Source organism: Lonchura striata, chromosome 26 (genome assembly GCF_050655825.1).
Source record: "Lonchura striata isolate lonStrDom1 chromosome 26, ASM5065582v1, whole genome shotgun sequence".
NCBI classification, from domain to species: domain Eukaryota; kingdom Metazoa; phylum Chordata; class Aves; order Passeriformes; family Estrildidae; genus Lonchura; species Lonchura striata.
In genome coordinates, this window is record NC_140728.1 from 4,546,433 (window position 1) to 4,655,557 (window position 109,125).

At 51.2% G+C, this 109,125-nt stretch overlaps 2 protein-coding genes across 3 annotated transcripts; one reads left to right on the forward strand and one right to left on the reverse strand.

Moving 5' to 3' along the window:
* Positions 1-42,897: 42,897 nt before the first annotated feature.
* ELK4 (ETS transcription factor ELK4) lies at positions 42,898-69,070 on the forward strand. 2 transcript variants are annotated; one of them, XR_014950158.1, is made up of 6 exons: positions 42,898-43,051; positions 52,884-53,099; positions 54,405-55,337; positions 57,518-57,634; positions 60,300-62,213; positions 62,301-69,070. XR_014950158.1 is itself a non-coding variant. In XM_085561242.1 (5 exons), the coding sequence occupies exons 2-5, from the start codon at positions 52,893-52,895 to the stop codon at positions 60,396-60,398; spliced, it is 1,356 nt and encodes a 451-aa protein (XP_085417368.1). In that variant the 5' UTR covers positions 42,898-43,051; positions 52,884-52,892; the 3' UTR covers positions 60,399-69,070. The 2 variants fall into 2 exon arrangements, 1 of the variants encoding a protein (XP_085417368.1); XM_085561242.1 differs by having other exon boundaries at positions 60,300-69,070.
* A 1,732-nt stretch (positions 69,071-70,802) lies between these two features.
* Positions 70,803-98,523, reverse strand: SLC60A1 (solute carrier family 60 member 1). The gene is made up of 10 exons (XM_085561241.1): positions 98,191-98,523; positions 89,020-89,218; positions 87,999-88,238; positions 82,487-82,655; positions 80,273-80,388; positions 79,317-79,490; positions 77,776-77,923; positions 75,751-75,821; positions 75,488-75,608; positions 70,803-72,915 (listed from the first exon to the last, which is right to left on the reverse strand). The coding sequence occupies exons 1-10, from the start codon at positions 98,418-98,420 to the stop codon at positions 72,857-72,859; spliced, it is 1,527 nt and encodes a 508-aa protein (XP_085417367.1). The 5' UTR covers positions 98,421-98,523; the 3' UTR covers positions 70,803-72,856.
* Between the last annotated feature and the right edge of the window lie 10,602 nt (positions 98,524-109,125).

The window sequence follows — 109,125 nt, forward strand, 5'->3', positions numbered from 1 at the left end:
TTTGCAGTCAGGGCCAGGGGCCCCTGGGCACATCCTTTTTCCATTTTCCCTGGGAAAGAAAACTCAGCAGTCCAGGTTCCTGATGTCAGTTTGTAGGGCTCCCTTGGGTGTATCAGGGCAGCACAAGTTTGAGGTGGGGACAACTTCGGTGTGGGCTCCATCCTTCGATATAAGGATTTTTTGCAGTGAGGTCCCCTGCCCAGGGCCAGAGGCCCCTGGGCACATCCTTTTTCCATTTTCCCTGGGAAAGAAAACTCAGCAGTCCAGGTTCCTGATGTCAGTTTGTAGGGCTGCCTTGGGTGTATCAGGGCAGCACAAGTTTGAGATGGGGACAACTTCGGTGTGGGGTCCATCCTTCGATATAAGGATTTTTTGCAGTCAGGGCCAGGGGCCCCCGGGCACAGCCTTTTTCCATTTTCCCTGGGAAAGAAAACTCAGCAGTCCAGGTTCCTGATGTCAGTTTGTAGGGCTCCCTTGGGTCTATCAGGGCAGCACAAGTTTGAGGTGGGGACAACTTCGGTGTGGGGTCCATCCTTCGATATAAGGATTTTTTGCAGTGAGGTCCCCTGCCCAGGGCCAGGGGCCCCCGGGCACATCCTTTGGCCATTTTCCCTGGGAAAGAAAACTCAGCAGTCCAGGTTCCTGATGTCAGTTTGTAGGGCTCCCTTGGGTCTATCAGGGCAGCACAAGTTTGAGGTGGGGACAACTTCGGTGTGGGGTCCATCCTTCGATATAAGGATCCTTTGCAGTCAGGGCCAGGGGCCCCCAGGCACATCCTTTTTCCATTTTCCCTGGGAAAGAAAACTCAGCAGTCCAGGTTCCTGATGTCAGTTTGTAGGGCTCCCTTGGGTCTATCAGGGCAGCACAAGTTTGAGGTGGGGACAACTTCGGTGTGGGGTGCATCCTTCGATATAAGGATTTTTTGCAGTCAGGGCCAGGGGCCCCTGGGCACACCCTTTGGCCATTTTCCCTGGGAAAGAAAACTCAGCAGTCCAGGTTCCTGATGTCAGTTTGTAGGGCTCCCTTGGGTCTATCAGGGCAGCACAAGTTTGAGGTGGGGAAAACTTCGGTGTGGGGTCCATCCTTCGATATAAGGATTTTTTGCAGTCAGGGCCAGGGGCCCCCGGGCACATCCTTTGGCCATTTTCCCTGGGAAAGAAAACTCAGCAGTCCAGGTTCCTGATGTCAGTTTGTAGGGCTCCCTTGGGTCTATCAGGGCAGCACAAGTTTGAGGTGGGGACAACTTCGGTGTGGGGTACATCCTTCGATATAAGGATTTTTTGCAGTCAGGGCCAGGGGCCCCCGGGCACAGCCTTTTTCCATTTTCCCTGGGAAAGAAAACTCAGCAGTCCAGGTTCCTGATGTCAGTTTGTAGGGCTCCTTTGGGTCTATCAGGGCAGCACAAGTTTGAGGTGGGGACAACTTCGGTGTGGGCTCCATCCTTCGATATAAGGATATTTTGCAGTCAGGGCCAGGGGCCCAGGGCTAGGGACCCCCGGGCACATCCTTTTTCCATTTTCCCTGGGAAAGAAAACTCAGCAGTCCAGGTTCCTGATGTCAGTTTGTAGGGCTCCCTTGGGTCTATCAGGGCAGCACAAGTTTGAGGTGGGGACAACTTCGGTGTGGGCTCCATCCTTCGATATAAGGATTCTTTGCAGTCAGGGCCAGGGGCCCCTGGGCACATCCTTTTTCCATTTTCCCTGGGAAAGAAAACTCAGCAGTCCAGGTTCCTGATGTCAGTTTGTAGGGCTCCCTTGGGTCTATCAGGGCAGCACAAATTTGAGGTGGGGAAAACTTCGGTGTGGGGTGCATCCTTCGATATAAGGATTCTTTGCAGTCAGGGCCAGGGGCCCCTGGGCACAGCCTTTTTCCATTTTCCCTGGGAAAGAAAACTCAGCAGTCCAGGTTCCTGATGTCAGTTTGTAGGGCTCCCTTGGGTCTATCAGGGCAGCACAAGTTTAATGTGGGGACAACTTCGGTGTGGGGTACATCCTTTGATATAAGGATTTTTTGCAGTGAGGTCCCTGGCCAGGACCAGGGCCCCCCAGGCACATCCTTTTTCCATTTTCCCTGGGAAAGAAAACTCAGCAGTCCAGGTTCCTGATGTCAGTTTGTAGGGCTGCCTTGGGTCTATCAGGGCAGCACAAGTTTGAGGTGGGGACAACTTCGGTGTGGGGTCCATTCTTCGATATAAGGATTCTTTGCAGTTAGGGCCAGGGGCCCCCGGGCACAACCTTTTTCCATTTCCCCTGGGAAAGAAAACTCAGCAGTCCAGGTTCCTGATGTCAGTTTGTAGGGCTCCCTTGGGTGTATCAGGGCAGCACAAGTTTGAGGTGGGGACAACTTCGGTGTGGGCTCCATCCTTCGATATAAGGATTTTTTGCAGTCAGGGCCAGGGGCCCCCGGGCACAGCCTTTTTCCATTTTCCCTGGGAAAGAAAACTCAGCAGTCCAGGTTCCTGATGTCAGTTTGTAGGGCTCCCTTGGGTGTATCAGGGCAGCACAAGTTTGAGGTGGGGACAACTTCGGTGTGGGCTCCATCCTTCGATATAAGGATTTTTTGCAGTGAGGTCCCCTGCCCAGGGCCAGAGGCCCCTGGGCACATCCTTTTTCCATTTTCCCTGGGAAAGAAAACTCAGCAGTCCAGGTTCCTGATGTCAGTTTGTAGGGCTGCCTTGGGTGTATCAGGGCAGCACAAGTTTGAGATGGGGACAACTTCGGTGTGGGGTCCATCCTTCGATATAAGGATTTTTTGCAGTCAGGGCCAGGGGCCCCCGGGCACAGCCTTTTTCCATTTTCCCTGGGAAAGAAAACTCAGCAGTCCAGGTTCCTGATGTCAGTTTGTAGGGCTCCCTTGGGTCTATCAGGGCAGCACAAGTTTGAGGTGGGGACAACTTCGGTGTGGGGTCCATCCTTCGATATAAGGATTTTTTGCAGTGAGGTCCCCTGCCCAGGGCCAGGGGCCCCCGGGCACATCCTTTGGCCATTTTCCCTGGGAAAGAAAACTCAGCAGTCCAGGTTCCTGATGTCAGTTTGTAGGGCTCCCTTGGGTCTATCAGGGCAGCACAAGTTTGAGGTGGGGACAACTTCGGTGTGGGGTACATCCTTCGATATAATGATTCTTTGCAGTCAGGGCCAGGGGCCCCCGGGCACATCCTTTTTCCATTTTCCCTGGGAAAGAAAACTCAGCAGTCCAGGTTCCTGATGTCAGTTTGTAGGGCTCCCTTGGGTGTATGAGGGCAGCACAAGTTTGAGGTGGGGACAACTTCGGTGTGGGCTCCATCCTTCGATATAACGATTCTTTGCAGTGAGGTCCCTGCACAGGGCCAGGGGCCCCCGGGCACATCCTTTGGCCATTTTCCCTGGGAAAGAAAACTCAGCAGTCCAGGTTCCTGATGTCAGTTTGTAGGGCTCCCTTGGGTCTATCAGGGCAGCACAAGTTTGAGGTGGGGACAACTTCGGTGTGGGGTCCATCCTTCGATATAAGGATTCTTTGCAGTCAGGGTCAGGGGCCCCCGGGCACATCCTTTTTCCATTTTCCCTGGGAAAGAAAACTCAGCAGTCCAGGTTCCTGATGTCAGTTTGTAGGGCTCCCTTCGCTCTATCAGGGCAGCACAAGTTTGAGGTGGGGACAACTTCGGTGTTCGCTCCATCCTTCGATATAAGGATTATTTGCAGTCAGGGTCCTGCCCAGGGCCAGGGGCCCCTGGGCACATTATTTGGCCATTTTCCCTGGGAAAGAAAACTCAGCAGTCCAGGTTCCTGATGTCAGTTTTTAGGGCTCCCTTGGGTCTATCAGGACAGCACAAGTTTGAGGTGGGGACAACTTCGGTGTGGGGTCCATCCTTCGATATAAGGATTCTTTGCAGTCAGGGCCCTGCCCAGGGCCAGGGCCCCCTGGGCACATCCTTTGGTCATTTTCCCTGGGAAAGAAAACTCAGCAGTCCAGGTTCCTGATGTCAGTTTGTAGGGCTCCCTTGGGTGTATGAGGGCAGCACAAGTTTGAGGTGGGGACAACTTTGGTGTGGGCTCCATCCTTCGATATAAGGATTCTTTGCAGTCAGGACCAGGGGCCCAGGGCCAGGGACCCCCGGGCACATCCTTTTTCCATTTTCCCTGGGAAAGAAAACTCAGCAGTCCAGGTTCCTGATGTCAGTTTGTAGGGCTCCCTTGGGTCTATCAGGGCAGCACAAGTTTGAGGTGGGGACGACTTCGGTGTGGGGTACATCCTTTGATATAAGGATTTTTTGCAGTGAGGTCCCTGGCCAGGACCAGGGCCACCCAGTCACATCCTTTTTCCATTTTCCCTGGGAAAGAAAACTCAGCAGTCCAGGTTCCTGATGTCAGTTTGTAGGGCTCCCTTGGGTCTATCAGGGCAGCACAAGTTTGAGGTGGGGACAACTTCGGTGTGGGGTCCATCCTTCGATATAAAGATTTTTTGCAGTGAGGGCCAGGGGCCCCCGGGCACAGCCTTTTTCCATTTTCCCTGGGAAAGAAAACTCAGCAGTCCAGGTTCCTGATGTCAGTTTGTAGGGCTCCCTTGGGTCTATCAGGGCAGCACAAGTTTGAGGTGGGGACAACTTCGGTGTGGGCTCCATCCTTCGATATAAGGATTTTTTGCAGTGAGGTCCCCTGCCCAGGGCCAGGGGCCCCTCGGCACATCCTTTTTCCATTTTCCCTGGGAAAGAAAACTCAGCAGTCCAGGTTCCTGATGTCAGTTTGTAGGGCTGCCTTGGGTCTATCAGGGCACCACAAGTTTGAGGTGGGGACAACTTCGGTGTGGGGTCCATCCTTCGATATAAGGATTTTTTGCAGTCAGGGCCAGGGGCCCCCGGGCACATCCTTTGGCCATTTTCCCTGGGAAAGAAAACTCAGCAGTCCAGGTTCCTGATGTCAGTTTGTAGGGCTCCCTTGGGTCTATCAGGGCAGCACAAGTTTGAGGTGGGGACAACTTCGGTGTGGGGTACATCCTTTGATATAAGGATTCTTTGCAGTGAGGACCAGGGGCCCACGGGCACATCCTTTGGCCATTTTCCCTTCCAAAGAAAACTCAGCAGTCCAGGTTCCTGATGTCAGTTTGTAGGGCTCTCTTGGGTATATCAGGGCAGCACAAGTTTGAGGTTGGGACAACTTCGGTGTGGGCTCCTTCCTTCGATATAACGATTCTTTGCAGTGAGGTCCCTGCCCAGGAGCAGGGGCCCCTGGGCACATCCTTTTTCCATTTTCCCTGGGAAAGAAAACTCAGCAGTCCAGGTTCCTGATGTCAGTTAGTAGGGCTCCCTTGGGTCTATCAGGGCAGCACAAGTTTGAGGTGGGGACAACTTCGGTGTGGGGTCCATCCTTCGATATAAGGATTTTTTGCAGTGAGGTCCCCTGCCCAGGGCCAGGGGCCCCTCAGCACATCCTTTTTCCATTTTCCCTGGGAAAGAAAACTCAGCAGTCCAGGTTCCTGATGTCAGTTTGTAGGGCTGCCTTGGGTCTATCAGGGCACCACAAGTTTGAGGTGGGGACAACTTCGGTGTGGGGTACATCCTTTGATATAAGGATCTTTTGCAGTGAGGTCCCTGGCCAGGACCAGGGCCCCCCAGGCACATCCTTTTTCCATTTTCCCTGGGAAAGAAAACTCAGCAGTCCAGGTTCCTGATGTCAGTTTGTAGGGCTCCCTTGGGTCTATCAGGGCAGCACAAGTTTGAGGTGAGGACAACTTCGGTGTGGGGTCCATCCTTCGATATAAGGATATTTTGCAGTCAGGGCCAGGGGCCCCTGGGCACATCCTTTGGCCATTTTCCCTGGGAAAGAAAACTCAGCAGTCCAGGTTCCTGATGTCAGTTTGTAGGGCTCCCTTGGGTATATCAGGGCAGCACAAGTTTGAGGTGGGGACAACTTCGGTGTGGGGTACATCCTTCGATATAATGATTCTTTGCAGTCAGGGTCAGGGGCCCCCGGGCACATCCTTTTTCCATTTTCCCTGGGAAAGAAAACTCAGCAGTCCAGGTTCCTGATGTCAGTTTGTAGGGCTCCCTTGGGTGTATGAGGGCAGCACAAGTTTGAGGTGGGGACAACTTCGGTGTGGGCTCCATCCTTCGATATAACGATTCTTTGCAGTGAGGTCCCTGCCCGGGGCCAGGGGCCCCCGGGCACATGCTTTGGCCATTTTCCCTGGGAAAGAAAACTCAGCAGTCCAGGTTCCTGATGTCAGTTTGTAGGGCTCCCTTGGGTGTATGAGGGCAGCTCAAGTTTGAGGTGGGGACAACTTTGGTGTGGGCTCCATCCTTCGATATAAGGATTCTTTGAAGTCAGGACCAGGAGCCCAGGGCCAGGGACCCCCGGGCACATCCTTTTTCCATTTTCCCTGGGAAAGAAAACTCAGCAGTCCAGGTTCCTGATGTCAGTTTGTAGGGCTCCCTTGGGTCTATCAGGGCAGCACAAGTTTGAGGTGGGGACAATTTCGGTGTGGGCTCCATCCTTCGATATAAGGATTCTTTGAAGTCAGGGCCAGGGGCCCCCGGGCACAACCTTTAGCCATTTGCCCTGGGAAAGAAAACTCAGCAGTCCAGGTTCCTGATGTCAGTTTGTAGGGCTCCCTTGGGTCTATCAGGGCAGCAGAAGTTTGAGGTGGGGACAACTTCGGTGTGGGCTCCATCCTTCGATATAAAGATTCTTTGCAGTCAGGGTCAGGGGCCCCTGGGCACATCCTTTGGCCATTTTCCCTTCGAAAGAAAACTCAGCAGTCCAGGTTCCTGATGTCAGTTTGTAGGGCTCCCTTGGGTCTATCAGGGCAGCACAAGTTTGAGGTGGGGACAACTTCGGTGTGGGGTCCATTCTTCGATATAAGGATTCTTTGCAGTCAGGGCCAGGGGCCCCCGGGCACAACCTTTTTCCATTTCCCCTGGGAAAGAAAACTCAGCAGTCCAGGTTCCTGATGTCAGTTTGTAGGGCTCCCTTGGGTCTATCAGGGCAGCAGAAGTTTGAGGTGGGGACAACTTCGGTGTGGGCTCCATCCTTCGATATAAGGATTTTTTGCAGTCAGGGCCAGGGGCCCCCGGGCACATCCTTTTTCCATTTTCCCTGGGAAAGAAAACTCAGCAGTCCAGGTTCCTGATGTCAGTTTGTAGGGCTCCCTTGGGTCTATCAGGGCAGCACAAGTTTGAGGTGGGGACAACTTCGGTGTGGGGTCCATCCTTCGATATAAGGATTTTTTGCAGTCAGGGCCAGGGGCCCCCGGGCAGAGCCTTTTTCCATTTTCCCTGGGAAAGAAAACTAAGCAGTCCAGGTTCCTGATGTCAGTTTGTAGGGCTCCCTTGGGTGTATGAGGGCAGCACAAGTTTGAGGTGGGGACAACTTCGGTGTGGGCTCCATCCTTCGATATAACGATTCTTTGCAGTGAGGTCCCTGCCCAGGGCCAGGGGCCCCCGGGCACATCCTTTGGCCATTTTCCCTGGGAAAGAAAACTCAGCAGTCCAGGTTCCTGATGTCATTTTGTAGGGCTCCCTTGGGTGTATCAGGGCAGCACAAGTTTGAGGTGGGGACAACTTCGGTGTGGGGTCCATCCTTCGATATAAGGATTTTTTGCAGTCAGGGTCAGGGGCCCCCGGGCACATCCTTTTTCCATTTTCCCTGGGAAAGAAAACTCAGCAGTCCAGGTTCCTGATGTCAGTTTGTAGGGCTCCCTTGGGTCTATCAGGGCAGCACAAGTTTGAGGTGGGGACAACTTCGGTGTGGGCTCCATCCTTCGATATAAGGATTTTTTGCAGTGAGGTCCCCTGCCCAGGGCCAGGGGCCCCTCGGCACATCCTTTTTCCATTTTCCCTGGGAAAGAAAACTCAGCAGTCCAGGTTCCTGATGTCAGTTTGTAGGGCTGCCTTGGGTCTATCAGGGCACCACAAGTTTGAGGTGGGGACAACTTCGGTGTGGGGTCCATCCTTCGATATAAGGATTTTTTGCAGTCAGGGCCAGGGGCCCCCGGGCACATCCTTTGGCCATTTTCCCTGGGAAAGAAAACTCAGCAGTCCAGGTTCCTGATGTCAGTTTGTAGGGCTCTCTTGGGTATATCAGGGCAGCACAAGTTTGAGGTGGGGACAACTTCGGTGTGGGCTCCATCCTTCGATATAACGATTCTTTGCAGTGAGGTCCCTGCCCAGGAGCAGGGGCCCCTGGGCACATCCTTTTTCCATTTTCCCTGGGAAAGAAAACTCAGCAGTCCAGGTTCCTGATGTCAGTTTGTAGGGCTCCCTTGGGTCTATCAGGGCAGCACAAGTTTGAGGTGGGGACAACTTCGGTGTGGGGTCCATCCTTCGATATAAGGATTTTTTGCAGTGAGGTCCCCTGCCCAGGGCCAGGGGCCCCTCAGCACATCCTTTTTCCATTTTCCCTGGGAAAGAAAACTCAGCAGTCCAGGTTCCTGATGTCAGTTTGTAGGGCTGCCTTGGGTCTGTCAGGGCACCACAAGTTTGAGGTGGGGACAACTTCGGTGTGGGGTACATCCTTTGATATAAGGATTTTTTGCAGTGAGGTCCCTGGCCAGGACCAGGGCCCCCCAGGCACATCCTTTTTCCATTTTCCCTGGGAAAGAAAACTCAGCAGTCCAGGTTCCTGATGTCAGTTTGTAGGGCTCCCTTGGGTCTATCAGGGCAGCACAAGTTTGAGGTGGGGACAACTTCGGTGTGGGGTGCATCCTTCGATATAAGGATTTTTGGCAGTCAGGGCCAGGGGCCCCCGGGCACATCCTTTTTCCATTTTCCCTGGGAAAGAAAACTCAGCAGTCCAGGTTCCTGATGTCAGTTTGTAGGGCTCCCTTGGGTCTATCAGGGCAGCAGAAGTTTGAGGTGGGGACAACTTCGGTGTGGGCTCCATCCTTCGATATAAGGATTTTTTGCAGTGAGGTCCCCTGCCCAGGGCCAGGGGCCCCTGGGCACATCCTTTTTCCATTTTCCCTGGGAAAGAAAACTCAGCAGTCCAGGTTCCTGATGTCAGTTTGTAGGGCTCCCTTGGGTGTATGAGGGCAGCACAAGTTTGAGGTGGGGACAACTTCGGTGTGGGCTCCATCCTTCGATATAACGATTCTTTGCAGTGAGGTCCCTGCCCAGGGCCAGGGGCCCCCGGGCACATCCTTTGGCCATTTTCCCTGGGAAAGAAAACTCAGCAGTCCAGGTTCCTGATGTCATTTTGTAGGGCTCCCTTGGGTCTATCAGGGCAGCACAAGTTTGAGGTGGGGACAACTTCGGTGTGGGGTACATCCTTCGATATAAGGATTCTTTGCAGTGAGGACCAGGGGCCCACGGGCACATCCTTTGGCCATTTTCCCTTGGAAAGAAAACTCAGCAGTCCAGGTTCCTGATGTCAGTTTGTAGGGCTCCCTTGGGTATATCAGGGCAGCACAAGTTTGAGGTTGGGACAACTTCGGTGTGGGCTCCATCCTTCGATATAAAGATTTTTTGCAGTCAGGGCCAGGGGCCCCTGGGCACATCCTTTTTCCATTTTCCCTGGGAAAGAAAACTCAGCAGTCCAGGTTCCTGATGTCAGTTTGTAGGGCTGCCTTGGGTCTATCAGAGCAGCACAAGTTTGAGGTGGGGACAACTTCGGTGTGGGCTCCATCCTTCGATATAACGATTCTTTGCAGTGAGGTCCCTGCCCAGGAGCAGGGGCCCCTGGGCACATCCTTTTTCCATTTTCCCTGGGAAAGAAAACTCAGCAGTCCAGGTTCCTGATGTCAGTTTGTAGGGCTCCCTTGGGTCTATCAGAGCAGCACAAGTTTGAGGTGGGGACAACTTCGGTGTGGGGTCCATCCTTCGATATAAGGATTCTTTGCAGTCAGGGCCAGGGGCCCCCGGGCACAACCCTTGGCCATTTTCCCTGGGAAAGAAAACTCATCAGTCCAGGTTCCTGATGTCAGTTTGTAGGGCTCCCTTGGGTCTCTCAGGGCAGCACAAGTTTGAGGTGGGGACAACTTCGGTGTGGGGTGCATCCTTCGATATAAGGATTCTTTGCAGTCAGGGCCAGGGGCCCCCGGGCACAACCTTTAGCCATTTCCCCTGGGAAAGAAAACTCAGCAGTCCAGGTTCCTGATGTCAATTTGTAGGGCTCCCTTGGGTCTATCAGGGCAGCAGAAGTTTGAGGTGGGGACAACTTCGGTGTGGGCTCCATCCTTCGATATAAGGATTCTTTGCAGTCAGGGCCAGGGGCCCCTGGGCACAGCCTTTTTCCATTTTCCCTGGGAAAGAAAACTCAGCAGTCCAGGTTCCTGATGTCAGTTTGTAGGGCTCCCTTGGGTCTCTCAGGGCAGCACAAGTTTGAGGTGGGGACAACTTCGGTGTGGGGTCCATCCTTCGATATAAGGATTTTTTGCAGTCAGGGCCAGGGGCCCCCGGGCAGAGCCTTTTTCCATTTTCCCTGGGAAAGAAAACTAAGCAGTCCAGGTTCCTGATGTCAGTTTGTAGGGCTCCCTTGGGTGTATGAGGGCAGCACAAGTTTGAGGTGGGGACAACTTCGGTGTGGGCTCCATCCTTCGATATAACGATTCTTTGCAGTGAGGTCCCTGCCCAGGGCCAGGGGCCCCCGGGCACATCCTTTGGCCATTTTCCCTGGGAAAGAAAACTCAGCAGTCCAGGTTCCTGATGTCAGTTTGTAGGGCTCCCTTGGGTGTATCAGGGCAGCACAAGTTTGAGGTGGGGACAACTTCGGTGTGGGGTCCATCCTTCGATATAAGGATTTTTTGCAGTCAGGGTCAGGGGCCCCCGGGCACATCCTTTTTCCATTTTCCCTGGGAAAGAAAACTCAGCAGTCCAGGTTCCTGATGTCAGTTTGTAGGGCTCCCTTGGGTCTATCAGGGCAGCACAAGTTTGAGGTGGGGACAACTTCGGTGTGGGCTCCATCCTTCGATATAAGGATTTTTTGCAGTGAGGTCCCCTGCCCAGGGCCAGGGGCCCCTCGGCACATCCTTTTTCCATTTTCCCTGGGAAAGAAAACTCAGCAGTCCAGGTTCCTGATGTCAGTTTGTAGGGCTCCCTTGGGTCTATCAGGGCACCACAAGTTTGAGGTGGGGACAACTTCGGTGTGGGGTCCATCCTTCGATATAAGGATTTTTTGCAGTCAGGGCCAGGGGCCCCCGGGCACATCCTTTGGCCATTTTCCCTGGGAAAGAAAACTCAGCAGTCCAGGTTCCTGATGTCAGTTTCTAGGGCTGCCTTGGGTCTATCAGGGCAGCACAAGTTTGAGGTGGGGACAACTTCAGTGTGGGGTACATCCTTCGATATAAGGATTCTTTGCAGTGAGGACCAGGGGCGCACGGGCACATCCTTTGGCCATTTTCCCTTCGAAAGAAAACTCAGCAGTCCAGGTTCCTGATGTCAGTTTGTAGGGCTCTCTTGGGTATATCAGGGCAGCACAAGTTTGAGGTGGGGACAACTTCGGTGTGGGCTCCATCCTTCGATATAACGATTCTTTGCAGTGAGGTCCCTGCCCAGGAGCAGGGGCCCCTGGGCACATCCTTTTTCCATTTTCCCTGGGAAAGAAAACTCAGCAGTCCAGGTTCCTGATGTCAGTTTGTAGGGCTCCCTTGGGTCTATCAGGGCAGCACAAGTTTGAGGTGGGGACAACTTCGGTGTGGGGTCCATCCTTCGATATAAGGATTTTTTGCAGTGAGGTCCCCTGCCCAGGGCCAGGGGCCCCTCAGCACATCCTTTTTCCATTTTCCCTGGGAAAGAAAACTCAGCAGTCCAGGTTCCTGATGTCAGTTTGTAGGGCTGCCTTGGGTCTATCAGGGCACCACAAGTTTGAGGTGGGGACAACTTCGGTGTGGGGTACATCCTTTGATATAAGGATTTTTTGCAGTGAGGTCCCTGGCCAGGACCAGGGCCCCCCAGGCACATCCTTTTTCCATTTTCCCTGGGAAAGAAAACTCAGCAGTCCAGGTTCCTGATGTCAGTTTGTAGGGCTCCCTTGGGTCTATCAGGGCAGCACAAGTTTGAGGTGGGGACAACTTCGGTGTGGGGTGCATCCTTCGATATAAGGATTTTTGGCAGTCAGGGCCAGGGGCCCCCGGGCACATCCTTTTTCCATTTTCCCTGGGAAAGAAAACTCAGCAGTCCAGGTTCCTGATGTCAGTTTGTAGGGCTCCCTTGGGTCTATCAGGGCAGCAGAAGTTTGAGGTGGGGACAACTTCGGTGTGGGCTCCATCCTTCGATATAAGGATTTTTTGCAGTGAGGTCCCCTGCCCAGGGCCAGGGGCCCCTGGGCACATCCTTTTTCCATTTTCCCTGGGAAAGAAAACTCAGCAGTCCAGGTTCCTGATGTCAGTTTGTAGGGCTCCCTTGGGTGTATGAGGGCAGCACAAGTTTGAGGTGGGGACAACTTCGGTGTGGGCTCCATCCTTCGATATAAGGATTCTTTGCAGTCAGGGCCAGGGGCCCCCGGGCACAACCCTTGGCCATTTTCCCTGGGAAAGAAAACTCATCAGTCCAGGTTCCTGATGTCAGTTTGTAGGGCTCCCTTGGGTCTCTCAGGGCAGCACAAGTTTGAGGTGGGGACAACTTCGGTGTGGGGTGCATCCTTCGATATAAGGATTCTTTGCAGTCAGGGCCAGGGGCCCCCGGGCACAACCTTTAGCCATTTCCCCTGGGAAAGAAAACTCAGCAGTCCAGGTTCCTGATGTCAATTTGTAGGGCTCCCTTGGGTCTATCAGGGCAGCAGAAGTTTGAGGTGGGGACAACTTCGGTGTGGGCTCCATCCTTCGATATAAGGATTCTTTGCAGTCAGGGCCAGGGGCCCCTGGGCACAGCCTTTTTCCATTTTCCCTGGGAAAGAAAACTCAGCAGTCCAGGTTCCTGATGTCAGTTTGTAGGGCTCCCTTGGGTCTCTCAGGGCAGCACAAGTTTGAGGTGGGGACAACTTCGGTGTGGGCTCCATCCTTCGATATAACAATTCTTTACAGTCAGGGCCAGGGGCCCAGGGTCAGGGACCCCCGGGCACATCCTTTTTCCATTTTCCCTGGGAAAGAAAACTCAGCAGTCCAGGTTCCTGATGTCAGTTTGTAGGGCTCTCTTGGGTCTATCAGGGCAGCACAAGTTTGAGGTGGGGACAACTTCGGTGTGGGGTCCATCCTTCGATATAAGGATTTTTTGCAGTCAGGGCCAGGGGCCCCCGGGCACATCCTTTGGCCATTTTCCCTGGGAAAGAAAACTCAGCAGTCCAGGTTCCTGATGTCAGTTTGTAGGGCTCCCTTGGGTCTATCAGGGCAGCACAAGTTTGAGGTGGGGACAACTTCGGTGTGGGGTCCATCCTTCAATATAAGGATTCTTTGCAGTCTGGGCCAGGGGCCCCCAGGCACATCCGTTTTCCATTTTCCCTGGGAAAGAAAACTCAGCAGTCCAGGTTCCTGATGTCAGTTTGTAGGGCTCCCTTGGGTCTATCAGGGCAGCACAAGTTTGAGGTGGGGACAACTTCGGTGTGGGGTGCATCCTTCGATATAAGGATTTTTTGCAGTCAGGGCCAGGGGCCCCTGGGCACATCCTTTGGCCATTTTCCCTGGGAAAGAAAACTCAGCAGTCCAGGTTCCTGATGTCAGTTTGTAGGGCTCCCTTGGGTCTCTCAGGGCAGCACAAGTTTGAGGTGGGGACAACTTCGGTGTGGGCTCCATCCTTCGATATAAGGATTTTTTGCAGTGAGGTCCCCTGCCCAGGGCCAGGGGCCCCTCGGCACATCCTTTTTCCATTTTCCCTGGGAAAGAAAACTCAGCAGTCCAGGTTCCTGATGTCAGTTTGTAGGGCTCCCTTGGGTCTATCAGGGCAGCACAAGTTTGAGGTGGGGACAACTTCGGTGCGGGGTACATCCTTCGATATAAGGATTTTTTGCAGTGAGGTCCCTGGCCAGGACCAGGGCCCCCCAGGCACATCCTTTTTCCATTTTCCCTGGGAAAGAAAACTCAGCAGTCCAGGTTCCGGATGTCAGTTTCTAGGGCTGCCTTGGGTCTATCAGGGCAGCACAAGTTTGAGGTGGGGACAACTTCGGTGTGGGCTCCATCCTTCGATATAAGGATTCTTTGCAGTGAGGTCCCTGCCCAGGAGCAGGGGCCCCTGGGCACATCCTTTTTCCATTTTCCCTGGGAAAGAAAACTCAGCAGTCCAGGTTCCTGATGTCAGTTTCTAGGGCTGCCTTGGGTCTATCAGGGCAGCACAAGTTTGAGGTGGGGACAACTTCGGTGTGGGGTCCATCCTTCGATATAAGGATTTTTTGCAGTCAGGGCCAGGGGCCCCCGGGCACATCCTTTGGCCATTTTCCCTGGGAAAGAAAACTCAGCAGTCCAGGTTCCTGATGTCAGTTTGTAGGGCTCCCTTGGGTGTATCAGGGCAGCACAAATTTGAGGTGGGGACAACTTCGGTGTGGGCTCCATCCTTCGATATAAGGATTCTTTGCAGTCAGGGCCAGGGGCCCCTGGGCACATCCTTTTTCCATTTTCCCTGGGAAAGAAAACTCAGCAGTCCAGGTTCCTGATGTCAGTTTGTAGGGCTCCCTTGGGTCTATCAGGGCAGCACAAGTTTGAGGTGGGGACAACTTCGGTGTGGGCTCCATCCTTCGATATAAGGATTCTTTGCAGTCAGGGCCAGGGGCCCCTGGGCACAGCCTTTTTCCATTTTCCCTGGGAAAGAAAACTCAGCAGTCCAGGTTCCTGATGTCAGTTTGTAGGGCTCCCTTGGGTCTCTCAGGGCAGCACAAGTTTGAGGTGGGGACAACTTCGGTGTGGGCTCCATCCTTCGATATAATGATTCTTTGAAGTCAGGGCTAGGGGCCCCCGGGCACAACCTTTAGCCATTTTCCCTGGGAAAGAAAACTCAGCAGTCCAGGTTCCTGATGTCAGTTTGTAGGGCTCCCTTGGGTCTATCAGGGCAGCAGAAGTTTGAGGTGGGGACAACTTCGGTGTGGGCTCCATCCTTCGATATAAAGATTTTTTGCAGTGAGGGCCAGGGTCCCCCGGGCACAGCCTTTTTCCATTTTCCCTGGGAAAGAAAACTCAGCAGTCCAGGTTCCTGATGTCAGTTTGTAGGGCTCCCTTGGGTGTATGAGGGCAGCACAAGTTTGAGGTGGGGACAACTTCGGTGTGGGCTCCATCCTTCGATATAACGATTCTTTGCAGTGAGGTCCCTGCCCAGGGCCAGGGGCCCCCGGGCACATCCTTTGGCCATTTTCCCTGGGAAAGAAAACTCAGCAGTCCAGGTTCCTGATGTCATTTTGTAGGGCTCCCTTGGGTCTATCAGGGCAGCACAAGTTTGAGGTGGGGACAACTTCGGTGTGGGGTACATCCTTCGATATAAGGATTCTTTGCAGTGAGGACCAGGGGCCCACGGGCACATCCTTTGGCCATTTTCCCTTGGAAAGAAAACTCAGCAGTCCAGGTTCCTGATGTCAGTTTGTAGGGCTCCCTTGGGTATATCAGGGCAGCACAAGTTTGAGGTTGGGACAACTTCGGTGTGGGCTCCATCCTTCGATATAAAGATTTTTTGCAGTCAGGGCCAGGGGCCCCTGGGCACATCCTTTTTCCATTTTCCCTGGGAAAGAAAACTCAGCAGTCCAGGTTCCTGATGTCAGTTTGTAGGGCTGCCTTGGGTCTATCAGAGCAGCACAAGTTTGAGGTGGGGACAACTTCGGTGTGGGCTCCATCCTTCGATATAACGATTCTTTGCAGTGAGGTCCCTGCCCAGGAGCAGGGGCCCCTGGGCACATCCTTTTTCCATTTTCCCTGGGAAAGAAAACTCAGCAGTCCAGGTTCCTGATGTCAGTTTGTAGGGCTCCCTTGGGTCTATCAGAGCAGCACAAGTTTGAGGTGGGGACAACTTCGGTGTGGGGTCCATCCTTCGATATATGGATTCTTTGCAGTCAGGGCCAGGGGCCCCCGGGCACAACCCTTGGCCATTTTCCCTGGGAAAGAAAACTCATCAGTCCAGGTTCCTGATGTCAGTTTGTAGGGCTCCCTTGGGTCTCTCAGGGCAGCACAAGTTTGAGGTGGGGACAACTTCGGTGTGGGGTGCATCCTTCGATATAAGGATTCTTTGCAGTCAGGGCCAGGGGCCCCCGGGCACAACCTTTAGCCATTTCCCCTGGGAAAGAAAACTCAGCAGTCCAGGTTCCTGATGTCAATTTGTAGGGCTCCCTTGGGTCTATCAGGGCAGCAGAAGTTTGAGGTGGGGACAACTTCGGTGTGGGCTCCATCCTTCGATATAAGGATTCTTTGCAGTCAGGGCCAGGGGCCCCTGGGCACAGCCTTTTTCCATTTTCCCTGGGAAAGAAAACTCAGCAGTCCAGGTTCCTGATGTCAGTTTGTAGGGCTCCCTTGGGTCTCTCAGGGCAGCACAAGTTTGAGGTGGGGACAACTTCGGTGTGGGCTCCATCCTTCGATATAACAATTCTTTACAGTCAGGGCCAGGGGCCCAGGGTCAGGGACCCCCGGGCACATCCTTTTTCCATTTTCCCTGGGAAAGAAAACTCAGCAGTCCAGGTTCCTGATGTCAGTTTGTAGGGCTCTCTTGGGTCTATCAGGGCAGCACAAGTTTGAGGTGGGGACAACTTCGGTGTGGGGTCCATCCTTCGATATAAGGATTTTTTGCAGTCAGGGCCAGGGGCCCCCGGGCACATCCTTTGGCCATTTTCCCTGGGAAAGAAAACTCAGCAGTCCAGGTTCCTGATGTCAGTTTGTAGGGCTCCCTTGGGTCTATCAGGGCAGCACAAGTTTGAGGTGGGGACAACTTCGGTGTGGGGTGCATCCTTCGATATAAGGATTTTTTGCAGTCAGGGCCAGGGGCCCCTGGGCACATCCTTTGGCCATTTTCCCTGGGAAAGAAAACTCAGCAGTCCAGGTTCCTGATGTCAGTTTGTAGGGCTCCCTTGGGTCTCTCAGGGCAGCACAAGTTTGAGGTGGGGACAACTTCGGTGTGGGCTCCATCCTTCGATATAAGGATTTTTTGCAGTGAGGTCCCCTGCCCAGGGCCAGGGGCCCCTCGGCACATCCTTTTTCCATTTTCCCTGGGAAAGAAAACTCAGCAGTCCAGGTTCCTGATGTCAGTTTGTAGGGCTCCCTTGGGTCTATCAGGGCAGCACAAGTTTGAGGTGGGGACAACTTCGGTGCGGGGTACATCCTTCGATATAAGGATTTTTTGCAGTGAGGTCCCTGGCCAGGACCAGGGCCCCCCAGGCACATCCTTTTTCCATTTTCCCTGGGAAAGAAAACTCAGCAGTCCAGGTTCCGGATGTCAGTTTCTAGGGCTGCCTTGGGTCTATCAGGGCAGCACAAGTTTGAGGTGGGGACAACTTCGGTGTGGGCTCCATCCTTTGATATAAGGATTCTTTGCAGTGAGGTCCCTGCCCAGGAGCAGGGGCCCCTGGGCACATCCTTTTTCCATTTTCCCTGGGAAAGAAAACTCAGCAGTCCAGGTTCCTGATGTCAGTTTCTAGGGCTGCCTTGGGTCTATCAGGGCAGCACAAGTTTGAGGTGGGGACAACTTCGGTGTGGGGTCCATCCTTCGATATAAGGATTTTTTGCAGTCAGGGCCAGGGGCCCCCGGGCACAACCTTTAGCCATTTGCCCTGGGAAAGAAAACTCAGCAGTCCAGGTTCCTGATGTCAGTTTGTAGGGCTCCCTTGGGTCTATCAGGGCAGCACAAGTTTGAGGTGGGGACAACTTTGGTGTGGGGTACATCCTTTGATATAAGGATTTTTTGCAGTGAGGTCCCTGGCCAGGACCAGGGCCCCTGGGCACATACTTTTTCCATTTTCCCTGGGAAAGAAAACTCAGCAGTCCAGGTTCCTGATGTCAGTTTGTAGGGCTCCCTTGGGTCTATCAGGGCAGCACAAGTTTGAGGTGGGGACAACTTCGGTGTGGGCTCCATCCTTCGATATAATGATTCTTTGCAGTCAGGGTCAGGGGCCCCCGGGCACATCCTTTTTCCATTTTCCCTGGGAAAGAAAACTCAGCAGTCCAGGTTCCTGATGTCAGTTTGTAGGGCTCCCTTGGGTGTATGAAGGCAGCACAAGTTTGAGGTGGGGACAACTTCGGTGTGGGCTCCATCCTTCGATATAACGATTCTTTGCAGTGAGGTCCCTGCCCAGGAGCAGGGGCCCCTGGGCACATCCTTTTTCCATTTTCCCTGGGAAAGAAAACTCAGCAGTCCAGGTTCCTGATGTCAGTTTGTAGGGCTCCCTTGGGTATATCAGGGCAGCACAAGTTTGAGGTTGGGACAACTTCGGTGTGGGCTCCATCCTTCGATATAAAGATTTTTTGCAGTCAGGGCCAGGGGCCCCTGGGCACATCCTTTTTCCATTTTCCCTGGGAAAGAAAACTCAGCAGTCCAGGTTCCTGATGTCAGTTTGTAGGGCTCCCTTGGGTCTATCAGGGCGGCACAAATTTGAGGTGGGGAAAATTTCGGTGTGGGGTCCATCCTTCGATATAAGGATTTTTTGCAGTGAGGTCCCTGGCCAGGACCAGGGCCCCTCAGCACATCCTTTTTCCATTTTCCCTGGGAAAGAAAACTCAGCAGTCCAGGTTCCTGATGTCAGTTTGTAGGGCTCTCTTGGGTCTATCAGGGCAGCAGAAGTTTGAGGTGGGGACAACTTCGGTGTGGGCTCCATCCTTCGATATAAGGATTCTTTGCAGTCAGGGCCAGGGGCCCCTGGGCACAGCCTTTTTCCATTTTCCCTGGGAAAGAAAACTCAGCAGTCCAGGTTCCTGATGTCAGTTTGTAGGGCTCCCTTGGGTCTCTCAGGGCAGCACAAGTTTGAGGTGGGGACAACTTCGGTGTGGGCTCCATCCTTCGATATAACAATTCTTTACAGTCAGGGCCAGGGGCCCAGGGTCAGGGACCCCCGGGCACATCCTTTTTCCATTTTCCCTGGGAAAGAAAACTCAGCAGTCCAGGTTCCTGATGTCAGTTTGTAGGGCTCTCTTGGGTCTATCAGGGCAGCACAAGTTTGAGGTGGGGACAACTTCGGTGTGGGGTCCATCCTTCGATATAAGGATTTTTTGCAGTCAGGGCCAGGGGCCCCCGGGCACATCCTTTGGCCATTTTCCCTGGGAAAGAAAACTCAGCAGTCCAGGTTCCTGATGTCAGTTTGTAGGGCTCCCTTGGGTCTATCAGGGCAGCACAAGTTTGAGGTGGGGACAACTTCGGTGTGGGGTGCATCCTTCGATATAAGGATTTTTTGCAGTCAGGGCCAGGGGCCCCTGGGCACATCCTTTGGCCATTTTCCCTGGGAAAGAAAACTCAGCAGTCCAGGTTCCTGATGTCAGTTTGTAGGGCTCCCTTGGGTCTCTCAGGGCAGCACAAGTTTGAGGTGGGGACAACTTCGGTGTGGGCTCCATCCTTCGATATAAGGATTTTTTGCAGTGAGGTCCCCTGCCCAGGGCCAGGGGCCCCTCGGCACATCCTTTTTCCATTTTCCCTGGGAAAGAAAACTCAGCAGTCCAGGTTCCTGATGTCAGTTTGTAGGGCTCCCTTGGGTCTATCAGGGCAGCACAAGTTTGAGGTGGGGACAACTTCGGTGCGGGGTACATCCTTCGATATAAGGATTTTTTGCAGTGAGGTCCCTGGCCAGGACCAGGGCCCCCCAGGCACATCCTTTTTCCATTTTCCCTGGGAAAGAAAACTCAGCAGTCCAGGTTCCGGATGTCAGTTTCTAGGGCTGCCTTGGGTCTATCAGGGCAGCACAAGTTTGAGGTGGGGACAACTTCGGTGTGGGCTCCATCCTTTGATATAAGGATTCTTTGCAGTGAGGTCCCTGCCCAGGAGCAGGGGCCCCTGGGCACATCCTTTTTCCATTTTCCCTGGGAAAGAAAACTCAGCAGTCCAGGTTCCTGATGTCAGTTTGTAGGGCTCCCTTGGGTGTATCAGGGCAGCACAAATTTGAGGTGGGGACAACTTCGGTGTGGGCTCCATCCTTCGATATAAGGATTCTTTGCAGTCAGGGCCAGGGGCCCCTGGGCACATCCTTTTTCCATTTTCCCTGGGAAAGAAAACTCAGCAGTCCAGGTTCCTGATGTCAGTTTGTAGGGCTCCCTTGGGTCTATCAGGGCAGCACAAGTTTGAGGTGGGGACAACTTCGGTGTGGGCTCCATCCTTCGATATAATGATTCTTTGAAGTCAGGGCTAGGGGCCCCCGGGCACAACCTTTAGCCATTTGCCCTGGGAAAGAAAACTCAGCAGTCCAGGTTCCTGATGTCAGTTTGTAGGGCTCCCTTGGGTCTATCAGGGCAGCACAAGTTTGAGGTGGGGACAACTTTGGTGTGGGGTACATCCTTTGATATAAGGATTTTTTGCAGTGAGGTCCCTGGCCAGGACCAGGGCCCCTGGGCACATACTTTTTCCATTTTCCCTGGGAAAGAAAACTCAGCAGTCCAGGTTCCTGATGTCAGTTTGTAGGGCTCCCTTGGGTCTATCAGGGCAGCACAAGTTTGAGGTGGGGACAACTTCGGTGTGGGCTCCATCCTTCGATATAATGATTCTTTGCAGTCAGGGTCAGGGGCCCCCGGGCACATCCTTTTTCCATTTTCCCTGGGAAAGAAAACTCAGCAGTCCAGGTTCCTGATGTCAGTTTGTAGGGCTCCCTTGGGTGTATGAAGGCAGCACAAGTTTGAGGTGGGGACAACTTCGGTGTGGGCTCCATCCTTCGATATAACGATTCTTTGCAGTGAGGTCCCTGCCCAGGAGCAGGGGCCCCTGGGCACATCCTTTTTCCATTTTCCCTGGGAAAGAAAACTCAGCAGTCCAGGTTCCTGATGTCAGTTTGTAGGGCTCCCTTGGGTATATCAGGGCAGCACAAGTTTGAGGTTGGGACAACTTCGGTGTGGGCTCCATCCTTCGATATAAAGATTTTTTGCAGTCAGGGCCAGGGGCCCCTGGGCACATCCTTTTTCCATTTTCCCTGGGAAAGAAAACTCAGCAGTCCAGGTTCCTGATGTCAGTTTGTAGGGCTCCCTTGGGTCTATCAGGGCGGCACAAATTTGAGGTGGGGAAAATTTCGGTGTGGGGTCCATCCTTCGATATAAGGATTTTTTGCAGTGAGGTCCCTGGCCAGGACCAGGGCCCCTCAGCACATCCTTTTTCCATTTTCCCTGGGAAAGAAAACTCAGCAGTCCAGGTTCCTGATGTCAGTTTGTAGGGCTCTCTTGGGTCTATCAGGGCAGCACAAGTTTGAGGTGGGGACAACTTCGGTGTGGGGTCCATCCTTCGATATAAGGATTTTTTGCAGTCAGGGCCAGGGGCCCCCGGGCACATCCTTTGGCCATTTTCCCTGGGAAAGAAAACTCAGCAGTCCAGGTTCCTGATGTCAGTTTGTAGGGCTCCCTTGGGTCTATCAGGGCAGCACAAGTTTGAGGTGGGGACAACTTTGGTGTGGGGTACATCCTTTGATATAAGGATTCTTTGCAGTGAGGTCCCTGGCCAGGACCAGGGCCCCCCAGGCACATCCTTTTTCCATTTTCCCTGGGAAAGAAAACTCAGCAGTCCAGGTTCCTGATGTCAGTTTGTAGGGCTCCCTTGGGTATATCAGGGCAGCACAAGTTTGAGGTGGGGACAACTTCGGTGTGGGCTCCATCCTTCGATATAAGGATTCTTTGCAGTCAGGGCCAGGGGCTCCCGGGTACAACCTTTAGCCATTTCCCCTGGGAAAGAAAACTCAGCAGTCCAGGTTCCTGATGTCAGTTTGTAGGGCTCCCTTGGGTCTATCAGGGCAGCAGAAGTTTGAGGTGGGGACAACTTCGGTGTGGGGTCCATCCTTCGATATAAAGATTTTTTGCAGTCAGGGCCAGGGGCCCCTGGGCACATCCTTTTTCCATTTTCCCTGGGAAAGAAAACTCAGCAGTCCAGGTTCCTGATGTCAGTTTGTAAGGCTCCCTTGGGTCTATCAGAGCAGCACAAGTTTGAGGTGGGGACAACTTCGGTGTGGGGTCCATCCTTCGATATAAGGATTTTTTGCAGTGAGGTCCCCTGCCCAGGGCCAGGGGCCCCTCAGCACATCCTTTTTCCATTTTCCCTGGGAAAGAAAACTCAGCAGTCCAGGTTCCTGATGTCAGTTTGTAGGGCTCTCTTGGGTCTATCAGGGCAGCACAAGTTTGAGGTGGGGACAACTTCGGTGTGGGGTGCATCCTTCGATATAAGGATTTTTTGCAGTCAGGGCCAGGGGCCCCCGGGCACATCCTTTGGCCATTTTCCCTGGGAAAGAAAACTCAGCAGTCCAGGTTCCTGATGTCAGTTTGTAGGGCTCCCTTGGGTCTATCAGGGCAGCACAAGTTTGAGGTGGGGACAACTTCGGTGTGGGCTCCATCCTTCGATATAAGGATTCTTTGCAGTCAGGGCCAGGGGCTCCCGGGTACAACCTTTAGCCATTTCCCCTGGGAAAGAAAACTCAGCAGTCCAGGTTCCTGATGTCAGTTTGTAGGGCTCCCTTGGGTATATCAGGGCAGCACAAGTTTGAGGTGGGGACAACTTCGGTGTGGGGTCCATCCTTCGATATAAAGATTTTTTGCAGTCAGGGCCAGGGGCCCCTGGGCACATCCTTTTTCCATTTTCCCTGGGAAAGAAAACTCAGCAGTCCTGGTTCCTGATGTCAGTTTGTAGGGCTCCCTTGGGTCTATCAGAGCAGCACAAGTTTGAGGTGGGGACAACTTCGGTGTGGGGTCCATCCTTCGATATAAGGATTTTTTGCAGTGAGGTCCCCTGCCCAGGGCCAGGGGCCCCTCAGCACATCCTTTTTCCATTTGCCCTGGGAAAGAAAACTCAGCAGTCCAGGTTCCTGATGTCAGTTTGTAGGGCTGCCTTGGGTCTATCAGGGCAGCACAAGTTTGAGGTGGGGACAACTTTGGTGTGGGGTACATCCTTTGATATAAGGATTTTTTGCAGTGAGGTCCCTGGCCAGGACCAGGGCCCCCCAGGCACATCCTTTTTCCATTTTCCCTGGGAAAGAAAACTCAGCATTCCAGGTTCCTGACGTCAGCTTGTAGGGCTGCCTTGGGTCTATCAGGGCAGCACAAGTTTGAGGTGGGGACAACTTCGGTGTGGGGTCCATCCTTCGATATAAGGATTTTTTGAACTGTGGCCCTAGCCCTGGGCCATGGGCCCCTGGGCACATCCTTTTTCCATTTTCCCTGGGAAAGAAAACTCAGCAGTCCAGGTTCCTGATGTCAGTTTGTAGGGCTCCCTTGGGTCTATCAGGGCAGCACAAGTTTGAGGTGGGGACAACTTTGGTGTGGGGTACATCCTTCGATATAAGGAATTTCTGCAGTGAGGCTCCAGCCCAGAGCCAGGGGCCCCTGGGCACATCCTTTGGCCATTTTCCCTGGGAAAGAAAACTCAGCAGTCCAGGTTCCTGATGTCAGTTTGTAGGGCTCCCTTGGGTTTATCAGGGCAGCACAAGTTTGAGGTGGGGACAACTTTGGTGTGGGGTCCATCCTTCGATATAAGGATTCTTTGCAGTCAGGGCCAGGGGCCCCCGGGCACATCCTTTTTCCATTTTCCCTGGGAAAGAAAACTCAGCAGTCCAGGTTCCTGATGTCAGTTTGTAGGGCTCCCTTGGGTTTATCAGGGCAGCACAAGTTTGAGGTGGGGACAACTTCGGTGTGGGCTCCATCCTTCGATATAAGGATTCTTTGCAGTCAGGGCCAGGGGCTCCCGGGTACAACCTTTAGCCATTTCCCCTGGGAAAGAAAACTCAGCAGTCCAGGTTCCTGATGTCAGTTTGTAGGGCTCCCTTGGGTCTATCAGGGCAGCAGAAGTTTGAGGTGGGGACAACTTCGGTGTGGGCTCCAGCCTTCGATATAAGGATTTTTTGCAGTCTGGGCCAGGGGCCCCCGGCACAGCCTTTTTCCATTTTCCCTGGGAAAGAAAACTCAGCAGTCCAGGTTCCTGATGTCAGTTTGTAGGGCTCCCTTGGGTCTATCAGGGCAGCACAAGTTTGAGGTGGGGACAACTTCGGTGTGGGGTCCATCCTTCGATATAAGGATTCTTTGCAGTGAGGACCAGGGGCCCACGGGCACATCCTTTGGCCATTTTCCCTTGGAAAGAAAACTCAGCAGTCCAGGTTCCTGATGTCAGTTTGTAGGGCTCCCTTGGGTATATCAGGGCAGCACAAGTTTGAGGTTGGGACAACTTCGGTGTGGGCTCCATCCTTCGATATAAAGATTTTTTGCAGTCAGGGCCTGGGGCCCCTGGGCACAACCTTTAGCCATTTTCCCTGGGAAAGAAAACTCAGCAGTCCAGGTTCCTGATGTCAGTTTGTAGGGCTCCCTTGGGTCTATCAGGGCAGCAGAAGTTTGAGGTGGGGACAACTTCGGTGTGGGGTCCATCCTTCGATATAAGGATTTTTTGCAGTCCGGGCCAGGGGCCCCCGGCACAGCCTTTTTCCATTTTCCCTGGGAAAGAAAACTCAGCAGTCCAGGTTCCTGATGTCAGTTTGTAGGGCTCCCTTGGGTCTATCAGAGCAGCACAAGTTTGAGGTGGGGACAACTTCGGTGTGGGGTCCATCCTTCGATATAAGGATTTTTTGCAGTGAGGTCCCCTGCCCAGGGCCAGGGGCCCCTCAGCACATCCTTTTTCCATTTCCCTGGGAAAGAAAACTCAGCAGTCCAGGTTCCTGATGTCAGTTTGTAGGGCTCCCTTGGGTCTATCAGAGCAGCACAAGTTTGAGGTGGGGACAACTTCGGTGTGGGCTCCATCCTTCGATATAATGATTCTTTGCAGTCAGGGTCAGGGGCCCCGGGGCACATCCTTTTTCCATTTTCCCTGGGAAAGAAAACTCAGCAGTCCAGGTTCCTGATGTGAGTTTGTAGGGCTCCCTTGGGTCTATCAGGGCAGCACAAGTTTGAGGTGGGGACAACTTCGGTGTGGGCTCCATCCTTCGATATAATGATTCTTTGCAGTGAGGTCCCTGCCCAGGAGCAGGGGCCCCTGGGCACATCCTTTTTCCATTTTCCCTGGGAAAGAAAACTCAGCAGTCCAGGTTCCTGATGTCAGTTTGTAGGGCTCCCTTGGGTGTATCAGGGCAGCACAAATTTGAGGTGGGGAAAACTTCGGTGTGGGGTCCATCCTTCGATATAAGGATTTTTTGCAGCGCGGGCCAGGGGCCCCCGGGCACAGCCTTTTTCCATTTTCCCTGGGAAAGAAAACTCAGCAGTCCAGGTTCCTGATGTCAGTTTGTAGGGCTCCCTTGGGTATATCAGGGCAGCACAAGTTTGAGGTTGGGACAACTTCGGTGTGGGCTCCATCCTTCGATATAAAGATTTTTTGCAGTCAGGGCCAGGGGCCCCTGGGCACATCCTTTTTCCATTTTCCCTGGGAAAGAAAACTCAGCAGTCCAGGTTCCTGATGTCAGTTTGTAGGGCTCCCTTGGGTCTATCAGGGCAGCACAAGTTTGAGATGGGGACAACTTCGGTGTGGGGTCCATCCTTCGATATAAGGATTCTTTGCAGTCAGGGCCATGGGCCCCTGGGCACATCCTTTTTCCATTTTCCCTGGGAAAGAAAACTCAGCAGTCCAGGTTCCTGATGTCAGTTTGTAGGGCTCCCTTGGGTCTATCAGGGCAGCACAAGTTTGAGGTGGGGACAACTTCGGTGTGGGGTACATCCTTCGATATAAGGATTCTTTGCAGTGAGGACCAGGGGCCCACGGGCACATCCTTTGGCCATTTTCCCTTCGAAAGAAAACTCAGCAGTCCAGGTTCCTGATGTCAGTTTGTAGGGCTCCCTTGGGTCTATCAGGGCAGCACAAGTTTGAGGTGGGGACAACTTCGGTGTGGGGTCCATCCTTCGATATAAGGATTTTTTGCAGTGAGTTCCCCTGCCCAGGGCCAGGGGCCCCTCAGCACATCCTTTTTCCATTTTCCCTGGGAAAGAAAACTCAGCAGTCCAGGTTCCTGATGTCAGTTTGTAGGGCTGCCTTGGGTCTATCAGGGCACCAAAATTTGAGGTGGGGACAACTTCGGTGTGGGGTACATCCTTTGATATAAGGATTTTTTGCAGTGAGGTCCCTGGCCAGGACCAGGGCCCCCCAGGCACATCCTTTTTCCATTTTCCCTGGGAAAGAAAACTCAGCAGTCCAGGTTCCTGATGTCAGTTTGTAGGGCTCCCTTGGGTCTATCAGGGCAGCACAAGTTTGAGGTGGGGACAACTTCGGTGTGGGGTGCATCCTTCGATATAAGGATTTTTTGCAGTCAGGGCCAGGGGCCCCCGGGCACATCCTTTGGCCATTTTCCCTGGGAAAGAAAACTCAGCAGTCCAGGTTCCTGATGTCAGTTTGTAGGGCTCCCTTGGGTCTATCAGGGCGGCACAAATTTGAGGTGGGGAAAACTTCGGTGTGGGGTCCATCCTTCGATATAAGGATTTTTTGCAGTGAGGTCCCTGGCCAGGACCAGGGCCCCTCAGCACATCCTTTTTCCATTTTCCCTGGGAAAGAAAACTCAGCAGTCCAGGTTCCTGATGTCAGTTTGTAGGGCTCTCTTGGGTCTATCAGGGCAGCACAAGTTTGAGGTGGGGACAACTTCGGTGTGGGGTCCATCCTTCGATATAAGGATTTTTTGCAGTCAGGGCCAGGGGCCCCCGGGCACATCCTTTGGCCATTTTCCCTGGGAAAGAAAACTCAGCAGTCCAGGTTCCTGATGTCAGTTTGTAGGGCTCCCTTGGGTCTATCAGGGCAGCAGAAGTTTGAGGTGGGGACAACTTCGGTGTGGGGTCCATCCTTCGATATAAGGATTTTTTGCAGTCCGGGCCAGGGGCCCCCGGCACAGCCTTTTTCCATTTTCCCTGGGAAAGAAAACTCAGCAGTCCAGGTTCCTGATGTCAGTTTGTAGGGCTCCCTTGGGTCTATCAGGGCAGCACAAGTTTGAGGTGGGGACAACTTCGGTGTGGGGTCCATCCTTCGATATAAGGATTCTTTGCAGTGAGGACCAGGGGCCCACGGGCACATCCTTTGGCCATTTTCCCTTGGAAAGAAAACTCAGCAGTCCAGGTTCCTGATGTCAGTTTGTAGGGCTCCCTTGGGTATATCAGGGCAGCACAAGTTTGAGGTTGGGACAACTTCGGTGTGGGCTCCATCCTTCGATATAAAGATTTTTTGCAGTCAGGGCCAGGGGCCCCTGGGCACATCCTTTTTCCATTTTCCCTGGGAAAGAAAACTCAGCAGTCCAGGTTCCTGATGTCAGTTTGTAGGGCTCCCTTGGGTCTATCAGGGCAGCACAAGTTTGAGGTGGGGACAACTTCGGTGTGGGCTCCATCCTTCGATATAAGGATTTTTTGCAGTCAGGGCCAGGGGCCCCCGGGCACATCCTTTGGCCATTTTCCCTGGGAAAGAAAACTCAGCAGTCCAGGTTCCTGATGTCAGTTTGTAGGGCTCCCTTGGGTCTATCAGGGCGGCACAAATTTGAGGTGGGGAAAACTTCGGTGTGGGGTACATCCTTTGATATAAGGATTCTTTGCAGTGAGGTCCCTGGCCAGGACCAGGGCCCCCCAGGCACATCCTTTTTCCATTTTCCCTGGGAAAGAAAACTCAGCAGTCCAGGTTCCTGATGTCAGTTTGTAGGGCTCCCTTGGGTCTATCAGGGCAGCACAAGTTTGAGGTGGGGACAACTTCGGTGTGGGCTCCATCCTTCGATATAAGGATTCTTTGCAGTGAGGACCAGGGGCCCACGGGCACATCCTTTGGCCATTTTCCCTTGGAAAGAAAACTCAGCAGTCCAGGTTCCTGATGTCAGTTTGTAGGGCTCCCTTGGGTCTATCAGGGCAGCACAAGTTTGAGGTTGGGACAACTTTGGTGTGGGCTCCATCCTTCGATATAAAGATTTTTTGCAGTCAGGGCCAGGGGCCCCTGGGCACAACCTTTAGCCATTTTCCCTGGGAAAGAAAACTCAGCAGTCCAGGTTCCTGATGTCAGTTTGTAGGGCTCCCTTGGGTCTATCAGAGCAGCACAAGTTTGAGGTGGGGACAACTTCGGTGTGGGGTCCATCCTTCGATATAAGGATTTTTTGCAGTGAGGTCCCCTGCCCAGGGCCAGGAGCCCCTCAGCACATCCTTTTTCCATTTTCCCTGGGAAAGAAAACTCAGCAGTCCAGGTTCCTGATGTCAGTTTGTAGGGCTCTCTTGGGTCTATCAGGGCAGCACAAGTTTGAGGTGGGGACAACTTCGGTGTGGGGTGCATCCTTCGATATAAGGATTTTTTGCAGTCAGGGCCAGGGGCCCCCGGGCACATCCTTTGGCCATTTTCCCTGGGAAAGAAAACTCAGCAGTCCAGGTTCCTGATGTCAGTTTGTAGGGCTCCCTTGGGTCTATCAGGGCAGCACAAGTTTGAGGTGGGGACAACTTCGGTGTGGGGTCCATCCTTCGATATAAGGATTTTTTGCAGTCCGGGCCAGGGGCCCCCGGCACAGCCTTTTTCCATTTTCCCTGGGAAAGAAAACTCAGCAGTCCAGGTTCCTGATGTCAGTTTGTAGGGCTCCCTTGGGTCTATCAGAGCAGCACAAGTTTGAGGTGGGGACAACTTCGGTGTGGGGTCCATCCTTCGATATAAGGATTTTTTGCAGTGAGGTCCCCTGCCCAGGGCCAGGGGCCCCTCAGCACATCCTTTTTCCATTTTCCCTGGGAAAGAAAACTCAGCAGTCCAGGTTCCTGATGTCAGTTTGTAGGGCTGCCTTGGGTCTATCAGGGCAGCACAAGTTTGAGGTTGGGACAACTTCGGTGTGGGCTCCATCCTTCGATATAAAGATTTTTTGCAGTCAGGGCCAGGGGCCACTGGGCACATCCTTTTTCCATTTCCCCTGGGAAAGAAAACTCAGCAGTCCAGGTTCCTGATGTCAGTTTGTAGGGCTCCCTTGGGTCTATCAGAGCAGCACAAGTTTGAGGTGGGGACAACTTCGGTGTGGGGTCCATCCTTCGATATAAGGATTTTTTGCAGTGAGGTCCCCTGCCCAGGGCCAGGGGCCCCTCAGCACATCCTTTTTCCATTTTCCCTGGGAAAGAAAACTCAGCAGTCCAGGTTCCTGATGTCAGTTTGTAGGGCTGCCTTGGGTCTATCAGGGCAGCACAAGTTTGAGGTGGGGACAACTTCGGTGTGGGGTCCATCCTTCGATATGAGGATTTTTTGCAGTCAGGGCCAGGGGCCCCAGGGCACAACCCTTGGCCATTTTCCCTGGGAAAGAAAACTCAGTAGTCCAGGTTCCTGATGTCAGTTTGTAGGGCTCCCTTGGGTATATCAGGGCAACACAAGTTTGAGGTGGGGACAACTTCGGTGTGGGGTGCATCCTTCGATATAAGGATTCTTTGCAGTCAGGGCCAGGGGCCCCTGGGCACAGCCTTTTTCCATTTTCCCTGGGAAAGAAAACTCAGCAGTCCAGGTTCCTGATGTCAGTTTGTAGGGCTCCCTTGGGTGTATCAGGGCAGCACAAGTTTGAGATGGGGACAACTTCGGTGTGGGGTCCATCCTTCGATATAAGGATTCTTTGCAGTCAGGGCCAGGGGCCCCTGGGCACATCCTTTTTCCATTATCCCTGGGAAAGGAAACTCAGCAGTCCAGGTTCCTGATGTCAGTTTGTAGGGCTCCCTTGGGTCTATCAGGGCAGCACAAGTTTGAGGTGGGGACAACTTCGGTGTGGGCTCCATCCTTCGATATAAGGATTTTTTGCAGTGAGGTCCCCTGCCCAGGGCCAGGGGCCCCTCAGCACATCCTTTTTCCATTTTCCCTGGGAAAGAAAACTCAGCAGTCCAGGTTCCTGATGTCAGTTTGTAGGGCTGCCTTGGGTCTATCAGGGCACCACAATTTGAGGTGGGGACAACTTCGGTGTGGGGTACATCCTTTGATATAAGGATTTTTTGCAGTGAGGTCCCTGGCCAGGACCAGGGCCCCCCAGGCACATCCTTTTTCCATTTTCCCTGGGAAAGAAAACTCAGCAGTCCAGGTTCCTGATGTCAGTTTGTAGGGCTCCCTTGGGTCTATCAGAGCAGCACAAGTTTGAGGTGGGGACAACTTCGGTGTGGGCTCCATCCTTCGATATAACGATTCTTTGCAGTGAGGTCCCTGCCCAGGAGCAGGGGCCCCTGGGCACATCCTTTTTCCATTTTCCCTGGGAAAGAAAACTCAGCAGTCCAGGTTCCTGATGTCAGTTTGTAGGGCTGCCTTGGGTCTATCAGGGCAGCACAAGTTTGAGGTGGGGACAACTTTGGTGTGGGGTACATCCTTTGAGATAAGGATTTTTTGCAGTGTGGTCCCTGGCCAGGACCAGGGCCCTCCAGGCACATCCTTTTTCCATTTTCCCTGGGAAAGAAAACTCAGCAGTCCAGGTTCCTGATGTCAGTTTGTAGGGCTGCCTTGGGTCTATCAGGGCAGCACAAGTTTGAGGTGGGGACAACTTCGGTGTGGGCTCCATCCTTCGATATAAGGATTCTTTGCAGTCAGGACCAGGGGCCCAGGGCCAGGAACCCCCGGGCACATCCTTTTTCCATTTTCCCTGGGAAAGAAAACTCAGCAGTCCAGGTTCCTGATGTCAGTTTGTAGGGCTGCCTTGGGTCTATCAGGGCAGCACAAGTTTGAGGTGGGGACAACTTCGGTGTGGGGTGCATCCTTCGATATAAGGATTTTTTGCAGTCAGGGCCAGGGGCCCCCGGGCACAACCTTTGGCCATTTTCCCTGGGAAAGAAAACTCAGCAGTCCAGGTTCCTGATGTCAGTTTGTAGGGCTCCCTTGGGTCTATCAGGGCAGCACAAGTTTGAGGTGGGGACAACTTCGGTGTGGGCTCCGTCCTTCGATATAAGGATTTTTTGCAGTGAGGTTCCCTGCCCAGGGCCAGGGGCCCCTGGGCACATCCTTTGGCCATTTTCCCTGGGAAAGAAAACTCAGCAGTCCAGGTTCCTGATGTCAGTTTGTAGGGCTCCCTTGGGTCTATCAGGGCAGCACAAGTTTGAGGTGGGGACAACTTCGGTGTGGGCTCCATCCTTCGATATAACGATTCTTTGCAGTCAGGGCCAGGGGCCCAGGGCCAGGGACCCCCGGGCACATCCTTTTTCCATTTTCCCTGGGAAAGAAAACTCAGCAGTCCAGGTTGCTGATGTCAGTTTGTAGGGCTCCCTTGGGTCTATCAGGACAGCACAAGTTTGAGGTGGGGACAACTTCGGTGTGGGGTCCATCCTTCGATATAAGGATTCTTTGCAGTGAGGACCAGGGGCCCGCGGGCACATCCTTTTTCCATTTTCCCTGGGAAAGAAAACTCAGCAGTCCAGGTTCCTGATGTCAGTTTGTAGGGCTCCCTTGGGTCTATCAGGGCAGCACAAGTTTGAGGTTGGGACAACTTCGGTGTGGGGTACATCCTTCGATATAAGGATTTTTTGCAGTGAGGTCCCTGGCCAGGACCAGGGCCCCCCAGGCACATCCTTTTTCCATTTTCCCTGGGAAAGAAAACTCAGCAGTCCAGGTTCCTGATGTCAGTTTGTAGGGCTCCCTTGGGTCTATCAGGACAGCACAAGTTTGAGGTGGGGACAACTTCGGTGTGGGCTCCATCCTTCGATATAAGGATTCTTTGCAGTCAGGGCCCTGCCCAGGGCCAGGGCCCCCTGGGCACATCCTTTGGCCATTTTCCCTGGGAAAGAAAACTCAGCAGTCCAGGTTCCTGTTATCAGTTTGTAGGGCTCCCTTGGGTCTATCAGGGCAGCACAACTTTGAGGTGGGGACTACTTCGGTGTGGGGTACATCCTTCGATATAAGGATTTTTTGCAGTGAGGTCCCTGGCCACGACCAGGGCCCCCCAGGCACATCCTTTTTCCATTTTCCCTGGGAAAGAAAACTCAGCAGTCCAGGTTCCTGATGTCAGTTTGTAGGGCTCCCTTGGGTCTATCAGGGCAGCACAAGTTTGAGGTGGGGACAACTTCGGTGTGGGGTCCATCCTTCGATATAACGATTCTTTGCAGTCAGGGCCCTGCCCCGGGCCAGGGCCCCCTGGGCACATCCTTTGGTCATTTTCCCTGGGAAAGAAAACTCAGCAGTCCAGGTTCCTGATGTCAGTTTGTAGGGCTCCCTTGGGTCTATCAGGGCAGCACAAGTTTGAGGTGGGGACAACTTCGGTGTGGGGTGCATCCTTCGATATAAGGATTTTCTGCATTTAGGGCCAGGGGCCCCCGGGCACATCCTTTTTCCATTTTCCCTGGGAAAGAAAACTCAGCAGTCCAGGTTCCTGATGTCAGTTTTTAGGGCTCCCTTGGGTGTATCAGGGCAGCACAAATTTGAGGTGGGGACAACTTCGGTGTGGGGTCCATCCTTCGATATAAGGATTTTTTGCAGTGAGGTCCCTGCCCAGGGCCAGGGGCCCCCGGGCACATCCTTTTTCCATTTTCCCTGGGAAAGAAAACTCAGCAGTGCAGGTTGCTGATGTCAGTTTGTAGGGCTGCCTTGGGTCTATCAGGGCAGCACAAGTTTGAGGTGGGGACAACTTCGGTGTGGGGTACATCCTTCGATATAAGGATTTTTTGCAGTGATGTCCCCGCCCAGCTCCCCATCCCCGCGTCGCACGCACCGATGCGCCCACCCGGGCTGCGGGAGGTTCTACTCCAAGAGCTCCCACCTGAAGGCTCATCTCCGCCGCCACACCGGGGAGAAACCCTACGGCTGTGCCTGGCCCGACATCGGCTGGAGGTGAGGGGGTCCCCAGGCTGGGGGGCTCCGGGTCTGCGGGAGGATCCACAGCCCCCGGAAAGCCAGGGACCTCATAAACTGGGAGAGCTGTGCAGGACAGCTGCACATCCAACCAATATGGTTAATGCAAAATTCTCCCCTTTATTAATGATAATATGACAGTTTATACAGACTTCTATATAGTTTACAAAGGCACTCTGATTGGCTAGCCAACACTGTTTGTCTTTGCCTTGAGGTGGTCAGGCTTTTCACACTACAGCTCTACTCTAATTTACGCTCGTATAGCTCATTACTTTGTAATTAACTTAACGTAATTTCTACTTGCGCCACAACTGAATTCTCACTGCATCAAAGGCCTCGAGGCCCCACCAAGGCCGCTCATCAGGGCTTAGACTGAGGGGCAGCTCAATTCTCACCCCACACATAAATCATGCTCCCTCCTCTCTCAGAAATTCTGCAACACCCCGGGGACAGCCAGCCTTCCTTCCCCGCTGCTGCTCAGGGCTGGATGTGGAATTCCAGGAAAGCATTCCCACCCGGCCTCCTGGCCCGTGGCCTTTGGTGACTGCCGGCCTGAGCTCTTGTCCCAAAAAACCAATTTTTAATCAGCGCTGCCGGAAGATTCCAGCGAGGGAAAACAAACGGAGGAAGTAGGTGGACAGCGTCCTTTGAGAGTGAGGGAAAGAAACTCGCATCCCAGTGGGTGGGTGAATTCCCGTTCCCAAACCCTCGAAGGGCTGATCTCGGGAGCTGGGGGTGCCTCTGTCCGCTCTGGGGTGCCCTGGAGGCTGTGCCGGGTCCCTGTGCCCCCAGTCCAGCTCTGCCCTTCCTCCTGCAGGTTCTCCCGCTCGGATGAGCTCTCCCGCCACAGGCGCTCCCACTCCGGGCTCAAGCCCTACCAGTGCCCGGCCTGCCAGAAGAAGTTTGCCCACAGTGACCACTTGGCAAAGCACCTGAAGATCCACCAGGGCGAGTCCTGCAACCCACGGACGCTTCCAGAGGGGAGCAGGAGTTAATTCTGGCTGCTCATCCCTGCCAGCCCAGCCCGAGCCAGGGCAGCGGAGCAGACACCGCTGCTGAGGAGGGGGAAATGGCTCCTGGGCAGGCAGCAGACTTTGCTGTCCCTCTTTTCAAGGGTGATGATATTCCCAAGTTGTTGCTGGCCCTGCTCTTTGAAATACACGGGATGGAAAGCAGCATGGATTTGGGGGTGTGTAGGAAGGTCGGGTCGCACTGTAAAACAGGAATCAGGCGTTTGAAAATCCCAGAATCCCAGAATGGTTCAGGTTGGGAGGGACCTTCAAGCTCATCCCATGGGCAGGGACACCTCCCACCATCCCAGGGTGCTCTGTGGACACTTCAGAGATCCAGGGGCAGCCACAGATTCTCCATCCCAGCCCCTCATGCCCCCGCAGCCAGGAATCCTTTCCAAAATCCCATTTATCCCTTCTCTCTGGCAGTGGGAGCCGTTCCCTGTGTGCTGTCCCTCCGTCCGTGATGGAATGGGGTGGATGGGGGTCGGTGCTGTGCAGCAGCTGAAGCGGACATTGACACTTTCAGTGTGGTTGTTTTGTCCCTAAATCTGCTTTTGTTGTATTTTTTTTTTTGTGCTGGTGGTTTCCCACCTGGCTGGCCCTGGACACCGTGGTGTCCTCTGGGCGCTTGACAAGGCGAGAGGGACGAGAGATGGATTTTGTGGAGCCTCAAGGCCACCAGGAGAACAGCAAGCAGCACCAGCAAAGCCCTTCCCACCGCAGAAGGACATTTCCAAGGAGACACACGGAGGTGTGAGGAGCCTGGAGGAGCTGGCAGCTCCTGCCAGGGCAGCCGAGCAGCTCCCAGGCTGCTGATGCCCTCCTCCTGTTTGCCCTCTGGTTAATGAAAGTCCAGCTCCGGGCTGTGGTGCCAACTCCTCGAGCTTCTGCAAACACCTGGGAGGGAAGGAGGTGCTTGTGCAAACACAGAGCAACGTCAGGAGCTGCAGCAGGGCCGGGCGCCCTTCCCACATGGCTGTGCCAGCCTGTCCAGGGCTGGCTTTTCGTGCCAGCCCGTCTCAGGCTGGCTTTTCGTGCCAGCCCGTCCCAGGTTGGCTTTCTGTGCCCGCAGGCTCCCAGTCGGGCTGTGCTCGTGCCCTCCCGCTGGTGCCCTGATGCCCTGGCAGGGCTCAGCCCCACGTGCTGCCCTTGAGCTGCTGAGAGATGGGAGCTGAGTCGTGCCCAGAACGTGTCGGGGAGGTTGGAACCTCGGAGGTTGGAGAGGTTTGGGCAGCAGAGGTAGGACAGGTTGGGATCTCAGAAGTTGGACAGGTTTGGACCTCAGAGGCTGGAGAAGTTTGGACCTCAGAGGTTGGAGAGGTTTGCGCAGCAGAGGTTGGATGGTTTGGACCTCAGAGGTTGGAGAGGTTTGGGCAGAAGAGGTTGGAGAGGTTGGGACAGCACACGTATTTTCTGGTATTTAATGTTTGTCACATCCCACTGAGGGCAGAGCCCCACACGCTGCCCTGCAGGACAGAGCTGGGCAGGGCAGCAGAACATGTGAGAGATCAACAGAATAAACAACCTGGAAACCAGCACAGACCAATTCTGGCTTCTGCTTTGGCAGCGGGGCTGACAGACAGAGACTTTTACAATCAATATCATCAATATCTCAGATTCCAACAGGCAATTGCCTCTCCTTTGCTCCACTGAGGATGCTGCTCCAGGGAAATATTCCCACTGGGAGCCAGGAGCAGCGGCAGCGGCGGGGATGGGGCTGCTCCTGCTGCTGGGAGAGGACAGGGGTGTCACCGGGGAGGGGACACGGGTGTCACCAGAGAAGGACACGGGTGTCACAGGGCATCTCCTGGCCGTTGAGGGGGGCTGGAAGGGAGCAGGGCCCTGTGCTGGCCACGGATTCCCTGCGGGAGGAGGGGAATGGCAGGAGGGGGATGGAATGGGAAAGAGTGGGAAGGGAATGGCAGGAGTGGAATGGGAGGAGTGGGAATGGAATGGCGTGACTAGGAATGGGAAGAGTGGGAATGGCAGGACCGGGAATGGCAGGAGGGGAATGGGAAAGAGTGGGAATAGGAGGAGAGGGAATGGGATGGCAGGAGTGGGAATGGGAGAACCGGGAACACCAGGAGGGGAATGGGAAGAAGTAGGGATGGAAGAAGTGGGAGTGGGAATGGGAAGAAGTGGGAATGGCAAGAAGGAAACGGCAGGAGTGGGATGGCAGGAGTTGGGATGGCAGGAAGGGGATGGCAGGGATGGGATGGCAGGAGTTGGGATGGCAGGAGGAGAATGGCAGGAGAAGAATGCCAGGAAGGGAATGGCAGGAGTTGGGATGGCAGGAGGGGATGGCAGGGATGGGATGGCAGGAAGGGAATGGCAGGAAGGGGATGGCAGGGATGGGATGGCAGAAGTTGGGATGGCAGGAAGGGGATGGCAGGGATGGGATAGCAGGAAGGGAATGGCAGGAGTTGGGATGGCAGAAGGGGATGGCAGGGATGGGATGGCAGGAGTTGGGATGGCAGGAGGAGAATGGCAGGAGAAGAATGCCAGGAAGGGAATGGCAGGAGTTGGGATGGCAGGAGGGGATGGCAGGGATGGGATAGCAGGAAGGGAATGGCAGGAGTTGGGATGGCAGAAGGGGATGGCAGGGATGGGATGGCAGGAGTTGGGATGGCAGGAGGAGAATGGCAGGAGAAGAATGCCAGGAAGGGAATGGCAGGAGTTGGGATGGCAGGAGGGGATGGCAGGGATGGGATAGCAGGAAGGGAATGGCAGGAGTTGGGATGGCAGGAGTTGGGATGGCAGGAGTTGGGATGGCAGGAGGGGAATGGCAGGAGTTGGGATGGCAGCAGAGGCTGCACCCAGGGCTGCCAGGTTGCTAAGCAGAGCTTTTGAAGAGCTCCACGCAGGCAGCCGGAGCTGGAGCAGGGCAGGACGTGGGAGAGCACAAAGAGGAGCTCAGGCGCTGTTGCTAAATTTGCAGCTGGGGCTGTGCGGAAAGCAGGAGCAGCAGAGCCCACCCTGCCTCCTTCCCTCCCCGGCAGCACGAGTGACAGCAGTGACATCCCCGGGCTGCCCACATGGAGCTCGTGCTGGCTGCTCATCCTGCAGGATGAGCCAAGGGCCACTGCCAACCCTGCTTCCAACTCCTTTGGGAATACAGCCCTAAGATGGATCACAGCGTTAGGGGGTTCTTTCTGCTTTTTACATTTTTAAATATTTTTTTTTTCCCCCTAATAAAGTCAGAACTGGATTTTTATTAATGATTCTCCCTTCCAGGTTTCATTTGTATTGGGGGGAAATGCAGTTCCTGGAGGAGTTTCTGCTGGAGTTTCAGAGCTGGGGCAGCTCTCTGCTCATTGGGCAGTTCTCTTTATCTCTGCCACACCCAATCCCCCCTCCGGGAGACCTCTTCTTTCATGAGATTCATCATTAATTATTAATTATCTTCTGTTAATGAGCCATTAATTATTAACCATCTCCTGTTTATGGCCAGTGAGTGTCCCTGCATAGCTGAGAAAATTCCATCATCCATGGGGAGATGCTCTGCCCAGGGGAGGAGCCAAGAATTCCTACTTGGATACAATCTGGGATGTTGGGATACCAGAACAGCCTTTGCCCCCTGCATTCCCAGAGGAGCAGCTTTCTTCCCCCTGCATTCCCAGAGGAGCAGCTTCCTTCCCCCTGCATTCCCAGAGGAGCAGCTTCCTTCCCCCTGCATTCCCAGAGGAGCAGCTTCCTTCCCCCTGCATTCCCAGGGGAGCCCAGGCCCATCTCCCCCAGCCCTGGAGCTCCAAGGAAAACTCCCCCCTTGTGCAGGATCCTGCTCCAGCAGAAGCACAGCTGGCACTGCAGGAGGCTGAGCCCCCCTGGGATGGGGCTGAGCCACTCCCTGACCCACAGGGGACAGGGCTGCTCTCACTCTGGCAGGGGTTTGTTTGTACTATTGCATTTGTATTTTTAATTTTCCCAATAAAGAACTGTTATTCCCATTCCTTTTGTCCTGACTCTGTTCTGACTCTGGCAGTGGTTTGGTTTTTGGGTTTGACTGATTCTGGCAATGGTTTTTTGGTACTATTGCATTTGTATTTTGATTTTCTCAGGAAAGAACTGTTATTCCTATTCCCATATCTTTTGTTCTGACCCTGTTCTGACTCTAGCAGTGGTTTCTTTTTTGGGTTTGTTGGTACTATTTAATTTGTATTTCAATTTTCCCAATAAAGAACTGTTATTACTATTCCTTTTGTTCCAACTCTGGCAGTGGTTTGATTTTTGGTTTTTTTTGTTTTGTTTTTTTTTTTTTTTGGTACTATTGCACTTATATTTTTAATTTTCCCAGTAAAGAACTGCTATTCCTATTCCCATATCTTTACCTAAGAACCCCTTAATTTCAAAATGACAATAATCAGGAGGGAGGGGGTTGCATTTCCCGTTCCAGGGGAGGTTCCTGCCTCCCTCAGCACACACCTGGCTGCTGGCAGCCAGCCCCAGCTCCTGACTTTCCCTGTCCTGGCTTTCCATGTCCTGGCTTTCCCTGTCCTGGCTTTCCCTGAGCTCCCACTCCTCCTCTCCAGCCCCGTGATGGCCAAGCCAGAGCCCTGCAGGGAGGGTTGGGATAAATTTTGGAATTCTCTGCGCTGCCCTGCCTGGGCTATCCTGTGTTTTCCTACAACTGGGGGCTCTGTATCCCCTCAGGATTCCGCCCTTGCCTCGGAAATCGCAAAATCCATTCTCCAAGTGCTGCCACCTGATTAACATTCACCAGAAATCCCCAATTAAACATGTTTATTTTCCCTTTTCTGCTGCCTCTTCCCCTTTCAAATGGGAGCTGTTTACACGGGAGCCGCTTTCCTAAAATCTCTTTGCACATGAGCTCTTTTCCTCTTTATTCCTCCCAAACCCTGCCTCGTTCTCGGCTTGATTTTTATTCCATCCCTTTGTCTGTCCTATATTTTTTCCCTGGGCTGATGCTGTCTAAGATAGGAACAAGCCCACGTTGAATTGCAAACACCCGGCAGTGGGAGCAGAACAAAATGGGAGTTGCACGAAGTAGGAAATTTCTTATCCCCCTAAAATAAAAATAGGTTGATTGTCACTGGAGCCACCCCCGTGATGCAGCTTTAGGAGCTTTGGGGTTGATTTTTGGGTTCTGCCCCTCTCTGTGCTGCTTTTTTTGGGGGGGTTCAGCTCCTGCATTTTTCCCAAGTGCCAAAATTTTGGCGGATTTTGCTGGTGGGGAGTGGAGGCAAAGGCAGGGGAGGATGGGGAGTGGTGGAGCTCTGCCCTTTGCACTCCCAAAGGAGATTTTTCCATCCCCACTGGAGGAACCAGCTGGATTTGGGAGCCAGATGTGCACAGCCAGGTGCTGGAGCTGTCCCAATAAAAAAAAAAATAATAAAAATTGGGATTGAGCTGGGCTGGAGATGCTGGCAAAGCTCCCACCTGTGACTCGACAGGAAGAGCCTGGGAGGGTTTTTGCTCGATTTCCCTTTTTGTTCTGGGGTTTGGTGGGGAAAAGGAGCTCAGGGAGGCAGAAAAGAGGCGCAAACCTGGGGGGTCGGGGCAGCTGGGGGGGACGAGGGGCCCCCAGAGCTCCAGATGTTCCAATCCCCTGGGAAAAGCAGCTCTGATAAATGGAAACACTGCCCGATGCTTCCGTGAGCAAAAAGGAAAAGGGAAACGTCCAGGCTTTCACTTCAGAGGGATTGCATTCTTTTGAAAGCTGAGGAAACGGATTCTGGAGGACTTTTTGTTTCTTTTCGTCCTTTCATTCTCCTCCCTACCTGATCCCTTTCAGTTTTGGTGTTTTATTCCATATTGTTTTGTGTTTTTTGGGGTTTTTTTTTGTTGGTTTGGTGGGGTTTTTTTTGTTGTTTTTTTTTTTTTTAAAGTGGAGCAGGGAAAAACACAAAAAACTCCCTTACCTGATGGATTTTGAAAGAAAATGAGGCTCTGTAAATGAACTGTAAATGAACTTCTGTAAATGAATTTTTTTGTTTGTTTTTGGTTGGTTTTTGGAATTTTTTTTTGGGTTTTTTGGTTGTTTATTTTTGGGTTTTTTGGGGTTTTGTTGGTTTTTTTTTTTTTTAATGAAACACAAAGAACTCTCTTAAATCTGCTGCAATTTAAAACAAAATGAGGCTCTATAAATGAACTTCTGTAAATGACTTTTTTTGTTTTGGGGTTTTTTTTGTATTTTTGGGGGTTTGGTTTTTTGGGTTTTTTTTGTTTGTTTGTTTGTTTTTTTTAATGGAGCTGGGAAAGAACCCTCTCAACTCTGCTGCGTTTTAAAAGAAAATGAGCTTCTGTAAATGAATAACTAATGGTCAGCCTGGCTGAAAACTTCCTCTCTCCCTGTGACAATGTGCTCTGGGGGAAACCCCTGTCCTTCCTCAAACCCCAAACTTTTGGCTTTCCCTCTTTTTCTCTCCCTCCTGCTTTTCTTTTTGTACAGAAAATTGTCATCCAGGAGAGTTGGAGAAGAGCTTTGGACCAGGGCCTGGAGTGCCAGGACACGGGGAATGGCTTTTCTGACTGGGATGGACGGGATTTTGGGATGGAATTCCCAAAGCAGCCTGGGGTGGTGGAAGGTCCTGCCCATGGTTGGGTGTCAGAATCTGAGGTGTTGATGATTCTGAGATTGTAAAAGTCTCTGTCTGTCAGCCCCGCTGCCAAAGCAGAAGCCATAATTGGTCTGTGCTGGTTTCCAGGTTGTTTATTCTGTTGATCTCTCACATGTTCTGCTGCCCTGCCCAGCTCTGTCCTGCAGGGCAGCGTGTGGGGCTCTGCCCTCAGTGGGATGTGACAAACATTAAATACCAGAAACTCCCTGGGCTGCATTTACAAGAACGTGCCAATATCTGTCACCTACGTTGGACAGTGTGTCCCCAGCCTGAACCAACAGAAAAATGCCAACACCACAGTGAGACATGGAGGGCATGAAGGAGGAGAAAAAGGACAAGGCACACCCAATTTCCTCCATCTTGTCCCCTTTGGACCCTCATCTAGAATCCTAAAATTTTACTTTTGCACCCGTGCCACACTTAATTACTACTCATATCAAACCCTCAGAGCTGGTAATTGATCCTGTGAGATTGAAAACTCTTTTCCATGGGCAGAGATCACAGCCAGTGTCTCTGGGGGCTCTGTCCAGGGGATTCCTGACCCCTCCAGGGTCCCAGGGCAGCCAGGGGGAAGCTCTGTGTTCCCACAGCTGGGGTGGCACTGGGGGGGTCTTTAGGGACCCCAAACCATTCCAGGGCAGTGCAGGAGCAGCTGAAAGGAGCTGGAGCCTTGGGAAGGCTGAGCTGGAGCAGAGACTGGACAGAGCTAAAGAGTAAAGCAGGGATTTATTAAGAGGCCTCAGTGGATCCACCTTGGGCAGCACAACCCAAAATGGTCACAAAATGCACAGCAGGTCACAGGGTCTGTCACTGGGATCAGTTCTGCTTCATTTGCACCTTGGAGTTCATTGTCCAATTCCAGTTTTAGCCCCTCCAGTCCCATCCTTGTTTTTCTCTCTCTAGCCCACGGTGTTTGTGCTCTTGGGCCTGAGATTTGGATATCTTGAAGTTTGGATCATAGAGAGGGCCTGAGGTTTGGATCACTTGGGATTTGGATCACAGAGAACCTGAAGTTTGGATAAGTTGAAGTTTGGATCACAGAGAGGGCCTGAGGTTTGGATCATTGTCCTTGGTCCCAGCTGGAGCAGGAATGGTTTTGTCTCCCTGCTCTGTGCACAGGGCTCACCATCCCATAATACGAATCTCAGAACTGCACACTAAGGTAGAATGGAATGTGAGAAATGGAAAATCCAAAACCTGAGGTGTCCCTCCGGCTGCACCTCAGCCTGGCAGGGCAAGGGCAGCGCTGCCCTGGCCACCAGCGAGCCACAGGAGCATCCGGAACAGCCAACATGGAATGGACAACGTGGGAATGGCCAACATCTGGGAATGGTCAACATCTGGGAACAGACAACATCTGGGAATGGCCAACGTGGGAATGCCCAACATCTGGGAACGGCCAACATCTGGGAATGGCCAACACAGAATGGACAATATTGGGAATGGCCAACATCTGGGAATATGCAACATCTGGGAATATGCAACATCTGGGAATAGCCAACATTTGTTGGTTTGGGCCCGTTCAGGGCCGTTCACGGTCGTTCGGGGCCATTCGGGGCTGGTTTGGGGCAGTTTGGGGCCATTCAGGGCCAGTTTGAGACCGTACAGGGCTATTTGGGGTCGGTTCGGGACCATTCGGGGCAGTTTGGGCCCGTTCAGTGTCGGTTCTGGGCAGTCTGAGGCCGGTTCGGTGCCGGTTCGGGGCCATTCTGGACCATTCAGGGCCGGTTCTGTGCCGGTTCGGGTCCATTCGAGGCCGGTTCGAGGCTGTATGGCTCTATTGGGTGCCGGTTCGGGTCCGTTCGGGCCGGTTCGAGGCTGTATGGGTCTATTTGGTGCCGGTTCGGGGCCGGTTCGAGGCTGTATGGCTCTATTGGGTGCCGGTTCGGGTCCATTCGAGGCCGGTTCGGGTCCATTCGAGGCTGGTTCGAGGCTGTATGGGTCTATTTGGTGCCGGTTCGGGGCCGGTTCGAGGCTGTATGGCTCTATTGGGTGCCGGTTCGGGTCCATTCGAGGCCGGTCCGGGTCCGTTCGGGCCGGTTCGAGGCTGTATGGGTCTATTTGGTGCCGGTTCGGGGCCGGTTCGGGGCTGTATGGTTCTATTGGGTGCCGGTCCGGTCCATTCGGGGCCGGTCCGGGTCCGTTCGGGCCGGTTCGAGGCTGTATGGCTCTATTGGGTGCCGGTTCGGGTCCATTCGAGGCCGGTTCGGGTCCATTCGAGGCTGGTTCGAGGCTGTATGGGTCTATTTGGTGCCGGTTCGGGGCCGGTTCGAGGCTGTATGGCTCTATTGGGTGCCGGTTCGGGTCCATTCGAGGCCGGTTCGGGTCCATTCGAGGCTGGTTCGAGGCTGTATGGGTCTATTTGGTGCCGGTTCGGGGCCGGTTCGGGGCTGTATGGCTCTATTGGGTGCCGGTTCGGGTCCATTCGAGGCCGGTCCGGGTCCGTTCGGGCCGGGCCCGCGCACATGGCCCGGGCCGGGCATCGGGACCGCGCGTCCCGCCCGCGCCCCAGGCCCCGCCCCCAGCCCCGCCCCTCACCCGCAGCGCGCCCTCCCATTGGCCCGCGCCCTCGCGGTGCCGCGCTCCGATTGGCCGCCCCCCGCGAGCGCCGCGGGCCCGTGGGCGGAAGCGGCGCTACGGCGGCCGCGGAGGGTCCCGCGCGCGCCCCCGGCCGTGTGGAAGCGGCCGCGCCGCGCTGCCCGCCCGGGATGCGGCCCCGGCGGCCGGGCCGGGCATGAGGCACGGCGGGGGCAGCACCGGCACCGGCACCGACCGCTCCCGGGCACCGGCGGGGCTCCTCCTCGGTGAGCGGGGGCGGCGGGACGGGGGGGGAGCGCCGGGCGGTGCCCCCCGCGCCGCCCCGGGGCTGCGGTTTGGGTCCGGGCTTGGGGGGCTTGGCTCTGTCCTGGGGTGCTTGGCGGGATCCTGGGGGGGTTTGGGGTCCAGGAATTGTGGTTTTGGGTCCAGGGGATGTCTGGAGTCGGAGGTTGTGATTCTGGAGGTTTTGGGTCCAGGAATTGGTTTTTTTTGGGTCCAGGGGATGTTTGGAGTCGGAGGTTGTGATTCTGGAGGTTTTGGGTCCAGGAATTGGTTTTTTTTGGGGTCCAGGGGATGTTTGGAGTTGGAGGTTGTGATTCTGGAGGTTTTGGGTCCAGGAATTGGTTTTTTTGGGGTCCAGGGGATGTTTGGAGTTGGAGGTTGTGATTCTGGAGGTTTTGGGTCCAGGAATTGGGTTTTTTTGGGTCCAGGGGATGTTTGGAGTCGGAGGTTGTGATTCTGGAGGTTTTGGGTCCAGGAATTGGTTTTTTTTGGGTCCAGGGGATGTTTGGAGTCGGAGGTTGTGATTCTGGAGGTTTTGGGTCCAGGAATTGGTTTTTTGGGTCCCGGGGATGTTTGTAGTCAGATGTTTGGATCCCGGAGGTTTTGGGATCCAGAGGTTGGGTGGTGGGATCCTGGAGGTTTTGGGATCCAGGCGTTGCTTGGTGGGATGCTGCAGGTTTTTGGGTCCAGGAGGTGTTTTTTAGGATCCAGGGGTTGTTTGGAGTCAGATGTTTGGATCCTGAGGTTTTGGGTCCAGGGGTTGTTGTCAGATGTTGAGATTTGGGATCCAGAGGTTGATTGGTGGGATCCTGGAGGTTTTTGGGGTCCAGGAACTGTTTTTTAGGGTCCAGGTTTATGTTTGGAGCCAGATGTTGGGATTCTGGAGGTTTTGGAACCCAGACGTTGCTTGGTGGGATCCTGGAGGATTTTTGGCTCCAGGAATTGGTTTTTAGGGTCGAGGGGATGTTTGGAGTCAGATGTTTGGATCCTGAGGTTTTGGGATTCAGAGGTTGCTTGGTGGGATCCTGGAGATTTTTGGGTCCAAGAGCTGTTTTTTTTGGGTCAAGGGGATGTTTGGAGTCAGACGTTGGGATGCTGGAGGTTTTTGGGTTGAGGAACTGGTTTTTAGGATCCAGGTTATGTTTGGAGTCAGATGTTGGGATACTGGAGGTTTTGGGATACAGACGTTGCTTGGTGGGATCCTGGATATTTTTGGGTCCAGGAACTGGTTTTTTGGGTCCAGGGTTTATTGGGAGTGGGAGGTTGAGATCCTGGAGATTTTGGGATCCAGCGGGTGGGTGGTGGGATGCAGGACCTTTTTTGGGTGCAGGAATTGCTTGTTTGGGTCTAGGAGCTGTTCAAATCCAGGGATTGCTCAGTGGAATCCTGGAGTTTGTTTGGGTCCAGGTGTCGCTTGGTGAGACCAGGAAATTTTTGGGTGCAGAAATTGCCTGTTTGGGTGCAGGGCTTCCTGGGTGGGATGCAGAGAATCTTTGGGTGCAGGAGATTTTTGGGTGCAGGGCTTTGCAGCTGTTGTTTGGATCCAGGGTTTGGTTATTTGGCTCCAAGGGCTGCTTGGATCCGATGGCTGCTGGGTTTTTGTTGGTTGTTTTTTTTTTTCTTTTAATTCTTCACCACTATTATTTATTTTTTTTCATCCTCCTGCACTCCCCTGTCTGAACTGGGTGGATTCCTGCCCACATCAATAGGGGAGGCAGAGGAGAAAGTATGCAAATCCTGCAAATCCTGCTTTTTAGTTGCTGCTCTCTGGTGCACACATCCCATACCTGTATTCCACCTCCAGCACCCTCCCTTCCTCTCCATCCCCAAAAATCCCCAGCAGGGCTGGGCACCATCCAGAGCTGGGTTTGATTTTTAAGTGCTGAATTCATGTTTTGGCTGGATTTTTTTTTTTTGGAGGAGCAGCTCCTGAGCGAGGCAGGGGTTTGCTTTGGAGGCTCTGGCTGTTTTTGGGATTTCTCACCTGGCCCATCCCTCTGCCTGACACGGGGATTTCGCCCGGGCTGTTTATTTTTAGGGTCTCTGGGCCTGTTTGCAGGGAAGAGTTGTTCCATCACCATGGCAACGGGGCTGAGTGTACCATAAACATTGTTCCAGGGGAGCTTTTCCAGCTGAAATCTGATTTCCTTTTCACCATCCAGAAGGAATTTTAACCTGGGATTTTTTTAATGGGAGAAGGGGTTATTTTCTGCTCTGAATTGGGGCTGATTTTCCTTCCAGCAGAGGGATTGTGCATGTGCAAGCCAATTTAATCTGCTGTTGGTAAACACTCGGCCCAGATGAGGAGGAAGTGAGTGTAATCTCCTTAGGAGCTTCCAGGAAATCAGAGTTTTTATGGAACAATCCCAGCAGGGTCACAAACCCATCAAAGGAGTTTTGCTTTTGAAGTTTCCCATCCCCTCTGTGTGTCTTAAACCTTTCCCTCTCATATCCTAAACAACAACAAAAAAAAAGAGATTTAGGAAAGGAATAATGGAAAATCATGGAAATGAGGTCTGTCCATAATCAGGGGTGGGATGTCAGGCAGGGATGGAGGAGCAGAGGGGTTGTAGCAGCTGCAGGAATTACACAGAGAGGGCTCTAAAATCCCCTTTTTCCCCCTGTTTTCCCTCAGGTTGAACATTAAAAGTCAGGTGTGGTCGTCAAAACCGTATTTGATAACAAAAGGGGGCCCCTTTGTGTCAGGATTAAAATATTAAAATATCCCCAGAAAGCTGCTGGGCTCATCTGCTGCCAACCTGAGCCTGCAGCCCTGAGTCCCATGGAAATCCTGATGTCATTGTTGTCCTTCATGGTTTGTTCCTGGTCTTGGCTAATTCAGAAAAGCAGAGAAGGCCAGAAAACACTGTGGAAAAACTGGAAAATAAAAAGAAAATGAAATATTTCTTTCTCGGGACTTAGAAGCTGAAACAGTTGTTTCCTAACTCCCCAAATATTTGATAAAACACCTTAATTTTGTCTCAAGGGGCTCAATTTTTGAGCCAGGGAGGCAAAATTTATTGCAACATTTGTTTTGAGCTTAGAAAAAAGAAAAAAAAAAAAGAGGCTTGGAGTGGGATTAGGCAATGAAAACTCTGGAGCAGCTCTTATCATGAGGACATCCTCCAGCATTTCCTTCCAAGGAACTTCCTGCCTTGATAACCACGGCTTCTCCTTCACAATAATCTGATTTTCCTGCCTGGATTGGGAACAACGGTGCAGGGAATGCCAGAGGCAAGGGGAAAACAAGAATTTCTTGGAGTTTGGGGTGCTTTTTCCTTATTTTTCCTTTTTTTTTTTTTTTTTTTTTTTTTGGTATTTATTAGAGACGGTTTGATTGGATTACTACTTGGAAAGCTGCCAGGAGTTGGGATTTTTTTGAGGGAGTGTAGAATTCTGCATCTCTAGTTTGAATGCCTTGTTTAATTGCTTTATTGTATACATTTTAAGAGGTTTTTACCTGGCATTTCACCTGAGTGTGCTCTGGAAAAGGACTCAAATCCCTGCTGTGCTTCCACCACGTCAGGGTGTGGAGTTTTGGACAGTAGGTTTGTGAATTTTTTTTTTTTTTTTTTTTTTTTCACAGTAGGCTCTTTCTAAAGTTAATTCAAATTGATAAAATCCTAAAAGCACCGATTCAGGTGAGTCACAGCCCCAGGAGCTGGAAAAGCTTTTAGGAAAATTTTATTAGGAATGAAAAAACTGGTTTTATTTTGATATCCACTTTAATTGGACACTTCATCAACCGTGTCATTACCATAAACGCCATTTATTCATTTATTTAATTGAACAAAGAAAGGGGGGAAAACCCCCCTTAGGTTTTGAGGTTTTCACTGTGGCCTTGGGCCTGAGACCTCCAAAATTCTCCTTCACCCAAATCTGTTTGTTTTCCACCAAGGCCTTGTGTCCAGAGCGATGTTGCACAACAGAGCAGGAATTATTGGCTGCAGAATTCCTCCTGCTCGAGCACCCAAAGTGCTGGAAACCCCTGGGAATGGCTTTGGGGAGTGTGCTGCAATCACAGCAAGCTCTGCTCTCCTGGATTCTCCTAGAATTTCATGGGTTTTCATGGATTTTTCTGGAATTTCCTGGATTTTCCTGGAATTTCCTGGATTTTCTAGGTTTTTGGTTTTTTTTTTCCTTTGGATTTTCCTGGAATTTCCTGGATTTTCTAGGTTTTTTTTTTTTCCTCCCTTGGATTTTTCTCTGGAATTTCCTGGATTTTCTAGTATTTTTTTTCCTGGATTTTCCTGGATTTTTTTTCCCCTGGATTTTTCTGGATTTTCCTGAAATCTCCTGGATTCTCTTGCATTTTCTTGGATTTTCTTGCATTTTTCTGGATTTTCCTGGAATTTCCAGGTGGATTTCTCTGGAATTGAAGCCTTGATTTCCTCACCTGCACCGTGAGCATCCCCAGACCTGTTGCTGCCTTTATTCCCATTTTTATTTTGGGCCCAGGAGCTGTCCCTGTGTCTCCCTGCATTTTTGGGGCCTTTTTTGGGGCTGTCCCCTGGGTGTGACACTGGGGACAGCTCAGCCCTGCTGGGGATGGTTTTGCCGTGTGCCTGGGACATCCTTCCTTTCCTCCGGGCCTTTCTTTCCTGTCTGGGGGCCTGACGAGGCTTTTTATTTATTTATATATTTTTTTATTTTTTTATTCAGCCCATCTGCAGAAGTCATCAGGCTGCAGATGCTGCTGCAGCAAATGGAGGTGAAAGATTATTGGGGATTATTTGGTGTCGAGTCAAAGCACAGGAAATCTGCCAGAAGACCTCGAAGGAGGGGGTTAGGACAGGCCTAAACCCCCCCTAATCCTGCCTTAACTCCCTTCCCAGGGCGTGCAGAGGGAGCACAGAGAGTGAATATTTGGATTTTTCCTAAACTCTGTGATTGAGCCCTCCCATACCCAGGACAAGCTGAGCCTCCAGGCCCTGTCACCCCACAGAGGACAAGAGGCAAATCCCAAATCCTGGCTTTTCTGGATAAACCCATGCACAGGCCCAGCAGAGGAGAGGCTCGGGTTTTTTGGGAGCTCTGTGCCAAAGCCTGGCAGCTCCTGCTGAACTCCCAGGGTCACCCGTAGGCGTCAGGGGAAGATCTCAAGACAATAATAGTGCTCTATTTTAGCTGCCTCATTACAAAGCAGAGCTGCCCTCTGCCTCTAGCAACTATTTTTTCCTCCTGCTCACATGGTGCAGGAAGGGAAAGGCTCTCAGGTTCATTCCCTGTTTGGTTTTCCTTTCTCCACGGGCTCTTGGGAGGGAGCAGAACCTTCACCTGTCGGAATCTGAGGTGTTGATGATTCTGAGATTGTAAAAGTCTCTGTCTGTCAGCCCCCCTGCCAAAGCAGAAGCCAGAATTGGTCTGTGCTGGTTTCCAGGTTGTTTATTCTGTTGATCTCTCACATGTTCTGCTGCCCTGCCCAGCTCTGTCCTGCAGGGCAGCGTGTGGGGCTCTGCCCTCAGTGGGATGTTACAAACATTAAATACCAGAAAATACATGTGCTGTTATTTACAATAATGTGCCAATATCTATTATCTACATTGAACAGTGTGTCCTTAAGTTAAACTAACAGAAAAATGCCAACACCACAGTGAGACATGGAGGGCATGAAGAAGGAGAAAAAGGACAAGGCACACCCAATTTCCTCCATCTTGTCCCCTTTGGACCCCTCATCTAGAATCCTAAAATTTCACTTTTGCACCCGTGCCACACTTAATTATTCCTTATATCAAACCCTCAGAGCTGGTAATTGATCCTATGAGATTGAAAACTCTTTTCCATGGGCAGAGATCACAGCCAGTGTCTCTGGGGGCTCTGTCCAGGGGGTTCCTGACCCCTGCCAGGGTCCCAGGGCAGCCAGAGGGAAGCCCTGCATTCCCACATTCACCCAGGGATATTTTGCAGTAATTATTGGTGTGCTCATCCTGGAGGAAAAGCTGTTGGGTTTAGGATGGTTTTTGTGCTGCTGGAGAGCTGTGAGAGGAGGAGAGTGGGGCTTTTGGTTGAAATTTTAAAAGGTGAAATGCTGTTTGCAAACTCAGAGAACATTTCACCCTCAGGCATGTGGGGCAGGGGGGGTCTTGAGCCACTTTTCCTCCCTGTTGGTGCCAAGGGAAAGGCTGAGGAAAGGCAGCAGCTGTTTCCTGCCCTGGGTGCTGGAGAAGGAAAAAAACTTTTCCCCACATCTGGTGGTGCTCAGCTTACCTGTGCTGGTTTTAATTTTACATCTTATGTGATAGATTTTTTTATATTCTGCTTTTTTTTTTTCCTGGGAAAGCAAGGATTTGTTTTCAGGATTTTTATGGATTTTTTCTGCTTTGGTACTAAAGTTAAATGAGACACAGCATTGTCTCTTGATACACATTGGACTTTCCCAGCTAACACTCTCTCCTGGACTGTGAAGGGGCAAAATCCACCTGTGACCCCATTGCTTTGCCCAGGGTTGTTTTCTGGCCTTCCCGTTGGATAGAACCTCCAGAAAATCCACATTCCCCATTTCTTTGAAGTTTCCATGAGGTTCCAGTGCGGGATCTCCACCATTCCCTGCAGAAGACTGCAGTGAATATTTAAGAAAGAGGAACATTCGTTCTGTTTTATGCAGTAAAACCCACCCGTGAACAATTCCAGAAGGCTCTCTGCTCCTGTTCAGTGACAGCCAGGGAATCAGTGAGGCCTCTCCACCCTTTCCATGTTTCTTAGACAAGACTTTTCCAAGCTGGGGATGTGCCATGTGTCCTCGGAGTGACGGACAGAATCGTGACACGCCTGAAGCTGCAAATGCCAGAAACATCAGGAGGAACTTGAGCAAAATTGCACTCCAGTACAGTCTGTAACTCTGATCCTGCCTGAGGATCCTTCCAGCTGGAAAATGCAGCATTTGAGCAGCGTGAACTCTTTAACTTTTGTTAAGAGCTCCTCAGAACGACTTAGCTCATCTCTGGGAAAGGTGGCTTTGTTTTTTTGGTTTTTTTGGTTTTTTTTTTCCTGTTTGTTTTTTAATATCTAGTATTTTCCATCATTTTGGCCACTCTTTGTGTGCTGTTTCACAGAACTTCGTGCTGCTCCGTGCATCTCCAGCTGGATTCCAGACCAGCTGTGACTTGGGCAGGGACGCTTGGCTTGGGTCAGCTTGGAATTAACAGCAAGGTGGAACTTCCTCAAAGGAAGCAGCCTCATTAAATAACTCCAGTTCAATTCTGGAATGAAAGCCGCGTGGATTTTTAGCAGGAGGGGTGGGGGAGAAAAAAAAAAAAAAGAAAAAAAAAGCTTTAGCCACTGTGAAATCCTGTTGCTAATCTGATTTCCACGTTGCATCAGTTTGGTGCAGTGCTCCCAGAGCGCTGGGGATGAACGCAGCGTGGGAATAATCACTCAGCTTCGTTTGCCTGCTCTCTCAGGAGCACGTCTCAGGGCTCCTGACAGCTCTGCTGGGTGGCAGAACCAAGTCCTCGTGCTCTCCACGCCACCACGCGTGGCTGCATCATCCCTGTGCCGAACGAGGCACGGCGTCCCCAGGCTGGGGTGCTGGGGGCAAATGGCAACAGCAGCCGGTCCTGGAAGGTTTTTTAGGGGTTTGCCTGGTCCCTAAAACCTGTATGGAGCAGCTGGCACAGCACACAGCAGTGTGGGAAGAGTCTGGAAGCACAGCCTCCAGTTTCTTCGAGTGCCGAGCAATTAATTTGGGCAAGCAGGGAGTTGTACGTGTGCAGTAATTAACAGGGAAAGCACCTCGGGCCAGCCTAACGAGTGGGGGTGTGGGTGTCCTTCACTTTGAGATTGTTCCACCTAATTGCAGCAATTTACCTGCGTGGATCAATGTCACATCAGCCCGTGTGCCATGAGGCAGGGATTCTGCAGCAGGGCTGAGATGCCCAAAAAGGTGCCATGCCTCGGGGCACCTCGTTTTTTCCCCCAAAAGCCCTGTGTGAACTGTCAGCTCTAATCCTGTCCCAGGGCTCCCTGAGTGCTCAGCCTCTCCCCTGGACACCGTTCCCTTCCTTATATAGGGCTGGCTAAGTGCTGGGCATAATGAGATTGGAATAAAAGGCTTTGGGAGCACAGATGAGCTGGCAGGGCGAGCTGGATCCCCATGTACACAGCACATCAACCAGCAGCAGCTTCCTCCTGCTCCCCAGGCTGGCCTTTGCTTTGGAGCTTGGGATTAGTGTTTGAGTATCAAACTCACCCAGGTGGAACCCCTGGACCTTTTACTTAGGGGGAAAAGTATCTGGTTATGTGTCAGAATCTGAGGTATTGATGATTCTGAGATTGTAAAAGTCTCTGTCTGTCAGCCCCCTGCCAAAGCAGAAGCCATAATTGGTCTGTGCTGGTTTCCAGGTTGTTTATTCTGTTGATCTCTCACATGTTCTGCTGCCCTGCCCAGCTCTGTCCTGCAGGGCAGCGTGTGGGGCTCTGCCCTCAGTGGGATGTGACAAACATTAAATACCAGAAACTCCCTGGGCTGGATTTACAAGAACGTGCCAATATCTGTCACCTACGTTGGGCAGTGTGTCCCCATCCTGAACCAACAGAAAAATGCCAACACCACAGTGAGACATGGAGGGCATGAAGGAGGAGAAAAAGGACAAGGCACACCCAATTTCCTCCAGCTTGTCCCCTTTGGACCCCTCATCTAGAATCCTAAAATTTCACTTTTGCACCCGTGCCACACTTAATTATTCCTTATATCAAACGCTCAGAGCTGGTAATTGATCCTGTAAGATTGAAAACTCTTTTCCATGGGCAGAGATCACAGCCAGTGTCTCTGGGGGCTCTGTCCAGGGGGTTCCTGACCCCTGCCAGGGTCCCAGGGCAGCCAGAGGGAAGCCCTGGATTCCCACAGTTGTGTATATCCAGTGTTATTCAGTACCCCAGAGCATTTTTTCTTCTGGTTTTATTTTGCAGGAAGAAGTTTAAGCTGTGTTAATTAATTAGTTCTGGACTAAGAGAATCTATAGAGGTGCTGAATTAATATTTTGCCTGGTTAAATTCACACTGTATCTAATCCATAATGATGAGTACTCTGTTAAAAATATTTGTGGAAATACTCTTTGGTGTAGGCAGAAATGGTTGAGGTGAAATGTTATCTGCCTGGTCTGTCCTTGATGAATTTATGCATCAACAACTTTGGAGCAAATATCAGTCCTAGAAAGTCCTGGCCTAAATCACTGATGTGGGTAAACATGGCAGGAGTGGAGAGCCAAGCAAAGGCAGCGTTTGGAATAGTTTTAATTTAGTTTTGTATTTACTCTCATTAAAAAAAAACAGGGGTGATACCTGGAAAAGAAAGATTTGAAGGGAGATTGGGGTGATTGAGAGGCTGGAATGAAAACTGAAGGGAAATGGAGTTGTTTTGGCTCTGGCATCTTCCCGGAGCTTTGCAGTTCCTGCTGAGCTGTGTTCCCTCCGAGGCAGGGGCAGGGAAGGAGGAGGTGAGGGGGTGGTTGGATCCCTACCTGGGTGTACCTGAGCTCTCTCACAAAGCAGCACAAGCCAGAGTGGGTGAACATGGAACAACTTGGAAACTTTTTTTTTTTTTTTGGGGCTAGTGACTCACTGCAACTTACCCAAAGTGACCTGATTTAGTTAAATGAGGCTAAATATAACCCATGTGAAAAGTACTGACATGTGGGAGGAGACGCCAGAGTTGGCACTCAGCCCCTCAGTTCTGCAGGGAACATCTTTCACGACTGGTGACTAATAATTTTTTTTACTCTTGCTGGCTTTGGAAATAACAATCCTTGCTCCATCCCCCCCCCCCCCAACTCTTTGTAGGGAAATGCTCCGGGCTTAACCTGCCTTTCTGAATTGCAGCTCTCTGCTATGGACAGTGCCATCACCCTGTGGCAGTTCCTCCTCCAGCTGCTCCAAGAGCCCCAGAACAAGAACATCATCTGCTGGACCTCCAACGACGGGGAATTCAAGCTGCTGCAGGCAGAGGAGGTGGCCAGGCTCTGGGGGATCCGCAAGAACAAGCCCAGCATGAACTATGATAAACTCAGCCGGGCGTTGCGCTACTACTACGTGAAGGTAGGCTGGGAATTCTGCTCCAATCCTCCTCCCTCCCAGCTGAGGAGTTCTGTTTCCTCCTCCTCCCAGGGAGGGGTGGCACTGCTGTGCCTCTGTGCCAGGCTGAAGGAAGTTGGGCTGCTTTGTTTAAAGGTGTTGGGTTGTTTTTTTGAAATTTTTATCCTTCCGCTGTTTCCTCCTCGCTGGTTGTTTCGGGAGGTTCTGGTGGCTTGGTGCGAAAAGTGTTGGCTTGGTGTCTTTGGTAATATAAATTTGTCTTTGGATCTTCATTGCCCTTCCAAAAATACACACCCTTGCAAGGGTTAAAATACAGGTTGATGGTTGGTTAAAATCCAAGGATGATGATGGAGCGCGTGAGTATTTCCCTACTTTCAGATCTTTCCGCAGCTTTCTCTTTACATTTATTTCTTCCAAAAGAAGCATTTTTCAGCCCTAAATATTTTTGATTTTCGCTGTGTGTTCAGAATGTCACCTTCAGTTTGACCACTGTTTTCAGCCCAGCAGAGTAAGAAGCTTTTGTTTATCCAACATCTTGGAGTCTCACCTTTGTTTTCCCTTTATCCCACGACTGCTGGTGTGTGAGTGGAGCAGATAAAAATAACTCCCAGTTTCTGAGGAGCCTCAGCCTGGAGCAGGTGGGAGGGTGCTGCTGTTCCTTACTGGGTGCCACAAATCTGCCTCGGTACTGAGAGATCTCAGCAGCAATCAGGGAGTGATAAATAAGGATAATTCCAAGTCCAAAGTGTGTGTGGCATTTCGCTGAGGAGCAAAACAAGTTTGACAGATGCAGTTCTGTGGTATTGAAATAACTGATTAGCCTGCATTCTGCTGACGAGTTCAGCTGCTTATTTTCCTTTATTATCATCTTATTAAGAATAGTGGTTTGATTTGAAGTGCAAGCTCTCACTTCTGCAGTCCTGGAGAAACCCTTTAGCAAGTTCTTCTGTTAAATTACCAGTAGTGTACCCAGCTGATGGGGCTAATGGGCATTTTGTGATGTTAAACAGGATTTCTTAGCAGTTTCTAGGCTGTTTTTAGTATGTTTCATGTCAGGTTAAGCTCACCTGTTGGAGTGTTTGTCTGCCAGCTCCGGGAGCAGAACTGGAACACTCAGGGTGTTTTTAAAACAGGAAAAGAAGAAAAAGAAGAAACATTCTTTTTTTTTTTTTTTTTTTTTTTTTTTTTTTTTTTTTTTTTGGCTGAAAGATTACAGACTTTAATTCCTCTGCCTATTTTAGGCAGTGTTTGTAGGAAGAAAATTAATCTGAAGAAAGGTCTAAATATACTTTGTCTTCTTCCCCTCAGAATATCATTAAGAAGGTGAACGGGAAGAAGTTCGTGTACAAATTCGTGTCGTACCCGGAGATCCTGAACATGGATCCACTGGTGGTGGGCCGGATCGAGGGGGACCCCGAAATGCCCGGCTTTGGGGAGGTGACCAGCACCCCCAAGGACGTGGAAAACTGTGGGAAGGAGAAATCCCAGTCCTGTGCTAAATCCTCCAGCCGCAACGACTACATCCACTCAGGCCTCTACTCCTCCTTCACCCTCAACTCCCTCAACTCCTCCAGCGTGAAGCTCTTCAGGTCCATCAAGATCGAGAACCCGGCCGAGAAGCTGGCGGAGAAGAAACCTCAGGACCCCACTCCCTCTGTCATCAAATTTGTCACCGTGCCCTCCAAAAAGCCTCCCTCCGCCCCGCTGGTCTCCACCACCTCGGCGGTGCCTGTCACCCCCACGGCTTCTGCCGCCCCGGCCGCGTCCTCCTCGCTTCCCCTGGGCTCCGAGGAGACTCTGCAGAGCCTGGAGACGCTCGTCCTGCCCAAGCTCAGCGTGCCCGAAGCTCCTCCAGCCCCTTTGCCCAACCTGAGCGCCGGCTTCGCCCCGACCCCGCCGCCCATGGCCTCGGTGTCTCCTGGCCTCCAGGTGCCCTCCACGCCCCCCTCGCCGCCCCTCAGCTCCAACCCCGACCTGGACATTGACACGGACATCGAATCTGTGGCTTCCCAGCAGCTGGAGCAGGCTCAGAGCCTCCAGCACCAGTCCCCAGAGCCCAAAGAGCAGCAGGATTCAGCTGGGCTGGAGAAGGAATTTGCCAATCATCTCTCCAGGTCGAAAAAACCCAAAGGGCTTGAGCTGGCTCCCACTCTGGTCATCACGGGCAGCGATCCGAGTCCCCTGGGCATCCTCAGCCCTTCCCTCCCAACTGCTTCTCTTACTCCAGCACTTTTCTCTCAGGTGACCAAATTCCCTTCAATTCCCTCCATTCTCTTCAATTCCCTCCATTCCCTTCCTGGTTTCTTTTATTTTTGTTTTTAACTAACAATAGCGATGATGTTATGCTCAAAAAACAGCAAGTGGAAAATGAATAGTTCATTGTATGCGGAGGTTTGAAACTCAGGATGTCACTCCCTGGTTGGTTTTTTTTGTTTGTTTGTTTTTAATCAAACACAAGTTTGGTGTTAACTCACCCCGAAGTGTGCCCAGGTGCTGGGCACGCACACAGAGCTGGCATGTGGAGGCAAAACCCAAACCAGCTCCAGCAGGATTTTGTAAACCTTGCCAGGAGGATACTGAATTATTCCTGAACCCTGCCCCAAAATCCTTCAGCTGGGCCTGGAAGTCCTTCATTATTCCTAAACCCTGCCCCAAAATCCTTCAGCTGGGCCTGAAAATCCTTGATTATTCCTAAACCCTGCGCCAAAATCCTTCAGCTGGGCCTGAAAATCCTTGATTATTCCTAAACCCTGCCCCAAAATCCTTCAGCTGGGCCTGGAAGTCCTTCAAAAGCAGCCCCACAGAGGTGTCTGCTGAGCTTGTTTTTACTCATTTAGTAACATTTAGTAAAAGCCAGAGTCTTGTGAGCGAGCAGCAATAAGAGCAGCTGCTTAATTTGGTTGTTATCTTTGTGTGGGAAAGGAAAGCTTTCATGTCTCATGGAAAACTTGGAAGAGAAGTGGATCCAGCAGGGCTGTTAAATCATTCTGTATCTCTGCAATCTCTGCCCTGCAATAAATTGGAATTAGAATGAGACCACGGGGGAGCTGCTGGTTGAAAACTGGAATGGCTGAAGACAGGGGAAAAGGGAAAAAAAAAACCAAAATCCAAGTGGAGTTGTTCTTTTGGCACCCCGGGAAGTGCTTGGCTGGTGAGCCTGGAATATCCAGGAGCTGGATGGAAATTCCTTTTGTTGTTGCTGGCATTGTCAGTGGCACCAGAAGCTCCTGTTGGGTTTTTATTTTCCTTTTTAAATCCAGAATCCCACTTTTCCCGAGGGCTGGAGTGGAGGAGGAGCTGCTCTGCTGTGGCTTCCTGCAGGATTTTTGGGGAAAAAAGGGTTGGATTGCTCGGGCAGAGGACGGAGGGAGAGCTGGATGGGGCTGGCAGGGAGGAAGGAATGGGAGTTCCTGGCAGCTGAGGGGTGTTGTGGCTGGAATTCCATGGGAAAGGCTGGAATTCTGTGGGGAAAGGCTGGAATTCCATGGGAAAAGCTTGAATTCTGTGGGGAAGGGCTGGATTTCCATTGGAAAGGCTGGGATTCCACAGGAAAGGCTAGATTTCCATGGGAAGGGCAGGGATTCCACAGGAAAGGCTGAAATTTTCCTGCTGGGATCCTGTGAGGAAGGCTGGAATTCCACAAGAAAGGCTGGAATTCCACGAGGAAGGCTGGATTTCTGTGGGAAAGGCTGGAATTCCGTGGGAAGGGCTGGAATTCCATGGAAAAGGCTGAAATTCTGTGGGAAAGGCTCGAATTCCATGGGAAGGGTTGGGATTCCACGGGAAAGGCTGGATTTACATGGGAAGGGTTGGGATTCCAGGGGAAGGGCTGGAATTTTCCTACTGGAATTCCACGGAAAAGGCTGGAATTCCACAGAAAAGGCTGGATTTCCCTGGGAATGGCTGGAATGCTGTGGGGAAAGGCTGGAATTCCACAGGAAAGGCTGGATTTCCAGGGGGAGGGCTGGGATCCCAGGGGAAAGGCTGGAATTTTCCTACTGGAATTCTACAAGGAAGACTGGAATTCCCTGGAAAAGGCTGGAATTCCCTGGGAAGGGCTGGAATTCCACAGGAAAGGCTGGAATTCCACAGGAGAGGCTGGATTTCCAGGGGGAGGGCTGGGATCCCAGGGGAAAGGCTGGATTTCTGTGGGAAAAGCAGAATTGCTGTGGGAAAAGCTCGATTTCCATGGGAAGGGCTGGAATTCCACAGGAAAGGCTGGAATTCCACAGGAGAGGCTGGAATTCCACAGGAGAGGCTGGATTTACAGGGGAAGGGCTGGGATCCCAGGGGAAAGGCTGGAATTTTCCTACTGGAATTCCACGAGGAAGGCTGGAATTCCATGGAAAAAGCTGGAATTCCACGGAAAAGGCTGGAATTCCGTGGAAAAGGCGCTGACAGGTGTTTTCCTGCCTTTCCAGACTCCCATCCTGCTGACCCCCAGCCCGCTGCTCTCCAGCATCCACTTCTGGAGCACGCTGAGCCCCGTGGCCCCGCTCAGCCCTGCCCGCCTGCAAGGTGCTAACACCCTCTTCCAGGTCAGTTTTTCCAGGAATTCCCAGCCCCTTCCCCTTATTCCCAAAATTTGCAGCCAAAATAAAACAGGAGCTGTCGGTTCCCACCCCCTTTGCGGGCGTTAATTTTATTTATTTATTTATTTTTTTTTTTAACCCGGTTTTATTTCAGGGTATTGTAAATCGTGGGAAAACGCCAGTCGCTTGGTTTTTAAAATTTAACAATAATTTTAAAAGTTTAATAATAATGGAATTAGAGTAATAAAGTTTAGAGTTAGGACAATTACAAGATGATAAAAAGCAAAGAATTACGGATGTTTGGATGCTCTCGGACACCAAGTCACAAAAATCATCCCTTGTGAAAAAAGGAACAACCTTAAAAGCAATACCTCTTGCATATTCATATATCTCATATATTATTCATAATTTCCCTGCAAATTAAGAATTTTTCTGGTTTTTATCAATTTCTCCTTAATCCTGGTGGTTTCAAAAAGATGGAAGAATGTTTTTTATGATAATTAGGCTGTAACTTTTTATGGGCCCCTTTTGCTGACATCTCTTTCTCGATTATCCTGATTATCTCAAATTCTATACCACAGAGTTTCTATTTTAATATTATGTTGTAACCTAAAACTACATTTATCACACTACTTAAGAGAATTAATACAGCATCACTTTCTAACATTACACACATAATATTCATTGTAACATTTGCGAAAAGCCAATCATAAAATCTGAATTTTTCACATAAATGTTGGTTGAGATTTACAGCAGCACAGGCTGCTTTAGACAGAGATTATTTCTATATTTTAGGTCTGTTCTTCCTGTAAAAACTTCTCCCCGTAACTTTTTTTTTTTTTTGTTGGGATTTTCCTCAATTTTCAAATTTTCCCATTGTTTGTTCCAATCATTCCTGATGAAAAATACGAATTAATCTCACAGCTAATGAGGAGAAAGAGTGTGTGTTTGATCTCTGTGATGACGTTTTTGATGATTTTTATGGAAGAAATCCATAAAATTCCTGCCTGTGAGGCTGGTGAGGAGCTGGCAGAGAAGCTGTGGCTGCTCCTGGATCCCTGGAAGTGTCCAAGGCCAGGATTTTTTACTATATAGGAAAAAAATCCACAATATTTAGGAAAAAAACCCTCCTTTAATTGGAATTCTCATGTTTTTCCCTCACACTTCCACTGTGCCATTGGAATTACCACATTTGCTGCCTGAATTTGCTGAGGCAAAGGGTAGAATTGAACCCAATTCAATTAAATTTTCATTTCATCCCATTGAGACGGAAGAATTTAATGAAATTTTCTGGGCTGGGCTCTGCCATTTCCATGGAGATGGAGGAAGTTCCTCATCTGTGCCACGAGATGGGGAATAAACGGGGATATTTCATTAACTGAGGGGCAATTAAAACCCTTTTTTTCCCTCACAACCCAGATTAAAATCACGTTTTAACGAGGATATGGGGCAGTGCTCAGCTCAGGGGTCACTGTGGCACCGCTTGGCATTAAAAAATAAATTAAAAGTGAGAGGCCATTTGAACGCTGGGCTGATTTTTCTTTATTTTGTTGTTGCATTTGGGGTATTTTTTCCCTTTTTTTGTGCACAGATACTGGAGCAGCGTGAATTGATAGTTTTTTTGGCATTAAAAATAAATTAAAAGTGAGAAGCCAAGAGGATCGTTGAACTCTGGGATGATTTTTCGTTATTTTGTTTTTGCATTTGTGGGTTTTTTTCCTTTTTTTTGTGCACAGATACTGGAGGAGCATGAATTGAAATGTTTTTTGGCATTAAAAAATAAAAGTGAAAAGCCAAGAGCATCCTTGAACTCTGGAATAATTTTTCTTTGTTTTGTTGTTGCATTTGGGTTATTTTTTTACCCTTTTTTTATGCAGAGATACTGGAGCAGCGTGAATTGAAATTTTTTTTTTTTTTTGTGGCACCACTTGGCATTAAAAAATAAATTAAAAGTGAGAAGCCAAAAGCATCCTTGAATTCTGGGATGATTTTTCTTTATTTTGTTGTTGCATTTGTGGTTTTTTCCCCCTTTTTTATGCACAGATACTGGAGGAGCATGAATTGAAATGTTTTTTGGCATTAAAAAATAAATTAAAAGTGAGAACCAAGAGCATCCTTGCACTCGGGTGGTTTTTCTTTATTTTATTGTTGCATTTGGGGTATTTTTTCCCTTTTTTATGCAGAGATACTGGAGGAGAATGAATTGAAATGGGTTTTGGCATTAAAAAAGAAATTAAAAGTGAGAAGCCAAGAGCATCCTTGCACTCTGGGGTGGATTTTCTTTATTTTGTTGTTGCATTTGGGGTTTTTTGAGCACAGATACTGGAGGAGCAGTGAGTTTAAATGTTTATTTGTGCCACAGCTTGGCATTAAAAAATAAAAATGAGAAGCCAAGAGCATCCTTGCACTCTCGGGTGGTTTTTCTTTATTTTATTGTTGCATTTGGGGTATTTTTCCCCTTTTTTATGCACAGATACTGGAGGAGCATGAATTGATATGTTTTTTTGCATTAAAAAATAAAAGTGAGAACCAAGAGCATCCTTGCACTCTGGGGTGGATTTTCTTTATTTTGTTGTTGCATTTGGGGGTTTTTTTGCTGTTTTTTGTGCCCAGATCCTGGAGCAGCGTGAATTTAAAGTGATTTTGTGACGATTCTTGTTTTATCTCTCAGTTCCCATCAGTGCTGAACAGTCACGGCCCATTTACGCTGTCGGGACTGGACGGACCCTCCACCCCCGGCCCCTTTTCCCCGGATCTCCAGAAGACATAGCACATGGAATTCATGGAATTCCTGCAAAAGGACACCGTGGGACGCTTCCCTTCAACCACACCTTTTTTGTTTTTAAAGCGAGCAGTTTGTAATTCCACAGAGATTCTCCACAGTTGTTGCCATTCCCGCATCAAAAAAAAAAAAAAAAACCAAAAAATCCCACAAAAACCCTTTTTTTTTTTTTGCAAAAATTCCCCCTTTTTTTTGGAAGAACCCAGGCTGGGAATGTATATGCAAACGCCTTAATAGGAGCTGCAGCTCCAGTCTCTTCTCCTCCTCCTTGGTTTGGAAGGTTTTTCCCACCTGTCCAAAAGGAATTTTGGGTGGTGTTGGAGCAACTGAGTCTGCAGCAAACAGCACCAGAGGAGGCTTTTCTCTGTGACTCTTGGAAAAAAAAAACAAACAAAACCCTCCGTTCTTCTGCTTCCTGTGCTCAGCAAGGAGCAGCCTGGATCCTGATGGAAGCTGGCATTCCAGGAAAAGTTTGGGAATGGATTTTGGGGTGTGTGCTGTCAGCTCTGCCCCCGGGGGCACCGGGACTTGTGCAGCAACAAAAGCAGCCGGGGCTTTTCTGCTGCCCTTCTCCTTTTTTTTTCTTTTTTCTTTGCAAGGAATTTTCTTTTTTTTTTTTTTTTTTTCAAGGAATTTATTCCAAGTTTATGTGCAGGACAATTCTGTGGAGCCCCTGGGAAAAGAGGTGGGGCTGGATTTTGGATGCTTCCCTGCCCTCCTTCCCTTCCCATGGACAGCTGGGATCAGCTCCTCTCACTTCTCACACAGTTCGAATGCTGGAGTCCAAACATTTCTTGTGCCAGAGCCTGGGAGCTCCCTGCTGGATCAGCAGGATGGCAGCAGGATTTTCCCTGCACTTTTGGAGGCTTTTCCTTGGGTTTTCAGGGGGTTTTCCCTGTTTTTTGGGGGGATTTTCCTTGGGTTTTTAGGGGAGGTTGCTGCCTGACCTGCAATTCCAGGGCCCAGCAGGGTGAGTGAGAACAGCAACATGCCAGCATTTAGTGTTGCTTCTCTTTTCTCCACAATTTTGGGGAAGCTTCCTGCTTTTCCCCACGTGGAAAAGCTCCTCTTTTGCTGTCTTTTACCCCAGGTTTTGCAGCGGGGCTGTCGATTTATTTGGTTTTTTTTTGGAGGGAGCACTGACCCCAAAGCAGGCTGAGGGGTTCCACGGGGTAAATCTGCTTTCACCTCCTTGGTGTCCTGGATTAAAAATGCAGGATTGTTCTCCGGAGCCATTGTTGGAGGTGAGGTGGAATTTGTGTAGGTGGATTTTTACACCTCAGGTGGCCTTGTAAGAAAAGTGAGGGGTGGAAAAAACGAGAGCTGCTCCTCTCTCAGCCCCTCAGTCCTGAAGTGTTGGGCTCTGGGTCTGTGTCCTTCCAATTTGGGGCATCCCATGTCAGGCAGCAACTTCTGGGTGTGAATTGAGGATCTTCCCCATAAAATATTCCCAGAAAAAACAGATGGAGACATCTCTTTCCTTCAGCATCCTGCGAGCTGCCATGAGCAGAGGAAGATTTTCCCCTCTCCAGCACGAGGAGCTGACAGTGTTTGCTGTAAATACTGCACCTATTCCACGGATAAGTGGTGAACTCAAACTTTTCCAGAGGTTTTTTTTCTTCTTTTTTTTTTTTTTTCCTTCTGCCACTTTTCCAGGCTTTGGAATTCCCTTGAAAGCCACAAGAAACACCCAGGACTTTTCTTTTCCTGCAGTGATGTTCCCTTTCTATATCCTGCCATTGAGATACGGAAAAAAAAAAAACAAACCACTTTTGTGTGTTCCTGACGTGACACCTGGGACAGGTGGGTGGAACAGAGTCGCTTTTTTTTGGGCATTGTTCACCTGCCCAGGGGAAAAAAGTGGGAGAAAAAAAAATATTCCTTTTTCAGGTGGAGAAGCAGGGAGTGAGCTCGTGGAGTGACCTGTCTTCCTGTTGGCTCCTGTCAGAGGCAAAAAACGCTTCACATTTAGACATCAGCAGATGCAGGAGGAAATTCCTGCGCCAGCAGCTCTTCAAATGTGCAATATTGACCTTTTGTTTTAATTTAATTTTTATTTTTGACATGCAGAAGCGAAGCTGCAGGTGATCATGAAGAGCAGGCATCTGGAATTTTGCTTTTTTTGGAGCCTGCTCTGGGAAATTTTCTGGAGCTATGTATAAATAGCAGCACTTTGGTTGGTTCAGGTTGGCCAATTTTTTGCCTACCAAATACGTGGACTTTTGACATTTGCAGGCTGGGATTCGAATTGAAAATTCATGAATGATGAGCACTAAAAAACTTGCAATTTAATTGCTTCCCTTTCCCCCTTGTTCCCCTGTGGAGAAAAGCCAAGTTCAGCTGTTGAAAAATTTGTGCACTTAATTCTTTGTGAGCTTTTATGGCTTTGGGCAGAGGGTCAAGCCCCCCAAAAAAAAAAATATATTATTTGTGGGCTCCTGCTCCTCTCCAAGAAGCTTCCCAAAATTGCTGTGCCACAGAGAATCCAGGTTTTCCTGTGGGAATGCTGAGTTTTTGTGGAATGAGATAATTGAATTCCCTGGATGGGAAAGTTTCCACCAGGTAAAAAAACCCAGCGGGCAGGAAAAAAAACCAAAAAAAAAAAAAAAAAATCAGAATGAGAAGCTCAGGAGGGAAAGCTGATGGAAAAGGGAGAGGAGGTGGGAGAGAGGAGCAGCTTTTGCTGCCTTTTCTCCACTGCGATTTTCAGGTCACTGAAAATGATTTCAGGAAATAAAGGGAATATTTCATTGTGCATGTGCTGCCTGCCAGGGAGCTGCCAGCTTTTCCTGGCTCACATTCCTGACAGAGCCTCCCTGTCAGCTGCTGGTTCTTTAGGTCACTTCAGGAGCACTTTTTGTGCAGCTCCTTGTTTTTAATTTAACTTAGGGCAGGTGGGGTTAGAGTAGATTCTGTTTTAGTTCTGTACCGTGGTGATTAAAAAAAAAAATTTTAATAATGCAGCATTACAGAAGCTTTTTTTTTTTCTTAGGTTCCTGTTGCTGGAGTAGCTTTGGTTTTGTGGAATTTTTGGTAATTTTTGCATCAGTTGGTTCCTGGCTGGTTTGGGTTGTGTGGAAGGTCAAAGCTTTTGGAAGGAAAAGCATTTTGGTAGAACAAAAAGAGTTCGGTGGAAGACAGACAAGAACCCAGCATCCTTCCCAGCTTCTGGAGATGGGAATAAATCCCTAAAATTCAAACTTCTGGTAGGATTTAAGGGCGTGGAAGCTGAATTTGTGTCCTGCTTCTGGGAATCCCTTGGGGTTTTTTGGGGTTTTTTTTCCATGTGGAGCTGCTGCTGCTGTTTGGCATCCTGGATTTTCAGGGCTCCTGGCAGGAGGAAAATGGCCCATGGTTATGAAATCCTTGATTTTCTGTCTTCCCTGGGAAGGTGATCCGGGTAAAAAGAGGGGGATGGAGGAATTTTGGGTTTTTTTAGCAGCAATTTTAGGTTTAGAGCTTTGTTGCAGTTCCTGTGCAGGTTTTGGCACATTCGAGCTCTGGTTTGCAGATCAGGAAGGGATAAAATTCCTGGAGTTGGACAATTCCTTCTTTTCACCTGCAGCATCCCAAAGCTTGAGGAGCCGTGGGATCTTTGGGATGATGGAGAACAGAAAGGCTTTGCCTGGGATCCTTTCCCCCTCTGACACGTTTTCAAACCTCAGCTGTTCCAAAATATTCCAGAATGGAATCTTTTGGGTTTTAAATGTTCATTCTGAGGCCAGCGAAGCTGCTGAGGTGCAGATCTCCCTTCCCCAGCCTCCCCCAGCCCGGGGAGCTGCATCCCTGTGGAATTCCCTGGGAGCTGCATCCCTGTGGGATTCCCTGGGAGCTGCATCCCTGTGGGATTCCCTGGGAGCTGCATCCCTGTGGGATTCCCTGGGAGCTGCATCCCTGTGGGATTCCCTGGGAGCTGAATCCCTGTGGGATTCCCTGGGAGCTGCATCCCTGTGGGATTCCCTGGGAGCTGCATCCCTGTGGGATTCCCTGGGAATTCCAGCTGGGATGGGGATGAAGGGCCCTGCTCCCCTCTGGAGCTTTTCCTCCAGCTGAGCTCCCGACCTGCAGCTCTGCCCCTCTCTTGTGGCTTGATTCATTTATCATTTATCATTTATTCCCCTTTTTTTTGTTGTTTTTTTTCTCCTGTTTTCTGGCAGTTTTCGATGTGCTCTGCAGTTTCACCTCTCCCATTTTTTGTTTCCACCTCAGTGTTGCACCAAGGTGTTGTCAGCTCTGGGAATCAACCTCAGCTCTGGGTCAGGGAACCTTGTTAAAACCCACAGGTACTTAACAACTTTTTGAGTTTTGGGTGACTATTTTGGTTTTTTTTTTTCCTTCCTCAGCTCTGTGAGGGATAGAATCTGGATCCGGAAGAGGAGAAATGGGAAAAAAAAAAACAACTAAAAAACCAAAGAAAAAGAACTTTTGGCCTCTGAAGTGGTGGGGTGGTTTTTGTCTTAAAAATCACAGAGTGGGTGTTGCAGGCAGCCCCTGAGAGAGCCCAAAATCCTGAATATTCACTCAGGAGCTCTCCAGGCTGTTGGATGAGGCTGGTGCTGCCTGGACAGAGGCGGTTTGGGGTTGGTTGGGAGTTAATTAAGCAGTAATTAGCAGTGGGGAGTGGGGCAGGCTGGAGCTGCTGGGGTCAGAGCTGGCAGAGGGAGATTTTTGGGATAAATGCAGGGAGAGTTTTATGTCCTTTACCTTTGGGGAATGCTTCTTCCCCTCTGGGTTTAGGGATGAGAAGTTGATTTGGAAGAATAAAGCTAGGAAAAACAAAGAAACCCAAAAAAAACCAACCAAAAAAGGGAGAAAATTCTAGGGAAACAGGAGATCAGGACAGCTGGAATTCATCTGGAATTCATCCTCCCAGCAGGAATTTTGGGAGTCAGAATTCCCAGGAATCCTGGGAATTGGCACAGATCCAGCAGATTCCCTGGGCTGGGCAGGGTTTTTTGGTGTCTTGGAGGGATTTAAATAATTTTAAATCCAATTTTAGCCACTCCAGCTGTGTGCTGTCCTGTTCACTCCTGGAGTGCATATCTGGTTTGGGAAGGGGATTTTGGCAGCGGCTCCAACTTCCCTGGGCTGGTTTTTTTGGTGTTTTGGAGGGAATTAAATCAATTTAAATCAATTTTTTAGCCACTCCAGCACCCCCATCCCATCCAGCTGTGTGCCAGTCTTGTCCTGCTCATTCCTGAGGCATTTTTGGGGCACAAAATTCCCCTGGGAGCAAGGGAGGGGAGAAATCCTCGGGAATGGCACCAAATCTTCCTCCCGAGCCTGATTTTAGCCACCAGGGCACTGCTGCCCTTTTCTGTCAGGATTCCCTGTAGAGCTTTGGGGCAGAAAAGTGAAATTTGGGGTTTTTTGGTGTCACTAAATCCCAAACTGAGGGATTTTATCCCTGCCTTTGTGCCAGGAACCAGCAGGAATCAGCAGAATTGTGTTCCCTGCAGGTTGTTTTTGACCACAGGTTGTTTATCCTCTGGATATTCCAAATTTTCCCTGTTGGAACAGCAAAATGTCTGCTTCCTATAAATTATTTTGGAACAAAACCACCCTAAAACTGGCAAAAAAAAAAAAAAAATTGTTTCCACCTTCCAAAGCAAGCAGATTTTGCTTGTGGAGCTCTTCCATGCTCAGAGCTGAAAAATTGTAATTTTTTTTATTTTTTTAGATTCCTCAGTGTTTAATTCTGCCTGAAGCACACGTGGCTCACGCCTGGCAGGATGTGTTCCCAAAAATCCATATAAATATCCCCGTCGTCCCTCGGAGCAGATTCTGCACTCTGCAGTCGCCACTTTCAAACATTTTGCACTCCCTTGGGAGGTTTTTTGGGGGTTTTTTGGGTTTTTTCCCCCTTTTTTAGCACTCAAACCCATCCTGCCCCAGCGTGCGCTTGTGAGTTGCCAAAGGTTTATTTTTTGACGTTGTTGCTTGCCACATCTGAAAACAAAAAAAAATAAGAAAATAAGTGTCTTAAATGTGGTTTTTGAGTAGTTTTGTGTGCGTGGAGCAAACTTTTGGGCTGGATTTCCGAGATTTCTGTGCTGAGGTTGTGCTGCAGGAGGTTTTCATCTCAAAGCAGAGGAAATGACCCTTTGGAAATCAGGGATGTGAGGGGAGCCCATTCCAGCAGTGCTGTACCAATAACTGGAAGCTGTTGTTGTTTATTTTGATTTTTTTTTTATTTTCCTTTCCTTTGGGGTGATTTTTCTGTGGTTTTGGGGTGATTTTTCTGTGTTTTTTTGGAGCGCTGTGCGTGGTTCCTGGAGTGTGCTGGGCTCCAAAATTCCAACCCCTGCCTTTGCCCTCAGCTCCTTGGGATGTGTTTTGGGCTTTTTTATTTTTGGAGTTTTTTAAATTTTTATTTTCCCCTAGCATGTCCTAACCCCCTCCAAGCTTTGAACCTAAAATCGTGTCGACTTTTTAATTTTCTCTTCTTGTTGTGCTGTTGTTCAGTTTTACAGTATTTTTTTCCTATGTATAAAATATACTTTTGAAACGTTTTCATTCTCCGTGAGCAGGGTTGAGATTTATTCTTCGTAACTTTGAAAAATTCTACAAATCCTTTGGAAAAATTCCTAAAATTCCCTTTTCCAACCTGTTTTGTAGCCTGTTGCAGTGTTACCAGATGGCCTTATGTACGTCACAGTGCTTTGTGATGGGTACAGTAGCACATTTAATGCTTCTTCCCCTCTGTTTTTAGAGCTGAGAAGTTGATTTGGAATTATAAAATTGTGGGGGAAAAAGGGGAAAAAAAAAAACAAAAAAAAAAAGGGAAAAATTCTCGGGAAACGCAGCGGTCGTGTCCCCTAAAGGAGATCAGGGCAGCTGGAATTCATCATCAAAAAGTAAAAAAACTAAAATATTCCAGGGAAAAACCAGCAGCCCTGTGTGAGATCAGGGCAGCTGGAATTCATCTGGGGGTGAATCCTTCTCCAGCAGGAATTTTGGGAGTCAGAATTCCCAGGAATCCTGGGAATCAGCACAGATCCAGCAGCTTCCCTGGGCTGGGCAGGGTTTTTTTGTGTCTTGAAAGGGTTTAAATGGGTTTAAATGGATTTAAATCCATTTTTTTAGCCACTCCAGCACCCCCATCCAGCTGTGCGCTGTTCCTGGAGTGCACATCTGGGTTGGGAGGGGGATTTTGGGGTGGGATCCCCGCTGGAATTTTTGGGCTGAGCTGGGTTCTTGGCAGGTTTTTGGGAGCTGGGAGCAGATCCCGAGCTCTGGAACTCCGGGCTGGAATTTTTACCTTTCCCAGTTTGACCTGGCTGAGATTTTTCAGAACAATCAGGGGGGAAAAATCCCCCAAAAGGAGCAAAAGGGGAAAATTTCCAGTGGCTCTTTCCAGAACAAAATGGCATTTTTCTTTTCTCTATAAATATATATATATATATATATAAAATACAAATTCAAGAAGCAAAATCCCCTGAAAAGAGCAGAAGGGGGAACATTTCCAGTGGCTCTTTCCAGAACACAGTTGCATTTTTTTTCCTCTATAAATATATATATATATATATATATATATATATATATATATATATATATAAAGTAGAAATTCAAGAGGCAAAATGCCCTAAAAAGAGCAGAACGGGGAAAAATTCCAGTGGTTCTTTCCATAACAAAGTTGCATTTTCTTTTCTCTATAAATATATATATATATAAATATATATATATATATAATACAAATTCAAGAAGCAAAATCCCCTGAAAAGAGCAGAAGGGGGAACATTTCCAGTGGCTCTTTCCAGAACAAAGTTACATTTTTTTTTTCTTCTATAAATAGATATATATATATATATATAAATATATATATATAAAGTACAAATTCAAGAGGCAAAATGACGTTGTAGTGAGTGTCTGGAACTTCCTACACTGGAGACTTTTCTGGACAAGTGTAAGAATCACCCCTCGTTTCCAGCTAGGTGACCCTGCCTGGGACAGAATTGCTTCTCAGTCTAACTTTTTTTTATTTTTAAATACCTTATTAGAGTATCTTAATGCCATTGTGTTTAAAAAAAAAAAAAACAAAACAAAAAAAAAAATGCTGGTATGTAATGCAAGTACATGAATAGCCAAAGTTTTCAGTAATTGTTCAGTGTTACTAAATTTTGCTTTTATTTAACCTTCTGAGATAACATTTAGGAAGACCTTCAGCGTGTAAACCATCCTGAAAATTCAAAGTACGAGCGACTGGATTAGGGCAGGGATGGAGTTGCTGGAGCACATTTCAGGTTTGAATAGAAACAGGAGGCAAAAAAGATGCAAAATTTCCTTTGCACTGTCCTGACACTTCAAAGTGACTCTTTGGGAATTGTTATTCAAACATCATGAAGGTCTTTCCTGAGAAATCAGGTGACTTTTTTCTATTGCTTCGATTTTTGTGCAAAAAAAAAAAAAAAAAAAAATTACGACAAAATAAAAATAAAAAAAAATCTATGTATTGCAATTTTTTTTTTTAAATGGGGTGGGAATAGTTAAAGAAAACTATTTTATGTAAGAACTGACAGAGGGATTTTGCTTTGTATAATGCAAGCTGGCTTTCAAAAAAGCATTGTAGCAAATTATTCAAGTCAATCATATGTTAATAGTTATGTGCAACCAGACATGCAAAACAATTGTATTTTTTTAAATAAATATTTTTAACAAAGTTTCTGCTCTTTTGACTGTTTTTTTTTAACTTTCAGTAGAGAAAATAGTCACAGCTGCAGGGGATGTGATAAGCAGGGAGCTCATCAGACATCGAGGTAAATTGTATTTTAAAGTGTTTAGCTAAATCAGGTGCTGTTCTGGTGAAAACCTCCTTAAAATGGGATTTTTATTCCCTCTAAGTAGCCAAAATGCAGATTGGAATTACCAAACCAAGTAAATGTGATGGTGGATTTTATTGAGGAGAGATTGAGCTGGGTTTTGTTTCTACCAAATCCGCCAGGCCGGAATGAGAGATGATTCCAAAGCCCAAACTGGGGCGATTCCTTCCCAAATTTTGGTGCTGGGAGGGGCTCAGGGGAGGACAGGCCGAGGGTTGATTTTGCTGTAAATGGGATTTTGCTGTCTGGGGGGTGTTTTATTCTTCTGGGCAGGTCCAGGAGAGGAACACCGGCATCCTGTGGAGCTGGGGAAGAATTCCAGCCTGGATGGGGCTGGAGGGATTTAAATGGGCTGGAATGAAATCTCCCAAGGGTTTGGGGTGGCAGCAGCTTCAAACCCTCCTCGTCCCATGGGCAGGGACACCCCGTGCCAGGTGCTCCAGCCTGGCCTGGGATTAGGTTTGATTTCCATGGAGGATCCCAGAAGGAATTCCAGCTGTGGGTTGGAGGGTGTCCCTGAATCCAGGGATGAGCTCAACACGATCCCAACTCGCCTCGAGGGAGGAAAATGGCAATTCAGCAGCTCCAGGCTCTGTGCCACGGGAATTTTGGGGGATATTGGCTGGCAGGGAAGAGCTGCTGCTTGGAAAAATGGAAATTTCCCGGAGAATCCCTGGCTGTCCCATCCCTGCAAGTGTCCAAGGCCAGGCTGGAGGACCTGGGACAGTGGGACATGGAGTGAGGAGGGTTTTAAGATCCTGCCATCCCAAACCCTTCTGGGATTTCATTCCAGCCAGAGATTCCAACCCCAGAGCAGATCCTGGGATTTCATTCCAACTCTGGCAGAGATCCCAACCCCAGAACAGATTCTGGGATTTGATCCCAATCCCAGAGCAGATCCTGGGATTTGATTCCAACCCTGGCAGAGATTCCAGCCCCAGAGCAGATCCTGGGATTTGATTCCAGCCCTGGAAGAGATCCCAACCCCAGAGCAGATCCCGGGATTTGATCCCAACCCCAGAGCAGATCCCGGGATTTGATCCCAACCCCAGAGCAGATTCTGGGATTTAATTCCAACCCTGGCAGATTCCAGCCCCAGAGCAGATCCTGGGATTTGATCCCAACCCCAGAGCAGATCCTGGGATTTGATTCCAACCTGGCAGATTCCAGCCCCAGAGCAGATCCCGGGATTTGATTCCAACCCCAGAGCAGATCCCAGGATTTGATCCCAACCCCAGAGCAGATCCTGGGATTTGATCCCAACCCCAGAGCAGATCCTGGGATTTCATTCCAGTCCCAGAGCAGATCCTGGGATTTGATCCCAACCCCAGAGCAGATCCTGGGATTTCATTCCAGCCCCAGAGCAGATCCTGGGATTTGATTCCAGCCCTGGCAGAGATCCCTTTCAGGCTTTGTGGGATTTAAGGTCTCTCCCAACTCAAACCGTTCCACAACTCTTCAAATGCCAAAAACAGATTAATTAAAAAAAACCAAAAAAACCCTGTTAATTTTCCTTTGATGAATTTAAAGCCTGGGAACTGGAGGTGTCGGAATGAGTGCCGTCAGCCAGCAATTAGCAATCAATCACCTTTAATTAAACACTGCTCTATATACACACGTACATATGTACATCACGTACAGCAGTTGAAGCAAGGAGTTGCATCCACAGCCACTCCTGGCAGGAGGAGCTTGGCATTCCCCAAAAATTCCAGTCCTTTCCTGGTGGCTGGGACAGGCCATGCGTGGGCTGTGGGAGTACCTTACACAAGGCACCTGGATGAGGAGATTGCACAGGTGAAGCAGCTGGAGCCTGGCTCCCAAAAAAACCTAAACCAAAACAAATTTAAAAAATCAAAAAATCCCTTATTTCTTGGAGCTTGGCTTGGAAGTTGGAAATAAAACCAACATTAAAATAAGACACTGCAGCTGGAGCAGCTCGAGGAGTGACTTAAAGCAAAATGAACCAGCAGAGCTCATTCTTGACTTAAAAAAAAAAAACAAAGATAAACCCTCCCCCCTGCCAGAAAAGATGAAAAAAAAATTAAAAAAGCAAATAATTACTTAAAATCATTGAAGAGGCCTGAGCATGCTGAGTAAGACACTGGTTAGTGTGGGATGGACAGGAATTATTAAGTGTGCAAAGTGAGGCCCTGCTGCCGGGAGGTGGCACAGAATTAATCACAAAAATAAATTAAAACCAGGATTGTGCTGCAAATTCCGGGGGGTTCCTGTGTGCCACAGGCCAGAAATAAAAAGTGACCGAGCCGGGGACATTCAGTCTTGGATGAGGAGCAGAGAGCAGCTTTTGCTTCCCGCCCTCTGTCCTGAGCACGTAGAAAAAAGTTCATTTGCAGAAGGAAAAAAGTTCATTTTCAGGAGAAAAAAGTTCCATTTTTTGGAGGGAAAAAAGTTCCATTTTCAAGAGGAAAAAAGTTTCATTTTCAGGAGGAAAAAAGTTCAGTTTGCAGGAGGAAAAAAGTTCCATTTGCAGGAGAAAAAAGGTTTCATTTGCACTTTTCAGGAGGAAAAAAGTTCCATTTTTTGGAGGAAAAAAAGTTCCATTTTTTGGAGGAAAAAAATTCCATTTTCAGGAGGAAAAAAATTCCATTTTCAGGAGGAAAAATGTCCCATTTGCAGGGGAAAAAAAGTTCCATTTGAAGGAGGAAAATCTTCATTTGCTGGAGGAAAAAAGTTCCATTTGCAGGAGAAAAAAGGTTTTATTTGCAGGAGGAAAAGAGTTCCATTTTCAGGAGGAAAAAAGTTCATTTGTAGGAGGAAAAAAGTCCAGTTTGCAGGAGGAAAAAAGTTCCATTTGCAGGAGAAAAATGTTCATTTGCAGGAGGAAAAAAGTTCATTTTTAGGAGAAAAATGTTCATTTGCAGGAGGAAAAAAGTTCATTTTTAGGAGAAAAAAACCTTCCATTTTTGGAGGAAAAAAGTTCTATTTTTTGGAGGAAAAAAGTTCATTTTCAGGAGAAAAAAAAGTTTCATCTTCAGGAGAAAAAAGTTCAGTTTCAGGAGGAAAAAAGTTCAGTTTGTGAGAGGAAAAAAAGTTCATTTTCAGGAGAAAAAAAACTTCCATTTTTTGGAGGAAAAAAATTCCATTTGCAGGAGGAAAAAAGTTCCATTTGCAGGAGGAAAAAAGTTCCATTTGCGGGAGGAAAAAAAGTTCCATTTTTTGGAGGAAAAAGTTCCATTTTTTTGAGGAAAAATTTCATTTTCAGGAGGAAAAAAAGTTCCATTTGCAGGAGAAAAAAAGTTTATTTTCAGGAGAAAAAAATAATATATTTTCAGGAGAAAAAAAGTTCATTTGCAGGAGAAAAAAAAGTTTCATTTCCAGGAGAAAAAAAATTTTATTTTCAGGAGAGGAAAAGTTCATTTTCAGGAGGAACTGCCGTGCCAGCATCCCCGCTCTTAGTGCCAGGACCAGGCTGGCACTCGCAGGACTTTGGGCACAACCCCCGTGCTCCGCCGGGCATTTGGGGCTCCATTTCCTGGGTCCTGCCTCTGCCCGCCCGCCGTGATTCGGTCATGACCTGCGGGGCTGGCGGGGGGTTCATTCGGATTATTCGGATTATTCGGATTATTGGGATTATTCGGATTATCGCTGGCACGGAGCTGCGCCCGCTCAGCGCTGGTACTGCCCCGCGTCCTCGGGCGTCTTCTCCGGGGAGGCCTCGTCCAGCTCTGCAAAACATTCGTTTTATTGACATTTTATTACGCTTTTATTGAAATTAAAGGGGCTGGCTGTGAGGTTTTCCCCTCGGGAATGTTGTGGTTCCGTCGCATCCCCGCCACGTCCGGGCAGCGCCGGGGATGGGCTCCACCTTGCAGGGCACTTCCAATGGTACCAGCCTTTCCATGAGGGAATTCCTGCTGATTCCCATTCCCGAGCCTCCCCAGCACAGCCTGAGGCCGTTCCCTCTCCTCCTGTCCCTGTTCCCTGGGATGAGATCCCAAATCCCCCCGGCTGTCCCCTCCTGTCAGGAGTTGTGCAGAGCCAGAAATTCCCCCTGAGCCTCCTTTGCTCCAGGCTGAGCCCCCTCAGCTCCCTCAGGACTCTCCATTCCCTTCCCAGCTCCCTCAGGACTCTCCAAACCCTTCCCAGCTCCCTCAGGACCCTCAAATCCCTTCCCAGCTCCCTCAGGACTCTCCAAACCCTTCCCAGCTCCCTCAGGATTCTCCAAACCCTTCCCAGCTCCATCAGGACTCTCCAAACACTTCCCAGCTCCTTCTGAACTCTCCAAACCCTCCCCAGCTCCCTCAGGACTCTCCAAACTCTCCCCAGCTCCCTCAGGACTCCCCCAACCCTTTCCCATCTCCCTCAAGATTATCCAAACATTTTCCCAGTTCCTCAGGATTCTCCCAGTCCTTTCCCATCTCCCTCAGAATTCTCCAGATGCTTCCCCAGCTCCCTCAGGATTCTCCAAACATTTTCCCAGCTCCCTCAGGACTCTCCAGTCCTTTTCCCATCTCCCTCAGGATTCTCAATTTTCCCAAGTCCTCAGAATTCTCCAAACCCTTCCCAGCTCCCTCAGGACTCTCCAAACCCTTCCCATCTCCTCAGGACTCTCCAAACCCTTTCCCAGCTCCCTCAGGATTTTCCAAACCCTTTTCCAGCTCCCTCAGAATTCTCCAAACACTTTCCCAGTTCCTCGGGACTCTCCCAACCCTTTCCCATCTCCCTCAGGACTCTCCAGTCCCTTCCCAGCCCCCAAACGGGGTCCAGGGCTGGGCACGGTCCTCCAGGTGTGACCCCACCCGTGCCCAGCCCAGCCCCAGCCACACCTGGGCGCGTTTTTTGCCTGCCCAGCTCTGCTCCTGTGCTACAAAAACAACCAGCAGCTCGGGCCTGAGGCGATCACCCAAAAATCCTTCATCAGCCAGGCTTTTTCCCGAGCCTGACAGCTGCTCTTGGATGGCAGCCCTGCTTATTCCCTGGATTTCAGCCAGGGAACAGCCCAGGGAAGCTGGTGCTGTCTGTGATTCCTGCTTTTTTCCCCTGCCTGCCCCGGCAGAAAAGAAAGCAAACCCTGAGCTGTGGCTGCCAAGGCTTTGTGGGCAAGACAAAGCAGGAAAAGGAGAGAGGAAGCAGCAGCAAAATAAACATTTCCTTGCATTTTGCTGGAATCTCTGTGTTGGAACTCAAAGTGTCTCTCAGACATTTTTGGAGGTTCCAGGCCTTGGTCAGGAGCATTTGAGACCCTGGCACAGCTGGAAACAGCTGTGATTTTGAGTTTGAGCCATGGAATGAGTTACCAACTTTGGAGGTGGAACAAGCAGTCACAAAATGTTAGATAGGATAGTAAAAGTAGTTACAAAACAGAGGGGAAATTTTTTTAGTATTGTACAGGTGGGGTTTAGCACCTGTACAGGAGGGTTTTTACTTTGTACATGGGGGTCTGAAGTTCTAAGATGGAGGAAAGTGGGCTGATCCTCTTCTTCCTCCTTCTTCTTCCTTGCCTCCATGTTCCTGGTGATGTTGGCACTCACAGATTGGTTTAGAGTAGAAAATCACCATTTAATATAGGTAATAGGCATTGGGGAAAACTGTAACCATGTAACACGTAATGTACCATATAAAAGATAGAAAATCACCATTTAATATAGGTAATAGGCATTGGGAAAAACTGTAAACATGTAACACGTAATGTACATATAAAAGATAGAAAATCACCATTTAATATAGGTAATAGGCATTGGGGAAAACTGTAACCATGTAACACGTAATGTACATATAAAAGATAGAAAATCCCCATTTAATATAGGTAATAGGCATTGGGAAAAACTGTGAACATGTCACACGTAATGTACCATATAAAAGACAGCAGCAGCCCTGGGTGGGGAGAGAAGGAGGAGAAGGAGAAGGAGAAGGAGAAGGAGAAGGAGAAGGAGAAGGAGAAGGAGAAGGAGAAGGAGAAGGAGAAGGAGAAGGAGAAGGAGAAAGAAGGAGAAGGAGAAGGAGAAGAAGGAGAAGCAGTCGGGGTCAGAGAGGATGTCAGGGTGTGTGTGTGCCTCTGCCTGAGCTGTGAGCAAACCACAGCAGCCCCAGGAGAAAATCTTTTAGATAACTCGCAATAAACTGCCTTGAGACCCAACAACGGAGACTGTGCAGTTTTTCTTTGGAATCACGGGTTGGAGGAGGAATTTCACCTCCACACGGGACCCCAGAGCCGGGCGGGGGCTCCCACATCTGCAGCCAGGCTGGTGCTGCTCTCGCTCCCGTCCCAAGCTGCGCTCGGGGCTGGGGATGCCTTACCTGGGCAGGGCTTGGGGTACATCCTGTGGAAAAACACCAGCAGGGCGTAGAAGGTGAAGGCCAAGCACCCAAAGATCATCCCACACACCAGGAAACTGTAGCTGCCCCGATCGTGGATAATCTGCGGCGGGGTGGGAAATAAAAAACGGGATCAGACATCACTCAGGGCCGAGGCTGGGGCAGCGCCCAGAAGCAGAACTGAGGTTGTTTTTTTTTAAAATCCCAAATTTATTTTTGGGTTTTGCCGCCTCCTGGCTACTCACCGAGCCCACCAGCAGCTGCAGAACCATCTCTCCGATGCCAGCCCCGGTCACCAGCACGGTGGTGGCACAACCTGCAAGGGAACGGGGCACGGGGTGGCACGGCGGGCACGGCCACGCCGTGCTCCTTGGGAAGCTTTTCCGTGGATGTCGCCACACAAACGTCACCGAGGCTCAATGCACGTTCCCACTTCATGCTGAAAACGCCTCTGCAGAGCTGCAGCAGCGCAGGAAGGTGAGAGCGATAAAGTAAAAAAAAAAATAAAAGTAATAAAGTGAAAGTAAAGGAAAAAAAATTTCAAAAATTGAAGTAAAAAATAAAAAAAATTGAAGTAAAAAAATTCAAAACTCGAAGTAAAAAATTCCCAAATATTGAAGTTAAAAAATTCAAAAATTGAAGTAAAATAAATTCAAAAATTGAAGTTAAAAAAATTCAAAAATTGAAGTAAAAAACATCACAAATTGAAGTAAAAAAATCAAAAATGGAAGTAAAAAAAATTTCAAATATTAAAGTAAAGAATTTCAAAAATTGAGGTAAAAAAAATCAAATATTGAAGTAAAAAAATTCAAAAATTGAAGTGAAAAGAATTCAAAAGTGGAAGTAAAAAAAATTCAAAAATGGAAGTAAAAAAAATTCAAAAATTGAAGTAAAAAAATTTCACAAATTGAAGATAAAAAATTCAAAAATTGAAGTGAAAACAAAAATCAAAAATTGAAGTAAAAAATTTCAAAAATTTAAGTTAAAAATTCAAGAATAGAAGTTAAAAAAATTCAAAAAATTGAAGTGAAAAAAAAATTTCAAAAATTGAAGTTAAAATATCCAAAAATTGAAGTAAAAAATTTCAATCTGCTGTCACCTTCTGTGCTGGCAGAGCTGATGGTGCCTCTTGCTGGAAAGGTTTTTGTTTTCTGCCTCGCTGCCCTCAAGGACGACGCTGGCAGGGAGCTCTGGGGGACTGGCCAGGCTCTGGTGATGTTTTCAGAATTATCTCCAAAGCACCTCCTGCCACTCCCTGAACTCCCGAAACCAGGAGCCGAGGCTGGGCTCCTGCCTGGACTCTTTATAATTGATTCTATTTATTTTAGTCATCAGCAAAACAGAGAATTGCACCCTCTGCTGAAAAAGCAAAGCTGAACTTCCAGGCCCCTTGAGGGAGGAGGGGATGAGCTGAAAAAAGGGGATGGGATCTAAAAATGCAGCTGGTTAAAGGGTGTCGGAACTCAAAATGTCCCTCAGACATTTCTGGAAACAGCTGGAAACAGCTGTGATTTTGGGTTTGAGCCATGGAATGAGTTATCAACCTTGCAGGAAGAACAAGAAGTCACAAAAGTTTAGATATTAGAGTAGAAGTAGTCACAAAGTAGAGGGAAGAATTTTTGAGTGCTGCACAGGGGGGTTTTGGTTTTGTACATGGGGGTCAGAGGGTTTAAGATGGATTTGGGATCTGGGCCTGCCCTGTCCTCCCTCTTTCTCCTTCCTCACCTCCATGTTCTTGGTGATGTTGGCACTCACAGATTGGTTTAGAGTAGAAAATCACCATTTAATATAGGTAATAGGCATTAGGGAAAACTGTAACCATGTAACACGTAATGTACCATATAAAAGATAGAAAATCACCATTTAATATAGGTAATAGGCATTGGGGATAAACTGTAACCATGTCACACGTAATGTACCATATAAAAGATAGAAAATCACCATTTAATATAGGTAATAGGCATTGGGGATAAACTGCAAACATGTAACACGTAATGTGCCATATCAAAGACAGCAGCAGCCCTGGGCGGGAGAGAAGAAGCAGTCGGGGTCAGAGAGGATGTCAGGGTGTGTGTGTGCCTCTGCCTGAGCTGTGAGCAAACCACAGCAGCCCCAGGAGAAAATCTTTTAGAAAACTTGCAATAAACTGCCTTGAGACCCAACAACAGAGACTGCTGAGCCTTTCTTGGGAAGCTCGGGCTGGAGGAGAAGATTTTCCACCACACGGAGCCCCTGAACCAGGCCGGGGCTCCCACAAAAGCTCAGCTCACCTTGGTACTGCAGGATGTCCTCGGTGTAGGCCAGCATGCTGGGGAAGGTGCTGCTGAGGAACAGCCCCAGGGATGCTGTGCCCACAAACAGGAAAACCACGCTGGAGGAGAAAATCAGGAGCAGCAGGAAGGTGATGAGGACCCCGACCTGTGAGCAGCACCCAAAAAAAAAAATCAGTCAGAAAAATGCTGAGTGCGACAGGGTTCTAGAGTTTGGTTTTATTGGGAAATGTTCTGGAAGAGAAAAAACGTTTATTTTTAGTGGGAAATAGTCGGGAAGAGAAAATGGGAAAAAAAAATCAGTGTTTGGGAAACTGAATAGCCAAAGAAAATCCATCTGGCTTTAACGAATTTGCTGATTTTCATTATATAATTATATGTTAATATTTTATATTACATTATATAATTATGTATTAATATTATTAATATTATATAATTATATAATATATATTAATATATATCAATATATATTAATATATTATATTAATATATATTAATATATATTTATATTACATATTTCATTATGTAAAAACTTAAGGTTTTATCTGAAAAATATACTTTTAAATACACTAGTACCTTCCACAATATTTGCATGTCTTAATCACTAATAATTCTTTATTGTGCTGAGTAACACTGAAGTCGCTCTCCATAATTACAGAATTAACTCTAAATAACTGCTGAGAAAGCAGCCACAGCATTAAAGCCAAAGGGAAGACTGAATTTAAATCAACTTTCCCTCACCTCTGGCTTGTAGGGGAAATAACCAAAAACTCGGGGAAAAGCCCGAGTGATCCAGGGCAGAGTCAGCAGAGGGAGCTCTGAGATCCCAGCTCAGGAGAAATTTGGATCCTAAAGAAGCCAAATTCGAGCTGGAATTTGTTATGATGATGCTGCTGGATCCTACAGCAGCTCCCAGCACTGCACAGGGTCGCTGTCAGCCAGGTGGATTTTGACTCAGAACACCTCAAAGTCTTCTCTCCACCCTGTTAGATGGGTATTATAACACACTGTAATGTGCTATATTATCAAAATATAGCCACCAAATCGCTTCTGGTTTAAATAAATTAGAAGTTAACTCCTGCTCGTGCTTTTTTCTCTTTGTGAGAAGTGGGATTGGGATCATCCCTTCCCCGTTTTCTGCCATGTCCTCACACAGATCTTCCTTATGCATCCCAAAAGGATTCCTGCCCCTCTCCCAGGGTGTTTTATTGACTTCAGCACGCTTTGCTGCAGCCCAAGCAGAGAATTTACAGCGTGACCTGCCTTCCCTTCCCCGTGGCTATCCCAGGAATTCAGCTCCCCGCGGATGAAGGAGTCACCGTGCCAGGTCAATAAAATGGGCACTTCTTTAGGGCCAGCTCTCCCTGCTGCTTTCCCAGCTGAGGAGCAGGCTCAGGAAAGCCGGGCAATCAAATTTTAAATCGTGGCTACCTGGAGGGCACCTTGCCCACCCTACCTGTGCAAACCCCCAGGTGTGAGAGGAGCCGGGGCTCCAAACCCATCCACGGAGATCCAGGAAAGGAATTAACCCCCGTCCTTACCACGTTGATGAAGACCATGGTGGCTGGCTTCATCCTGTAGGACACGGGGATGGAGATGAGCCTGCCCAGGGTGATGAAGCCCCAGAAGAGGCTGGGCAGGTACCCGGCCACCTTGTGCACCACGGCCAGCGGCTCCTCCACGGCGTAGCTGTACACGAAGCCCGAGTATTCTCCCTGCAGGAAAAACCTCCCTGTCACATCCCCGTGGGCACCTCGGGCTCCTCTGTCCCTCAGCTGTGTGGTGGAAGGGTTTGCAGGTCCACCTGCAGCAGCAGTGGGGTTTGGTCTGTCCTAAAAGGGCAAAGCTCCACAGCTGCTCCAGGGAAAAGCCCAGGCTGCAGAGATCCTCCCTCCCCGAGGGGCTGCCCGGCCCTCTGGGGGCTCCACACTCTCCAAACGTCACATTTAGAGCTCAGGGTTGCTTATCCTCCGAGATGGAGGGCTTGGGAAATTCCCATAGCTGTCTAACCCTTCTCACCATTAACCCCTGAGGTACTGGAAATGCAGGTGAGCCGGTGGGCAGAAATGCTGATGTCTGAGTCCAGTTCAGCAGGCTGAATGATTTCTTTATTATAACTATAATATAATACATTAATATACTATTTAAAGGAGATATTAAAACTACAAACCTACTTTTTCTAACTACTATTACTAACAACTGACCCTCTCTGGAAAGTCCAGCCCCAGGTGGGTTGGATTGGCCACCAGGCTCAAACAATCCTCACCAGAATCCAACCCAGCAATCATCCCAGGTAAACAATTCTCCAAACACATTCCACATGGGAAAAACAAGGAGCAGAAATAGAAATTGTTTTCTCTTTCTTCTCTCTGTGCTCCTCTGTGAAAAACCCTGAGAGAGAGAGAAGAATGTGCCTGCCTGCCACACTGAGGAGCCCCTGGGGGTGTCACAGGGATTTGGAAGGGAAAAATCCAGAGATTTGGGCAACTGAACTCACCACGATCCCGTCAGTCATGAAGAGAACCAGAGCCCCGGTGATGTGCACGGCGAAGTAGGTGAAGGAAACCCCTTGGAAGTTCTTGCTTTGGCAGCAGCTGAACAAATCCTCGTGACCTGGTGGAGAACAAACAATGCAAAGCAAACCTGACCAGACCCCGGGGCTGGGTGGTTGCCAGCCCTCAGTGGGGTTTGGTTGGTGGGACAGCTGCAGGACAGACCCAAGCAGGACCCCGAACGTGGGACACTGCTGAGCTCGGGGGGCTCCACCTTCACCTTCACCTTCCTCTGGGCTTCCAGAAGGAAATGGGAATGGCTGTGGGGTCTGCCCCCAGCCTGGGATCCTGGATCCCCACAGCCTCACATCCTGGTTCTTTGGGGTACCTGCTGCCCACACCCCCAGGGATCCTGGGCTCTCTTCACCCCAAAACCCTGGCTCTTCACACCTCAAAATCCTGGCTCTCCATACCCCAAAATCTTGGGTTCTCCACACCCCAAAATCCTGGCTCTCCTCAACCCAAAACCCTGGGCTCTCCTCACCTCAAAATCCTGGGTTCTCCACAACCCAAAATCCTGTGTTCTCCACACCCCAAACCCTGACTCTCCACAATCCAAAATTGTGACTCTCCACATCCCAAAATCCTGGTTCTCCACATCCCCAGGGATCCTGGGCTCTCCTCACCCCAAAATCCTGGCTCTCCACACCCCAAACCTTGGGCTCTCCACACCCCAAACCTTGGGCTCTCCACAATCCAAAATCCTGTCTCTCCACACCCCAAAACCCTGTGCTCTCCACATCCCTGGAGCCGCCCCACAGGGCAGCCCTTCCCAGGAGAGCTCCCATTCCTTGGATAAGGGATCCTGCACCCAACAAGGCACCTTTGGGAAAGGGGGACACACATGGAGCTTGGCATCGCCCCTGAGCTTGAAGAATTCCCTGAAATCCCCTTTCACTGCCCAGGGGCAAAGCCATCTTTCCAGGAATAACACGGAACACTCCCCATAGTGCTAAACTTTATTTACTTCTGAGATTCACTGTTTGCCCAAAGAATTGACTGTGACACGTCTCTCCTGGCTAGGAAAGAACAATGTCACCATTGTCCCCAAGACAGGGTGCAGCCACGAGGTCAAGAGCAAACTAATGCTGGATTTCACTTTTCCCCTCAAACAAGGAAGGGAAATTTGTTATTTCTTATTCCTTCCCCATAAAAATCAGTGTCTGCAGTACAATGACCACTTTTAAACTGAATAATCAGTAAAAAATGTGACCCAAAACCAGGAGGGGATGAAGGGGCACAACTGCCACGTGTCCCTAAAGGGTTGGAGGGCCTAAGGTTGGCTTTAGGATGGATTGGAGAAACATGGAATAGAGAAACAAAACCTGGAGGCCTCATTGGGATTGGGATACCTGTCGGAGTCCAGCACATCCCTCTGGCTGCCCTGGCTGTCCCCAGACCCTGGCAGGGAGCTCGGAGACCTTGGCAAGAAGTCAAAACTATCTGCGGCTTCCATTTTAGCCCCTGGAAAAAGCTGCCAACACTGTATGACGAATTACAAACCACAAGGGTTTGAGTGGTGCGGTAGTTGAATTAACACAGGGTGAAAAAGTAGAATTTTGGGGTTTTTAGGATATAATTCAGGGGGTCAAGATGGAGGAATTTGAGCGTGTCCTGACCTTCTTGCCCTCCATGTCTTGGTGTGATGGTGACACTTTTCTATTGGTTTAAGGCAGAGATTCACAGTCTAACACGGGGCATGGGAATAGATAATAAATTGTAAACACAGACACGTAGTTTTGAGTCTATAAGGTGGGAGCTGCCCGAGGCTCAGGGCAGAATGGCATGGTGGACTTGCTGGGCAGAGCTCAGCAGGTCAGAGAAAGAATGTTTAGATAAGGAGAAATAAACAACCTTGGAAGCGCAATCGGAACATTCCAGACTCCTTGGGCAGAAGGACTAGGAGGCAAAGACTCTTCATGATCTCAGGGTCACCCTGACCTTCAGAACCCTGAGAAATCGACTGATACCAACCTCTGTTCAAGATTCCATCTAATCTGAGGACAATTGGCCACCAAAATGGATTATTGGGTATTCCCAGATGAGATCACACTTTGTTTCCTCCTCGGACAGCAGCGCTGGATCTCCCGTTACACCCAGACACGCTCACATACGGATTTTTCTCCCCAAAACCCACCAGAGAGGCACCTCCAGCTCACCTGCAGCTGGGTGGGGTCTCGGGCCAGCGGTGGAGAGCTCGTCCTTGTCCCCAGGCCGTGTCTCCAGGGCCAGCTCGTCAGCTGACAGCAGCGGGTGGCTGCTGCCGTTGAAGCAGGGCACCATCCGCTCCTTGTAGAGCAGGAAGAACACAGCGATGGGCACGGGCAGCTGGGGAGGGGACAGAGGGGTGGGTGAGCACCTGAACATCCCAAAATCCGCTCCTTGTAGAGCAGGAAGAACACAGCGATGGGCACGGGCAGCTGGGGAGGGGACAGAGGGGTGGGTGAGCACCTGAACGCCCCAAAATCACCCCAAAATCTGCTCCTTGTAGAGCAGGAAGAACACAGCGATGGGCACGGGCAGCTGGGGAGGGGACAGAGGGGTGGGTGAGCACCTGAACGCCCCAAAATCACCCCAAAACCACAGCCCAGCTCCCCCAGCAGCAGAGTTTTGAGGTGCTGGGCTCAGATCCTGGAGGGGAGGTGCCTGAAGGGAATTTCGAGAGCAAGGAGAGATGGAGATGGGACAAGGAGATGCTGAGGGAGGGATGGAGGCTGGGTGGGATTGGAGAGAGGGGAAAAGAGGGAGAAAACTGTGAGAAAAGTCTCCTGATCTGCTGGGGCATCCCCAGCCAGGCCCAGGTTCCAGCATTGACCTGGAAACGGGCAAAGGGAGCCCAGGACAAAGCTCCCAAAGTGCCAGCCCTACAAACCCCAGAAGTTCTGGTGTCCAACCCTTGTGTGCTGCTGCTGCCCAAGGAGTGGAACGCCGGAGCAGCTGGAATCGTGCAGCAGGGAAGCGGGAGCTGCTGGCAGCCCCAACCCCAGCCATTAGCAGGGGTTGCTCAGCACCTCCTGAGAGAGCAGCCCGTGGTTCCCAGGCCAACAGCGACAGCCCAGTGACCTACAGCAGCCCCTTGGCACAGCCTGAGCGCAGCAGGGAGGGCCCAGCCACAGCTCTGAGGTTCCTCTGTGCATCCAGGGATGCTCCAGCGCGCCACGGTCCCACCACAATTCCCACAGTCCTATTGCAAATGCAGGCGAAGCCAATGGGCAGAAATGCTGAGGTCTGACTCAATGCAGAAGGCTGAATTATTTCTTTATTATAACTATGCTAAAATACATTAATACACTATATAAAAGGAGGATACTAAAACTACAAACCTACTTTCTCTGACTCTAACACAACTTGTGACCCTCTCTGGATAGTCCAGCCCCAAGTGGGTTGGATTGGATTGGGTTGGATTGGATTGGATTGGTCACCAGGCTCAAACAATCCTCACCAGAATCCAACCAAGCACTCACCCCAGGGAAACAATTCTCCAAACACATTCCGCATGGGAAAACAAGGAGCAGAAAAAGAAATTGTTTTCTCTTTCATTTCTCTGTGCACCTCTATGAAAATCCTGAGGGAGAGAAATGTGCTGCCACACAGTCCCACATCCATGGGGCAGCAGGAGCCCTGGCACGGTGATCCCATGGGATGAGCCCGCTCCCAGCACACACCCACAACTCCGTGGTGCCTGCAATTCCACAGGGAATGGATCTTTTTTTTTTTTTTTTTCCTTTTCTTTTAATTTTTTTTTTTTTTTGGTGAGGAAACAGAGGGGAGCAAGCGAAGCTCTCCCGTCTCCTCCCAGCACAGCCCAGCGCTGTTTACACTGCAACCAACTGGGGGAGAAAGCCAGGAAATCCTAAGTGACAGCTCATTCCCTTGTTTTCTACATGTCTGGGAGCAAGTGTGAGCTCCAGCTCCAAATTTCCTGCCTTTTGTTGGCTCGTGGCATGATTTAAATGTATGGAGAATTCCCCCCCCTCGTCCCTCACAGCCCGCCCCTCGCGCCTGAATTCATTTATGAGGTTTGCATTGTTCTGGGAACAATGGGAATAGGAACAGGGAGTTCGGTCCCATGGAAGAAAAACGCATTTGCTTGATAGTTCTGATCCTTCCGGAGGTCAGGACCAGATTTCATGCTTCTGAATTGCAGATTTAGCAAAAATACTGCCCCCCCTCAGAGGGCCTGGCTGTGCAGATAACGGCCCTGGGCACTCCCAGCCTCCAGGACGAGGCCCCAGTTTGGGAATCCCCAATTCCCAGTCCCACTCTGGACTTATCCCTGGGCCCCAGTTTGGGATTCCCCAATTCCCAGTCCCACTCTGGCCCGAGTTTGGGATTCCCGAATTCCCAGTCCCACTCTGGGTGTATCCCTGGCCCCAGTTTGGGATTCCCCAATTCCCAGTCCCACTCTGGGTGTATCCCTAGCCCCAGTTTTGGATTCCCCAATTCCCAGTCCCGTTCTGGATTTATCCCTGGGCCCCAGTTTGGGATTCCCCAATTCCCAGTCCCACTCTGGGTGTATCCCTAGTCTCCAGTTTGGGATTCCCCAATTCCCAGTCCCACTCTGGGTGTATCCCTAGTCTCCAGTTTGGGATTCCCCAATTCCCAGTCCCACTCTGGGGTTTTCCCTGCTCTCCTCACCCTCACCTTTAAATCCAGCAGGTCCTTTTTGCTTTAACCAGGCTGGGACACTTTTAGAAGTTCCCACCCATGGCTGTGGCCACCCCATCCCATCCCTGCCCATCTCTCCTGGACTGCCAGATTTTGGTGACATTTTCTCCCAGAATTCCTTCCCTGGCTATTTTTTGCTGCTTTTCTTTTTTTTTTTTTTTTTTTATGACAGGAAGATTTTCTTTTCCCAAGGGAAAAAGGAGCACCAGAGCATTCCCCACCAGGAGCCAAGGGCCAAGCAGAACCCCCAATTCCCAGCACCCAAAACTTCCGAAATTCCCGGAGCTGCTCCCTCCCTCACCTGTCCAAGTAGAACCCCCAATTCCCACCACCTAAAACTTCCCAAATTCCTGGAGCTGCTCCGTCATCTGGCCAAGCAGAACCCCCAATTCCCAACACTTCCCAAATTCCCAGAGCTTTTCTCTCACCTGTCCAAGCAGAACCCCCAATTCCCAACACTTCCCAAATTCCAGAGCTGTTCTCTCACCTGGCCAGGCAGAACCCCCAATTCCCAACACTTCCCAAATTCCTGGAGCTGCTCCCTCCCTCACCTGGCCAGGCAGAACCCCAATTCCCAACACTTCCCAAATTCCAGAGCTGTTCTCTCACCTGGCCAGGCAGAACCCCAATTCCCAACACTTCCCAAATTCCAGAGCTGTTCTCTCACCTGGCCAGGCAGAACCCCAATTCCCAACACTTCCCAAATTCCAGAGCTGCTCCCTCCCTCACCTGGCAGCTTTTACCCATCCTCAAAACCTGCACAAGCTCAGCCTGGGGATGTTCCAGCTCCTTCCTTCACTCCTGCTGCTATTTCTGCCTGTTCCCCCAGGAATCCGGGATCCTTCCCTGCCATTGTGTCCCCGGCTCCTCTGCAGGAGTGTCCCACACTTCCCTTGGGAAGCACCTTCCTGACAAACACTTCCCTCATTCCCAGCCCCTTGCCGCGGGCTGCGCGATGAAACTTCCCATCTGTGGGGCAGCCGAACTCTAAAATATGGCGTTTTGTTCCAAAATCGGGATGAAAAGGCAAAAAATTGTTCTCGCTGGGTGGAAGATTCTGGCTGGGAGCGATCCAGGCGCTTTGTTTGGATTGTGCTGAGCTGCTTCGTTTTCCCAAAGCGAACCCGTTTTGCCTGGAAAACATCGGCACAGCTCCGCTGGCAGCTCTGAGCGCCAGAGCCGCATGGAGACATTTCCACAAACAAATGCAGGAGCTCGAAATGAATCATTGCAGCTCGTGCCTCGTCAGAATCCACACAAAAAACGGGCTGGAAATGTGGGATTTGGCCATTTTATACCCAAGCTGCTGTTTCCATTTTTGGTGTTAACTCTTTTTCATCCACATCCCTGCAGGTTTAAAAACCCCTTCCCATCATCTTCCTCTGCTGTTTCCACTTTGAAAAGGATTGGGAGTTTGGGGATGAGCTGCTCCCAGCATCTCCAGCAGGCTGGGGTGGTTAAAATAAAGTAAAATAAAGTAATATAAAATAAAATAATAGAATAGAAAATAAAATAATTTAAAATAAAATAATCTAAAAGAAAATAATCTAAAAGAAAGTAATACAAAAAATACAAAATAAAATAGTACAAAATAAAATAAAATAATAGAATAGAATAGAAAATAATATAATAAAAAATAAAATGATACAAAATAAAATAAAATAAAATAATACAAAATAAAATAAAATAAAATAATACAAAATAAAGTAAAATAAAATAAAATAAAATAAAATAAAGCCACATTTCTAGGAAGAAATTCCTCCTAAAGTCCCTTTGAAATGTCCCCAGGGCGGTGAGGACCCCACAGTGCCACATTTTCCACAAACACCTGCAGGGATGGTGATGCCACCCTTCCAGTGAAGGAAAAACTCTGGATCTGAGCGGGGTTTGCTGGTGCAGCTCGTGCCTGGGAGGTGCTGGAGGGACCAATGCTCCCAGAGAACTGGGACAAACCCCGGCATCCATCCCAGCACACCCAGCAGGGAAGCGCCCTGAGGAAAATGGGATTTGGAACCCACGGCCCTTTCCCTGCGTCCCCCAGACACCACAAACCCCGCTGTGGCAAGCACATTTTTTCTCTCCTAAGATTTTTTTTTTATAGAAGAGTATAGCAGGAAAAAAGAGAAAATTTTTATTTTTACTCTTTGTTTTTTTCACGTGGAATGCGTTTGGAGAATTGTTTACTCGGGGGGATTACTTGATTAGATTCTGGTGAGGATTGTTTGAGCCTGGTGGTAAATCAGATCCACCTGGGGCTGGAGTTTCCAAAGATGGTCATGAATTGGGAGTTAGATTTGGTAGTTAGAAAAAGTAGGCTTGTAGTTTTAGTATCTCCTTTAAATAGTGTATTAATGTATTATAGTATAATTATAATAAAAAAATCATTCAACCTTCTAATCTAGAGTCAAACATCATCATTTCTTTCCACCAGGTCTCAAGAGAGAGTCATGAGTTGTGAGTTAGATATGTTAGTTAGAAAAAGTAGGTTTGTAGATTTAGTATCTCCTTTAAATAATAAATTAATGTATTATAGTATAGTTATAATAAAAAAATCATTCAACCTTCTAATCTAGAGTCAAACATCATTTCTTTCCACCGGGTCTCAAGAGAGAGTCATGAGTTGTGAGTTAGTTAGATAAGGTAGTTAGAAAAGTAGGTTTGTAGTTTTAGTATCTCCTTTAAATAATAAATTAATATATTATAGCATAATTATAACCAAAAAATCATTCAGCCTTCTAAACTAGAGTCAAATGTCATCATTTCTTCCCACTGGGTCTCAAGAGAGAGTCAGGAGTTGTGAGATATGGTAGTTAGAAAAAGTTGGTTCATAGTTTCAGTATCTCCTTTAAATAATAAATCAATGTATTATAGTATAGTTATAATAAAGAAATCATTCAACCTTGTCATGTAGAGTCAAACCTCATCATTTCTGCCAAGCTGACCCGCCTTTCCGAGCCCCGCAGACGGGAACGGGACGGTCCCGGCCGTGCCCGCGGCACTTACGTTGATGAGGGCCATGATCCAGAAGGCGTAGGACACCCGCGTCACCACCAGGCCCTTCATGGGCAGCTCGTAGTGGGACAGGTTGCCCGGGTGGTGCGGCACCAGGGACTTGCGGATGTGCGGGAGGTTGCTGGAGGCGTTGGCCGTGCCGTTGGCCAGGATGCAGTTGGTGTCCGACAGGAAGGGGTCGGCGATCAGGGGGCTCAGCAACGCCCCGAAACCCACGAAGAAGTGCAAGGCCTGCAGGAGGTGACATGCTGGAGCAGGAGGGCGGCAGAGCCCCCCCAACTCCTCCTCCTCCTCCTCAGAGCCACAGAATTAAGTTGGAAAAGACTTTTGAGGTGATCGAGTCCAACCTGTGACGTGACACCAGCATGTCACCAGATCTGGTGCCACTTTCCTCAAAAACCTCCAGGGATGGTGATGATACCCTCCCAATGCCCAGCCACCCTTTCTGGGAAGAAATTCCTCCTGAAGTCCATCCTGAATGTCCCCAGGGTGGTGAGAGCCCCACAGTGCCACAGCCAGGCCTCCCAGGGATGATGATGCCACCTTCCCAGTGCCCAGCCGCCCTTTCTGGGAAGAAATTCCTCCTAAAGTCCATCCTAAACTCCCCCAGGGCAGTGAGGGCCCCACAGTGCCACAGCCAGGCTTTCCACAAACGCCTCCAGGGATGGTGATGCCACCTTCCCAGTGCTCAGTCACCTTTTCTGAGAAGAAATTCCTCCTAAACCTGCCTGGGGCGGTGAGAGCCCCCAGTGCCACAGCCAGGCCTTCCAGGGATGGTGATGACACCCTCCCAAAGCCCAGCCACCCTTTCTGGGAAGAAATTCCTCCTAAAGTCCATTGTAAACATCCCCAGGGCAGTGAGGATCCCACATTGCCACAGCCAGGCTCTCCACAAACACCTCCAGGGATGGTGATGCCACCTTCCTAATGCCCAGCCACACTTTTTAGGAAGAAATTCCTCCTGAAGTCCCTCCTAAAGCTGCCTCGGGGGGGTTGAGGAGCCCGCTCTCACCTGCAAGAAGATGGCAGAGTCCTTCTGGTAGATCTTGACCAGCTGCATGTTGGAGATGGTGTCGATGCAGCCCATGGCCAGCCCGGCCACGGCCATGACCACGGCCAGCAGCACCACGTTGTGGCACAGCGGGATGATGGCGAACACCAGCGAGATGGCCAGCGAGGAGGCGAACAGGGCCAGCAGGGACTGGGCCAGCCTGCGGAGGGGACAGCAGCACAGAATTAGGGCCACCACCAGAGCAGCAGCCACGTGTGGGAAATGGATTTACAGCGTGCTGTGGCCAAAGCTGATACACCAAGAACTTATGGTGATTGTCGGAATCTGAGGTGTTGATGATTCTGAGATTGTAAAAGTCTCTGTCTGTCAGCCCCCTGCCAAAGCAGAAGCTATAATTGGTCTGTGCTGGTTTCCAGGTTGTTTATTCTGTTGATCTCTCACATGTTCTGCTGCCCTGCCCAGCTCTGTCCTGCAGGGCAGCGTGTGGGGCTCTGCCCTCAGTGGGATGTGACAAACATTAAATACCAGAAACTCCCTGGGCTGCATTTACAAGAACATGCCAATATCTGTCACCTACGTTGGACAGTGTGTCCCCAGCCTGAACCAACAGAAAAATGCCAACACCACAGTGAGACATGGAGGGCATGAAGAAGGAGAAAAAGGACAAGGCACACCCAATTTCCTCCATCTTGTCCCCTTTGGACCCCTCATCTAGAATCCTAAAATTTTACTTTTGCACCCATGCTGCACTTAATTATTACTTATATCAAACCCTCAGAGCTGGTAATTGATCCTGTGGGATTGAAAACTCTTTTCCATGGGCAGAGATCACAGCCAGTGTCTCTGGGGGCTCTGTCCAGGGGGGTTCCTGACCCCTGCCAGGGTCCCAGAGGGAAGCTCTGCATTCCCACAGTGTACGCTAATTAGGAAATAGCTTCTGACTGTGATGGTGTGAATTGTAAAATCTGTATTGTCCCACCCTTCTCATAAGACTGAAAATGGAATATAAGTTTTTAAAACACCTCTCAATTGCCGCATCTCTAGGTCAGAAAAAGATATAATCCTACAGCCATGCTCTTCCCTGCCCTGGGAATTGCAGCTCCAGTGAGAGGAGGGAGATGCCCCACTGTCAAAGCCCACCCTAGGTTGGGGTGGAAAAACTTCTCCTCCAACCTGAGCTTCCCAAGAAAGGCTCAGCAGTCTCTGTTGTTGGGTCTCAAGGCAGTTTATTGCAAGTTTTCTAAAAGATTTTCTTCTGGGGCTGCTGTGGTTTGCTCACAGCTCAGGCAGAGGCACACACACACCCTGACATCCTCTCTGACCCCGACTGCTTCTTCTCCCCCTGCCCAGGGCTGCTGCCGGGATCTGTCCCCTCAGAGGGACGGGATCTGTCCCCTCCCAGGGCCAGGATCTGTCCCCTCAGAGGGACGGGATCTGTCCCCTCCCAGGGCCAGGATCTGTCCCCTCAGAGGGACGGGGTCTGTCCCCTCCCATGGCCGGGATCTGTCCCCTCAGAGGGACGGGATCTGTCCCCTCCCATGGCTGGGATCTGTCCCCTCCTGGCTCTGGCCGTGAGCAGCTCCTGGGCTGGCACCGCACAGCCCCGGGGCTGCCAAGAGGGATGGCAGGGAGGAAGGAGGGAAGGAGGATCAGACAGCGAAGCCCTGGAAGGAGCAGAGAGATGGGGACACTGACAGGTCCCTGTCACAGCCCCGGGGTGGTGGCAGTGGGTCATTAGCAGTAATTGGGGGATGTGGGGCTGAGTGCCCAGCAAGGAAACCCCCCCAGCCCTGCCCCACAGCCCAGCCAGGCTGGAGAAGGCTCTGAGGAGGAGGAGGAGGGTGGAGAAGACCCAGCTGCCAACCCTTGTGCCCTGCCAGGACAGCCTGGCCATGGCCATGTCACTGTCCCTGGGCCATGTTACTGTCCCTGGCCATGTCACTGATCTGAGTTTGTCACTCTCCCTGGCCATGTCACCATCGCTGGGCCATGGCACTGTCCTGGGCCTGTCACTGCCCCTGTCACTGTCCTGGGCCTGTTCCTGGCCCTGTTACTGCCCCTGGGCCATGGCACTGTCCCTGGCTGTGTCACTGTCACTGTCCCTGGCCCTCTCCTGGCCCTGTCACCATGCCTGGCCATGTCACTGCCCCTCCTGCCCCTCCTGCAACTCCTGCACCTCTCCTGCACCTCCTGCACATCTCCTGCCCCTCCTGCACCTCTGGGTCCCTCTGGCCGTGCCAGAGCCCCCCGGTGCTCAGCCCAGGGCAGGAGCAGCAGCAGGAGCAGGGGCAGGAGCAGGAACAGGGGCAGGAGCAGGAGCAGGGGCAGGGGCAGGGGCAGGAGCAGGGGCAGGAGCAGGGGCAGGGGCAGGAACAGGGGCAGGGGCAGGGGCAGGGGCAGGGGCAGGGGCAGGGGCAGGGGCAGGAGCAGGAACAGGAGCAGGAACAGGGGCAGGAACAGGGGCAGGAGCAGGGGCAGGAACAGGGGCAGGGGCAGGAGCAGGAGCAGGGGCAGGAGTAGGGGCAGGAGCAGGAGCAGGGACAGGGGCAGGGACAGGGGCAGGGACAGGGGCAGGGGCAGGGACAGGGGCAGGGACAGGGGCAGGGGCAGGGACAGGGGCAGGGACAGGGGCAGGAGCAGGGGCAGGGGCAGGGGCAGGGGCAGGGGCAGGGGCAGGGGCAGGGGCAGGGGCAGGAGCAGGGGCAGGGGCAGGGACAGGGGCAGGAGCAGGGGCAGGGGCAGGGGCAGGGGCAGGGACAGGGGCAGGGACAGGGGCAGGAGCAGGAGCAGGGGCAGGGGCAGGGGCAGGGGCAGGGGCAGGGGCAGGGGCAGGAGCAGGAACAGGAGCAGGAACAGGGGCAGGAACAGGGGCAGGAGCAGGGGCAGGAACAGGGGCAGGGGCAGGGGCAGGAACAGGGGCAGGGGCAGGAACAGGGGCAGGGGCAGGAACAGGGGCAGGGGCAGGGGCAGGGGCAGGAGCAGGGGCAGGAGCAGGAGCAGGGGCAGGAGTAGGGGCAGGAGCAGGAGCAGGGGCAGGGGCAGGGGCAGGAGCAGGAGCAGGAACAGGAGCAGGAACAGGGGCAGGAACAGGGGCAGGGGCAGGGGCAGGGGCAGGAGCAGGGGCAGGAGTAGGGGCAGGAGCAGGAGCAGGGGCAGGGACAGGGGCAGGGGCAGGGGCAGGGGCAGGAGCAGGAACAGGAGCAGGGGCAGGGGCAGGGGCAGGAGCAGGAGCAGGGACAGGGGCAGGGGCAGGAGCAGGAGCAGGAGCAGGAACAGGAGCAGGAACAGGGGCAGGAACAGGGGCAGGGGCAGGGGCAGGGGCAGGAGCAGGGGCAGGAGCAGGAGCAGGGGCAGGAGTAGGGGCAGGAGCAGGAGCAGGGGCAGGGGCAGGGGCAGGAGCAGGGGCAGGGGCAGGGGCAGGGGCAGGGGCAGGAGCAGGAGCAGGGGCAGGGGCAGACAATCAGACAATCTGCAGGCTGGGAGTACCGCTGGCCCCTGACAGCAGAGCCGTGGGATTTCTGGGGGAGGGAAGCAGGGAGGGAGGGAGGAGATGTGCACAGTCACGGCAGGAAAACGCCCGGCGAGTGAGAGAGGAGCAGCTCCGAGCCTGGAGAGCCGAGGCTGCTCCCTGCAGGGCGCAGAGCAGCGGGGACAGGCTCAGAGGCGCCGGGGCTGGGCAATCCCAGGCTGGCAGCGACGGGGAAACCTCCCAGAGCATCCCCAAAACGCCTCCTCTGCAGAACCCCCCCTGCCTGCCTGGGGAGCGGAGCCACCACCAGCGAAACACTGATTTAACGCGCATTAAAAGTGTCACCCCGGCTAAAAACCCCCGCCCCAGCCGTGGGTTAATGCCACAATTGTACCCCCTGCGAATGCCACCAGCCCAGGGTGGCCCTGGCACGGGGGCCGAGCAGGGAATTGCTGCTGCCAGTGCCAGGCCCCAGGTGCAGCTGGGGCGCTCGGCGCAGCACCCAGGGGTGATGTCCTGAGACACAAAACCCTCGGGAAGCGGCACCCCGCGAGTTCAGCCTGTCCCGACGATGCCAAACCCCTCCGAAGGGCTGCAAAAGCAGCCCCGATGTCCCAGCCTGGTCGCTGTGTCCCCAGCACAGCCCAGGGTGTGAAAGGAGCCTTGAAATGCCCCAAATTTCATCACCCGGAGCAGGTCCTGCCCCATGAGAGGCTGGGGCTGATCTCCAGAGGATCGCGGTGGGCAATTCCAGAGCCAACCCTGCAGCCCCAGCCAGCAAAGCTTCCCCTGTCCCTGCCACACGGATTTGGGATCCCCCACCTCCCGTTCCCGTTGCAGCAGGATCTCTTCAGCTCCCGGCACAGGTTTTTTGGGTAATTTTTTTTAATTTTCCCCTACCTCAGGGAGCGTTTTCCAAATCGCTCACATCAAGAGGAAAAAATGATAATGGGGCCAGCTCAGACTTGCAAAACTGATCATTAGAAAGCCAAAGGCCCGAGGGGACAAGGTGAGGATGTGGAGGAGGGGAGGATTATCCCGCAGCAGCCTCCGGGTCCCCTTGGCTCCTGCAGGGAGCAGCGCCAGCCTCGGGGAGTTCTGTGTCCCCAAGGGGCTCCTCCTGTGCTGCTCCCTGAGCAACAAAGTGAGGTGTCCTGAGAGCTCCAGAAACCTCCAGGAGATGGGGATTGTGGAGCAGGGCAGTCCCTGGGGGCTGTGACACACACAGGGGCTGCGAAAGGGGAATTGAAGGGGTGGATCACACGGAGAGGAGCCTGCCCAAGGCTCCAGCACAGCTCCAGGTTCCCCAGTGCCCTCCTCGCCTCTGCCCGCACCGCTGGGACCAGCCCAGGGCAGCCCCAAACCCTGGGAGCAAAAGCCAATTTTCAACAAGGCCCAAAAACGCCGTTTCTGAATTTAAAAAAGAATCCCAGCACCAATGTGCAGCACTCTGGTGCTTCTGCCACCAGCCTGTGCAGGATTTTAACCTCGCAGTCCAAGCCTGAAATGCAACAAAATGGGGAAGGGAAGGGAAATGCAGGTGCACCGAGCTCCCCCTGGAGCTGGCAGTGCCAGGAGTGGGGATTTTCCCAAAATTTCACCTCCCCCTCGTGTGTCTGAGTCCTCCCAGCTCTCCCATCCCATCTCCATCGCTGCTCCTGCTTCCCACACCCCATCCGGGGCTCCTGGGAATCTTCTCCAGGCGATCCCAGGCAAGAGGAGTCCTCGGGGTGCTCAGAGGAGCTCAGGGGTCCTTTTGGGGGCTCTCCTGGAGCCCCCCCAGCAGCAGCAGCAGGGCTGAGGAGGGCTCCAAGCCCAGCCCCAGGGATTCAAGCCCCTGGGAAAGCTGCGTTTCCTGGGGCAGAGCTGCTCACACACCCCAGCAAACCCAGGGGTGTCTCCGGGAGCAGCAGCCCGAGGTGGACCCGAGAGCTCCAACCCCATTTTCGGGGGGCTGCTCCCCCAGCCCTGCCTCTGCACCCCCAAAGGCTCAGGGAAGGGAGCAGCTGCAACCCCAGCACCGCAGGGCAGAGCAGCACCTCGTTCCTCCCTCCCTTGGCCATGGCAAACTTTGTATTTCCTACAAGGAAATTGAAACCTTGGAGCTGAAGGGACAGAGCAGCACTGAAATCTGTCCTCCAGAGCTCTAGGAGTGTCAGAATGTGAGGTATTGATGATTCTGAGATGGTAGAAAGTCTCTGTCTTTCACCCCCACTGTCAAAGCAGAAGCTATAATTTGTCTGTGTTGATTTTTAAGGTTGTTTATTCTGTTGATCTCTACCATGTTCTGCTGCCCTGCCCAGCTCTGTCCTGCAGGGCAGCGTGTGGGGCTCTGCCCTCAGTGGGATGTGACAAACATTCAATACCAGAAACTCCCTGGGCTGCATTTACAAGAACGTGCCAATATCTGTCACCTACGTTGGACAGTGTGTCCCCAGCCTGAACCAACAGAAAAATGCCAACACCACAGTGAGACATGGAGGGCATGAAGAAGGAGAAAAAGGACAAGGCACACCCAATTTCCTCCAGCTTGTCCCCTTTGGACCCCTCATCTAGAATCCTAAAATTTTACTTTTGTACCCATGCCGCACTTAATTATTACTTATATCAAACACTCAGAGCTGGTAATTGATCCTGTAAGATTGAAAACTCTTCTCCATGGCCAGAGATCACAGCCAGTGTCTCTGGGGGCTCTGTCCAGGGGGTTCCTGACCCTGCCAGGGTCCCAGGGCAGCCAGAGGGATGCTCTGGATTCCCACCCAGCAGCTTCTCTGGGGACAGGAGAACCTGGCTTCAGGTGCCACCACCCGTTCCTGCCCCAGACCAGCTCTGCTGTCCCTCATGGGTCACCCAGAGCGACTGAATCCAAAGGAAGCAGCAAAATCTGCGTCCCTCAGGCACACTCAGCTCACAGCCAAACTCCAGGGATGCTCCCCAGCAGATTTCCATCTCCTCACTTGGAAAAGGTGACCTGTCCAGTGCTCCCTCCCAAGCAGCACCCGGGCCCTGAGGGCGGCGTAATTTGATTTATGAAGCCTTGGCAGGACGGCTCAATCCATCCATCCCTGAAGAAGGGATTGTACCGGAGCTCCTGGAGCCTGAACATTTATTATTCCCACACATTTGGAGGCTGCAAGGCTCTGAGCAACCTCCCCACAACACTCACAAGCTCCAAATATCCCAAATATTCCCTCCTGGCAGGGCTGTCAGTCCCCAGTGGGGCTCGCAGACACTTCACAAATCCCTTTTTCTCCAAAATCCCAAACACATCCTGGTTCACCACCAGCACCAAGCCCACTCTTTCCTCCCGAATCCCAGCTGAGGGGATCAAAGTTTGGGAATCTCCAAGCCCCGATGGGTTTTGTGCAGCCAAGGGCTGGAGCTTTGGGAAGGAGCAGGAATTCTGGCAGCAGGAATTCTGCATTTCCCTTCCCTGCTCCTCCAAGCATATGCGAGGCTGGCAGAGGCTCTGCTGCTGAGCCAGCACTGCCGGAGCTGTGGCAGAGCCACACGTGCTGTCCCCAAAATCCTGCTGGTCCCCTCACCCAGGCCACCCGGACAGCTCCACGTCCCACGGTGCTCCAACACCTTCTCTTTATCCACAGCGAGAGGTTTTTAAAGGATTCCCGGGGAATTCAGCCAGGATTCCTCTCAAATCACACCAAGAGGTTTTTAAAGGATTCCTGAGGAATTCACCCAGGGCTCCCAGAGGTTTTTAAAGGATTCTTTGGGAATTCAGCCAGGGCTCTCTTCAATCCTCACTGAGCGGTTTTTAAAGGAATCCTGGGGAATTCAGCCAGAGCTCCCCTCAATCCACACCGGGAGATTTTTTTAAGGATTCCTGGGGAATCCAACCCTCAGTCCACACCGAGAGGTTTTTAAAGGATTCCTGGGGAATTCAGCCAGGATTCCCCTCAATCCATACCGAGAGGTTTTTAAAGGATTCCTGGGGAATTCAGCCAGGGCTCCCCTCAATCCACACTGGGAGATTTTTTAAGGATTCCTGGGAATTCAGCCAGGGCTCCCAGAGGTTTTTAAAGGATTCCTGGGGAATTCAGCCCTCAATGCACACCGGGAGGTTTTTAAAGGATCCCTGGGGAATTGTCCCATCTTAGCCCCACTCGCGGTGCGTGGATCACACACACACACACACACACACACACACACACACACACACACACGGAGGTTACATCACCGCCCCGAGGATCGGTGACAACATAAACAATCAGCTGATCCCCGGAGCTGTCACCGAGCCCCAAATCAAACGCCTCCCTGGCAATCCTCAGCCTTGAGCCAGCACGGGTTATTTATTTGCAGCACATCCTGGACACCAGGCTCGCTGCCAATCCCTGTCTGGGTCTCTCCTGGGGCCCCTCAAGGTCCCCGCTGACCCCCCGAGCCCCCGGCCCGGTGTCCCCCCTTCCACCTCGGCCACACCACGAGGACCACTCGCATCCCTCCACGTGTTCGCCCAAACTCCTGGAAAAACGCGGCGCTGCCACCATTTCCGACGCCGAGGTTATTCAAACACGCTTCCAAAAATATTCTTGGGCGATAAAAAAACCAAGGTTAAGGATGGGAAAAAAAAAAAAAACACCAACAAACCCAAAAATCCCAACAAAACAAAACCCTCGCGGGAAGTTCTGGCTGGAACTTCACGCCGAGGCTGTGGCTGCGCGGAGCTCCGGGGAGCGGCGGCTTCTCTCCAGGGGGATGGAAGCGCACCGGGAGCCGAGCGGGGCGGCCGAGGGGAGGAACCCCCCACTCCGCTCCGCTCCGAGGCTGAAAAGGCTGCGGACCCTCCGCGACGCCCCCCGCGCTCGCTTCCCCTCGGGAATGGTTTTCCCACGCAGCCCCCCAAGCCCGGCTCAGCACCTTAAACCCGGCTCATGTCCCTAAACCCGGCTCAGCCCCCCAAGCCCGGCTCAGCACCTTAAACCCGGCTCAGCCCCCGGAGCCCGGCTCAGCCCCCCGAGCCCGGCTCAGCACCTTAAACCCGGCTCAGCCCCCCGAGCCCGGGTCAGCTCCCCGAGCCCGGGTCAGCACCTTAAACCCGGCTCATGCCTTCAAGCCCGGCTCAGCCCCCCAAGCCCGGCTCAGCCCCCCCCAAGCCCGGCTCAACCCCTGGAGCCCGGCTCAGCCCCCCAAGTCCGGCTCAGCCCCCAAGCCCGGCTCAGCCCCCCGAACCCGGCTCAGCCCCCAAGCCCGGCTCAGCCCCCCAGACCCGGCTCAGCCCCCAAGCCCGGCTCAGCCCCCCAGACCCGGCTCAGCCCCCAAGCCCGGCTCAGCCCCCCAGACCCGGCTCAGCCCCCAAGCCCGGCTCAGCCCCCCAGACCCGGCTCAGCCCCCAAGCCCGGCTCAGCCCCCCAGACCCGGCTCAGCCCCCAAGCCCGGCTCAGCCCCCCAGACCCGGCTCAGCCCCCAAGCCCGGCTCAGCCCCCCAGACCCGGCTCAGCCCCCAAGCCCGGCTCAGCCCCCCAGACCCGGCTCAGCCCCCAAGCCCGGCTCAGCCCCCCAGACCCGGCTCAGCCCCCCAGACCCGGCTCAGCCCCCAAGCCCGGCTCAGCCCCCCAGACCCGGCTCAGCCCCCCAAGCCCGGCCCGGGGCTGCCGGCGCTGCCCACCCGCGAGCCGGGCTAAGTGAGGGGGTCAGCGGGCAGCGGAACCCCCGAGGGAGGAGCGCGGAGTTTGCCAGGCTCTTACGTCCTCTTGAAGACCCCTCCGAGGCAGCTGCCGAGCAGGAGGCAGAACTGCTGCGAGAAGAACACCCAGGTGATCTGCGAGAGCGAGCTCTGGGTCTGGCAGCGCAGGTCCAGCAGCGTGGGCCCCAGGAAGGCGATGCAGAGGCCGAAGCTGAAGAAGACGCTCCAGTAGGTGAGGGTGGGCTGCAGGTTCCTCCGGAACCGCGCCGACACCCGCTCGTCCCACCACATCCTGCGGGGCGGCCCCGCTGCTGGAGCTCCGGCGCCGGGCTCGGGCCCCGCCGCCGCCCCGCTGCCGTGCCCGGCCCCGCTCCTCCTTTGCGGGATGTGGCTCCCGATCCCGCCGCGCCGGGCGCTGGCTCCGCCTCCGGGGCCGGGCGGAGCGGGGCCCCTCTCCATCCCCGCCGCCCCCGGAGCCGCCCCGCCGGACCCCGGCGCATCCCTCGGGCGCTGGAAGCAGCGCCGTGTGTTCCTCCCCATCCTCCTCCTCACCCTCCTCCTCCTCCTCCTCCTCATCTGCTTCCCTCCCACTCGCCCCCACGGGGGTCGCATCATCCTCCCAAAAGTGGGGCGAACCTTCCGCGCCCCCCCCTCGGTATTAAAGCGCAGCCACAGCGGCTACACCCGATGGAACAGAACACAGTCCAGGCAGGAAATCCAGAAATTCCCTTTTTTTTTTTTTTTTCCCCTGTTGCCAGCCCTCCCCGCGGTCCCCCGTGGCCGTGCAAAGGTGCCACCGTGCCAGACAAACGCAATTAAAGTTGCCCCTTGCCCGGGTAAGCAGCAGAAGCTGCCTTGGGGCGGGGGGAGGGCGCGGGTTTTAAAGCGGTTGATGCTTACGCAAAAGGTCTTCTCTAGAGGATGGGTTTATAAATATTTCACCTACTTTAGCTGGGGAAGGCTGGCAATTTTTAGAACACTCTTTCCAGGCAGAGCAGAGCCGGTGGAGCTCGGCCATGACGAGCGCTGGCTGCAGGTTGCCAGCCGGGCACGGGAGCTCGCCCGTCCCGGTCCCGTGAGCCGCGCCTCTGGAATGCCGCTCCGGGGCCGCAGGTGCTCATTCCCACCTGGCCACAGCTTAATCTTTAGCCAACCCCAAACTGCATCCAAGGCAAATTGTTCTTGCGTGCCATCCTGCCCGCACAACGCGGTCACGGCCTCTGCCACCACCGCAGGGGACAAAGGGACCCTGACAGCGATAACCGCACCCCAACTCCCCAAAATGCCCCAAACTGCCCCAAACTCGAGGCTCCTGCGGCCGCCGAGCACCTGAGGCCATGAAAGGGCCGGGAGCGGTGTCCTTGTGACCGATGGGGACAGCCAGGGCCCGGCAGGAACGAGCCCCACGGGCAGGGGATGAGTCAAAGGCACGGCGGAAATTGGGTTTTATCATTAGGGGATCAAACGCCTCCCAAACCAGCCCGGATGGGGACGGAGCCGCAGCCTGGGGCTCTCCTTGCTGGGCAAAACTCGATTTGAGGCCGCGCTGATGCAGCAGCTTCTGCTTCCCTTCCCTGTCACAAGGAGAAAGGAGTGGGATAGCAAAGCCTGTCCATGGAAAGGAGTGGGATAGCAAAGCCTGTCCATGGAAAGGAGTGGGATAAAAAGCCTTTCCATGGAAAGGATTGGGATAGCAAAACCTTTCCAGCAAAAACTGCTGGGGAAGGCAGCCAGGAGTCCTGGTGCAGCCACCTGGGTGTGTTCCTGTGTCACCTGCTCCAGGTGACCCTGGCTGGGTGATCTCCAGAGGCCTTTTCCAACCCGAACAATTCAAGGATTCTGCCATCTCCCAGCTCCCTTTTTCTGTTCCTGTGCATGGAGCTGATGGAAGCTGCTCCTCATCTCCCACACTGCAGGGGCTCTGTCCCAAAAAAACCCCGACTGATGAAGCTTTCCCTGGGCCACATTCCGGATCTTTATCTGGAGATAAGGGAGACCCAGGGAGCTGGGAGACCTGAACTCGCTGCTCCATCCCCCTCTCCGCATGGCATCACCTCTCCAGGGCCTGAATTCCCAACCCTAAAATGGCTCAGCAATGCCCTCCCCACCTCTGCAGCCGCTCTGCGCCACCCCCGGACACAAAAGCAGCACCCAGAGGTGACGAAGATCAACCAACCCCGACCCAGAGCCACACCGAGTGACCCGGGTGCTCCAGGGGACATCCGAGTGCCAGCTCCCGGGAACACCAGCGTGCCAGCTCCCGGGAATATCAATGTGCCAGCTCCCGGGAACACCAGTGTGCCATCTCCCGGGAATATCAATGTGCCAGCTCCCGGGAATACCAGTGTGCCAGCTCCTGGGAATACCAGTGTGCCATCTCCCGGGAACACCAGCGTGCCATCTCCCGGGAATATCAATGTGCCAGCTCCTGGGAATATCAGCGTGCCAGCTCCTGGGAATACCAGTGTGCCAGCTCCTGGGAATATCAGCGTGCCAGCTCCTGGGAATACCAGCGTGCCAGCTCCTGGGAATATCAGTGTGCCATCTCCCGGGAATACCAGCGTGCCAGCTCCCGGGAATACCAGCGTGCCAGCTCCTGGGAATATCAGTGTGCCATCTCCCGGGAATACCAGCGTGCCAGCTCCCGGGAATACCAGCGTGCCAGCTCCTGGGAATATCAGTGTGCCAGCTCCCGGGAATTTCAATGTGCCTTCTCCCGGGAATTTCAATGTGCCTTCTCCCGGGAATATCAGCGTGCCAGCTCCCGGGAATATCAGTGTGACAGATCCTGGGAATATCAATGTGCCAGCTCCCGGGAATATCAGGCCCTTCCATCAGGGCTGGCACAAACCATGCAGGATCTGCTTGCAAATAAGCCCCGAGGCGTGGGTGGGTTTAGTCAGCACAAGAACGCACAGATCCCTCCCGCTTCCACAGAAATGCAGCTCCTCTCCCTGGAGAGCTCATCAAAATGCGAGCCACAGGGCTCCGGAGGAGATGCAAGCCCCGAATTAGCTCCACGAGGAGGCACTTGCAGGCTGTTTTCCAAACTGGAATCAGTGTTGTGCTTGCACTGAATTAGAACAGCCCCAGTTCTGCACTTGCTGCAGAGTGAAACCATGAATGGAGGGAGGGCAGAGCTGCAGCCACGGCGTCCCTGGAGAGCACCAGGGATGCTCCAGAGGGCCCAAGTGGACTTTGGGAAACACCTTCCTTTCGTTTTTCCATGCCTTTGCACATTCCCGGGGCAGAAAGGATTTTTTTTTTTTGGTATATAAATCGTTCTTTCCAAGCAAAGGAGCAGTTTTTTGTTGTGCTGGGTCCTGCTGCAGTGACTGCAGAGCTCCAGCCCGGATTTGTTGTGCTGTTGGAATCACCAGGCTCAGCACAGTGGGGAAATCCAGCTCCAGAAATAAATTTCCAAAGGGTTTCCTTGGGGTGGAACCACCTGAGGCCCCACAGGACAGCAGATTCCTGGAGCTCCTCCAAGGCCTTCCCCAGTGTTTGGGTTGGCAGCTTGGCCAAGGACTTGGAGCTCAGATGCTGGGGAAGTTTTCCCTGTCCCTCTTTAGGGCAAATTAGGGCTGAGAGACCCCTAAAACCCCAAGGGTTACCCCAGCAGCCACATGTGATGGGTTCAAGATCTCCATGCGCATTTGGAGATGGAATCAAACAAAAATCCCAGCACCACCCAGAGCTTGAGCTGATAAGAAAATAACTCTGAACCACTGAAGCTGGTGAGAAATTCCTGAGAACTCAGCAAACTCCAGGTTGGAGGGGCTGGCAGCAGGAAAGATGCCCAGCAGAGCAGAGAGACAGAGAGAGGGAGTGTTCACCTCGTGTGTTTTGGGGTCAGGAGCTCCTGAACGAGCTGGTTTGGGAGCTTGGCTCCAGTTCTAGGTCAAGCACGAGCCCCAAATCTCGGCCTGGTTGTGGCAGAGCTCGTCACTCTCGTCTGGAAGGAGGAAGTGCTGCCCTCCTCCAGATCCGTCCCGCCCAGCTGGAATTACCCCACACCCACTGCCCCGCTGCTTCCTCCTGCCCGGGCAAAGCGTGCCAGGGAGGGCAGCTGGGGTGGGACACCCCGTCTGAGCCTCCCAAAAACACACCAGGGATGGGAGGACACCCCAATCATCCCACCCCAATCATCCCACCCCAATCATCCCACCCCAATCATCCCACCCCAATCATCCCACCCAAATCTTCCCACCCAAATCATGCCACCCCAATCATCTCACCTAAATCATCCCACTCAGATCATCCCACCGAAATCAATCATCTCACCCAAATCATCCCACCCAAATCAGTCATCCCACCTAAATCAATTATCCCACCCAGATCATCCCACCCAAATCGTCCCACCCAAATCAATCATCTCACCCAAATCATCCCACCCAAATTATCCCACCTAAATTGTCCCACCTAAATTGTCCCACCCAAATCAATCATCCCATCCAAATCATCTCACCCAAATCAGTCATCCCACCTAAATCATCCCACCTGAATCATTCCACCCCAATCATCCCACCCAAATCATCGTACCCAGATCATCCCACTGAAATCATCCCACCCAAATCATCCCACCCAAATCAATCATCTCACCCAAATCATCTCACCCAGATCATCCCACCCAAATCATCCCACCCAAATCATCTCATCTAAATCATCCCACTGAAATCATCCCACCCAAATCATCCCACCCAAATCAATCATCGCACCCAAATCATCTCACCCAGATCATCCCACCCAAATCATCCCACCCAAATCATCCCACCCAAATCATCTCATCTAAATCATCCCACTGAAATCATCCCACCCAAATCAATCATCCCACCCAAATTTTCCCACCCAAATCATCCCACCCCAATCATCTCATCTAAATCATCCCACTGAAATCATCCCACCCAAACCATCCAAGAGTTCCAGAGCCCTGGAACTCTTGTAGGATTGACTAATATGGTTAAGTAGCTGTTAATTGTTTACATGACCCACACTTTTATGGATCCAAATTACCAAGTGCAGGTTTCTGGACTGGTGTTTTTGTCTTGTTCCCTGCTTTTCTGCCTCTGTCTCTCAGTATCTGTGGCTGGTTGCAGTCTAGGTGTTTTGCAGTCTTCTGCTATCGAGTTTTTGTGGTCCTGGTGTTTGGTTTCTCAGCTTCTTCATTCTTATTTTAGCTCAGCTGATGTCTTAGTGACTTTGATGAATTTTACAGAGAGACAATTCTGAGAAATTCTGAGAAAATTCTGAGAAAATTCTGAGAAATTCTGAGAAAATTCTGAGAAAATTCTGAGAAAAGCAGTTGCAAGCCGTATGGCTGGTGCACACTGAGGCCTGAATTGTTCAGATACAACACCCCACAATTGCTACATCCCATAAGTGCTACAACATCCCACAGCTGCTGCTGCAACACCCCACAGCTGCTACACCATCCCACAAACAACTGCTACAACATCCCACAGCTGCTACACCATCCCACAAACAACTGCTACAACATCCCACAAATGCTACAATGTCCCACAGCTCCTGCAACATCCCACAGCTGCTACAACATCCCACAAACAACTGTTACAACATCCCACAAACAACTGCTACACCATCCCACAGCTGCTACACCATCCCACAATTGCTCCATGCCACAAATGCTCCAATGTCCCACAGCTGCTACAACATCCCACAAATGCTACAACGTCCCACAGGTGCTACAACATCTCATAACTGCCACACCATCCCACAATTGCTTCAACATCCCACAAACAACTGCTACAACATCCCACAAGTGCTACAACGTCCCACAATTGCTACATCCAACAAATGCTCCAATGTCCTACAGCTGCTACAACATCCCACAAACAACTGCTACAACACCCCACAACTGCTACAACATCCCAAGCTGCCACAAAATCCCACAATTGCTATAAAATCCCACAATTGCTATAAAATCCCACAAGTGCTACACCATCCCACAGCTGTTACACCATCCCACAGCTGCTGCATGATCCCACTGAGGGAAGCAGGTGTGACACCGAGGGACCCTGCAGCATCCCAAGGGGACGGCTGGGGATTTTTGGGAACATCTGGAAGGCAGGAGGGGGCTGGGGGGGGCTGGGCAGCATTGCCCGGCTCTGGATCCGGCTCTGCCAGGCGCAGGAATGAGAGGAGCGAGGGTGGCAGATGGAAGAACTGGTTGGGCAAACAGCTCCTTCCCGGGGAGCTGCCCTGGGCACTGACTCAGGCTGGGCGGGCGCTGCTCCGGGAGGGGATGGGGGAATTCTTCCCTTCCCAAATCACCGCTGGCTCCGGCCCCAAAGACCCCACAGATCCCCCAAGGCCCAGCCGGGCTCTTCCCACCTCCCTGCAGCGCTGGGGGCTGGGGATTCTCTCCAGCGCTGACGGGCTCCACAACGGGAATGAATAAATAAATAAACAGGAATAAACAAACAGGAATAAACAGAATATCCCAAAGGGGTCCAGCGCCGGGTATCCCCCATCCCAGGGGGTTTTAGCAGCTGGATTTGTAGGAAAAAACCTCCCTCGTCCCTTTCCCAGCTCTGCCCCACAAGCCTGGGCTGGGCCTGGCAGCTTTGGCCTTTATTTGCCCGACAGGGTTGTGCCAATATTTATTTATGGCTTTGGGATCGCTGCGAAGGACTCCAGGGACATTTTCCCTGCAAAGTTCATTTTTTACTCCTTAGGAAGCTCAGAATTCCAGCAGGGAAAGGGTCCTGAGGCTGCAGGGAGAGCTGGGGGTGGAAGGGCACGGGGGGACCCTGGAGCAGCTCACCCATCCCAAAACCTGAGCTCCTGGCACTTCCCACCTTCCTCTCGCCCCCCAAAAAACCCCAGATGCTTCTCCTGTCAAAATAAAAATAAGAGGAAAAATTATATCCAAACCTATCCCATTATAATTTATATATCAAGATATAATAATAATAATGAATATATATCATATAATAATTGTATCTTATATCCAAACCTAGCCGTTATAATTTATATATCAATATATAATATAATAATAATGAATATAAATAATATATAATAATTGTATATTATATACAAACCTATCCCATTATAATTTATAAATCAATGTATAATATAATAATGATGAATATATATAATATATAATAATTGTATATTATATACAAACCTATCCCATCATAATTAATCTATATATCAATATATAATAATAATTGTATATTATATACAAACCTATCTCACATTCCATAAATTTTACTGTCCAGTTTTGGAGAATCCAACAGATCAGATGGAAAAACCCAACCAAAACACTGGAAAACCTTGGGAAAATGCTCTTTAATTCCCTTTTATTCCTTTGTGTGTAAGGAAAGAAAAAAGAAGCACAAAATCATCCAGGTCACATCTGAAAAATAGAAATATTTTTCTATTCTATTTCTATTTTTCTGAAATAGAAAAATTGAAATATTCTTATAAAATATAGCCAAGAGACTGACAGATGAATAAAACCCTTTATTATTTATATTTATTTTTTGTACCTTTCCATTTATTCCAGAAAGAATTCTCTTTTTATATATATATATATATATATATATATATATAATTCATTACTTCTTTCGGAACAAATCCGTTTGTACAGCACTAGTTAAATACATTTATTTTCGGTTTTCTGCCGCCAGGGAACGTTCACAGCCTGGGGATCCATCCTGGCCCCTTCCATCGATTTTTCCTGCTGCAGGAAGGCAACGAGGAAATGTTGATCTTTTAATTGTTTGTGCTCAGACACGGCTCACAGGGACACCCCAAATCCAATTTTACCCCATTTGAGCGCACAGATGTGCAGCACAGCTGGAGCAGCTGCAGATCAGCTGGAAAAACCCAAACAAAACATTGGAAAACCTGAGGAAAATGCTCTTTAACTCCACTTTTTTTCACCTTGTGTGCGAGGAAGACGGGGGAAAATGTGTTTATTTTGTCCTGAATCTCCAAAATCCAAGGGAATTTTGTTGTTTGGATTCTCCACATGGATCAGGAAAGGCAGATCCATGTGGGAATGGAGGGATGGGGTGGAATTTACAGCTCTGCCTCCAAGTGTTGTTGTTGTTGTTGTTGTTGTCATCGTCCCAAACCCTGACCTCTCTCTGCACATTGATTTCATTCTATTCCTTCACCCAACCATCAGCTGGCGAGACAAAAGAATCCCAGGAACAGAGTTTTTCCTGAGGGAACAGCCAAAAATTCTGCTTTTTAGTCAAAAAAAAAAAAAAAAAAAAAAAGGGAAAAAATTCCAAGAAAAACGAGTGCAAGACAAAGCAACGGCTGCCTCGACGTGGTGGATGGGAGGGGAAAAAATGAAGGGAAAAAATGCTGGAAAGCCACGGAAATTCCCAACATTTTCATGAAAATCCCAATTGGTGCTCCAAAACCTGGGAAATCCTGCCCAGGGATGAGACAAGAACGGGATTTTTTTAATGGATGAGGCATCCAGGAGGTTTTTCTCCCCCTAAACTCAGCCTTAAAGGGCTGGAATTTTATCCCAGAGGTGGAAAAGAGGGATTAAAGTTTGGGATTTAATCCCTGCCAGCCTCCAGCTGGGTTTTTTCCAGCTGTGGAGATCAGAGCTTGACCTGGCACCAAATATTTACACTCCAAGTGGGAATCAAATATCCACAAAATCCCTGGGATAAAAAGGGTTACCTGGAACTGGGGTTGTTGGGAGCTAATCAGTAACGAGGGGATTGGAACCCTCTGGAATTCTCTGGAATGATGTAAAGTTGGGGAGTTCTGAGGGGGAAAAAAATCCCAGACATTCTGGCAAAAATTCCTTGGAAAAGCTGGAATTCTAAAGAAAGGAATGTTCCACTCCATAAAAAAAAGTTTAGGAGGGAAGAAATTCCTGTTTTTCCCGGGTGTTGGGCATTGGCAAATGTTGGGAATTCTCTCACAAGGTCGAAACCCTAACCCCTTCCCCTTTTTGGGGGATTTTTAGGGAAAAGGGCGTGCAAGGATAAATAGGAGCCAGCAGGGCTTTCCCTGATCCTGGGAATGCTGGCCTGGCTCCAGTCCCAGGAGTTTGCCTTGACCTTCAGCAGGAATATTGGATTTGGATCTGAAAATCTCCCCGTGGGAATGTGGCACGGCTCCCCTGGAAGTTTATTCCCACTCCCAGAGTGTGGGAATGGGAAAAACGAGCAGGAAAAGTGCACAAAGAGAGCTCAGGGATATCCTGGATGGTGCCGGGGGGGTTCCTGCCCTGATCCAGGCTCTGGGAACAGCAGAATTCCTCAGCCCAGGTGCCTGAAGGAGCCGTGTCCGAGTCCTGCCCGCTGAGCTCCCGGCAGGAGCCCTGGGAAGGGCAACCCTGATGCCAAGGAAATTCCTCTGTGGAGGAAAGGTGGCACTGGGGGAGCTCAGCCTGGCTCCAGCTGCAGGGGGGAACCAGGAAAAGAGGGAACCAGGAAAAGAGGGAAACGGGAAAAGAGGGAACCAGGAGGGACCAGGAAAAGAGGGAATGAGGAGGGATCAGGAAAGGAGGGAATGAGGAGGGAACCAGGAAAAGAGGGAAACAGGAAAAGAGGGAACCAGGAGAGATCAGGAAGATGGAAACAGGAGGGACCAGGAGGGATCAGGAAAGGAGGGAATGAGGAGGGAACCAGGAAAAGAGGGAAACAGGAAAAGAGGGAACCAGGAGAGATCAGGAAGAGGGAAACAGGAGGGACCAGGAGGGATCAGGAAAGGAGGGAATGAGGAGAGAAACAAGAAAGGAGGGAATGAGGAGGGATCAGGAAAAGAGAACCAGGAGGGATCGGGAAAAGAGGGAATGAGAAGGGACCAGGAAAAGAAGGAACCAAGAGGGACCAGGAAAAGAGGGAATGAGGAGGGAACCAGGAAAAGAGAACCAGGAGGGATCAGGAAAAGAGGGAACTGAGGGGATCAGGAAAAGAAGGAACCAGAAGGGACCAGGAGGACCCAGGAGAGATCAGGAGAGATTGGGAAAAGAAGGAACCAGGAGGGGTCAGGAAAAGAGAACCAGGAGGGGTCAGGGAAAGAAGGAACCGGGAGGGACCAGGAGGGATCAGGAAAACACGGCCCCAGATGCGTCACTGGGGGCTGTTCCTGCTCTTCCCCATCCACTGGAATCAATTAGGGAACAATTTGGGCTGGAAATAGCGGGAAGGAACGGAGCAGGGCTGGGCAAACCTCAAGCAATGCAGACGTCTGGAGACTCGTCTGGGACAGAGCTCTGGTGGCACCGGGACGCTCCCGGGGAGCTCCGAGCGCTGGCACCAGGAACCCCGGGGAGCTCCAGACTCTCCTCATTTCCCCTCCCACTGCTCATTTTCCAAGGATTGCCGGAGGAATGACTCCATGCCCCAGGAGGGAACAGCCCCACAGAGAGCTGGAGCCCGGAGCAAAGTTCCAGTCCTGGTCCCGGGTGCCATTCCCAGTCTCGGGTGCCATTCCCAGTCCTGGGTGCCATTCCCAGTCTCGGGTGCCATTCCCAGTCCCGGGTGCCATTCCCAGTTTCAAGTGCTGGTCCCAGTCTCGGGTGCCAGTCCCAGGTGCCAGTCCCAGTCCCAGGTGCCAGTCCCAGTCCTGGGTGCCATTCCCAGTCCAGGTGTCATTCCCAGTCCCAGTCCTGGGTGCCATTCCCAGTCCCAGGTGCCATTCCCAGTCCCGGGTGCCATTCCCAGTCCCAGGTGTCATTCCCAGTCCTGGATGCTGGTCCTGGGTGCCATTCCCAGTCCCAGTCCCAGGTGCCATTCCCAGTCCCGGGTGCCAGTCCCGGGTGCCAGTCCCAGCTCCAGGATTCCCGGGTGCCACATCCATAGGGAGCAGATCCTCCAGGAGAGGCGAGGCCAGGGTGTGGGCACGGCAGGGCAGAGAGGCTCCATGCCCCGCTCGCACCCTGGCAGGCTGGGGCAGAGGTGCAGCAGGGATGGATTTATCCCCGAAGTGTCTGCAGAGGGAAAACCCCCTGGAGCAGCAGCAAAGCCCTGAGAGCACCGACCCGCTCTGCCCT

What these genes read in the sequence shown, in the direction of transcription:
- ELK4 (XM_085561242.1), top strand. Translation starts at nt 52,893, where the DNA reads ATGGACAGTGCCATCACCCTGTGGCAGTTCCTCCTCCAGCTGCTCCAA. An exon ending in TGCGCTACTACTACGTGAAG is followed by an intron (nt 53,100 to 54,404) that starts GTAGGCTGGGAA and finishes TCTTCCCCTCAG; the next exon opens with AATATCATTAAGAAGGTGAA. An exon ending in GTGCTAACACCCTCTTCCAG is followed by an intron (nt 57,635 to 60,299) that starts GTCAGTTTTTCC and finishes TTTATCTCTCAG; the next exon opens with TTCCCATCAGTGCTGAACAG.
- SLC60A1 (XM_085561241.1), bottom strand. Translation starts at nt 98,420, where the DNA reads ATGTGGTGGGACGAGCGGGTGTCGGCGCGGTTCCGGAGGAACCTGCAG. An exon ending in ACTCTGCCATCTTCTTGCAG is followed by an intron (nt 88,239 to 89,019) that starts GTGAGAGCGGGC and finishes CACCTCCTGCAG; the next exon opens with GCCTTGCACTTCTTCGTGGG. An exon ending in GGATCATGGCCCTCATCAAC is followed by an intron (nt 82,656 to 87,998) that starts GTAAGTGCCGCG and finishes TCCCCTCCCCAG; the next exon opens with CTGCCCGTGCCCATCGCTGT.